The 144,179-nt window shown below is 38.8% G+C and overlaps 2 protein-coding genes across 6 annotated transcripts; both read right to left on the bottom strand.

Moving 5' to 3' along the window:
• Window positions 1-13,638: 13,638 nt before the first annotated feature.
• On the bottom strand, window positions 13,639-15,312 carry LOC130100300 (uncharacterized). Its single transcript, XM_056265702.1, has 2 exons — window positions 14,790-15,312; window positions 13,639-14,662 (listed from the first exon to the last, which is right to left on the bottom strand). Exons 1-2 carry the CDS (start codon window positions 15,163-15,165, stop codon window positions 13,665-13,667), a joined length of 1,374 nt encoding a protein of 457 aa, XP_056121677.1. The 5' UTR covers window positions 15,166-15,312; the 3' UTR covers window positions 13,639-13,664.
• An 8,475-nt stretch (window positions 15,313-23,787) lies between these two features.
• Window positions 23,788-130,599, bottom strand: znf385b (zinc finger protein 385B). 5 transcript variants are annotated; one of them, XM_056265695.1, is made up of 10 exons: window positions 130,465-130,598; window positions 130,072-130,389; window positions 63,157-63,299; window positions 48,988-49,098; window positions 38,488-38,526; window positions 36,592-36,775; window positions 31,008-31,319; window positions 25,934-26,118; window positions 25,562-25,663; window positions 23,788-24,240 (listed from the first exon to the last, which is right to left on the bottom strand). In XM_056265695.1, the coding sequence occupies exons 1-10, from the start codon at window positions 130,478-130,480 to the stop codon at window positions 24,028-24,030; spliced, it is 1,623 nt and encodes a 540-aa protein (XP_056121670.1). In that variant the 5' UTR covers window positions 130,481-130,598; the 3' UTR covers window positions 23,788-24,027. The 5 variants fall into 5 exon arrangements, with proteins under 5 accessions (XP_056121670.1, XP_056121675.1, XP_056121673.1 ...); XM_056265700.1 differs by lacking the exon at window positions 130,465-130,598 and adding an exon at window positions 128,076-128,133 and having other exon boundaries at window positions 130,072-130,137; XM_056265698.1 differs by lacking the exon at window positions 38,488-38,526 and having other exon boundaries at window positions 130,465-130,599.
• Window positions 130,600-144,179: the final 13,580 nt, after the last annotated feature.

Below are 144,179 nucleotides of genomic sequence, written 5' to 3'. Positions count from 1 at the left end.
AATTAAATCACGTATTTAACTGAATCAACATAGAAACAATATCAAACATACTATTGCTTAAGAGTAATATTTTTGTCATTAGTTGTGAATTATTTTTTCCTGAAAATGCAATAATTAAATTAATCACAAGACTCGAATTGCTTTAGAAATATTTATTAACATTCATTCAGTTTATACACTCATAGTATTTTCCTCATTCCCAAAAATGTAACTTTGAGAAATCATTTGCAAAACAAATTGAACAAAGTTTCTAATGTAATTTAATTTCCTGAAACTTAAAAAGATCCATTCCAGGCATTAACATACGAACTGCCTTTTTGCAAAGTACTTTGTAATGTGCACTGAACACTTTATGCCCAAAACTGAGCCACTAATATATTTATAAAAAAGAAATATAAAAACATATAACAAATGCTTTATAACAGCTTAGTGGTTATGCCCTAAAATGAGCCACATAAAAACAATTCATATATTCTTAAAATAGAACCATAATAAACGTATGAGAAGTGCTTTAGAAAAGAGGTTATGCCCTAAACTGAGTTATGTAAAAAAATCTTAAAACAGAATATCAACTGTTTTTAACAGCTAGTGTTAAAGGGATAGTTCACCCAAAAATAAAAATACTGGCATTAAAGGTGCAATGTGTAACATTTTTGAGTATCTATTAACAGAAATGCAATATGACATCCATAACTATGTGTTCAGTGGTGTATAAAGAACTTACTTAATAAACCGTAATGTTTTTATTACCTTAGAATGAGGCATTTATATCTACATAGGCGCAGGAATCCCCTTCTATGAAGGTCGCCATATTGTGACGTCATGTTTCTACAGTAGCCGAACGCGAACAAACAGCGTTACAGAGCGCGTTTCGTCACTACCTTGAAAGAGAAGCCGCAGGAAGCTAGAAGAAGCTAGTCATAAACACCGTGAGTAGTGACTTTTCCCTTGTCAGTGGTGTAAATATGTAGTTGGATTGTTTCATGTAACTTAATTCTTCTCCCTCGCTGTGTTATGGCTTTGCTATGTGGGGATAAATGTGCTGGTTAAGTTCGTGAGACAGCTGATTAGTAGGCTACTCTTGTCATTGACCGTAAAACAGTTACAGGAATCACCAACCCGTCGATCTTGGAAGCATTTTAAGTCGATCGAGTTTCCAAAATCAGAGAAAAAAAGCCTATTGTGTGTAGTAAATGGTGTCTAGGGGATGCGGAGGCGCGCGCGCTGTTCATTTTTGCCGCACGCACCTGTGAGCTCATGCGGACGCGTCGAGTTTAAACAAGGCTTAACGCTTTAACCAGCTCAGCCACAGTAACAGCTCATATTAGCCAGCTAAATTTTTACTACCCTGTTAGAAAAAATATATAGTTGCATAGTTTCATGTGGTTCTTCTCCCTCGCTGTATTATGGGTTTGCTATGTGGGGAGAATGTGCTGGTTACGTTCGTGAGACAATCAGCTGATTACTATTATTATATTATGTATTAAGACCCTTGATCCTCACCTGAAACTTTATCCATGATGTGGTTTATAATGGACTGTGGTACAGAAACTTGGTTTACGCAAGGGGGTAATCCATCGACCGGAAGTTGAAGCCGGCCGGGTGCCGCCATGTTGTAGCAGAACTTCACTTGCGTTAGCATTTCCATTGACTCCCATTCATTTTGGCATCACTTTGACAGCGAATAACTTTACATCTGAGGCGTTTAAAGACTCCATTTGTCCATTATTTATTTCTAAAGAAACACGACAATGTATAAAGGGCTCCATTACCTTCTATGTTACATTATGGCCCTGTAGAAACAGATTTAGTAAAAATAGGCTAACGATTGCGTCATAACCACTCGACTCTCTGTCGCACTGTACAGAAATTACCATACAGACAGGAGGAGAAGCTCGCAGGCAATCGGGGGGACGTCCCGTCAAGGGAAAAGCCCATAGATAATGAGTCCATAAAAGCAACGGAATACTTACTCCTGCTCACTCACGCCAAAGAACTCTTTGCTCAAGTTCCCCGTCTCTGCAAGATTAACGTTGGCAATTTTCACGCACAGCTACTAGAAGATTTACGTCTGTCAGACAGGTTGCTCACGTCATCAAGCTTAGTTTGAGTCGGTTTGAGTCTGCGCGTCAGGAACGGTAGTGCTCAAAAATCGCTAAAAATGGGCTTCAACTGTCTCAACTGAGTTCCAATGAGATGGCTCTGTCCACTTCTTATACTGTCTATGGGTTTACGCTGGCTATTCTCTACTGTCTCAGACGACGATGTTTGTCCCGTTTTAGCCACCGTAGCTTCTTCGAAAGGGAGGGGTGAGCGGTGGGCTGAGCCCTTAGTGTAAACTCGCAACCGAACCGCTAGATGTCGCTAAAAGTCACACACTGCACCTTTAACTCAACCTTCTTTGTTCATCTTCGGAATACAACTAAAGATCTTTTTGATGAAATCTGAGAGCTTTCTGTTCCTCCATTGACAGTCTACTCAACTACCACTTTGACGCTTCAAAAAGTTCATAAAGAGATCATAAAACTAATCCATATGAATAGAGCTTATTCCAAAAAGATACATCAGAAATGAAGATATGCTTCAAAACTGAGCTATACAGTTGCGCAAGTCATGTCTCTTATTAATTTCAGTCAAATCTGAAAAACATTTCATTGTTTAAACTGTAGTCATAAAACACATTTTCGAGTCATTAAGATATAATGTAGCCACTGTCCTTTGTTTTAGACTAGTCCTGTTATTATGTTTTGACTGAATAGTTGTGCTGACGTGACCGTCATAGTGACAACAGCCAATCACATTACTTTTCCGGTGCTGCATGAACGCAACTGGCTAGCGTCAGCGCTAGGGTATTTTCCATAGGCGATCTGATGCGGTTGGGACACCAACCGCAACTGTCAGATGCCATCTTTATTTTTTTAGCTCAAACTGTCACAGAATGGAAAGCACATGATTGTGGGATATCAAATGCATTGAAGGATACATCTATGCTGCCTTCAAAAACCGATCAGGTGAAGGTAGCCTATCTCAGGAGAGAGAGGAAGAGAAGCTAACATTGGATTCAGACATGCCTTGATGCCTTCCTACCTTGGAAGGCAGCATTTTTAAGATTTCGGACACAGCCTATGATGGGTGGTGATGGCGCAGTGGATAAGACACATGCCTTTGGTGTAAGAGACCTGGGTTCGAATCCACTGTGAGACACCAAAGTGTCCCTGAGCAAGACACTTAACCCCTAGTTGCTCCAGAGGCGTGCAACCTCTGACATATATAGCAATTGTAAGTCGCTTTGGATAAAAGCGTCAGCTAAATGAATAAATGTAAATGTAAATGTAAAATGATGGAAGCTAAATAAAGATTGACAGAATGAATCAGTGAACAAATCTGGATGCTTCTTTTTGGCCAATTGGATTGATAAAATCCCAAGAGGAGTTGTTTTGGAATTTTTCTGGACAAATTTGGCTCTTCAGTTGAGTCGAATCTCTGAGTGGAATCAACGCCAATGCAGCGGAATTGAAGAAGCGATTCTTTTTGGTCTCCCACACTTAATAAGAAACTTTTTATGTCAGCTTACAAATTTTCATCATGTAGTTGTTGGTCAAATAAAAGTGTTGGGCTGAATGGACTGGAGGAGGAGATTATATGCATTCACCATAGTGAGACGGTTACCGCTGGATTACACAATGAGCTTACTGCGGTAATGAGCAGATGCAAAGATACGGCCAGCTCAGCGTATTGTTCTCATGCCAGTGTGCAGTAATTGTGCTGATATGTAATTACTGCCTGTCACCCCTGGGGACAGTTTGACAAGAGCAGAATGGCAGGGCATCTGTGTTCCCCACACAGGGGGTTCTACTGGAACTCACATTGCAAGGACAGTGTATCCAGCCACTATTAGTGCTGTTCCTGTTTTCCTCAGGCACCATCTAAATTGGATCTCATCCTCTTTTGGGTGGATGATGTGCGGGTACTTTTGAATCCATCTTTTCTTTTATTAATCTTAAGCCTCAGAGTCAGACTATGAGGAAAAGGTGGATGTGAGAGATTTAAAGGGAAGGATACGGTGTTGTGAGAAATCAGTTAAAAAAGCCATTCCCATTTTGTAAGGCAACCAACAAATTTCTAGCCTGGTAATACCAGACTCTGCTATACTTCACTTTGCTTCGTAGACAGAGTCTGGAATGGCATAACAGAGAAGTGTTTTCTCTCTCGCTAGGGGGCGCTTGTCTGAAGTTTAAAATCATTGGTTACCTGTAAGCCAATCAGATAAGTTTATATATGACGTATGTTATGCACCGACACAGCCACATCGAATCACAGACATCATGCATCGAACTCAAATCTATGATCGAACTTCCACTGTAAACCTGCTGTAAACACTTGATGATGCGAGCGAAATACCGGAGTGAACATGGCTGTAAACGACTTTTGCAGATTATGCGAAGTTAATCTACGCATCCACGGTACAATCAGGGCCTCTAAACTGATATTTGACAGTAGAGAGAAACAAAAAAATATGTGCAGCCAACTGTCAAAGTTAGGATTAGTTCTGTTAAACACAGCTCTTTGTTCATCTCGAGTCTGTCGGAAATGCTGCAACTTAATTGCAAGATTACAGCATGTCATGGCAATATTTAAGACCTGGAAAAGAAAGGAGACACTGACCTGTCAAAAGGCTCCCCAGTTTCTCGCTGACGATCGGTAATAGTTGATAAATTAAACTTTTCCCAAAGGGAGTAGGGCCACAACATCACCTCCATTCAATGTTTAATACACACTCTTCTTGTTCGGGCTTCAGTTTGCTAATGCCGGGAATATTCTCCACAACAGAGCGAATTGCATCCGCGTCTCCATATCCGCGGTCGTTTTCGATTTCCCTAACCTAATCTTAAACTCGGCGCTTAGCGACTACGTCACGGCTTTCAGCCCGCCCTCTGTTCGTTGATTGGCCGGCTGTTTTTAGGCCGGAGGAAAATGGATAGAGAGATAGGCCGCTGTCTCAGACTGAGTACAGAAGCGAAATGAAATTGAGCGGAAGTACGAAGTCTGACGTAGTCAGGCTAACAAATTTCGCCTTATACAGTTAAAATGCCAATCGCATCTGGACGTATTAGAGTAGCCTTTAGTTTATGTATGTAAAGACTTTAGTTTATGTATGTAAACTAAAGTCTTCTATGATTACATTTTCTGCAGTTTCCAGGTCTCATGAGATTAGAAATTTATCTTACAAATCTAATTTAAAAAAAATAAATTGGAACAAACAAGTCTGAATGAAAACAATTCATCCTTGTAAATAGATAGTCTGTTGGGAAATTCAGTGTAATTTTATAGGCTAGCACTGGATTATTGGTCATTTTAGGAAGAAAAAACCGCATTGATCATCTTACAAATTGAAATTAATTCCATTAAAGACAGTCTTGATGTATGAGAGTGTATTTACTCAGCATGCAGCTGGTGGAAGTTTGAAATGGTCTATACTGGAATACCAGCTGGTTTGTAGCATAACATCATAAAAAGTAACTTATTTTACTACCAAAATACATTTTCTAAACACTTATACAACTTTTTGCTGAGGCGTTGACTGATGTTTATTAGTAAAGAAGAGCCCTTGTGAAAATGTTAAACTGTCTTACTGCAGCAAGTGACAGTGAGCTTGATTTACACTAACAGCCTTTCAGTCAGTGTAGGCCTACTTTAGTTAGGACAACTTGGCACACAAGGATTTCAAGAGTGCTTGTTGTCAGAGAAGAGCTGAATACAAGCAATTTTAAGTTGTGTAGGCCAGGGGTTCTTAAACATTTTGGGACTAGGGACCCCTTACAGTGGAGAAAATGTTCCAAGGACCCCCCCCACGCACACACTTGCGCTGTCCCTTGTGAAACTGCCTTTATATCAAAGTGCTGCCGGCCCAATTTATGACCAGCCCATCAAGAATTTTCCCGATGGCCACTTCCTGTCTGACTGGATTCCGCGATTCCGTTCATAGGGTTCTAAAATGATTCCGCGGACCCCCTGGCAACGGGACTTTGAGAACCACTGGTGTAGGCTGTGTGCTTATAAGCGGAGAAGAACTGTGAGAATGAAACAAGCCTAAGGAGCAGTTGTTTACCCATGAATGAATAATCACAAACAAAATCTCTTTAATATCTCTCTCTTTTTTCTCATAAGCAATGAGATTAGATGTTTTCCTGAGAAAAAGACCCCAGTATTCTCACACATCTCAAACTGCGTTCCCATTTGCCAAGCAAGCACGTTGCAATTAAAGCGAACTGTAAGACAGTTATTGTAATTTTGACTTTAAAAGACTGTATATGCTACAGTAAAAACCTGCTACTGCAATAAATTCCCTTACTATACGGGGGAAACTGTAATAGATCTAACATTAAATTTAACCTTACATGTAATTTTACTGAAAAATACTGTTATACCCTTTTGGAAGTAAAACAAAAAAAAGATAATTTTATATATTTATAGTGAAAAGCCTGACATTCCCAGAATTCATTGTGTGACACTTCACATTTTAATAATTATGTTTCTTCTTATTTTATTGTCATTAGTCTGTGTTGCTTATGTTGTGTAATTGATGTGTTACCATGATGGTGTTTTGTGTTTGCTTGTGTGTAGAATTTCCCTCAGCTTGTGGAAAAGCTTCCTGTTATGATCTTTGATTCATCATGTAAATGTCTAATTACCCTGTTATTATGGTGGATGTCAGTATATTTTAAAGGTATACAAAACAGATTTATAGTATAGACAGAGAATGACGGGCTTTGGTATATAGACCTTATGTAGCCACGCCCCTTTTCCGCGCTGAGCTCATAGTCTTTTGACTTCCGGTCTGTATTTTCACAGTGATCTTGCGTAGTTATGAATGAACGGCTCGTTTAAAAAATTCCATTTGTTAAAGGTGCTCTAAGCGATGTCGGGTGACGTCACTTCTTGTTGACGTTTGAACTATTGTCAAACAAAAGGGAGGCTAGCTACACCCTCCCTCCTCATCCGCACACTAACCCCCCAAACCCTTCTTGTCGGTCATTGGCTGGAACAGTTTGTTATGTTTCGGGGAGCGGGTTAGCCCAGTTTGTTTTTGTTGCTGTTTGTGGAGCCTGGGCTGTCTACAGAGATCGCGTTTCTTTACAGTGTGTTCAGGGGACAGGCAGCCAGCGGTTAGTGAGGAGATGTTTGCTGTATGTGACAAAAAATGTTTTGGCTTAAAAAACGCGTGACATCGCTTAGAGCACCTTTAAGACATATGCTTTACAATGCTTATCATAAACATTACAATGCTCATGATAACTTTCGTTTACTCTACAATAAGTAAATCAACTTCACCAGCTAATTACTCCTGGACAGCGATGCCATAGAAATATACAGAGCGACCGCAAAAACGGAAGTTCAAAGACAATATTGTAAAGATGGCGGCGCCCTCGTTTCTCTGGTGCATAAGGTCTATAGCATGGCCTCAATTCAGCAGAAAAAGGCTGTTGAATTTATCGATTTAAAATGTGTTGTAGCCTATGTATAAAACGTACAGTTTTGAAATGGAACAGTTTGCATATGTGTTTTTTGCATATGTGGGGGCAAAACATACAATGCAAAGCAATACAATGATGACGCTCAAATAAACGTTCCTCAAAAGCCTGAATCATATTTGATACTTAGCCTACATTTGAACATAAAAAATAATGTATGGAAAATCAAGTGAACTTAAGTTGCTTCAGTCCAGTAAGTGTTCGTCTTGAAATATAAGCCATATTTCTTCACAAATAGAATTTTTCTTTCAGTTAATTAATTCAATTTGACACAAACACACTGAAAACAAATTTGCACATACAAGCTCAGGAATCAATTCTAGAGTATAAATATTGTAATAAAAAGGTAATTCCTGTAATTGCTATTGACTTTGTCAGACATTGACAGTCGTTTTATTTGGGTTTATTATTGCTGTAACTTTGATGCCCAAGAAAGGCACAGTTGAATCCCATCAGAGAAGAGTTGTTTTGAGAAGAATGGGCTCTGCGTGGAGCGGGTGAATGCCGCCTGGTCTCATCAATTCTACAACAGCTTTTTGTCTTTTTTTTTTTAAAGGTTTTTCATCTTTTTTTTCCTGTAGGCAGAAAGGTACTGCGACTGCTGTTCCCAAAGGAGGTTTTGCTGAAAGGATTAAAGATTAGACGTTTCATCTAAAAACACATTTGCTTGTTAAATTATGATACGTTAAACAATGTACATGTTCTCCATTGACTCATACAGCACTTTTGATGCAGTAGCCAGATCAGTTAAAGTGCCCCAATTATTTGTGTCATTTGCTGATTTTCAAAGTAGGCCTACTCAGAGAGCGTTCTGCGTCAAAGTCGTCGAGTCCAGGTTGAGCTGTGAGTCATTTTGGTATAAAAGTGAAGGATAGATTGTTCTAGATGCTTAACATACACAGTTCTTGTGCTGTCTATGTATAGGTTCTGTAATCGGTGTAAAAAAAGAACAGGAATTATTGTCAGAGGATATGACTACAGCGTCCCGTTCACTCCAGCCTTATCCGAAAATACATAAAGAGGTGCTGGCAGTGAACTAATGAAATATAATACGTGTCCAGTAATGCGGGCTGACTGTAAATCCCGCTGATGGACAGTGGGGGGATATTTGAGCTGCTAGTGGCTCATGGTTTGCTCTCTTGTGTTTTGAACGGGACAGAGACGAGTATAAATCAGCTGTAGAGATCTTTACATGGAGACAACATTGAGCCTTGGAGACTGAATCTGTGAATAAGTGCAGCTTTGTCATTCAGCTCAAATGAAAGGGCAGCTAATCCTCTCTGTTTGCTCAGCATTTCAATAAGAACTGAAATCATTTGTCTGAAAGGATCGTCGCCATCTCATGTGGCCCTCTGACATGCTATTGCACAAAGGTTGCTCATTATGGAGTTCATTTATTGCTTTTAAATATCTTTTTTTTCTCTCTTAAAATTCTTAAAAAGACAAAACACAAATGAGCCAATTGTTGACATACAAAAAGCATACTTTTGTAAAGCAAAGTTCAGATCATTTGCTCTTAGAGAATCTTACGAGAAAAATTTGAGTTTCAATTATTTGAAATCATGTCAACTGGCAGCTGAGGTTGCCAGAATGTAAGTGTATTTACAGAACTGACTATTATTTCATGTCATGCAAAAAAGTTAATAGGCCTATAGACAAGTAGCTGTAGATAATGCTCAAATAAATGAGATTCAAACACAATAAATGCTGTACTAGAATACTTTTGTAATAATACGACTATAATCAGCGCTTTACTAGATTCTGCCATTTTTGAAACGTTTGGTCTTCAAGTTCTGGGTCTTCAGAGGTCATTTATTTTTTATTTTTTATCAAATATAGACGTCATAGCTCCATTTTCAACAACACTCACCACAGGAACTCATTACATATGATATATGGATACAATAGAACATAATGAAACATACAATTTTAGAGGAATATGTTTTTTTAAAATGCATTTTCTTGTCACTTTTGGAGCCATTTATGAGCTATGAAAACTGAGACTCATTTAGCCATCCCGAAATATTACCTATGACTTACCTCTCTAAAAGTACTGTACGTGGAATGTAACGCCTTCCTTTTATGAATGCCGAGGGTGGCGTGCTGTCAGTGGGGTGTTCTGTACCCAGTGAACCGGTCATCTTGACGTGCTCATCTGGGTGTTTGAGGGAGTATGTCAGAAAGGATTCAGCGTCTTTAAACTCCTCTCACTGAGAGCTGGACATCTGTCAGCCAGTATTACTATCAGTCCTAATGAAAAGCAGAGGTGAAGAGCAGTCCCATTATATCAACACTCACTGCTAGACGTCCTGATCTGGGTCTTGTTGCAGTTGTCATTGCAAACATAATCACAGGCAAATTATCATGAAAAAATGAAGTCACAATATGGAAGTAATTGTGAGGTGGTGAATCAAAATGCCGGAACAAATAAATAGTGATGACACATTGTTCTTGGCATTTACTACACAAATATCACAATATATAGCTACACTCACCGGCAACTTTATTTGGTACCGTACACCTGTTTAACTGCTCGCTAACGCAGATATCTAGTCATCAGCCAATCACATGGCAGCAACTCAATGCATTTAGGCACATGATCAAGAAGATCTGCTGAAGTTCAAACTGAGCATCAGAATGAGGATGTGATGTTGTTGTTGCCAGGCGGGCTGGTCTGAGTTTCAGAAACTGCTGATCTACTGGGATTTTCACACACAACCATATACTGTATAGGGTTTAAAGAGAATGGTCAGAAAAAGAGAAATTATCCAGTGACCGGCAGTTCTGTGGGCGAAAATGCCTTATTGATGATAAAACGTCATGTCACAAAGCTCAACTTATCTCTGACTGGCCAAACAGTTTGTCTTGAACATGACAACGAGTTCTTTTACTCAAAGGGTCTCCACAGTCACAAGCTCTCAATCCAATAGAGCACCTTTGGGATGTGGTGGAACCACTGATCTATATAATGACTGGATAGCTCATGACGTTCTAAACTGCCACCAGGCAGTGAAGCCACCGGAAGTGTTCGAGCGGCCATCTTACGATTCCCTACCAGCAGAGGGCTCCAACGGCCGTTATACAGAGATAGGTAGCTCCGACGGCACTTTTAAGATGACCCGCTGCGCATCAACAAGTGTAAAACGAAGATCACAAAAGGATCTTGAAAAACTGCTCACAGGTTGTACTTTAAGCCCATATATAGTAATTTATATGCACAATTGTCGCTATTTCCGTGTTGTTTAAAAAAAAAAATGTATAGCCTACTATGCATTCTTTCACAGACGTATTCAAGTTTAAACCCAATAAACGTATTATTCAATGCATTACTTCTTATAAATTTAATTAAATGCATATATTTAATATTTTCATGTCAATCCGTGCTCAGTTTGACCACGAACCATGCACTGTCACTTTAATTCAGCGCCTGCAGCACAAACGGGCATCCGCGTGCAGTGAAAGCTCCAACCTGTTGACATGGGTATGGTAAAAAATATGCACTGCAAACGGAGTAGACCTATGTGTAAACCCCTTATTTACACTGCACACATCATTATGGCTCCGACAATGTTTTATTCCTACCTTCACGCGGTGTCAACTCACACCAGGAGCATTTCCACGTAATTTGCCGATTTGTGGGCGCGATCAGCTCCGGTAGCCGTGTCGCAGCTGTAAACGCGCCGCAGACGTGTGCAGTGTAAATAAGGTGTAAATAAGAGGTGAAACAGGTGTACATTAACCCATACAATTTGTATTATGCATTTCCTGGACATGTTCTTGCTAACTAATCAAATACTTGAACAGACTACTGATCTATCTGTAAAACACAATCAGAAAGAGCTAAATTTTAAAAGTTCACAATTCACATATACTTAATTTTTATTAAGCAGGAATAATTTCCGACTTTAAACAAATACCCATTTAAATGCTTAGGATGTTTGCGTTGTAAGACTGTTCAGGGAGACTTTAGATTTAAAGACGGTGTCTCGTTATGCAATGTTTTCTCAGTCAAATCATACAATTTCCTATTGATTCAATAGAACGCGTGAGCTCACTAGGGAATCACAATATGGCGGCGCGGTGGCTTCACTGTTTATGACGTCATGAGCTATCCAGTCATTCTATAGACAAGTTTCCCGGGCACTTCCGGTTTACTTCCTGTTTCTGCCAAGAACTTCCGGCGTAGCCGCACCGGCTGAGTAGTAGTGTAAACATGGCTTTGGAATGGCAACACTCGACCGAAAATCTTATTAAAAATGCTGTTTTGACCATTCTGCATCCAAGTAAGGTAACATCATGGGCGGACAACATGTCGATATGGCCCAGCATCACAACATCCAAGATATTTTCTTATTTTATTGATTCCATGGCGGTGGATGGGAATGCAATTAATAACCTGAAAAGCTCAGAGGCGTTTCAGTACCTCCATTCAGACAAAGTGGGCTGTGTACTTTTACACGATATGGGCAGTTTAATTTACCTAAAGGCCGATGTTCAACCAAGCCAGTCCGTTAACAATTCAGCGCATAACGCCTGGGTTTTGGTTACCAAGACGGGAGATGTGGAGACAGCAGGCTGTACCTGTATCGCCGGACCTGGACGTTCCTGTAGCCATGCAGCCATGTAGCCATGCAGCCGCCGTGCTTTGGAAGGTACGTTAGCCCATCTTATGCTTGTATTAAGATGTTTGTATGTATCCGTGTGTTAATCTGCGTAATAATGAGTAGACAGTGTTGACTTCCGCGAATGATAAGCCTTCCGTATTTGAGTGCAAATCTATAGCATTTTACCCCAAAACGGAGAAATGTTACTTCAGCCTATCTAATGATATATAATGCGGTTGGTGTGTGAACCAATCACAGACCAATATAAAACAAACACTAGGAACGATACTTTTAAACAGAACAAATCAAAACAAAAGAAAACGGTGTAATCCGTATGAAATGGGCAAATTTGCAACAAACCCTTTCTGGCTTTTGTTTATTTTATTTATTTTTATCAAACTGATTTATTTTATTTATCTATTTGCTTTTACTCATTTTTTTTATATTACTCACTTATCATTTATCACTTTATTAAATGTTATTTATTTATTTAATATTTAATTATATTTTCTTTTATTCTTTTATTATTCTTTTCATATTTTTCAAGATTTTTTTATATGTCTAAATAAATGCAGGCATTAAGGTGTTAAACATTGATGTTGATGGCTGCAGGCCCAGCTCATTAATTGTTTTGAAAAGTAACAAAAACGCTCTACCTTCATCATACCCTTGTTATTTTGATTTATAAAATGTTGTCTCTAAAAGAAGTCAATTGTGCTGTGATGCTCAAACCATTATTTAAAAAGTGTGTGATTTTGTTTCTATCTGTCTGCAGGTAGAAAATGCTGTGAGGCAAGGGAAGACAGGGCTTGCCTGCACTGATGTGCAGAATTGCTGGAATGCCGGGACAAAAAGCAATACTGGGCAGCAAAAAATTGAGATTTTTTCCTGTATTTACTTTGTTTTTATTTAATTATAAAAAAAAATGCAGCCATTAAGGAGTGAATGAAATTGTCCCTTTGTTATGGAATAGGATAAATAAAAATGAATTCATTTCTTCTCAAAAAAACAAATTGTTTATTGTCATGTGTCAATATTTACAATACAAGAAAAAGAATAGCACTCACACAAGTTTTTCTTAGGGTGTATTCACACCAGGAAAGTCCGATAGTTCACTTGCTTTGGTCCGGACCAAATAATTTTTTTTTTTTTTGGTACAGTTCGCTTTCACACTGCTCTTTTTGCAAGTGAACCTTATCAATAAATCACAACACCAGAAAGGGTACAATAACAATACATTTACGCAGGTTTTCTAGCTGAAATTTATATATATATATATATATATATGGTAACTTTGTTAAGGATCAGAAATTAGACACTAATTAATGACTAATAACTGCATTTGTAAGTAACTTGTTATGTACTTGTATGCCATTACAAATGCAGTAGTCATGAATTAGTGTCTAATTTCTGATCCTTAAAATAAAGTGTTACCATATATATATATATATATATATATATAAGGAATATGTACAATTTAAATAAATAAAAACCTGCAGGTAACCCAGGTTTTACTTTTCATAGGGACTTACACCTCATGTGGCAGTCGGATGAGTCTGGACCTCATGTTTGCTAAAGCAGCACATATGATAAGAATCTTGTCCAACCTCGGGGTCATGGAGATGGGGACAGTTTGGGACAGAATTTTGAAGACTTTAAGTCTTCGGATTGCCCTCTCCACATGTATACGGACATTGGCCACTCGTCTAGTGCGCGTTACCTCCTCATTGGTCAATTGACCACGCTTGTGGGTAAAGGCAGGAATATTCAATTTCACCTTCCTTTCATGTAGTACATCTCGAATCGTGAAACCCCTGTCAGCCATTACCTCATCACCAGGCCTTAGGGCCTCCAGAAACCCACTGTTTATAGTGATGAACTTATCACTGCTTTTACCAGCATAGGCCTCTGATATAAACATTATCAGCCCATGAGGTGACACAGCAACAAGATATTTGGCAGTATTCGTTCCCTTGTAATGACTGAAAGTGGCACTCCTACAGTTAAGGTTTGTAGCTCTCTGAATAGCCGTTTCAGCACAATCGATGATGCAAGTGGTCTGGGGGTGGTTCTTTTTAAAGGATGGTGGCATGTTAGCACGAATAACACTTCTTGGCAGCCAGGCAACCATGGGCTCAAGCTGCTCACCCAATGTATCAATCCAGTGAGCAATCACCTTACTTACTTCACCTTTAGACACTTTAAAGCGCTTTGCCACATCCCCTAACACAAGGTTCAGTTTCAGTTTCATGAGGGTCATCAGTATTTGGTCAACAACAGGAATACTACATGATGGTTTACTAAATGGCAACATTGTTTTCACCAAAGTAAAAAAATATAATAGACGCAGTCCTGTGTACAGCAGCGAGGTATCATCATCCAGGAGCATATCATCAGCCACAGTCTGAACCCCAGTCTGCGTCGATTTGTTCACGTGGTCCAACTTTGCCGCGTAGCTGTGGTCAGTTTTTGTTAGGTCCTCCCATTGTGTTGCAGCATCTTTAAACTTCGGCTCGATGCACACTTCTAAAAGACAAACAGCATCAACTATAAATGTATATACCCTACTAACACAGGACAGAGACACATATATCAACAGTCGAACTTATGCTGCAAACTTTAGCTAACCAGAAAAATATCAAGATACACTTACCATCCGATTGCGTGTCACTTGTGTTTCTGTCGAGTTTACGTCTCTTTTGCTGGGGAGGTCGCTCGTATCCCAAAAAAAGTTCCGGGAAAGGGTTTTCCTCTGTGGGCTTTTTATTAATGAAGTGATAAGAACAAACAAACAGTCTTTTGGGCGGATTCTTCAACTTCAAAGCCGCTAGCCACTTCCGAGATTCAACATCTGTTTTTGGTTTCTCATACAACGCATACGGGGGAGCACATCCACATTGGCGCCTTGTAGATGGTTGATGGTCGAAACATTCTCCCTCCGACCAAACATTCAGCAATCGCCACGAGTTGTTACAACCGCGAACAGCACAATATGTCCCGGAGCCGTGTCGGCGTGTAACACCATCCATAGTTTACCTTTTCTGCACGCTAACCAAAGAAGACAGTAAAAGACGCTAACTCGCTAACCGGAAGTGCTTGGCAGACACAACCGGAAGTCGTTGGCAGAGTGAACGGCTAATGGCGGCCCGCCTATTTCACTCAGGAAACTTGTCTATATAGATCAGTGGGTGGAACGGGTAATTCGCATGATGGATGTGCATCATGATAGATCATTGATCGCATCATGGATGTGCAGCCGACAAATCTGCAGCCACTGCGTGAGGCTATAATGTCAATATGGACCAAAATCTCAGAGAAATGTTTCCAGACCTTGTTGAATCTGTGCCATGAAAAATGAAGTGTCACGACTACCTGGCTCACAGTAGCAATGACATAGGGGAGACCACACCGTTTGTTAAGTTAAAGCAAACATAATTTATTAAACATTAAATTATACGATGAAATCATAATTTAAATCAATAAATGTAACAAGTCAGTAAATGAGAAACGAAATGAAACTAATCAAAAAGTGTGTTGCAGATCAGTAAAGTGTAGACTATGTGTAATGCATACAAAGCAAAAAGAAGTGGGATGATGCTGCTGCCACCAGCATGGAGACCCGAGCAATGCCGAGCCGCGCAGCACAGAGCAGACCAAACAACCGACAGGAGATGTTTTTAAATAGTCCCTCCAATCAGCTGTTGTCGGATGGACCTAAAACAAACAGCTCCCCCTTCAGACTGGGAGGAGAGAAACGGCCCAAACATAATACTATCCATGGTGGAGTGAGCACACCCAACACGGCAAAGCCGGGCGTGACATCACTCCCCCCACAAAACAGAGACCCATGTGGGACTCTGTAAAACTACATTCTACTCATTACCATTTCCCATAAACAATACTAAAAACAAAAACTATACCCAAAAAACAATAAAATGTCTAAACCCATTACCCTTTTTAACCAGTATCCCGAAAGACTAAGATTAGATTAAACCAAACTCTCGACCCCATTCATCCACCCCTTTAATACAACAGCCACTACAAAAAATTAACCCATACTCACCTCCCATAATCCCCCCCCCCCCTACCCCCCCTCCTTCCCACCCAGCAAATCCTGGCGCCTGGATAGCAATTTAAGAATGGAAAGACCGGAGGCAAGAGAGAAGAACCAGAGACTGGAGAAGAGATAGGCACCCCTTAACAGTCATCAAGAGCCCGTGACAAAGCATCAGCCATGACGTTCTCAGACCCCTTGATGTGTCTAATAGATAGATTATAAGGCTGTAGAAAAAGAGCCCAGCGCATAAGGCGCTGGTTAGTATTTTGAAGAGAAGAGAGGAAAGTCAGAGGATTGTGATCAGAAAAGACCACCACAGGGTGTAACCCACCACCAACATACACATCAAAATGTTGGAGTGCCCAAATAAGGGCCAGGGCCTCTTTTTCGATGGTTGAATAGTTAAATTGGTGACAATTAAATTTCCGAGAAAAATAGGAAACTGGTCTATCTATCCCATTTTCATCCTTTTGAAGGAGAACGGCACCTGCCCCTACCTGGCTGGCATCTACTTGCAGCTGGAAGGGCTCCTCCAACCTAGGAGCAGCCAAGACAGGTGCAGAACTCAGGAGAGACTTGGCGTTTTCGAATGCGTGCTGGCAATCAGCAGTCCAATTGAATTTAACTGAACCCTTCAACAGGTTAGTTAGTGGGGCAACGACAGATGAAAAATTACAGCAAAAATTCCTGTAATAACCTATCATACCAAGGAAGCGCATCAATTCTTTCTTAGTGACAGGACGTGGGAATTTGTCAATGGCCAGGACTTTCGCTCTCACAGGCCGAACGTTCCCTTGTCCGACCACCTTTCCTAGATACACCACTGTAGCCTGAGCAAACTCACACTTTGCTAAGTTAACAGTGAGATTTGCAGCCGCAAAACGTTCAAATAATGAACGTATGCGAGCCAGGTGGATCGTCCAAGTGTCTGAATAACAGACCACATCATCAATATACACAGCGCACCCCTCCAGTCCCACAACGACTCGATTCATGAGCTGCTGGAAACTAGAAGGGGCGTTGCGCAACCCAAAAGCCATTCTTGTATAAGAGTAGAGACCCGACGGCGTAATAAAAGCAGAGATCTCTTGTGCCCTAGGAGTAAGAGGAACCTGGTAATAACCTTTAAGCAAGTCAAATTTGCTCACATAACGAGCCGCACCGACTTGATCAACACAATCTTCTATCCTAGGCAGTGGATACGAGTCTGGTTTTGTTACACTATTCACTTTTCTGTAATCCGTACAAAATCTGTACGTATGATCAGGTTTTTTGACTAACAAACAGGGCGAAGCCCAGCTAGAGTATGACTGTACGGCAAGACCATTTTCCAAAAGATATTGGACACTATCATCCAGACTTTTACGCTTATCAGGACCAGTGCGGTAAAACCTCTGACGTATTGGCTTTGCATCACCGACTTCTATGTCATGCTCGATTAAAGTTGTGCAGGTCGGAGTATCTGAAAACAGACATGGAAATTCAAAAATTAGAGCTTTCAATTCTTCCCGCTGTTGCAAATCCAAATGATCTAAAACTCCCTCTAACTTGCCCAACGTCTCTGAATTATTTAGACGAGCATGCAGCATGGAATCGTCAGGGCCCTGCACATCATCCTCTAACTCTGGAGAGGCTACCGACGTGCTTGCCACAACCAAGACAGACGATTCACCCTTACAACTAGGTGACCGTGACGATACATAATATGGCTTAAGTAAATTGATATGACATAACTGTGTCGCCCGCCTACGGTCAGGCGTAGCAACCACATAATTAGTCTCTGACACTTGACGAACCACACTGTAAGGCCCTGAATACTTTGCCCCAAAAGGAGAACCAGGTATAGGCAACAATGCCACAACCTGATCCCCTGGACTAAAGACACGAGCTTCTGCTTTACGGTCATAATTTTGCTTCATTTTTCTTTGGGCATCAGTCAAATTTTCGGTTGCCATTTTACATGCCAAAAGTAACCTGCGGCGGAAACCATACACATAACTGGACAAACTCTTGGGTGGTTCATCTGAATCCAGATCACTTGACAACACAGACAATGGGGTACGAACCTTGTGACCAAATACCAGTTCATTGGGACTAAAACCTGTGCTTTCTTGCACAACAGCTCTAGCCGCCAACAAAAGCCATGGTAATCCATCCTCCCACTCCCGTTTCATCTCTATGCAATATGCACGCAAAAGAGACTTAAGAGTGGCGTGGAATCGCTCCAAAACCCCCTGACTTTGCGCATGGTACGCGCTACTCAAGTTATGCTGGATACGCAGCTGTTTCAAGGCTGCTGCGAACGTTTTTGATGTAAAATTTGAACCACGATCACTTTGAATGACTCTAGGAAGTCCAAATATTGAAATAAACTGCGACAATGACTTCACCACAGACCTTGTCGTAATGGTCCTCAGAGCATACGCAGCAGGATAGCGAGTCGTTTGGCACATGATGGTAAACAAATAAACACAGCCTGATTTTGACTGGGGTAAGGGGCCCACACAATCAATGATCACATGCTCGAAAGGCTTACCAACAGATGGAATGGGCTGTAAAGGCGCAGGCTTAATGACAGCATTTTGCTTACCTGCCACCTGACAGACATGACAAGTTTGAACAAACCGTGAAACATCCTTCTTTATCCGTGGCCAGTAGCAATGTTGTAACAGTTGATTATATGTTTTCCTTACCCCAAAATGACCCGCTGTTTCCCCATGAGCTGTTTTTAGTGCCACATCACGAAACTTTTCAGGCATCACCACCTGCAAAATTTGATCTCTCACATCATTTCCCACAGTAGGTGACCACCTTCTTAGCAACAAACCATCCTTCACAAAATAACAGCGATCTAAATTGTCATCTACAGCCAACTCAAAGTATTTCTTTAAGCTTGGATCACTCTTTTGAGCCTCAGCAATGTCAAAACGAGACAAAGGTACTGGTAACTGTGGAATAAATACCTGAGCAGACGTGTGCTTGGATACATCAGACGAGTTTACATCCTGCTTATTCGCCATAGCGCGCGTCACAGCGCACGCTGTAAAAATATCTGGAAAATCTTTTTGACAACTATCTGACTCATCCAATAAAGAAGCTCCAATCTTAACCACAGGAGGTGGTGAGACCTGATCAGGAAAAACACGATCATGAGCAAAATTATTACCCACAATCAGATCAACTCCCTCTATAGGTAAAGAAGGACGCACCGCAATGGTTACATCCCCATTCACAAAACCAGAAAACAATTGAATTTTGTGCAGCGGCACTGGAAATGACTGGAGACCAATTCCCCGTATTAAAACACAATTTCCTGTATCAGATTCAGACGAGAAAGGCAAGACAGATTGACAAATGAAACTTTCTGATGCACCCGTATCACGCAGAATCTTCACTGGAACGCGACGTGCGTCTCCAACCAATGCCACAAAACCCTCCGTAACAAACGGTGCATAATCCGTTATCATAGATGCAGAAAATTCAAACTCATCACTCTGTACATTACCTTTATCAACTGACACAGTACATTGTGCACGATCCAATGTCTTTTCTGGAATTTTCTTACATGTACTCCCTGAGCGCACACCGGGAACAGATGAGGTACAGAGACCAATTTTTCCTCCATCAACCTTCCCCCGATTTCGCTCCAATAACACCGGGCAATTTTTTTTCCAATGATTTTTCCCAAAACAGTAATTACAGTCGGTTTTAATATCGAAATCTGATGGTTTACCACGTGCACTTGAATTTGAAAATACAGATGTGTCCGTATTACCACGACTATAGCGACGTTCTTTGTAATTAATGTTAGGACGCGGACAAAAATCACGAGCTGGAGTCTTGTGTATGAGAGAAAAATTATCAGCAAGAACAGCAGCATCTGCTGCTGTTTTCACGTGATGTTCGCTAATATAAGTAGCTATGCGATCAGGCAATGTGTTCTTAAGCTGTTCCAATATTATAATATCACACAACTCATCAAAAGAATCAACCTCTTCAGCTGTAAGCCAACGATGAAAAAAACTGGTTAATTCACCAGCCCATTCAGCGTAAGTCTGCTTGTCTGACTTTTTCCATGATCGAAAACGCTGTCTATAAGCCTCGGGAATTAACTCATAACACTTTAAGACAGCTGTCTTAACGGATCGATAGACCCTCTTTTCAGAAGACGGTAAAGCCACAAATGCCTTCTGAGCACGGCCAATTAACGTAGTTTGTAACAATACAATTTTATCCTCATCACTCCATTTTTGCTCAGTAGCAATATTTTCAAATAACGAAAAAAACACATCTGGATCGTGCTCATTAAATTTAGGCAGGAACTTAATCATACCGGCCAGGCCAGATTGCTGCGATTTGCCAAGCTTACCTTCAGCTACTAATTGCAGCCTAGTACGCTCAATCTCACGTTCCTGCTCTAAATTTTTAAGCCTTTCCCATTCCAACTCACGATCCTTGTCTTTCTGTGCAGCTTCTAACCTTTTAAGGTCCATTTCGTTATCAAGCCTTCTTTGAGACAACTCATCATCTAATTTTTTCCTTGCTAATTCTTGTTCCAATTCCAATATTTTTTTTTTTTCTTGCAAATCATGTTGTAGTTTTAACATTTCGACTTGCTGTTCAAATGTTAATATACTGGATTTTGGCTGTGGGTCCACAAACAAACTCGGAGTGGGCTCACTATCTGAACTCGACTCTCCCTGACCATAGCGCTCCGGCAATTTCTCGTCAGGTAACACGTTATTGTCAATCAAACACGCACGAATAAAGTCAAGCAGCTCATGCTTCTTAGCTCCCCTCGGCAATGTTACATCAATTTTATAGTGCTTAGCCACACTATGCAATTGCTTAATTTTCAACGCCGCAAGCAAGACCACTGAAGGAGCAGCCAAAAACGCCTCAAGTGTACTCATTATTACAACTTAAATTACGAGTCACCCATCACAATCAAACCAGGCTATGGTCTATACACACCCAACAGCAATAAATCCAGTCAAATAATCAAAACTAAACCTCAACGTCTTTCGGGTTACTAAACAATTCCAACCACACAAATTACATCGGGTGAAGCGGAATGCAGCTCATGTTACAGGACAACAGCGGAGTTTCCCCCTAAACATTTACCCCCCTACTATTCTAACCTATCTTCACACTAAGTCCAAGAACAAGGCTCATTTACTCACCAATACCGATGGAATCGTACTGTCCCGACAAAAGTCAATTCAGCCGGTGCTCCACGGCGGTGCCCTCGTTCAGACTTCAGTGACCAGCAACCTAAACCCACAACGCCTAAGCGCACTAATTGGGGATAAAACAGGCTCCGTAAACTGTCATCCTGCAACACAAGTAGACATACAAACACACTTCGCCACTCAAACTCAACAAACAAACTATGGTTGGCAAAAATTGCTCTAAACTGCGCAAATAACCTACTCCCAACTTTTTCACAACCAAAGAACTAACTTTTAGCGATCAACATACTAAAGTAACATTAAATTCATTAACTGAACACCCGATGCGGAACTCCCCAACAAACAATCACAACGCACGCGTGCCAGCTGATTAGACTACTATCAGCTGATCACCGGTACGTGTCATTCACAAAATGTGAACCAATGACGTAGCACTACCCACGCAACCCAGCCTACACAATATTGCGAATTATAGTAGTCTACTTACAATTCGGGATCCAAATGGCTGGACGAGCCCCCATATGTCACGACTACCTGGCTCACAGTAGCAATGACATAGGGGAGACCACACCGTTTGTTAAGTTAAAGCAAACATAATTTATTAAACATTAAATTATACGATGAAATCATAATTTAAATCAATAAATGTAACAAGTCAGTAAATGAGAAACGAAATGAAACTAATCAAAAAGTGTGTTGCAGATCAGTAAAGTGTAGACTATGTGTAATGCATACAAAGCAAAAAGAAGTGGGATGATGCTGCTGCCACCAGCATGGAGACCCGAGCAATGCCGAGCCGCGCAGCACAGAGCAGACCAAACAACCGACAGGAGATGTTTTTAAATAGTCCCTCCAATCAGCTGTTGTCGGATGGACCTAAAACAAACAGCTCCCCCTTCAGACTGGGAGGAGAGAAACGGCCCAAACATAATACTATCCATGGTGGAGTGAGCACACCCAACACGGCAAAGCCGGGCGTGACAGAAGGCAGTTCTGAAGGCAAAAGTGGCTCCTACCTGGTACAAGCTAGGTGTACCTAATAAAGTGGCAGTGCTGTGCAAAAGTCTGAAACCACTTTGACTGGGATGTTTTTCATTTAAACTGAGAAATAAATATAAAAATATAAATTATAATTTGGGATACTAAAAAATAATAATATTAAGGATACGGCACTATAATTAAACAAGTAAGAGTTATTAAAATACTAAGACTTTCTGAAGTTCATGGACAATTTTTGCACCAAAAATTGTGATGATAAAATAATTTCTAATGAAAAAAAAAGGATAAAAAAATTATTAGTAAGAAAGCATAACAGAAGCATTTTCACCAGTGGTTTCACAGATTTGAAGCCCATATTATGAAAGGCCCACATTGACACTTTAAATTCTTGATTAATACAAAATAAATAAATGTGTGTGTGTGTGTATATATATATATATATATATATATATATATATCCTATAGTCAATTAAGTTAAACACATTACTTAGATCAATTAATCATACTGTGCAAACAGAGAACTGAGATATGATCATGTTTATATTATTAGCAAATAAGACTTGAGTCATTCATTACAGAGATGAATGAACATTAAAAACCCTGGGGACTATGAAAAACTAATAATCAAATTACACAACACTGAACTGAAGGATTTAATAAAATTCAGCAAACAAATCTCCTGCACAAATGAACGAACTCAGAGAAATGTAATAAAAAAATAAATAAAATGATTCATGTAATATTGATTCATATAGTGTGTTTTTTTTTTACTAAACATTTATTAATGAGCAATAAAGATTCATGAAAAGAAATATACAGTATAAATTAATGAAGAAATCATTTAAATATATTATTTTATTGAAAATGTAGTATCTTTATGTACAGCCTCTCATACATATATACTATGGACTTAAAGAATTCTCAGTGAATGGAAACTGTTCTCTCTCGATCTCTAAAAATAAATGTACCAAATAACATAGCTAGTTCTCCTCCAGCTCGTAAAATACAACTAGTATTGCAGCCTGGAAGGTAAACATTAAATACACAATGGAGAATATCAATATTAATGATCTATACATTATTGCATCGTCAGAGAGCTGCAGAGTACAGTCTCGTGACAAATAAGGATATCATAGAGAGATGAAAGGCCCACGCTTTTCCTATTACACAAAAGAGAGTTTGAATCATGATAAAAACAGGCTGAATCTACTTACTGCATATGACGAAAAGAGCACACGGAGAAGAGAAATGCTGTGTTTCCTGTCAGATGAAAGGATAAGGATAGAGTGAACTGGTGATTGAGCTTATTGACTACACGATACAAGACAAAAACTGCATCACAGGCTCCCTGACAACATCAAGCCGTTGACTGAACACGTGAGATTTGGGGTCGTTTCTGACAGCGCCTCCAGGCATGTGCTTGTCCGGGGTTGGTTGAGTTGAAAAGGAAGACCATGATAATTCAAGTCTTTCAGGAAGCAGTTCAACACTTTATTTGAAGTGTTTTCAAATGCAAAAGTCCTCACTAAGACGGAATATCCTTCCTGGGTTTTGCGATGGTGAGGACAGTTGAGGATAAAGTTTCACTAAACACACCATTGTTTCAAGATCTGAACGTAGTGTGGCATAGTTCCAGAAACGTCTCAGTAAGGCGCAAATAGGATGGAGCCCGCGGTGTGTCGGATCGGTCCTGGAGCGGCGCGGAGAAAGGAGGCCGGAAGCGAGGCCGTCTGAAAGATGGAGGTGTTGGGACGAGGGTGGAGGGAGATGGACGGGACGGTGGTGGGGGCGAAGGGTGTGTGGAGGAAAGCCTGTGAGATGGGCTTCACCAAGTCATTCTGCAGGGCGAGTTTGGCCTGGAGGAAAAGGAAAGAAATAAACACTGAATCAATTTGGTGAAGGAGAAAGAACAGTGTCTGCATCAATAAAGAAACGAGGACTGCACAATTAATCGAAAGCACATTGATTATATGGCCTAGAGTGATTATTGAACCTGAAAGCCTGTGATGATGTAATTACATATATACTCTGGTCTGCATGCATCATGTACATCTGAGGTTTTATGAAATTGTTTTTAGACATGGAATGTAAAAATAGTCAACTATAAGCAGAAATTAAAACCTCTTCCTTCAGTTCACCAATCTACAAATAATAATACATTTTATTACAAGTATTACTATTGAACATAATACTCCATTGTATACATGATATACTACTACTAATAATTAATATTATTATTATGAAGTTGAATACTTTATGAATAATAATAATAATATAACAAAAGAAGAGTTATTGAAGGTGTTGTTATTATTATTTATCACTTTACAAATAATACAAATAATAATAATATTGTTGTTAGAATTATTACTGATAATAATAATAATATAAAATATGTTAATGCTTTATTGGTAATAATAATACTTTATGTTATTTTAATACTTTACAAATTATTATTATTTATATTATAATAAGTATTATTATTAATAATACTTTATTGATGATGATATAATATGAATAATAATAATTATTATTAAGTTTAATACTTTATGTAAATATTATAATAGTAATAACAACAACAACTATAATGATGATGATAATATTATTTAATACTTTACAAATACTAATATTGTTGTTGTTATAATTACTACTACTACTAATAATAATTTAAAATATTTTAATGCTTTACTGGAAATAATAATAAAATACAAAATAATAAAAAAAACAAAAATATTAGTATTAATATTCTTTTTGTTGTTGTTATTAGTAATTATTCAAATGTTACAGTTTTCTAATGCAAGTCTATAGATTGGAGAATCTGTGCATCTGTGCAATACTTTCAAATGCGATTTACAGAAATGATCCTAAAATATTGTAAACAGAAAAATAACAAAAACCAAAAAATGTATTCTTCTTATGTGACATTCTGTAAAGCTCGTCTGAGCCAGCAACAGTAACCAAGCGAGGCGGAGCTTGGCGAAGGGCCAACTGTACTACAAATAGCATATTTTGCATATAATTTGAAGATGCGAGCATTAAGCCCCTCTGATGCATTAGCATCCCAGAGAGGTATTTGTCAGCCTAGAAAGTGTGGAACAACTCCTCACAGCACTGACACTTGAGCTGCGAGAAACACTTGATGAAAGCGCTTGATTATGAAGAGTATAAATAATGCATTACTGCCAGAGAGCTGGAGCTGCGCTGCTGCTTGTTGTACGGGCTGTATTTGGGTTTGGTGGGTTTGCCAGCCACTCTGTCCTTGTGCCGCCTGCTGGAAATATGCTGTGAAGAAAACAGACATTTGTGACCAAACTTAACACTGAACTGAACCATCATAAACAGCATAACAGGAAGTACAACTTCATTTTATCCGCATGCAAATCTGGTAAGATCAAGCCACAGAATCACATTACTATTTATAGTGCTTTCATTATTCATCACTGCACACGTTATGTTTTGTTGTAAACTGCATAAGTAATGATCATGCCGAATGCAGCCAAAGACACGTGCTAACAAGAACACATCCTCTTACACTGAAACTGAACTGAATACCTGTTTGAGCTGGATTTCTGAGTTGACGTGGACATCACAGATTTCACAATGAAACGTCTTGTTCTGTAAGCCCGAGCCTTTGTTAAGCTGTGTGGCCTGAACTTTGAGTTTGGACCCGGGTCTGGGGTACGCTTTAATGGGGCCAGCTCCATTTCGTGCCTCCAGCATGGTTTTATGCTTTGAGCCTGGTGAAACAGACAAAGTAGAATGTTTTCTCTGGCTTAAAGGAAAAAAAGTAGAAGAAAGAAATCTGTTTATTCAGTGCAGCTGTAAGGCTTTCGGCTGCATTGATCTAACGTTGCACAATTTCTAACACCGAATATTTCAATTAAGTCAGATGAGAACTTGAATTTACTTATGCTTATTTTTACGGCCTACGGTTGTGGAATATACTAGTACACAGTGATTTTGTTGAAGGTATAATATTAAGCAAGACTGTATAGCCCCTTTCACACAGAGATTCCGGAAAATACACGGATAAAGCGACCCGGGATTTGACCCGGGTTCGTTTGATTTTGCTTCATTCACACTGCCAGTGATTTGCCGGAATCAGAGAGTGCGTTCACACACAACCCGTGTATGTTCCGGAAAGACACGTGACATCGATGTGACATGTAATGTCTCAGCAACGTGTAGTTTGCTTATGAGCTGCGATTTCTCTCTGGAGAAACCACGCTTGTGCATTTTTTTCTCTGATTCGATCATAAACTAGCGTATTACATACCGTTTCACTAGCCTGCTTTCACTTCACTTCAGCGTCATCATTACGACACGGCATTGGTTACGGCTTTTGTTCACACAGCGTGCGTTCCCGGTCTGAACACGGCAATGTTACTAGGTCCCCAACCCGGCATCGATCCCGGCATCAATCCCGGGTCGTGTTTGCGTTCACACAGAAGGCACTCTGGCAATTTGCCGGCAATTTGCCGGGTTCAAAGCGCTGTGTGAAAGGGGCTTATGTGTACTTTAAGTTTCCTAAATATTCACTAACTCGCAAGTTGTGAGACAAGGGCGTATCACAAAATGAGTATGAAAATGTCAGGACAAATACTACGTTTATTTATCAATTGAATCAATTCAAAATTTGGGATCAGTAAGATTTTTTTAGAAATGATCTAAAACTTCTTCCAACTTCTCTGGAGCATGGTCAGCTTCGAGGGGCCTGTGACTGGAAGATGCTAGTGGATGTTGGTCGGCGGCTCGTTTTTCCTCCAGAGATTGCAATCACCACACTTAGGCCTGACGTAGTTCTCCGGTCCCCCTCTCTGAAGAAGAACTCACTGTACCCTGGGAGGACTCAGTGGACGAGGCATACGAGCGAAAACAACTACGCTATGCTGAGCTAGCTGCTGAAGCACAAGATCGCGGATGGAAAACTGAAGTCCGTCCAGTGGAGGTGGGGTGCAGGGGGTTTGTGGCAGTGTCTACCACCAGACTGCTTGGAGACCAGGGGCCTCATTTATAAAACTTTGCGTAGGATTTGCGTCAGAAGTGGCGTACGGATGAAACATAGGACGTGCGTACGCACAGAAATATTCGGATTTATAAAACCGTGCGCACGCACATCCTACGCATTTTCCCCTTAATAAATCACAATCAATTCTAAATGTAGCGCAGCTTTTGCGGCTTCATGTCACGCCCATAGTTACACATAAATAGTCCGTGAAACGCCCACAAGTTAATATTCATCGATTGCGAAATCATGGCAAACATAGAGGAAATCAAAAAAACGTTACTTCATTCAATGTGAAGTAGAAGTTATCGTTGGCGAGGTGGAAAAGAGGAGAAAAAATGTTGTTTGGAGGGCACAGTGTGGGCATTAGCTACTAATGCCAAAAAGGCACTTGAGTGGCAAAAGGTTGCAGACGCCGTATGCTGTAGCCTCACAACCTCGGACTGTGGCCGAAATAAAAAAGAAATGACAAGCTACAGATGTCGGTTATAATCTACTTGGAAATGGGAAATAGTTCAGCGCAAATGTAATTTCTTGCAGCTTTCTGAATGGTTTAGACATACGTCATACGTTATTTTATCAAAAATAAAACAAACTAAAGGCATATGCATGAAATACCTGCATGAATACCATGATTCCGTAGCTGATAAAGACATTTTTACTATGAAAACAACTTTCCCCAGTGGACAAATAATACATCTATCTATTTATCTATCTATCTCTCCCTAATTATCTATCTATCTATCTGACTGACTATCTAGCTATATCTGCTCCGCCAGACGGACACATTGGCGAGAATATCAGTTTTGTACATTATTTCGTTCTGTTTACCATCTTATTTATGAGGATGAATTGTATAACATGCCAATATTATTGCAGAACATTTCACTTTTCTTTTTGCAAATATGTGTTAATTTGCATTTCTGTTGCAGATCGATCAAACGGGTGTTCGTGTAGGCTGTTAATTGTAATACTTGCTTTGTGACGTCTTCGTGTTATTTATGAGGCAGTATTGCCATTTATTTTACACAACGGTCTACAGTTTCACACACTTTCACGTGTTTCTTCCATCTGCCGACGGTGTCGCCATTTCTCATTTCACCCGTTTTTGTGCGTACGCCTGGGTCAGAGCTTGCGTGAAAGACCGCACATTTTACCGTCAAGTTTGCTTTTTATAAATACCAATTATTGCGTAGAGAGCGGCGTACGCCTTCTTTTGTGCGTACGCAACGTTTATAAATGAGGCCCCTGGGAATCAGAGGCCAGAGCCTGCGCCAGGCCATCAAAGCAATGTCTGAGGCAGCTGAGAGAAGCAGCCAGTGGCTGTGGATGAAGAGACAAGACTCTTGCTGGGCTCCAGCTTGATTGGGTGATTGGGGGGATACACTGCGGGGACTTGATCACCCCCGTAGGGCCTTCCTCAACCGAGGATGTCTAGTTATAATAGTCGAAACATCCAATGAAGCTTGAGGTGTACTACTGACGATGTGTCCCTCGGATCACCCACCAAGGGAGGATGCCCACCCGAAAAAAACCTCCACTTTGACAACTACACTGCCCAGGTCAAGTACATTCTCCTGCTACGCGCTTGCACTTAACCCTCTGGGCTTCTTTGTTTAGGGGTTACACTTGGCTTCCTTTCGGTCAAAAAAGACCGAAGCCTTAAAATGTAACTTTTTTTCCCCCCAGGAAAACCATTCAAATATATTTTTGTTCAATAATATTTTCTTATTATTATTTAGAATTTTTTAAGATTTTTATGATACTTTGCATTATTTATATAATTTTTATGAGCTATTTTTTCCATTAGAATTTTTTTTAATTTTAATTATTATTATAAAAATAAAAAAATTCAAAAAACTCAACGTGGCACATTAAAATATAATAAAATTAAATATAAAATATAATTTTTTTAAGTGAGAATACCGCCATCCAGTGGCTTTAAAAATGTTTTAAAGTGTGTAATGTCCGTAACCGCCTGTAGGCTGCCCATAGCTTCCTATGTAAATACATAGAAATGCTTTTTGATTCCTATTGCTGTTTTAGACATGATTTCTCTCTCTTATTCGTTTTTTTTTATTTAGATATATATTTAGATATGCTAAAAGACTACTTTTTTTTTTTTTTTTTTTTTTTTAGATAAGTAAAAATGTATAAATGTGTGTAATGTCCGTAACCGCCTGTAGGCTTCCTATATAAATACATAGAAAGGCTTTTTGATTCATTTTGTTGTTTTAGACATGATGAGGTGTGTGTGTGTGTGTGTATTTGAGCGAGAAAGAGTAGCCTATCTTTTGTACTTTATTTTAATTTTTGATTTTATTTAGCATTTTCTAAACATTTGCTATTGCAGTCTTTCCTATTCATTTCTCTGTGTGTGTGTGTGTTTGTGTGCGTGGGTGTGTGTGTGTGTGTGTGGGGGGGGGGGGGGGGTGTGTCTTATTTGCACTCTTGATGTTTTAGAGTGTCACCCCTTCATTGCTGTACACTTTTTTTCTGCACAGTGGCTGATCTGTAGTTTGTACCACCAAAAGTTTCTCTGAGTTTTCCTATTTTTTCGTATTTCCCATTCATTTCCTTAGTCGGTCATTTTTGACCGAAAGGAAGCTAAGTGTGACTATTTTTTTTAAGAGCCTTTAACATATCCGAATCATCTCCTTGATTTTTTTGTGTGTTCACATAGGTAATACAACAAAAGTCACCAAGTTTCATCCCCTCCGATGAAGCAAAAAAATTAAACATTTCAAAACGTATACTGTTTCGGTCATTTTTGACCGAAGAAGCCCAGAGGGTTAAAGGATGTATTACATCTCGCCCTGTGTTTCCTGAAAACTTAATAAGAAATGAATACTTTTATTACATGCATTAAATTAATCAAAAGTTACAGTAAAAACATTTATAATGTTACGGAAGATTTCTATTTCAAATAAATGCTGTTCTTTTAAACCTTCTATTAATCAAAGAAAAAAACCCATCAGGTTCCACAACTTTTTAACTGATAATAATAAGAAAGAGCAACAAAGCTGCATATTAGAATGATTTCTGAAGGATCATGTGACACTGAAGACTCTTTTGAACTGACTGAAATAAAAAAAAAAATATACACAAACTTTTAAACAGTGTGTACATACTGAATATTGTCAAAAGGCTGAAAAATATCACGATATTTTGTAGCTTTATCACCCGCCCGACTCTGAACACATTCTTCTATAGTGTGTCTGGATAATGTATTCTAAGCATAAAAAAGCTATTTCTTGCAGATGAAATATTTTAAAGCTGAGCATAACTAGAAAAAATGTATATTGACTACATAAATGTTCATGTCTTTTTAATATTTGATTAGTCTCAATGACGTTTCCAGGCTTTTTTAAAATTCCGCAATATGTCCAGGTTTTCCTTGACTGTGGGAAACCCGTCTACATTTTCCTGTTCTTCATACATTATCAATGATGAGCTTCACATCGCTACACTGGTTCTGATTTATGTTTTAACTGCAAGTACATTTCCACACTCCCAAGCCTCAGAGGGTCACTTCATAGAAACATTTCTGATAAAGAAGAAGGCATAATGGCGAGGGAGCCGTGGGAAAGAGTGTGATGCGGAGGCAGATGTTGGCCACACCTGTGTTGTGTGCCTCCAGCTGTGAGAGGGAGTTGACAGCCACTTTACACAGCGAACAGTACAGGAGCTTCTTGGCTTTCTCGTCCTCGGACTCCACGCTGGGCTCTGACGGGGCCGTTGGCACCGCTGCTGGTTTGGAGGTGTTCTTCAGGGCTGCCGCGTGCCCTGTCGGCTCGGTGGGTGGGCTGGCATGCGCGGGTGCCGTCTTGCATGGGCTGGGCACTAATGCCACCGCGGGCGCAGCGGGAGCTGCCACAAAGGCTTGCGGGGAGGCAGGGACTTTGTGAGCAGCCAACGGCTCTGCACTTTTCTCTGAGAGAGAGAGAGAGAGAGAGAGAGAGAGAGAGAGAGAGAGAGAGAGAGAGAGAGAGAGAGAGAGAGAGAGAGAGAGAGAGAGAGAGAGAGAGAGAGAGAGAGAGAGAGAGAGAGAGAGAGAGAGAGAGAGAGAGAGAGAGAGAGAGAGAGAGAGAGAAAGAAACAAGAAAAGAGCAAATCTGACAGTTAGTGGTGTAGGGCTCGGCATGTTGTATTATGCGCTGCCACATTTTCAACACCTTCCTGTCTGTTTTTTCCACTATTTTGTGTGTTAGGGTTTGATATAAGGTCTTCACTGCAGGAAAGCACTCTATGTCAAACGAGTTGCAACCAGTGCTGAAGAGATTACTAACACAAATTATAGTCCGTTACTGATTACAAATTACATTTTTTTGGTAATGTATTCTGACCTTTTTTTTTTATTACTTTTGACCTAACACATACATTTTAATAGGAGTATTTAGCATAATATTCATAACAGAAGATATATTGTATATAAAAAACTTAAAACTAAATAAAAAAATTATATAAAAAATATAATATATAAAATTATAAAGAAATAAAATATATTCCATTTTTTAACAACAACATGAAGGACCTCAAAGTGGGGTTTGTGAAGGAACTGCTGGGGGTTTGTGACAATACTAATAATTAATATCATAACAATGAATTAAATAAAAAATAAAAATAAAACACTTGAACAGCTGCATGTAATGTGACCATTAACCAGCATTAGAGAATCAATACATTATTAATAATTTACTGGCATTGTGTGAATAATATGAAATTATTTAATCAATAAAAAGTAACTGTATTGTGATTATGAGTATTATTAAAGTGAAATACAGTACCGGTCAAAAGTTAGGAAACATTAATATTTGTAATATTTTTTTTTTTTTTTTAAGAAGTCTCTTAAGCTCATTAAGCCTGCATTTATTTAATCAAAAATATAGAAAAAGTAATATTGTGAAATATTATTACAATTTAAAATAATGATTTTCTATTTTAATATACTTTAAATATAACTTATTCCTGTGATGCAAAGCCGAATTTTCAGCATCATAACGCCAGTCTTCAGTGTCACATGATGCTTCAGAAATCATTCTAATATGCTAATATATTATCAATGTTGGAAATAGTTGTGCTGCTAAATATTTTTTTATATATATATATACAATTTGTAATAATTATTTGACGTAGACTACTTTTAAACTTAGAATTATTCCTTGGCATCCTCGCATAGCCTACTAAACTGCATAGCTACTTTTTTTACGCTATTACGTCGTGTTAACATTTAAGCTGGTGAGAGAAAATGGCACTATCAAAGAGTCTAAAAAGGGAAGTTGACAGCGAAAATAGTTATACAAAGAATAATAAAAAGACAACTATGCGTTCATCCTACCTAGTTTTGTAAATGCAAAGCCGGTGTGTCTTATCTGCAACGACAACCCGATCACACTAAATGCGTCTCTATAGCACGCATTGTGTCTATCGTGCAATTTATACGCGAAAAAGAGTTTTTACGTGCATATGATACGCATGGGTAGGTTTAGTAGTGGTGTCTGGTGCGTGTGTATTATACGTTGGGTAGGATTAGTGGTGTGGGATGCGTGTGTATTACACGCAATAAAGTGCGTATCAAATGCACGCGAAAAACTGCGTATCATATGCACGTAAAAACACATTTTCGTGTATAAATTGCACGATAAACACAACGCGTGCTAAAGAGACGCATTTAATATAATATTAGACATTTCATGACGGTTATTTTAGAGGTGTGTCTAGCGATCCACAGACTCTTTTGAATGTCTTTCAGAACTTTTCAGGCTGCGGCGCGGGCCAGATATTATTGCCGGCGGGCCAAGCAATAATTGCCGACCCCTGCGTGTGTCTGGATAATGTATTCTAAGCATAAAAAAGCTATTTCTTGCAGATGAAATATTTTAAAGCTGAGCATAACTAGAAAAAATGTATATTGACTACATTAATGTTCATGTCTTTTTAATATTTGATTAGTCTCAATGACGTGGGGGTTTATATATATATATATATATATATATATATATATATATATATATATATATATATATATATATATATATATATTCTTTTCTTAAAATATAAATATTTTGTAATGCACTATCGTTCAAAAGTTTGGGGTTAGTAATTTTTTTCTTTCTTTTTTTTTTAAAGAAATGTATAATTTTTTTCAGCAAGGATGATGATAAAATTTATAAAAAAGTATATAAAAATATTTTTATTCTTAGAAAAGATTTATATTTTTAATAAAAGCTGTTCTTTTTACTTTTTATTCATCAATGAATTCTGAAAAAAGTATCACAGGTTCCAAAAAAATATTAAAAATATAGGTTTTTTTTCTGTATTTCTGATCAAATAAATGTAGGATTGATAAGCATAAGAGACTTCTTTGAAAAACATTCAAAATAGTAATGTTTCCAAACTTTTGACCGGTACTGTATATCTAATTACAAGTACGCCATCTTTTGGAATCAAATGACGTAATCCGGATTACATATAACCAGTTACTCGCCAGCACTGGCTACAACAGCGCTGGATAGGGTCAGGCTACCTTCTAACACCAGTGACTGCTCGGGTCCCGCGTGCTGTAATGTGATAGGACGTGACCCCTGGATCGCCCACCACCCTTACGCCCTTGTCATAGCGTTACATGCCGCGGGAGGCCCTAGAAGTACTTGATGTCGGATGCCTGTACTCTCCACCCACTCTCTAACAGGCTTCTGAGGGAATATTCCGCTGGTTTATATGAATGTCACTTTCTGCTCTTGCTTTTTTTTTTCTCTCCCCGAGGACTCAAAGCAGCCAGAACAGTCGAATGTTCCCCTATACAGTGACATTACACCCACTGACACTAACCTGAACCTCTAGGCTGGAACTGCTGCTCTTTTGCATTTTTCTCTCTCCCAGTTTCAGTTTATATATCAAATCTTCCAAAGCGAGGTAGGTGGAGACATATGCCTCTTTGTTCTTGTTCTCACTATTTTTTTTGTGGTGAGTCATAAAGAACGTATTGTAACCGAATAAGAAGACAGATCAGAGATAAAGTACAACTATTTGGAAAACTTTTCAAAACTAACAGAAATCATAAACTCTGTAGCAAATCAAAGTAACCTGCCTCACTGTCTCTACATAGGCAGCTGTTCATTTAAAAAATGCCCAACATAGGCAGTAAAAAATCTAACGCGCTGCTAAGCTAACAGTGTGATACTTTAATAAGCATAAAAACATGCAGCACACAAATATTAGGTCATTTTTAATTAGATTAAACTTTTATAATCAAAGTTTTTGGTTTCGGATGATTTATACGAATATTCTACAGTAGCTCAAACAGCAGTAAGTGGTGTCAAGGTAATGGATTTGATTCCCATGGAATGCATTAACTAATAAAAATGTCTTGGATATACCTCATAATAAAATGCATATGTGTAAATAAATATTTATCTGGCTTTTTTTCAGATGCAGTGCATTATGAGATTGCCTACTTTCTGAAGGATAGCAGAGCAAAGCAGCATTTATTTACAGTAAAAAAAATAAGGTAAATCAGTAATATTGTGAAATATTATTACAATTTAAAAGTAACTGTTTTCTATTTTAATATATTTGAAAAAATTAAATTTATTTCTGTGATGTCAAAGCTGAATTTTCAGCAGCATTACTCCAGTCTTCAGTGTCACATGAATCATAAATCATTCTAATATTCTGATTTGGTGTTCCAGAAACATTTCTTATTATTACAGTTGAAAACAGTAATCTGATAGATTTGTTTACCAGATGAATAGAAAGTTCAAAAGGACAGCATTAATTTGAAACAGAAATCTTTGTAACAAGTCTTTACTGGCACTTTTGATACCTTTTAATGTAATCTTGCTGAAAATTAAAAGTATTAATTTCTTTTTTAAAAAATGGTATAAATTTGAATGGTATAAAACAATTCAAACTTAATTTGGCTAAAAGAAGCAATCCACCCTTTGAAACAAAAGTGTTTATGATGCCTTAAAATACAGCCTATGTAGGCAGCTGCCTAGGTTTTGGAACAGAGCCACAGTGAGAACAACTGACACTTGTTTGGATGCAGATCAAGCAGTGACCGCAATGTTGAAATGACCTTGCTATATCCTTTCTGAAAAAATCTAGATCTTAAAACAAAAACAAAAAAAAACAAACAAACAGAGCAATTACCGTGCACACACATCCCAGAATAATCCAACACATGGAGCTCTGAAGAATTACATAAAGCAAGCTATTACGTAAAGCACTGGCGCTAGCAATTTTAATGATTTAATGCTTGAAGTTTTCCCATGTAAACTAAAACTGACTGAATTGTGTGTTGCCAGGGTTTGGGGAGAGACGAAAACAGCATCCCCCTCCCGAGCCTCAGTCCGAGATCAACACCGCACTAATACGACGGCATGACAGTGAGGACCCATAAGCCATCTGTGAATCAGGCTGACATTCATTTGGCCTGATTTGTGCAAAGACACTGCATATCAATGAGGAACACCACTGCCTAATAAACGAGACGCACCCAAATCTGTCTCAGAGACTGTAGCTAGAGAACCAGCGAATTCGGAAAGTATGCTCTGGCTCGGATTTGCACCCCGTAGGGCATGCGTCTTGGTACATCCCAGTCTTAATTCTTAATCAGACACAAGGGCCTGGAATTGAGTGGGTCACAGCGTGAAGCAAAGATCAGATGATTATGTTCTTTGAAATGTAACACAAATCTAATTCAGTCGAATCAAAGGCCAGAGAGGATGGAAAAAACGAAAATAACAGCATCCCAGCACGCATCCTACCGCCTGTTCCAATTCCGTAAGCGTTTTACATAATTAAACATTTAAACGCAACACAAAAAGAGACAAAAAGATCATGCGCAGGAAACTCAATATGCAGGTAATGATGAAAGAAGCAAACAGAGCTGCAGGAAAAGTGTTCTGTTGTTAGCATGATAAAGCATGTGGCTTATTACTGCCACAGCAGGGCTGCTGCTTACCTCGGCACACGAACAACGAGAACGCCCTTGGTTACCCTAACGTAGTCTAGATGCTTTTATGAGGAACTACGTGCAGTGCACACAAACACAAGCACATGGAGTGTGTAAACAGTGGCGAGGATTCGGGGTTAGAGCGGCGGGAAGAAAAGCATGGAGTTAAACGCACATGGCGAGGGAAGGACAGGAGAAAGAGGATGGGACAGGTGATGTGGAGCAAGAACAAAAGGAGCTATTAACCTGGTTGGTCAGAGCAGCTGGCAGTGACTGCAGTGCAGGAGGAAGTGGTGGTGGTGTTGGTGGTGGTGATTGTCTTAGCGACGCTGTCCTGGGCGGCTGCACTTTTCTGCTTATTTTTCGTGGACTCCTGTGCTTTGAGCTTCTTGGCATGTTTACTGCCTTTGTAGTGCGCCTCGGCTTGGCTCTACAAAGGAGAACAAATGAACCATCCAATCAGGCTCATTTCTAACAACTAGCATCTACCATCATGGACCGCAATCACACAAACACACACATTTCAGACATGCTTTCAATAGCAGGCACTGTTCAAATCAAGGTAAGGAGGAGATTTGGGTGAGCACATTTTCCAGAGCCTAAGAAAAAGAGACGGACATGCCGTGTTTAGAGGGGATTGATTCTCAATGGAAAACACGAAATGGGCATCGATAGCTGGCACTCATTGAGGTTGCTAATGGAGAGTTTACTCGTATCTTTAGTTGTTCAAATTTCAAGTGGAGATTTAAAGGGAAAATGACTACTTCACACTTAAATAGAATGAGAGGGAGCGAGAGAGAAAGAGCTTATGATGGATTCGGATACATTTGAATATCTGACTGCTAAGAATTAGGGGCTTAATTTCTCATTTTTATGACATTAAAGTCCCAAAAGACCTGCAGATGGATTTTCTCTCCAAATGCTGATACTCTGTCACATTCACTAACTGCACGTTTAAGGGATTTCTGACAGTGCAGGCAGACCGCAACGCTCACGGATGTTTTTCCTGCAGATTATTTAAAGAGGAAGCCTGCAGTTTCCAGTTTTCGAGCTGTTGAAAGAAGCATTTCAGGTAAGGGCCATTCACACTGCTGCTGCTAATCTTGTAATTTTATTACATTTATAATTGTATTCAATTATATATTTCATATTTTACATAAATATATACATACATAAAATTATATTTAACTATAAAATTATAATATATTAAAACATTATTTTTATATATATATATATATATATATATATATATATATATATATATATATATAGTTAAAAAAATAAATCGCTCTCAGTGTGAACCTTCACCAAACCTGTATCTGGGGGACTTGGGGGTATAGGGACGAGTTCAGTGATTGCAGAACAGTATTGGATGTGCCTCTATTGAAAGAAACATATTAACTTTACTAGTTAATACATATATACAATTGATCAAAACAAACACACGAACAGACAGACAAAAGAATATCTATTACAAAGCATGCGGCTAACATCATGTAGTAAAGGTGCTGGGATTAAAGAGGGGTCAAAGTTATTTTGTTTCTTTTTTCTGTCATAAAGACAAAATGGCTGCCGTTCACTTGTGATCTTGTGAATGTGTGTTGAACCATCTGAGTCAGAGCTGAAAAAACATGAAATATGATAAGAGAGAAGGAAGAAAGAGACAGAACAAGCGAAAATGAGGTGCGTAACATCCATCGCACCAACAGCACAGATTGCTTGTTCAAGTGACAGGCTTGAGAGTCATAATGACACACAGGACGCTGCTGCAGACAGTGACAGGAGAGAATGATGTGACGACCTGGGGCGTTTTGTCTTCTCTGCACTGTGCAAATGTTAGCAGCGCCTGTGACCTGGATTAAGTGCACTTGACATTTATAAATTGACTTTCTCCCAAGCTAAGTGTGAGCCCATTTCAATATTTACAAAAACGATCACAACCGGACCATAATTTCAGTCTTTATAACATCAAGTGTCTTCCAGCTTAGTTCTAGCAATCACAGGGCCTCATTCGTGGAACACGATCAGCAGAAATTTCTCTGTAAATTGTTTTAAACATAGAACGGGCTTACAAACCTGTTTATGTTTTGTGAACATTAAAAGGTTCACCCAGAAATTAACATTTTTCCATAATTTACTCACCCTCATGTTGTTCCAAACCTGTACGCATATTTCTTTCTTCTGCAAAACACAAAAGAGGATATTTTGAAGAATGTTGGGGTCCAAACAACATTGGACTCCATTGACTGGAACTGTATGGAACTGTATGGGGGGAGGGGGGACACTGAGGCATTTTTGTTTCTAAATTATCTTCTTTTGTGTTCCACAGAAGAAAGTCACCAATACATTTAAATTTCCAGATTTTAAAAGCACAGTAGCTAAACAAAATCTTAACATCCATATCAATCATAAGTGTAAAGTATATATTGCACTGTTTATTTTAAGTTCTCACTTCACTTCCCTATGATGAATTGAGAAAATGAGTCTGGAATTGCAATTTGGAAATTAGCTCCATTGATTAAAAAAAATCTGGAAAATTCTGGAATCAAACGGCCCTTCGATTTAGTCTACCATTCAAAAGTGGGATCTGTAAGATTTTTTTAAGTCTCTTATGCTCACCAAAGCTGTATTTACTGTATCTGATCAAATATACAGTAAAAACAGAAATATTGTGAAATATAATTACAATTATTTTAATATTTGAATATATTTAAAAATATAATTTATTCCTGAGGTCAAAACTGAAATTTTTACTCCAGTCTTCAGTGTCACATGATCCTTCACAAATCATTCTAATATACTGATTTGATGCTCATGAAACTTCATATTTTTGTGGAAACCATAATACATTTAGAAAATACAAATCCATCCTTGCTAAATTAAAGTATTCATTTCTTTAAAAAAAATCTTAATGACCCCAAACTATTGAACAGTAACGTACACAGATTATCAAAATCAACCATCAATGCGAGAATGGTTTGCAAAACGATTTAATATACAAATTCATTCTGCGTGTCTTGAACGAATCGTCACAATGCTGCAATTTATTTGTGAATACTTTCACAAACATTTTCACACAGAAATTCGTTCCGTTTGTGTATCATGAACAAGGCCCATTGAGCGTATATGACATTCTTCAGTGAACAGTCAGACACATACACACTTTATTAATAGCTATGTTGCAAAAAAAGTCTTTGCAACAAGAGCAGGACACGAACCAGCAAACATAAAAAGACTTGCATAGGCAATAAGCACCAGTAAGCCTTTCTGCTGATATTTGCAAATACGAGCTGCCAGCAATATCAGTGCATTACCCTACAGCTGTCTCTGTATCCTCCCGTTCAGTGCTCATGTACTGTACAAGAAACCTGTCAAACACATACACACCTACACATTGTAACAGCTTGATGTATGAAAGTACACAGTTGATCTTTTAGGGAGTCTATTCTCTCATGCATACAGGCTTTGACTGTGGTTTTCACAGGCCTGGCTGATGCAATACACAGACCGGCCTCAGATGGGGCATCACTGTCAGAAATGTATTTGATTTCCTATTTATCATATTTTTTGTTATCCTCTGATCCCACTACAATGTGTCTTATAAAAGTGGTGTGTGCATATTTCTTCTATGTTAAAAGTCCTAGTTGCAGAATGCAACTCAAATGCCTATAAGTGAGCCATCTGCAATACTTTAAACATAGCTTTTTTTTTTAGCAGGACTACCTGTTTTTCCAAACAACTGCAGCTGGGTGCGGGTTCTGAAAACCTGTTTGGAAACAGTAGTTATATGTCATATTCTTGGTTTGGTGCTGCTAATGGCCTTTTCTTGGTGCCTTTAAACGCATGTGTGCTTGCATAGTTGTGCAAAATTTAGTCTTACAATGACAATCTCAAATGATTTAGCCAATTATGCAATACAAGCATTATTAGTGCCAACTTCTGTTGTTTTTCTGAGGCCACAGGTCCCTGCCACAAAACATCTGCTCACAAACTTCCTCAATGCATGAAGTCATACAGCAATTATTACCTACTCCATTCCCTCACCCCTCACTTCAGCCTTTTAAATAATTTTTAAGCACAATAACAGCCTCAATTTGATGAAAAATGCAAGCCAAACGTTAAGGCCTGGTTATTAGCCAATTTCCAGACTCCAGTTTTTTTCCTTTTTTTATCTCAGAGCACAGATAAAAGTGTTTTTGTCCAGCTTATAATAAATCTTTTTTTTTACATTTCCACCTCCTACTCAAAGCACAAGACAGAAGATTCCTTACATGTGTAGTCTCGCGTAGCCAGACCTTCAGACTGACGGCTGAAGGTCTGGAACTCATAGCAGCTTTCTTTGGCCAAGGCCCGCCCATAAGGCCGTTTGACCGACATGTCAAACAACCAATTACAGTTCGTTTCGTTCAGCGTCACGTGGAAATGTCCCCACAACAACAGACCGGCGTGCAACAAGTCAGTCAGCATAGAAAATCAAAGGAGGAGAAGAAAACCGAACACAATACTGAATCGGCCAGCTGCGATGTCAGCGTCTGTTGTTTCATGTTTGCCCGCAAACGCGGCTGATATCCCCTTCACAGTTAGGTATTTCACTTGATCTTCCATAATAGATCATAGCTGTCAACATTGAACATTGAATATAAGGGATATTTCCCGGAATCCATCCCCAAAATAAGGGATTTTTTTTACACGATTCTTACCCACCACAAACTTTAAAAATAAAGCACTAATCATTAAAAGTCTAAAGAGTTTATAACTACAAATGAGTGAGAGAGAAAGAGACAGTGTGTGTGTATTAGAGAAAGTGTGTCATTTTTTAAACATTTTTTATCAGAGAATGTTTAAATACTAATATCAGTTTACGAGGGAAACGGTACGTGGTGCTTCGGGGGCTGCTGGAGATGATTAGGGAGAGGTCTGTGCTCCTTTACCGATCAAAGCGCGCGCTGACACGGAGTATAATTGTTTATACTTGACGCGTCCGCACGAGCGCGGCAAAGATTACGCGTTGGGTGCGCAAGACAGGCAAGACCCCATTTCGCTTGGCTGTGTGCACAGCTTTTTTTGTAACAGCGCGCGCGGCGCCGCATCCGAGGATGAACGACTTCAAGCCGAATCTGCCCGAGCATGTACGTCTCACACAATCAGAGCGTAAAAATACGGGATATTTTACGGGAAAATAATAAAACGGGAAGACAGCGGGAAAAGAGCTAAAATACGTGAGAAACCCGGAAAAACGGGAGGGTTGACAGCTATGTAATAGATAGGAGGGGACACACAACTAGTAAAGTTGGATCTGCTGGGAATCCTTATAAATGCTGACAAAGGGTCGGCCAGGCTTGGAAAATAATACTCTTCCCAAATCCCGTCGGCAAACAGGCTAAAATATCTATTTTTGTCTCCACTAAGTGCCTCAAACAAAACTCCTGGACATCTCTTATAGAGTCTATGCCGTGAACCTCGCATACTTTTGAGAATCCTACGTTTAGCTGATCTTGATAAATGCTCATTGTCACTCATGTAAACACAACAGTTTTTCTTCCGCAATCACACGTCTGCGCTTTGTTTCCCGGCAGACCGAAAATAAACGCGACACTCGCACCCCCCGGAAATCCGATCAAATTCAACCAATCAGATGACGACTTCGACATTCCTGAAGTGTTTCCAGTTAAGTGTACCATATGCATCAGACGTTTAGCCAACGTTCCGTGGGCGTGACGTCTGAGGCTGAGACTATTACATGTGTGACCTCCAGATTAATCTTTTGGCAGAACACACCCTGATCTGAACTCCCTCTGGTAATCCATCTTCCAAATATAATAGTACTATATAATAGTACTTTTGAAGAACATCCATCCCCATAATTAGTCCTAACTATAAAACATTAAAATATGAATGTTTTTGTTTAAATATTTTTGTTTGTTTCTTATTTATAATTAACTCTTTCCCAGCCAATGTTTTTTTTTAAAAAGTTGCCAGCCACCGCCAAAGTTCTGTCCCCCAGAATATTTTGTGTTATGAATATCTGAACATGCAATTTTTAAACAAAGGTCTGCTTTTAAACAACAACAAAAAAATCATTATTTTTTTTTATCAACACTTGAATGTAGGTAAGTTTTATAAAAAAGCAACATTTTGAGTAAAAAGCTCAGTCCTATAGCAGGTCCTGGGTCGACATTTCATTCTGTAACATTAGGCAGTTTTGATTTATATGCTGTTTAATGTTGATGATCACATTATTTTTCATATGCATATGATTATTAAAGCCCCGAAAATTCCATCAATAGTGGGGGAGCAGTTTCTCGCAAATGACAGAAATGTTTGTCAATGGCGGGGAAAGAGTTAAAGAGCTTACAACTAAATTCAACATTATTAATTTTGCTGTGATGCTGTGGATTCAATAATAACACCTGTGAAGAGATGATGCCAACCACTGCGAGGACATCAGATGACGCCAACTCTGAATCAACACACACAACTGCCAAGTTTTCAGATCATATGATCATAACTTAATAATTCTTTTTTTTTCAGCCTAAATGAATACATGATGCTAGCTAACTGCATGATTTGTATTATCTTAGAACTGTACATTTCTGAAATATGGACATTACATGGACACAGTCACCTCTGATGTAGAAACATGCATTTTCTGTAAAGCTGCTTTGAAACGATATGTACTGTGAAAAGCACTATACAAATAAATGTCAATTGAATTGAACGCAGCCCTGTTTTTACAGTACTAGTAGCAGATTTTATTCTCAGAAGTGGAATGCAGATTCTCAAGAACCGTTAACAACTAAAAAGTTAAAAAGAATAGAGTAACAGTATTAAATGGACCTGATTCTGACCCACACAAAGTTCACAAGAACTGCTGCAGATCTCAAAGTAGTGAAGGATTCCAATTTCCAGATTTTTTTAAATCTCCTCACATGTACTGTGTAAGGTCTGTCTCAGTGATCCGATCAGTCATCCCAAAAATATCACTGTGTTCACCTTTTAATACGGTTTAAATTGAGGTTTTGAAGGTGGAAAAACCCTAAAATCTGGCAGGTAATCTGATGCCGTTCGAATCAACATGATATACCCCCCCCCCAAAAAAAAATTAAAAAAATTATACTCTTCAAAAGCATGGGGTCAGTAAGAACTGCACTAAGGCTAGAATTATTTGATCAAAATACAGTAGAAACAAACAGTAATATTGTGAAATCTGATTACAATTTAAAATGAATCTTTTCTATTTTAATATATTTGAAAATGTAATTTATTCCTTTGATGCAAAGCTGAATTTTCAGCATAATTTCTCCAGTCTTCAGTGTCACATGATCCCTCAGAAATCATTCTAATATACTGATTTGCTGCTCAAAAGAAATTATTATCTATTACCTATTATTATCAATGTTGAAAACAGTTGTGCTGCTTAATATTTTTCTGTCACTTTTTGATGGATAGATAATTGTTCACCATCTTAATACCAGGTGTAAATGTTGACTAAGTTGTGTTGAAATTTGAAACCAAGCTCTCCTTATGCCGCTGGGTAACGTTAGTCAAGCAACGACACAACACTTCAACAGAGACACGTGTTGCGGGGGTGTGACGGCTGTATGACACAGCATGTATAAGCGACTATAAAGCTTTAATGAGATATGCTGGTTATCTGCCCATATTGGCTTGTTCTCACATAAGGGCTGTTGGTCTCTGGAGGGAAGCCTCCACTTCACCTAATGTCACTTCACAGCAGGACACACACACCTTTAGATCAGGTAACTTCAAATGAAATTGCCGGGGCTTCTCTGTTACACTGAGCGCAAATAGAGATAAAACAGCTCATTTACAGAAGATAAGGGAAACCTAAGAGCGCACTCCAGCCATTATTCTCATTTCTTTAATGCAGTCTTCAAAAGAACAACCCAAGGGCTGATTCACCTTCAAAACAAACCCCTTACGAAGGAAAAAAAAATCAGACAATGTAATGTAACTGACAAAAGACAAAGCCGATGGAGGGGGGGGGGGGGGGGGGGGGATGGGGGGGAGGGAAGTTATAGTATAAACAGTTTATATGTATTTGAAAAGCCAGTGGAGTAAAAAGCTTAAAAACTCAGCTGCGATTTTCCCACAATCGCAGAGTTTATTCAGGCCACATCTGCAAAAATTTATTTTAACAGCTAAACCGAGGGCCAAGATTTCTGAGACAAAATATAAAATAAAAAACCCATATCAAACCAAAAACAGTTTATAGAACTGTCAGCTGCCTGTAGGCCTTGCCTGAAGTGTAATTACGGCATTAAAAAAGTTGCATTCTACAGAAAATGGGAGCATGTTTAAGTTTGTGGAAAGAACATAAAATATAATGCAGAACACATTAATGATAAGGTCATTTATACGAGGCATTTCAGAGGCTGGAGTTGAACTATAAAGTCGCAAGGGGTCAGTAAATTGCGTGATGGATTTGAATGGTTAAAAACCGTAATTATACGCCTGGCAAAGTTTCATAATGGACATAAATGCCATTTAAGGTTTGGCTTTTACACACATTGATCTGAGCCATTAATTAGAGCTAATCTATAGTGATTCAGGGAACATGTACTGCGTGTGATCGGTGTGTCCATTTGTACACATTAGCCTAACAGCATTGGTGACGCTCAACAGTCAAGTCAAATGCTCAGTGTGACAGCAGTTACACGACGTACCGTTCAAAAATGACTTATGCTCACCAGGGCTGCATAAAAAATACAGCAGAAACAGTGAAACTGTGTAACATTATTACAATTTAAAAGAAGTTTTATATTCAAATATATTTAAATATTCCTGATGGCAAAGCTGGCAGTCATGTGGATTCTTTGTGGAAACGGTAATACATTTTAATTTCAGGATTCTTTGATGAATAGAAACTTTAAAAGAAAAACATTTATGTGAAATAGAAATTTTGTGTAAAAATGTAAATGTCTTTACTGTCACTTCCGATCAATTTAATGCATCCTTGCTGAATAAAAGTACTAATTTCTTTTTAAAAAATGACCGCAAACTTTTGAATGGTGGTGTAAATTGTACGTGATTATTTAAAATTTACATTTAATACATTTTTTTTAAAAGATTGGCAACAAACCACGCAGCAAACACCTGGATTTCCCTAACAACCACATAGCAATAGTTTGGAAACCACCTAAAAGTTTTGCCCAAGCAAGCACCACTTATTCAATTTATTCATAACATGCATTCATAAAATGTACAAATATATGCAGAAATAATAGAATTATCAGAAACGTACAACTAAATACAAAGACATACTAATATTCTAGAAAATATGTAGAGAATTACATAAACATGCACTCATTTCTGACAAATTTTTTGAAAACCACTGATCTGAACGAATCTGAAAATCATTGTTATTTTACGCTACTATGGGAATATTTTACAGCACAAGAAGAGAGGTATATCACACCCTATTTATCTCATCTGTTCATGTTTCAGAAAATGCCCATAAGATACTTCACAGTGACACGCTTGGACTAATTATGGAAAGAAACGCACTCAGTGGAACTGCTTCCCTCGAAACTCGAGCTTGGCCGAGGATGTGTTCAACCTTTAGTTGCACAATGATTTTTTCCCCTCTGGCAACAGGATTGGATGACACAGTAAGTCCAGAGCGTGCGCTAAAGTATGGGATTAAATTACATCGCAGGACTGTGGCAAAACGAAGAGGCGTTTATTTAAAGCTTTAATAAAGTCGAGGATAAAGTTGGTATAGCTTCCGAGAGTGAAGGCTAATCTACACGAGCAAGCTGCGAGACCAATACGAGACATTTTGCCTGCGTATAATGTGTGCAGATCTCTATTCTCCTGGAACATGAAATAGTAACAGCACAGCGCTTGACAAACAAGGCATCTTCAGGCCTGGGGAGAGCGAAGGTAAACAAGGGACATGGGCTGATTCCTTCTGACACGCAAACCAGAGCATCACTTCCACTTAAGCAAGATGTGCTCTGGACTGGGCCTGCAGATGAGCATCTCCAGGGAGCACAGAGAGCAGGAGAGACAGCTCTATCGGTGGAGATCACAACGTGGCAACACATGCACCCCGAATTAGCATCAAAGAGCTTGGCAGTCTGGGGAACATCCGTTGACACTTCTGCTCGCCCCATGCAAGCTCAGATACGCCGCTTAATCTTAAAAGCATTGTTCAAATGGGCGATTGCGAGAGGAAACTGTTTTAACTTATCGCAAGAAGGGCAGTCATTTCGCTTTCCGCTTTTATTGTGCTTGTTTGGAGCACGTGAGAGAGAGAGAGAGAGAGAGAGAAAAGGGGGAAAACGATAACAGCCAAGACAAGTTAATCTCTAGCAGTCGCTTCAATTCAGAAGCAGATAGGCTGTGTTGGAAAACAAGGGTTTCAAACTCGATAGCAATCAAGCAATTACGCACCGCGGGAGGGAACAACAGGCCAGCTGGGACACCCAGACAACAGAACCAGTCTGCCTTGGCTCAAAAGTCCAAAGGGGTTCCCCGGGTTCCTGTGCTGCATTCCTGCCTGTTTGTCATGAAAAAGACCTGAAGGAGACAAAACAGATGCACAGTGGTGCTCCTGCGTCTGTTTTCAACTCTGAGAGAAACCTTTTCTCAATTACCGCTCGCAGTGGGAGCCCTCTGTCATCCAGGGCTTATTGCCACCCTGTGCCATTCATCTTGAATTAAATGGCTTAATCAATGCCAAGACAGAGTGGAACAACATGGCAGTACAGTAAGTAATTACCCCTCTCCCATAGAGAACAACACAACACAAGCCTCTGCCAGCTAACTCTGCGCAGAACCCCACACCTGTGTGTGCACTCGTAAACACAACGGTACTGTTTAGTGCAACCGCTGGGATTTTACTGCCCTGCCAGTGAGTAAACAATCCCACATTTTATTTGGGACATTATGCATGAAAATCTATTACAATACTGTAGGTTACAAAATGTAAGGGAACACATAACTAGCAGCTAAGTGATATACCAAAACAATCTAATAAAACTGATGTAGACTGTAATAAAAATGAATACCTTTTTAAGCTCACCAAATTATTTGATTATAAATACAGTAAAAACAGTAACATTGCAATATACAAAATAGAGTGGTAAAAACGGTAAACGGTGTTGATATTGGTGGAATATCTCATGCTGCTGATCGCCTATCAGCCAATTAGATTCGAGGACCAGAACTAACTGTTGTGTGTATATCTCTTTTTTTGTAAATGAGGGTGAGCAAATGATGACACTTTTCATTTTTGGGTGACCTATCCATTTAGTTTCAGACTGAATTGTGACGTTTTTTTTTATGTATAACAAAAACAAACAAACAAAAAAAAAACAGTTTTGAACAGGAAAATTGCATTCATGAAACGGACTACAATGTGAGTAAAAGTGATGGCAATGCAAAATAAAGATATGTTGTCAATTTATGGTCTTCCACACAGTCTTTCTCTTTCATAATATTCAATATACTGCAAGCTCACAACCAGAGTTGTGCAAAATTCAGAATGAAGAAGATTGGCTGACTTTTAAAATTCATGAGTGTGAATGTTAATTGAAAATGTCACGACCCACAGGAAGTTGAACTGGAATGACATAAACTGAAATGATCTCAGTAAGGTCAATAAACCTTCAAACTTCAAGGCTTTTTATACTGTTTTCAAAGCCTTCAAACAAGGCTGTCAAGCAAACATTCAACTTTTAAAGTCTAGTTAAAAATTAGTTTTAGGAATTATTTTGAATTTCAATTCATCAATTAATTTCCTCGCATTCAAATTTGAATTGCAATTCTGCATTCTATTTCGTACTTTAATTCAAATTTAGGAACTGAATTGGAATCGGGCACACAACCCTGGTCGCAACTTGGTTAAAACATAATTTATTCTGCCATGGTTTTTATTTGGCCATAATTCATGATGCAGAAATCAAGAAGAATTAATAGGACCGAACATCATGAACATAATTTGGATTTTCATTCATTCCAGTTTTTTTTATTTTTACATAACAATTCAGTTCTGAATAAGAAATATTCTTGATTCCCAACCCTATGTAAACCCTTAGGCTTTGTGTATACAACTAACAACATCAAAAATTGATTATAAAGGCGTACTTTAGTCTCTGTGCTGAATTACAGTGTTTATTATGGGCTCAATGTCTTAGCGTGCAATCAACACAGGTAAAGGAAGTGAATGAGATAGAGCACTGAAAAACAGCAAACATAACAATTGATTTAATGAAACGATTTAAATGATCCAGTATGCGTCTTGTCGAAAATGGCTGAGAAGTGTTCATTAAAAGCTGGCTGAGTAAACTGGCAGCATCACGTCCGCTAAAATTACCATACATTAGCGCACTTACCTTGTTTTGTATGATTAATGAAGAGCGCTGCCACTTGCACCCTAAACGGCTGTACTGGGGCTAGTTTTAATCAGCCATCAGCGTGCACAGCGAAACACAGAACTATAACAGCCACTTTCACACAGGCAGGACTGGAATGGGCTATGATAACTCCTCTTTCCATATTTAAGAGAAAAGGGAGATGCAGAAGGAGATGGAGCGCATGCACACACCAAAGACAAACATTTACACGCCTTCATATAAACACACACAAATAACCAGAGAGAGTTTTTGTACTCACATCTGAATTAAAGCGAAGCTGACAGATGTTGCAAGAAATAACTAGCTTTTTCTTGGGAGGAATGGAGACTCCAAATGTGTGGTTGATTACAGCTTTCTGGACAGGGTCCATCTGGAAGACAAAGAGCAGAGGAACATTTAGGGTGCTTTCACACTAGAGATTGTGGTGTGGACCAGAGTCTGTTTGTCGTCAGAGTGTGAATCGTTTGGCTGATGTGAAAGGGGTTTTCTAGACTCAGGTGTGCAGAGTCTACTTATGAAAATAAATAAAAAAAGTTGGTTTGGGGTACAGTTTGCAATTGGCATATAAACGTAATATGTCCAATTTATGGATATGAAATGCTATTAATAATGTTGAATTTGCATATTTTCATGCTTCTGGTCATACTTACTATCATACATTTCTTATAACCAGCAAGTATGCAATAAATTGATCAAAAGTGACATTTCTAATATTACAATTTTTTTTGAATATTTCAAATAAATGCTGATGCAAAAATAAAAAATAAATTCTATTCATCAAGGATTTCTGAAAAAAAAAATGTTTACTGAAAATTATTAAGCAGCACAACTCTTTTCAACATTGATAATACAAAAAAAAAAAAGTTTCTTGATCACCAAGTTTTTACTGTATTTTTGATCAAATAAATGCAGCCTTGGTGAGTGCAAGAGACATTTAAAACATTACAAAATATTACCAACCCCAAAAATGTAATCATATATAAATAAATAATAATTCTCCTTGTAAACCTAAAGACTCTAATTAGGATGACTCTAAGTCATTTGGCTAAGTTGATAAGTCACAACCAATCACCAGATTTAACTTTCCATCTCTGCTCAAGCAGAGCACCTGTGTATGTGAACGTAAGGTTTTGGTGGGGAATTCAAAGTGACTAAAAACATGAATAAAACAGTGAAGCTGGCATCTTCTTGTCCAGAGTCACAGCGGTACACAGCTGCTGCTAGTACTCACAATGCTCTCACACCGATGAACGTTTGGAGTATCATTAGCAAAGAGACAAAGAAAATTAAGTATGAAAACAGCATTAGAATGAAAGTTAGAGAGACATGAATCAGACACACACAGTGTCCTCTGCATTATAAGTGTCCACGGCCCTGAACGCTAGGTGGAAATGAGAGCAATAAGGATCCCAAGCTGCCGGCAAGACAGCTGTTTAACGGTGAGAATCAATGGCAGCCTTGCTGGCCTCTTGGGCTCAAACTGATAGAAATAGATACTCTGATTATAAGGAGAATGAAGTCAGGAAAGCAAATATGATCGATTGCAGCTCCAGAAGTTATGCTGGCTTGTTATCCTTTAATCAAACAAATAATTTGAAATCCAACCAAACAAAAGCCTTTTATAAACCTTTACAAATATGCACTAATTTTCTCCAATTAAAGGTATTGTAGGTAGAATTTTTTAAAAAAAACTTTTTGCCAAATTTGTTTAAACTTTCTATATATATCAATGCATAATTAAAATGTAAGTACTCTGGAAAAGAGAGTATAAAAATCGAGTGTCTGTAGTCCTCTCAGGGCTGTAATAAACACAGCTACTTATCTCCATTCACTTCCACCCCCTCCATTCTGGGCTCCTTCCAAAACCACGCCCCCAAAACACATGAACGTGCGATGCCGACAGCTCACAGCTGGAGGACGCGCTTACTAGCGCCGAGCGGAGAGGAGCAGTGCATGTAGTGACATCATGTCAGACTCACATGTAATAAAATACCTAACTTTATCATTATGAATATAAACAACTAACATGGCTGTTAATACTCACTATCAAGCTAGCATATCGATACTGTTAAAGTTTAAAATATATTGAGTTTGATTAGTTAACGAGCTAGTAACATAAAGCAAAGCTAAAAACAGGTTGCATTGATACACGTTTTCCCATTACAATCAGTTACACTGTGATGAAGGTGAATTTTGTGTAAGATTCATAACATATACGCCGTGTTTTGCATGTAATTGTGTCTCTTACTAGTCTCTTACCCTCCTCGAGTCAAACGAGTGCGCGCATGTGGGCAGCGCATGTAGCAGCGGGGGTGTTGCCATGGTTGCGAGAGAGTGACAGTCGCCTAAGCCAATCCTTTGTTTCGTCCCGGAAGGAAATAATGAGCTGTGTTTAGTGCAGATTAAACGGTCTAGAGTCACTCGATTTTTATACTCTTTTTATCAGAGTACTTACATTTTAATTATGCATTGATATATATAGAAAGTTTAAACAAATTTGGGAAAAAGCTTTTTAGACCAAAAACGACCTACCCAACCTTTAAGTCCTGAATGCTCATAATATGACAGCAAAATGACAACAAATACACTTAGTTACTGCAAGAAAACACGAAAAGCTTTCGATTCTCGATTCGACTATAATGAATATAGATGTAATACAAATCTCAGTCTAAATATCAGTTATCATTTTTTAGACAATTTTCTATTACATTGATCTCACCTAAATGTTTGTTTTTACAATGGGGTAATTTTTTTGTTAAGAGTTTATGCAACACATGGAAGCTTGATTTCAATCTTTGAATTAAATTGAAAAAAGTAGCACAGATAAATACAATAGAATAGGCCTAAAGACACAAATAAAGAGACATAAAAAGAAAAGTTTTTGGGTAGGTCAGAAATACTACAGAAACTGAATAAAGTAATCCGTTGTAAAATAACACTGGATAGTCTTTTAGTCCTGACTGAATTAAATACATAGGCTATTAATTCTGATTCCTTACAATTAATGCTATATTATGTTGTTTTGACAACAAAATTAATGACAGACACATATGGCTGCGTTCACTTTAAGAACTACTGCACGGATCCATTACCATTTCATTATACTGTATGTCCACGCGTTTTATGTTTATTTAAGACATAACCGACTGTCTTTACGAAGTTACTCACCAAGACCAGAGTTTTGACATCATTTTGCGTGTTTTTAACTGTTAAAGCGATATAATCCACAAAAAAGAACTTTTGTTACTGGCGAGCTGTTTGTGAGGCGGATTTAGGCTTTACTGTATGTGCACGCAATGAAAAACATGCGCGAGTGCGCGAGCACAGGATAGTTTAAAATTGCTTGAATGTTTAAACTGGTAAAACTTAAAAAAGACGTGAAAATGATAAACGTTAGTTACGATGCAATGCTGGCCCGATTGTGCAAGTGAATCATGTCCCGACTCCTAAACACGAGTGTGTATCGACGCCTGCAGCGCTTGACGCTTGCCTTGTGCAGAGTGAGAAGACGCAGCACCGCGAGCCCTGAATATGGAAAAAAACCGATTCGTGGCCGTTGAGAATCGATTTTGAATCGACCACATTTTAAAAAACGATTTATCGAAAAATCGTTTTTTTTTTGCCCAGCCCTAATTCGCATGCATGTTTTAAAATCAAATGAACACATATTCTCATAAAAACAGCCTGTTCAAGGTCAGAACTCAGAACAGTTGTTCTTTTTATATATAGATTTGGTCTTCAGTAACTTGTATGTTGAATAAAAACCTCCAAACAAAAGACTTCTATTTGATGACAGGCAGCTATACTGTCTGTAAGGGCGAGGGGAGCAGAGCCCCACCAAAATATTCATCCAAAACATAGCCTATAAACTGAATCATTAATAAATTGTAAATGTGTTCAGCATTCTGCAACAATTATTATTCAGATTTTTTAGATTATTTTAAGTCATAAAGGGAGCTGATTTGGTGCTCAAAAAACATTTCTTATTATTATCAATGTTGAAAACTGTAGTGCTGCTTAATATATTTGTGGAAACTGTGATACACCAGGATTCTTTGATGAAGAGAAAGTAAAAAAAACAACATTTATTTGAAATGGAAACATTATAAGCATTATAAATGTATGATGTATATACTGCCACATAATAAATACATTTTCTGTGAATAACGACTGTAATAGCAAATAGAGTCCCCGTTCATTTAATTTATAAATAAAATACTCTTATTTAACAAATAAAAACATGCCAAAAAAACATTCAACGCTTAAAAGCAGAAATGATCAGAAATATTGGTAAGGATTATTCAGTAGTTTCTAACTATGGTAGGGACACGTTCCCATTCTGTCCCAAATCTATGCTCATGGATCTGAGAATTTAATGAGACAAGAAAATAAACGGACAAAATTTAACAAGCTCTAAAAAATGTGCTGTGCAGCATCCAATAGGATTACGCACAGTGTTTCACTACTTCTCGAAGCCATGCATGAAACCCTGGCATGAGAGAGCTGACTTCTGAGTTTGCCTCCAAGTAATTTAACCATTTCACACACTCACTACAGCCGTCTCTCTTAGCAGGAAGGCATTTCATAGCTCACTTGAAATACAGGCAAAAGCAAAGCAAAAAACAAAACAAAAAAAAAACTACTCAACTTGAGACACAATTCTGGCATATTTTACCTGGAGCAAATGGAGAGTGTCCATAACGCACTTTTGTGTGAAATCACAACTGAGAGAGGAGTCCAGTGGAGAGAGAGACGGACAGAGATGTGGTGTGGCTTGCGCTCCGGCAGCGATGCACTGGAGGTCTGTTCTCACGGCAACACCTCTCTCTCTCTCTCTCCATCTCTCAAAAACACACACACACGCACGCTCACTCGCTCACAGTCACCCTGCCTGCCTGCTGATCCTCGCATCTCAGGCTGATTAGCTCTGAATAACTGATGAGCTTGGGTAAACAGGAGTCAACTCTACACAGCCAATTCTGTTCACTCCTGATAAGAGTTCGTATGAACTCGGTCCATTAAGAATTTATGACAGTCACCCTTCGAGTCGGATGGATTGCACCCAAAGCCTTGACTTTATTTAACTAAAATGGATGTTTTTGGATTCTGCCTTAACTAGCTAGATGTTTAGCTCAATGTATCAAGCCCCTTTTACAGTGAGAGCAATGATATTATCACTGAATCACTGGAGGTCTGCAAGTGCCTGTGCTACTAGATTCTAGTATTGACAGCTTTGCCAATGTATAGAAATCAATATCTGCATTTTTTCCAGAAAGTTTTTTAGAATCTTATTCAGAAACTTATTTGCTGTCATTAAAATATTAACATACATGCACATGAGTAAATACCCTTTTTCATATGATTAATTATTTAATTTAATTACAATTATTTCAATGTATATAATTGAAGACATACATTAATATATAGATACAATAATTTATTACTACATTTAAAATATATATTTTATATAACTTTTTTATTGTTTATGTGACATGAAAAAACGGACAAAACCTTGAGCCCTTTGTATGACCGGACACATGCAAATGATGTCATCAGTAGCAGTTCACCTCTGTGAGTTAGGAGAGGTTGCTTTTGCACTAATTGTGAGTTCACATAAACAGGACCCCAGACTACCATTTCAAGCAGACTTGGGTGCATTTTGCTGATGCCATTTTATCCTTGGATAAGAGAGTATAGTGCTTTCTATTTGATTAGGGGACGGTACAGTGGACTAGCAGCCATCCATTCATGCCCTTTGCGGGTCACTAATGCAGTTCCTCACCGCTCCGCTGCTAACTCTACAAACCACAGTACAGAAACCTCCCCATGTCATTTTTTTTAAAGAATCCAAAGTCCACAGTTGCAGTCTGTCAGTTCTCTGACACGCTACCTGTTGTGCATGATGCTGAACAGCAGTAATCTGTAATTAAAATCTCGCTCTCCCACCACAGCAAGCACAACTGCTATCAGTGCAGGGAAGTTACAGGCTAAAGATATAATGACTGTGGGAGATGGAGGGGTCAGGAGAGAAGATACAGCTGGTGGGGTTGCTGTGCTCTTCCACAGCAAAATCTGGTGTATGGGACGCAGCTCAGCCTGCGGTGCTGGAACAAGTTCTACTGAAGACGGATGGGTTGCAACTAGTGCTGTCAAACGATTAAAATATTTAATCGCGATTAATAGCATTAATGGCATAGTTAACTTGCTAACACATTTTTATCTATTCTAAATGTCTCTTGATTTCTTTTTGTCCCATTATTTTTTCTAATTTTAATGCTCTTATCAACATGGAAAAGTGGATCGGCTTGCTTTGTGCAAATGTTTTTTATTGAAAACAACATTGGCATATACTGTGTTCAATTTCACACTAACATTCTCACTTGGAGCAAATAATCTCTCACACAATGTAACACTGTCCATCAATAAAAGGGTGAAAGAAATACTGACGAGGTCCTGATATTGACGAGGGGGCGGAGAATTCGCATCAGCTGTGTGTGTGTGTGTGTGTGTGCTTGGCCATCATCAAGTGGTATTTCAGACTGGACGTGCTGTAATGATAATAGCTCAGTTCACAACGACAAAACACACAGATCACTTTGGTCTTGTCAATGGAACCATTTGGCAACTTTTTAAAAGTAAACTTTCCATTCAGAATCTTACTGGCATCCATTTCGGCGTCTCGCGCTCGTCATCCACTCAAAACGTAACGTTAACCAACTATTTGGCCCAAACAGGTGTGTGCGGCGTGCCTGTTGTTTTGTTTCCGGTCTAGCTACATCCGCTTGCGCTTTGGTCGACGAAGCAACAAAATGTCCTCACGTGGCGCAAGCCATTGAAATTAATGGGTTTAAAAGCGCAGCGCCGCGCATGTCGCGTCCTGTTGCAAAAGCATGTGAAAAAAACTACAAAGTTTGCTAGGCCAAAAAGACCGTTAATTGCGCGATATAAAAATTAACGCCGTTAAAATGGGTTTGCGTTAACGCCGTTAATAACGCGTTTAACTGACAGCCCTAGTTGCAACGTCTCTATGTTGCAAAAAAAGAGATTGCTCAGAGATTTCAAAACTGAAATGTCAACAATATGATTTCACATTAAATGGTTGTGGTGAGGGGGGCGTGGCTCGGCTCCGCCCTCGCTCTCCCGCCACAGACTCCGCTGAACCACGCCCCCCCCTCGTCACAATGGTCCATCAACTTTTAAATGTCAAACGTCAAAATACTATGAGATCAGAAATAGGATAAAATAATAAATTATTAAAAGTAAATAAATGCTAAACCATCAGAACTGTAAACTGAATTTCTTTTTAATTAATTCGTTCATTTCATTCATTCGTTCAATTCAAGGCATCAAATGAACATGACGATTTCACTTTATTTAATTTGTTGTATTTTTTTTACAATACACCTTGAGCCCTTTGCTCAAGGGCTCAAGGTGCCCTTGAGCAAGGCAACTAACCCCCAATCGCTCCTCGGGCACCACGGCAAAAATGTCTGGAGTGCTCCGGGAGTGTGTGTGTGCGTGTGTGTGTGTGTATGTATGTGTGTGTGTTCACTACTCACTGCTCCTAAAGTGTGTGCACTAACTTGGATGGGTTAAATGCAGAGGACAAATTCAGAGTATGGGTAACCTTCACATGTCACTTTCACTTTGCTTTCATTGGAAAAAAAGACGCCCAGAGGCCATCTGACTGACATTTAAAGATCCAATCACAGTTTGCTTTGTTCAGCATCATGTTTAGGGGCGTAAAAATGTAAAGTGGATGTCCCTACAACGTCACATACTTTTGGAAATCCAACGTTTAGTTGATCCTGATAAGCGCTCATTGTCACATATATAATGTCACATATATAAACATGACCGCTTTCTTCTTCCATGAAGGGGTTTGGCGTCACAACGGATTCGTTTCCAGGTGGACCGTTAAAGAACGCAACGCACACATCTCCCAGAAAACCTGTAACATGCAACTAATCAGATGACGACTTTAAAACACCTGAAGAGTTTCCAGTTTTGTGTCCCATTCGCATTAGACGTTCAGCCAATGGCCCGTAGGCATGATGCCTGAGGCTGAGACTACATTGCAGAGGCTGCAAAGACACATGAGCACCCTTCAAATCATTTGAAATTGCCCATATCAACATGACTGTCTCAATCAGTAACAGTTTACCTCCTATACATAAATATACAATGATATCACAATGTGTGGGTGGAGCACAATCTCATGAAAGCTACCTGTCAATCAGGCATTGTTCACATTAGCTTGAGTGGAAGAGACCCCAGTCAGTCACTGTCGAATCAATTTAAATTTGCACTTCTCTGTCATTCTGATATAATTAAAAATCTATCAAGTAAACAAACATGAAATTTGATATCAAAATATTGATAAACATTCTCTCTCCTTCCTTTCCTTGTTTCTCTTCCACTGTCTCTAAACTTATTTACGAGCTCCCTCAATGATATCTGTAGCTCTGTAATAGCAAGAATATCTTAAAGTGGGCCGATAGTTGTGACCTTGCCAAGGCTGGAGACCGTCTCTGAAGAACAGAAAGCACAGCAGATGGATAATGTGGTGATTCTCTTCATGGCTGAGAACACCTGGCTGAGCACAAACCGGCCTCAGTCTGTTGTGACTCTGGCAGCATTGAATTCAGTCACAGAGAGAGAGAGAGCCGTGACTATGCGCTCGCTGTAATCACACTGGGATCCTTCATCGGGCGCAGTCTTCTCAAGCACATAAACACAATCGCACTGATGACTAACTCCTCTTTATCCAATGTTGCCTCAACTGCCTCCATCGCAGAGATTTATTCTCAATATATTTCACAAATCATGAGGCAAATTAGTCCATTTCCACTTTCTGTTGTTATCATTTGTGTTCATTAACTGAGAATCGGGTTCTTATTCTGAACTGGTTTCAAAAGCCAAACTGTATGATTTTGGTGACAATGGGGTCTGTTAACGTTTCTTAAACGTTTATTCCGCCAATGTGGTACAATAAAACATTGAAAAAAATCTAATCATACAAAAAATGGGTCTGTTAAAAAAACTGATCAAAACAATTTACATTTAAGTCACAGCAGACAAACGTGTTTTTACATTACTTAACTTACATCAAAATATGCAGTTAATGAGGGAGGTCAGGTGGGGCGAATGAACCAATAATCAGATAACAAGAAGGGCGAGGTTAGACGATAGACATGAGAGCACGCTCACCATGACAAGACATGACAAAAGGAGTGTCAGAGCTCCGTCACCAAACCAGGAATAAACAGACCGAAGTGACAGAATCCTGACAATAGGATTTTAGCTGAATAAAAGTTTTTTTTTTTTTGTTTAAGAAAGCTGAATTACTTTCTTTAAAAAATAAAAAAAATCTCACTGACCCTGAACATTTGAACAGAAGTGTATATAAACAAAATATAGTAAAATGGAATAATAATTCTGATGATTTAATGATAAATTGATACCATTAAATATAATGGAACCATTGAGTAGATTTGGAATTAAAATGATTAAATTTGCCTTGATTCCCATCTCTAGTGTAAATCATATTATCACTTCCAAAAGGCAGAATGTGTGTGTGTGTGTGTGTGTGTTTTAAAGATATCGTGTTCAGTAAGAAGGTGGGCTTGTGTTAATAGCAGCTTGGGAGGACTTGCAGGCTTCTCTGCATGTGGAGTGGAGGAAGCACTAATTATACATAAGGACACCTGCTCATAATGTTCCACAAACAGTCGGCTCTGACGGTGTGCCAGGAGAGGCATATGTCAGGGCACACACACGCAGAACTCTTTGTTATTATGACACAATGGCAGTTCTCTTTTCTCTAAATCTCTTCGTTGAGGCATTCCTGTTATGCAGTACTTTCAAAACTCTGTAACTTAAAATAATAATACAAATATTTATGCTAGAATTTAAAGAAATCTTTCTAAAAAAAATATATATATACCAAACATTCAGAAATATGCTTTGTTGAGAAGATAAGGCTGAAAAGCATAACATTGATTTTACTCAAAGCCAAGAAAATAAACATGATTCCTAAAAAGACATAAATAAAGAGCTAAAGTTGGGAAAAAACTGAAGGACTCAACTTTTTTGAAACATTTTGAAATTTTGTAACTTTCAAAAGGATGACATCATACCAATTTCTGTGATTTTATCAAACTGGATAAAATGTTTTAGATAAAACAATTAATCTCACAAAATAGTTTCAGGAGTGACAACTGCATTTAAATACGGGAGTGAATCCCTTAAATTACTGTTCCGTGTGTGTACTCCCAAAATTGTGATGATTGACAGCATGGTAGCTAACCATAGCAAAGTTCTGGCATCTCGCATGTTTGGTATCCACTATTTTTGACAAAAGTAATATTACAGCGACTAAAGACTCGTTTTGTTCTGCAATTTTAACTAAACCACCGTTTACAGAGGCGTCATGTTTTGTTTCTGTTTGTAAGGCCGCTTCGCAGAGGGCGCTTTTGAAGTTTTGCCATTTCCACTTGTTATAAGCGTTTTTGGGCTTGTTTTTTAGGTTTGGTTCATAAAGCGATCAAGTTTATGGGGATATTAAAGTGGGCAGGTGCAGGTCGCGATATTTTGGTCTTGTTCTTAGTAAAGCATTTTGATTTCTCTCGGTTTATTGTGGGCTTGTTCTTGTTCACTGTTTTTCCAGCAAGATCTGGCAACCCAAATGAGTCAACGCTCTTAACACTTGTGATTTTCTCAGTGGTTTTCTTGCACCGCACACATAAGAGAGACACACATCTCTGATGTGCGTTTAAATATGCCATTAACAACTAGTTGTTTAGTTTGGTTCCGTAAACACTGTGTAGAATTTTTTGTAAATGCGGTTGTCACCACTTGCATTTTTAGTTGTAGTTAATTCGGTTGTAGAATGCGGTTGTCACTCTCGAGAATTACTGAACTGTGTGTGTATAGAAAGGAATTAAGCACTAAAAGGTGAACTTACAATCCAAATGAACTGCAGTGTGTACATGGCCATTGTTAATACTCACTGAAGCTTGTGCTGTTGTTTTCCCTCCAAAATATCATCACTTCCTGTAGAATGAAGTCTTTACGGAAGTGGCTTTTGTTATATAAATGGGCATTACAAAAGACTAAAGGTGATGATACACAGGGCAACTTTTTGAGCAATGTTGCTGGGCAATCTTGCCAAGCAATTGTTGCTTGGGCACTTTCCCATTGAAAATGGGCAATACATTTCTATCTGGATAATTTAGATCGGTCGTGGGCCCTGTGTCTCATCTGGTTGCCCGTTGACGGCAACATTGCCCAGCAACATTGCTTAAAAAGTTGCCCTGTGGATCATCACCTTAACAGGATGTAAAGTGAAACTGAGGACACAAGGAAAACCTATAATTTGGTTATCAATAAAAACAACATTACAAACATGCTTTGTTTGAAATATTTCAATTAGAATGTTAGGGTTAGGTAAGTGTTTTATTCACTTATGGAAAAATGGTAATATACGCTCAAACCAAACTGGTGAAATTGATTAAAAATTACATCTAGGTTTACTTAATTGTGATATTTTGATGAAAGAAAACTACTATGATTTAAATATTTGTTTTAAAAATGAGATGGGCACATGCAAATGTACTGCATAGAAGGAATGATTCAGCTGAGAACCTTAGATGTTGATGGGAGGGGAATCAGCATGACAAGAGGTAGAAGAGGTGAGATCAGTATAAGAGACAAACAAACAACAGCGCTGATCAAGTGATACCTCCGAAAATACACGCAAATCATGTGCACCACTAACTATCATTAGCCTATGCTGTTCCTGGGAAGCTCAACAGAGACTACAGGGATTAGCTTCATTAGGAGAAAATAATTCATTTGATGGCCTTGTAGGGAGATGGTATAATTACGCTAATTTTGCGGTGGCGTGATTGCAGCCTGGAGAACCTCTTGATTTGCACCAACATTCAAGCAGTAATTATGACAGCTTCTGCCGTGTTTATTTGTTTATTTTTGGCGCAATCCATTGGGTGCTGGGCCATAAAAACAGTGCGGTCAACTGCAGACAGATCTGTGAGAATTCAACTCAAAAGCTGGAATTAAATTGAATTAGCAACACCACACAGGAAGTTCTCCAGGCTGCAATAACAGGAAGAAGAATTTACTGACTTCCAATTCAATATTATCTAACTACAATATACTTTCTGGAGGATGATTTTGTTATGTATAAAATTTAAATACTGCATCCTGTTTGGTATCTAAAATGAAATTGAATTTAAGAATTGAACTGACATTTAAAAGAGATTGTAATTTAATTCTAAATGGCACACCACCCTCGTGTCACACTGACCCAAGCCTTAGCCTCCAGTAACCGCTTTAAAGAGAACTGTCACTTTGAATCAGGGCAGGACAGTGCATAGCAGAGAGTGAGAAGAGTGACAAGAAAGTGAAAGAGACAGAGGGAGAAAGTGAAAAGAAAGAAGAAGAAGGTTTTGAGTGGCACAAAAAGAAAGAAGAAGAAGGTTCACAGTGGCACACACAACCGGCGGTTAAACAAGCCCCAAATTCAGACTGAATTTCTTTCTATTTCAGAGCCCATCAGCCTCTCTCTCTCTGTCTCCCTTCATTGCCATCACCACAGCAGTCTGGGTTTGGGGAGATAAAAGCACAAATCGATTTTGCTCCCTCATTTTGGGGGTTGGATCAGGGGCTAGAATCAATGCGTGAGGGAGGGGTCGACACGTCTGCAGACTTTCCCTCAAACACACAGGCGACGTTCAGAATGGAATATACTGCATACAAGGGCTGCATACTTTGATAAAAAAATAAATCACTAATTAAACTGCCATTAACGGATATGATAAGCTGAACATCTGATGCTGCTACTTTTTTAAATATCAAGGTTACTGAATAATACAAGGTTACAATAAAACTAAAGCAGATTTCGTGTTGAATAGAGTGAGCAAATATGACCAACTTGCCTGCAATGCTTTTTGTCATTTTTGCCCACGCTCAAGGAATAGAAAGAGTCACTGCTTGAGGATGTTTAAACAAACATAGACCACATAGGCTAACAGTTGATCCAGAAGTGAACTAACACCGTGTCTACACTGGATGCGAAAAAGCGACCGCTGCAAATCTATTTGTTCTTCGTGTCAGAAATAGTGCTAGCGCTTGGAATTAGAACGTTTGCTGAAAAAGAACCCAAATGGCATTGAATTCTCACTGAAATGTATGAATATTGCCACTTACTGCACAGGGCCAACAATACTCAATTCTGTCAGGACCACTATCGTCAAATACGATTGACCATTAGCATATAGTTTGGATTCGTGGTATGGTTCTGTTCTGGGCAAGAACTCCCAGCACATCCATGCAGTCTAGCATGGATAAGAGCAGGGAGAGCAGCAATAACCCTCCTTAGGGTAAACAGAACAGAACCTACATGAATGTATTGCAGATATCATTAATGTCAATATTTTAATGTACAACATAATTTGAGAATTTATTCTGATTCAAGGGGAATCAGAATGCCAAATCCTGACTTGACGAGAGGAGCTGGGGATGGAGGAGGGTAATAAGCTCCTGAGAACGCGATAGCTGCTGATAATACTGAAGGAATACAGTGATAGGTGTCGTATTCCTATAGGTAGACGTGGATCAGCCGAGAGTCACCTGATGCGAGCTTGACTAACGTGACCAGCCAGAACTGACGCTATACGCTTGATAATTGGAAAAATTTGGTTTTATGCTCTTGGACAATAATTCCCCCCACAAACGCCTTGTGTCTGGCACAAACATCCTAGTTTATCCAGCAACAGTTCTATTTGAAATAGAAATCTAAATAAAATATATATATATATATTTTTTTAAAATAAAAAAATTAATTATGATTGACCACAAACTTATGAACATTAGTGTAATTAACATAGTCTGGGTCAAAAATATTTTTTGAAGTCGAGGGCATGTCATGCCACCTGCCCACTTTGGCATCTGCCTAGATTGGCAAGTTTCTATAGGTTTCTGCAAAGCCACAAAATTAAAAATGGCAAAATACCCTTTAAACTTCGAAAAGTCAGTTTATTTTGCTGTCCTAACTATGCATGGTTTATATGACGAGTTGAATTTTGTTATTTGCATTCAGCAATGTTTTTTTCCCTGCTGTCTACTAACCTCACGGCTCATTTTTGGCCGAGGCTCCAGTGTAGTATGCCATTCTAAATAGCCGCTAGCACACAATTATTGGACTCTCTTCTAAACAACCACACAAGCTGCAGTTTGTGAGGAACGATATATATATTTAACATAAAGAACATTATCTACCCATACAATGTTTTTCTGAATCTTCAGAGAAGGTTTTAATTCCATCAGTGTCAACCCACACAGGAACGAGGCCAACATTAAAGGGGCAGACGGCCAAGAGAAGGGAGATGAAAGCAGGCTTGCTTACCGTATTGAAATTAGGGAACAGGCCGACCGGAGAGGAGCTCTCCACAGGGAAGGTCATGAAAGGCTTCATGTCCAGACCGGACTGCATCATTAGAGAAGGAGTCCGAACCAACGCGGGGAGCGTGTTGCTATGACAGGAACTTCCTGGAGTGGAAAAAGAGGCAGACGGTCAAGACAAAGAAAAGACAAAACTTTCAAAGCTCTAGGGACAAAATACTTTTTCCTGCACTCACTCGTGCATAGATGAGGAGAGCAAGAGAAGGTATGTTAGAGAGCGGGAAGTGATAAGAAGAAACTAACTCATCATCGTCGGCCAAAGAAGCAGAATACCTGAGCGCTCTGGGGAGGAATATTGGTACAAAAGAGATAGAAATGAGTGAGAGGGCGATGAGAAACATATCAGGAAAGTTCTGAACCTAGCTAGCTCACTCAAAAATGAACATTATGTCATCATTGACTCTCCCTTATTTTTGGGTGTACTATCCCTTTAAGACATCATAGGCACAAAGCTTAATGCAAAAATGGATTTAATAATGTGGATTATAAAAATGCTTAAAATATAATATACTTATTTCATTCTATACAACATTGTATTAATAACAAACATTTAAAATTCAATATTTTACCCAATATTCGTGTGTGCTAAGCATTTGTTTATTAGAGTTTGCTAACGCCAAAACAGTGTTGTAATTGTTAACTAAAACAAAAACTATTACAAAACATTTTTATTAATTAAAATGAAGCTGAAATAAAATTAGTTGAAGCATTAAGATTACTAAAACAAATTTTAAATAACTAAATAGAAATGTATTAAAAACAAATAAAATGACAGAAGAATCTAAAATGTAAAAATAAAAGTTAATTCAAGACATTATTAAAGGTGCATTGCGCACCTCTCTGAGTTTTTGCAGAACTATGCCCCCCTTTGGCGACAAGCGAAACTGCCTTACTGTCTTTGTCTTGCGTGGAGTTTGCGTTTGGGTTTATGAACTACAAGCCGGTCTCTTTGAATCCATCTTCTACTTTTGTTGAAAGTTGACTGAAGTTTTGTCGCTCGAGTTGTCTTCGCTAATACGGAGAATGGCGGCGAATACACAAACCTGCCAGACATAGCCAGGGGAGCGTGAACGCGCATGACGTCACGCCCAGTCTCACGTTCCGGCCCGAATCCCTCTTATTTATTTTACTGTACAGGATTATAGAGGCAATCGCAGTGATCAGAGAAGGGCTCATTCAGCCCATCAGGCAATTGTTTAAGCATGTATGGGTTAGAAAAACAGGTATTTTTAACATGAAATGTTGCGCAATGCACCTTTAAATACTTTAATAGTATATAGATAAAAATAGCACTTTACCAAACTCTATTAAGATTAATTGTGATTTGTTTATCCTCATCTAAGGAGCACTTGTTGTACAATATTAGGTGCTGTGACGTAGTGGATAATGACCTTGGCTTAAACACTGTTGTAGGTTTGAGCCCAGTCAGGGACAATCCATGAATTTTTACTATTGCATCATTGACAAGACGCCTAACCACACGTGGTAACACTATTTTACAGTGTCCTTGAAACACGTTATATGTAGTTAATATAGTAATAACTACAAATTATGCATAATTACATCTACTAACCATATAGTAAGTACATGTAGTTAATTAATATAACTCAGTACTTCAATGTATAATTATACTGTAACATGGACAACTAAAATAAAGTGTAACCCCACATTACTTCAGGGGCACGGTTCCTATAAGTGGCTTTGAATAAATGCGTCTGCTAAATTACGTCATTTTAGCATACACATTTGTTACAAGTAAGATCATTCATTTAACAGTTTTTAATTCTATACAATCATTAAAGACGGGTGTACACGGTACGACTTTTGCTGTCGTACAAGCTTGCAGGCGATTTGATTCTCTCAGGAGAAATCGTGTGGAAATCGTTGATGCTTTTATGGTCGCGGCTCAAACTGTGTGAGAGGAATTACGAGCCAAGCCAAGTTATGAGCACCCCTAGACAATTTTTAAACATGTTAGCTGTCCCCAAATCATACACAACCACGTCACATACACTAGATCTATGAATATTATTATAGCCCAGTGAGTGACACACATACAAATAGACTCTCTAGTTGTCTTTTCACAAAATCATTTCCACACTTGTCTTTTAATTTTTTGTCCTTTTTCTATCTGAAGCTATAGCAGCAACATTGGAAGCTCCAGTCTCCGTGTCTAGCATGAATTGCCGCTGGCTCGCCGTGCAGTACAGTAGTGCCGTGTACCAGTTGCTTTGACACGATTATCTGTTAACTGATTATCAATGGCTCACGACCTCCCGAGTGTCCGTACTCGCACAGTGTACGCCCGCCTTAACTTAGTCTCTTATTCATTTACTCAGTTATTCATCCTGACTGGAGATCTGGATCACGTAATTCTACTATAATAAAACCGAGTCGTAATGTTAGAGCGACATTGCTGAATAAATTGGCCCCTAATATGATTTGATAAGCGTGAGCAGTACCATGTCCATTTATATGACACAATGACAGCTCCAATCGGACATGTAATGAAGAAGGATCCCGTGTAATGTGCCATGGAGATATCTAATCATGTATGTGACGAAAGGAAAAGGGTCATTTCCAGTTCGTTGCTCAATTAAAAGAGATCCGAGATCCTTCGTTGTACCAATCAGAGGTCAAGCTGAGAAACATAATCAGCCTGAGTGCGGCCAAAATAAACAGCAGAGCATGGCTGTGTCGACTTAGTCTTGAATTTCTTTATGTAATGGTTAACAAATCCTTGTAATGCTGGTAAAAATGATGGCAACGGTAAAAAAAAAAACCATGCTTTTAGCATGGCAGAGGAACATCTAAAGCACTCCGGGAGGTATAATACACACTAAAGCTGCTTTAATCATAAGCTAGTGTGGCACATTTGTGCTCTTTGCAGAAAAAAAAAGAAAAAAAAGCTGCAAATGTCCTTTTTCTCTTGTAATTTGCTCTGTCTGAACAAAAGTACGAAAAATAAACAAGGAATCGATGGCTGTCAGTGTGAGCTAAAGAGCAAAACAGCAAAAGGAGTAAGGCAGAGTATGAGGAATGCTTTTGGCTCCCTTTTCAGATGCCATTCAACAAGTCAAGGCTGACTAGACAAGCTCAATGAGGCGTCTTGTAGTATGTTTTGTGGCTGCCTTACAAACATTGTTTGGTTATATAAAACTGCATTTGTGGCTCTAAAACAAAATCCAATTATGGAGATGAAAAAAAAAAAGCATGGTTACAGTGTGTTCAAAACAGTGTTCACACACTATCAAAGTCAACATTTTCCAGAAAATCTCTTCTAATTTACGTGTAAAAGATGTTTTTTTTCTTCTCTTTTTCCCAAAACATCACTGACTGCAATGCACAGGCCAGAACAAGTCCACTTCGGTTTATTACAAATGCACACACTCCATCGCTAGACAGATGTCTCCCTCTCCACCTGTACATCGGAGCGCTGAAAAAGACATATTTTATTCCCATTTGCTGAGTTTAATGAGAACCACATGTAATAACTGAACTTGGCCCTCCGACTGGCATCAAAATTCATAGCCGTGATTTGAAGCTCTCTGGCCCGACCAGAACATTCAGTTTAATAAAACAACTGCGTTTTCATGGTTCAGATGAGGCAAAACGCTGCATATTTCAAAGCGAGATGTGCTGATTCAGATGGGTAATGATTGTCCTCATCATTAAGGTTTTGACACACTGTATTAGTTTAACCGCTTTGATGCAGGAATTGTCTAATCACAAAGGAACATTTTCTCAGGGATTATTTTGACTTCAAAATAAGGCAATAATCATTATATGTGTTTTTTTCCCTGCCAAAATGATTCATTTTAAGAGAGTTACACATCTGGCCACTGGAATAAAATCGATATTTCAGGGTGCATTATCACGTTTGTCTGTTTCTATGTTGTCATACAATAAAAACAGACTGCATCCGAAATAACATACTTCTCTACTTGCACTGTATGAGAAAAGAGTATTATGTCCGAATTCACAGTATTCATTAAACATAAGTGTGAAACTGATGGACACTTTACTATCACACGATGCTGCAGCTAAGCTGGTAGACATGACAAATGTAATATGACTGCACCCATTCATACTACATAGAACATACTTTTTAAACAGTCACAAAGTAATTACTAATTAAAAAGCAGTACTTAAGAGAATGCGATTTCAGACGCAGCCACTGTGACATAAGAAAGACAACAGTCATAAAATTATGGCTAAGGGTCAAAGGTCAACATCCATGGTGGTTAGGAAGTAAAATTATGCTGCCTTCATGTCGGAAATTTCCTACTTCCCACTTCTGAAGTCTTGATTGCGAGCGTATCGCATTCAAGTGCTTTGTTGTAGGAAAGAGCAGGAATCATTGAGGGACCAGGTTTATTCTTGACTATTTATTGGGAAAATCTTTTTAAAGCCAAAATGATATTTAATGTCCCATTCATTGACAGCTATATGAACATTAGCTGCACTATCTAGATAGTCAGCTTGCTGACAATTCTGGAATTTCATACAGGCTATTTTCGCTGTGTATAAAACATACAATACACTTCATAATAAAATAGGCTACGTAAAATATATTAACAGCAAGAAAAGGTGATAGCTGTTATGAAAAAAATAACTAATAAAGAATACCAGTCACAGCAGCAATCATTCTCCAGTCAACCATGTTTAAAGTTTATGGCACGACCAACTCGGGATCTCGGGTATCAAAATTCTCACTGAGATTCCCTGTGGCAAATATGATTGAGTTCATTTTTTAACTAAGCAACTTGTGAATTTCCTGTATTTCCTGTGGATGGTTAAATTGGCTTTGAAAAGTTCTGGATTCCATGCATCAAAAAAAAAAAAAAAAAAAAAAAAAAGTAAATGTATTTCCTTACCAGTTTCTCTTTTTCTCTGTACTTTAACCACTCTTATACCCTACCTCGACACCAGGCTAAATTGCAGGGAACAATACTAGCGGACCATTACAAAAAGACAAGATGCTGTGTTGCAGGGCAGACATGACTGTGGTCAGGGCCAATTATTAAAACCAATGACAGGATAAACTGTGTGTGTGAAATGGGCTAGAGTAATTACTGTTCTTCATTGTGCACTCTGCAGCCAAATAGCTGTGTTTGGCCAGATCAGGTGTTATGAAGCAGACCAGCACATACAGAGCATGGGAGAAAACAGCAGCAGAGTCAGTGATAATTTATTCAGAGCATTCGGTATTGCCGTGGTGAAACTACTTTTATAAAAAACAACAAAAAAAAACACAATAAACATATTCAGTAACATACACACACAAAACTATTTTTTGGCTCTGCCAATGAAAACAAACTCCATACTACGGCATTGCGCGTCCACAGTGTGACGTGCACTTCCTGAATGAAACGGCGATATTAAAACGAATCTCTTGAGTGAATGATTCAATGACTCACTAGTTAAGGCAGTGAGTCACTTATAAACATAGTAATTTGTCGCCAACTACTGGCATTACTAATGTTACTTGCAGAAAGATTCATTAAAAATCCTCACATAGATGACAGTATGTTTAAAAAAAGGCTGAAAATAAATACGTAAATATAATAATGAATAATGATTATGAATAATTACCATATTGATATTGCCATGTCCAAAAACACTTAGTAAAGAGAATGAACATTTTTGTCTTTTAGCCTTCAAATGACTCTGTTGAAGAAGATTATAGACTTAGAATATGAATTGGCAGTGAGCTTCTGCTATGATTAGTTTATCAATTGCATCAGTTATCAGGCGTATCAGAGACCTGAATGTATGTCATTCAAATAGATTCACCATCTCTTAAAAACAACATCAGTATCCCGAGAATGAAACCGATGAAAGTAATGACTGTTACCTGGGAAACGGTGGTGACAGCCAGAGAGCATGTTGTGAGAAGAGATGGAGTTCTGTGTAATTTACATGGATTCTGGGTATGTGATTTGAACAAGGCCGTATCAGGATTTGCATTTACCTTGATAATGGAGAGGGTACAAATAAACTCATTTCCCTTTTTGAATCCATTATGTTTTTGCTTATGCTGATAGTAATTCAATCTGAGGATAGGGAATGCTTTAATATAGAGGTTAAAAAACAGGTAAAATGGGGTAAAAGCTATCAAAAATGTTTGTTTATTATGCATCCGGTTCTGCTGTAATATAATTAACCTCTTAAAATGGAAAAGCATCACCAAACGCTCTCCAATCAAGAACACCAACAGGCTATAGAGCCTTGAACACTCACACAGAGCTCTCCAACATCTAGTGCAGTCAGTTGTTGATGCGGGTAATGATCATGCTGGTTAGCTGTTTCCAAGGTTAGCTCCTCCTGACAATGCTGAAGAAATCAGCTGCAACCCCGAAAGCTTGTGAGCTGCATGTCATTAGTAAAGGTAAATGAAAGGTTAAAATCATTTTCAGCATATAATCCTCAGCTGAAATACCGCAGCCAGGTAAACAACAGGTGGGTTTTAACATCCACACAAAGACCCTCTCGTGTTTTCAGGCTCCTGTCTGACGGCTTGTTAGCAAAGCTGAACACTTCAGGTTCCTCAGAAAACATTTTCCTTCTTCCCTTTCAACACACATTATTGCATCATGTTTTGCAATTTATTGTTATATACACTTTTTAAAAGGCTAATTTGTCATTTAGCTGCAACCTGCTGGCTGGAAAAAAATCTGTATTTATGGTAAATGTGAACCAAGATTAACGGTTTGAGAATATAGGATGTTTGATGTTTCAGCTTGAGCCAATTATGAAGTTCTGAAAATTGTGATTATCTATGATACTGTTCAAAAGAAACATTACATTTCTAATGTCACATAACTTTGTATATAACTTTTTATTCATTAAAACATGCAGTTTCCACAACAACTGATTTTAACATTGATAATAATAAGAAATTTTTTCTGGAGTCCCAAATCAGCATATTAGAATGCTTTCTGAAGGAACATGTGACTGAAGACTGCAATAATGCTGAAAATTCAGGTTTGCATCACAGGAATAAATTTTATTTTAAATAGTAATAATATTTCACTATTTTACTATATTATTTATATAAAAAAATGCAGCCTTGGTGAACTTCTTGAGAGACTTCATATAGAAAAGTTTAAAAATATATTTATTTATAAATTGGTTGTAAAATTGGATTTAAAAAAAGGGAAAGGTGTGGGTAGATGTTAAACATTTACAGGAATTAACAAAAAAATGATTCTGAGAAAGATCTACCCAATTAGATCAGAAATGATCTGATCTACATGAAAGTTTGTTGCTTTATGTGCTGTTTAGCTAGCCTAGAAATCTAGACGCACCCTAGCGGCAGCGAAAATTATTTCGCAGCCAGTGTGGTCTAGCAACTCTCCATAGGCTTTTGAGCTGGAAAAACCAAAAACTGGTCAGGCCAATCACATCGTGTATAGAGTCGGCGGGCGGGCTTAACACAATGACGGCACAGTTCATGACGTTCCGCGTGATTTCCATAGGTGATTTCCCTGCTACTTGAAAACAATGAAGATGCAGCGGTCTTTCGAATCGGCTTTGGCCGCGACTCTGGAGGACTTGGAGTTAAGAGAACGTCACTTAAGTCATTCTTAAAAAAGGAGGATGTTTTCGGAGTTTTGCCGACCTGATACGGCAAAAGTTTAATATATCAATTCTCCGCTGGTGGAAAAACGCATGGGACTCACTCATCCACAACCGTTCGTTGCTCTGGTTGGTTGTAGCGTTATCCTATTGCGTGCAGAGGGATTTTGAAAGGTAACCGTTTATCCCGCCCCTCGGATTGAGGCATGTCAATGGAGAGTTCCCAGACCTAACATCTTGATGTAGGTCTGGCATGCCAGGCTACTGTTTAGCAGCAGGTTTATCTGAAATAGTAAATACCATAATATAAAACCACCATGAAAAAAATGTATTGGAAAATATATTTTGAAAACACATTTGCAAAAATAAACTTTGTGATCAGAATTTGTGTTTGTCCAAAAGTAATAAGTAGAGATTATTTGAGCATTAATAACAAAATATACAGTGCTGCATTTCTCAAAAGCATCTACAGTAAATTCCATCTCACATCAAGAACGATAACTATAAAGATAGCTATAGAAATAACTTTTAGTAGTGTCCACACCAGAGGACAATATCGTTCTGTTCATTCTAAGCGTGCTGCAGTTTTGTTGTATGCTACTTGAAATGCTCGCGCTCTTAAAGCAAGATGGATTCTGATTGGCTGTCAATGTTTTTATAGTTCATCAGCTGGGAAAAAATTATCCTGAAAGTAATTCCAACGATAGAATTTCTCTGTGCCATTATTGTTATAGCCTACTTGTGGTGTCTGTGGACTATGCTATTTTTTATATTAAGAATGGTTTTTAGAAATTTATTTTTATTGTTTTCGTAATAGTTATCGTTCTTGGTACATAGAACCATTGGCACCAATTGTCTCTACGATCAACTTAACTCACAATGCTTTTGAGAAACGCAGCCCAGTTCTATTCTTGTATTTCTACTTTTCTACCTCAAAAGTGCTTACTGTATCACTGTACCTTGTATCAAGCTCTTGCCTTTTCATGTTTGGAATATGGATCAGACGGTCAGTGAGAGGAGAGTGTTAGAAGCAGGTGGGCGTGAGACTATATCCGTCTTGACAGACTTTGAGTTGCAAAGCGCTCGTAGGCCACAGAAGCACAAAGAAACGAACCATCACAGGCCACATCTGATTGGGGAAAAGCAGCAAGTTTAAGTCTACCATCATGCATGCAGACGAAGGTGTTCAGCCATGAAAACAAGTTTGCCATATTTACACTCAAAGTTGTCTGCCTTTTCACAGAGAATGAAGTTTGAAATCGAGAAGCTAAAAATTACAGTATACTCAAATCAGCCTTGACCCAAGTTTCTCTTTCAACTCCGTTTCATCATCTAGCCATGTGCTTCCAAGTCCGAAACGAGAAATGAAACGCCTGAGCAACATCTGGTAGCGGCACTTGTCTCTCAGAGGTTTCCACTTAACGGCCAGCAGACTTTCGCTCCATTAATACAATCGCAATATACAGTAGCCAAAAAAACATTTGCACACATCAGCAACACTCAAAAATGTTTGAACATCACTGCACTGTATTGTAAAAAATATCCAAGAAAGACAGCACAAGCAGGGTTTTAAATGATAAAACAATAGATATACTGTGCAAAATGAAAACAATAGGGACCGTAATTGGAAACATTCCGGTTGAAAAGGACACCTATGCGAATATACATCCACTAAAAATTATCTTCAAACCAGTTAAGTCAAAAATAGCGAAAGTTGTTTGCAGATAATTTCCTATTTTGTTATCTAACACAGTGACATTTGTACAGTTATAAGTGTGCCTTAAGTGCCCAAATCCTTTTTGGAGCGACTGTAGGTCAGGACCGAAGTGCTTATCGGTACTTTGCCTTGTCGGATGGGGCGCCGTGACATTTGCAGTGTTGATGGAGTGAGAGGTTGGACCCTCCCGCAGAGCAGGAACGAGATCTGGCGAGAGCCCCTTGGCTCACCTTCACCCTTTCGCAATTTTGAGTCCCTCCGTCTGATTGTATTGGACAACGCCATATCAAATAGTGTGCTGTGTGAGGCTGCTTTTTTCCCAAAGGTTAGCCAACATGCACCTTATCTCACAGGGGCAGGGGCGTGGTAGCGGGGGGAAAAGGGGTACCGAGTACCCAGGGCCCGAGGCAGGGGGGGGGGGCCCTTAGAAGTTGCCGAGCTCAAGTCAAAAGTCCGCTCATACCCATACCCCCCCCCCCGTTGGAGAAGTCGCCGCGCTCAAGTCAAAAGTCCGTCTCCGTCTCTACAACAACCCCCCCCCCCGTTGGAGAAGTCGCCGAGCTCAAGTCAAAAGTTCGTCGCGGGGGGCCCAGCAAGATGGTTTGTACCCAGGGCCCAAAACTTGGTACTACACCCCTGCACCGGGGCACTCTGAGAGATAAAAAAAAAGTAGAGAAAACAACAGGAATAGAGAATTCATTCTGAATTTAGCCATCTTAAGAGTTCGACAAAGGGATTTTCTACTGCAACTTTATTTTCAAAAGAGTGTTGCATGCTATCTATAAAACTTATAGTCACAATTTCACATAAAGCGTTTCACTTTTCACGAAACTGTACTTACAGAGAAATGATTAACTTGAGAACCCAATGTATGAAAAGATTAACACAAAGTTTTCCACACACAAATCTTAAATATTTCACCTGAAATAGACTGGTGAACCAAATCCAAATTATCCTCCAAAGCACACAATGCAAGAAATATGATACGAATACCTTCTGATGAATCAAAGAAATATGACAGCGTCAAGAACCCTGCAGCACAAAACACAGGATATGTGTCCTTGAACAAAGTCCTAACAATAATTCAATGGATACAGAACTGCCAAAAATTCACTCTCCATAATCACGATGACTGAATTGTAACACTTTGGAACAACTCATGGAATCAAGCAGAGCTTATGGAGTCAAAAGTCTAAGTTTAGGTAACCTTTCTGCGTCTCTTATTTGGAGCCTACTAGACAACTTTGTGAATAATATCACAGCTATACAGGAACATCCATTGTCAGTGATGGGAATTCTGACTCACTGCAAATCAGTGGCCGGTTGCAGAAACTTCTTAGACTAGTCTTAAAGGATTAGTTCACTTTTAAAAAAACTTTTGCTGATAATTTACTCACCCCCATGTCATCCAAGATGTCCATGTCTTTCTTTCTTCAGTCGAAAAGAAATTAAGGTTTTTGATGAAAACATTCCAGGATTTTTCTCCATATAATGCACTTTGCTGGGCACCAAATGGTTCAAGGTCCAAAAGACAGTTTCAGTGCAAACTGCAAACTGTTCAAAGGGCTTTAAACGATTCCAGACAATGAATAATCGTCTTATCAAGCGAAACGATCGGTCATTTCAAAAATAAATAACAAAGTTTAATAATGTCAAATGCTCGCCTTGCTCTGTTCTGTGATGCACGTTCGTGACTCTCCTGTTCGAACTCGTTCATCAAAATGAACAAATCTTTTTTCGAGTCATTTGGTTCATTTAACGAACGAAATGAACGAATTGACTCGGAAAAAGATTCGTTCATTTTGATGAACGAGTTCGAACAGGAGAGTCACACAGAACAGAGCAAGGCGAGCATTTGAGCTTATAAAACTTAAACTTTGTTATTTCTTTTTTAAATGAGCGATCGTTTCGCTTGATAAGACCCTTATTCATCGTCTGGTGTCGTTTAAAGCCATTTGAACAGTTTGCAGTTTGCACTGAAACTGTCTTTTGGAGCTTGAACCGTTTGGTGCCCAGCAAAGTGCATTATATGGAGAAAAATCCTGAAATGTTTTCATCAAAAACCTTAATTTCTTTTCGACTGAAGAAAGAAAGACATGGACATCTTGGATGACATGGGGGTGAGTAAATTATCAGCAAAAGTTTTTTTAAAAGTGAACTAATCCTTTAAAAGATAGCCATCTAATTTTTTTCTTCAACAACATTTTAAAGTCAATAACATCAAAAGGCAGAAGGATGTGTACCGACAACTTTTAAGCTGGCTATTATTAAACCTCTTATTAAAAAAATGCAACTTGATCCTAGAGAATTAGTCAATTACAGGCCGATCTCAAATCTGCCCTTTCTGTAAAAAATTCTAGAAAAGGCAGTATCCTCACAACTATGTTCTTTTTTTAGAAAGAAATGGAGTCTGTGAGGATTTCCAGTCAGGATTTAGACCGTATCATAGTACTACTGAGACTGCTCTCAATAGAGTTACAAATAATTTGCTCTTATCATCCGATTGTGGTTGTATCTCTCTATTAGTGTTACTGGATCTTAGTGCTGCATTTGATACCATCGACCACAACATTCTTTTGAATAGACTCAAAAATGATGTTGGCATTAGTGGAAATGCATTAGCATGGTTTAAATCATACTTATCTGCCCATTATCAGTTTGTAGCAGTAAATGAAGAGATGTCATATCAATCACAAGTTCGGTATGGAGTACCGCAAGGCTCAGTACTAGGACCGTTGCTTTTCACCCTGTACATGCTACCCTTGGGATATATCATTAGGAAGCATGGCATTAGTTTTCACTGTTATGCTGATGATACTCAGCTCTATATTTCTTCGTGCCCCGACAAAACTTATCAATTCACAAAATTAATGGAATGCATGGCTGATATAAAAAATTGTATGACTAGTAATTTCCTACTACTTAATTCTGAAAAAAAAAATTGTATGACTAGTAATTTCCTACTACTTAATTCTGAAAAAAAAAAACAGAGTTTCTAATTATTGGACAAAAAACCTCTGCACGTAGTAACCTAGAATACTGTCTAACACTTGATGGCTGCTCTGTCAAGTCTTCGTCGTCAGATAGGAATCTGGGTGTGCTCTTTTATACCAATCAGCATCTGTAAAACCGCATTCTTGCATCTTAAAAATATATCTAAATGACAAAATATGCTTTCAATGAAAAATGCAGAACAGTTAGTTCATGCATTCATGACCTCACGGCTAGATTATTGTAATGCTCTACTGGGTGGTTGCCCTGCACGATTAATAAACAGCTGGTCCAAAACGCATCAGCTAGAGTTCTTACCAAAACCAGGAAGTATGACCATATTAGCCCGGTTCTGTCAATACTGCATTGGCTCCCTATTAAACATCGCATACATTTTTAAATATTGCTGATTAGTTACAAAGCACTAAATGGTTTAGCTCCCAAGTACTTGAGCGAGCTCTTAACGCATTATAGTCCTTCACGTCTATTGTGATCTCAAAAATCTTGCCAGTTAATAATACCTAGAATATCAAAACCAACCGCAGGCGGTAGATCCTTTTCCTATTTAGCACCTAAACTTTGCAATAGACTTCCTAGCATTGTTCGAGAAGCAGACACACTCTGTCAGTTTAAATTTAGACTAAAAACACATCTCTTTAACCTGGCATACACATTATAAAGTTCTGTTATTCAAATCAGTTAAATGATTGTTAGGCTGCAAAAACTAGGTCAGCTGGAACCGGGAACACTTCCTATAACACCTGATGTACCAGCCCAGTCTCATCCCAAGACGTCATCTGTCTGACGCTTTTGACCATACGTCAACATCCGACGTTTTAGGGTACCCTTTAACGTCAGTTAGATGACGCTATCTAATCCTAACCCTACCCCAGACCTAAACCTACCCGCGTCATCTAACTGACCCTAAATGTAAAGCGTCAGTTAGATGACGCCCTAGGATCGTCATCTAACTGACGTTAAAGGGTACCCTAAAACGTCGGATGTTGACGTATGGTCAAAAGCGTCAGACAGATGACGTCTTGGGATGAGACTGTGTTAGATGTACTCGTTACATCATAAGAAGAATGGCATCTATGTTAGTCTTTCTGTTTATTCCGAGGTTTACTGTAGTCAGCCGGATCTGGGTCGTATCCAGATCAGATGGTTGACCTGCACCTAGACACGACCACAACGCATCCCTGAAGTGTCAGCAGAGATTCTGTCAACTAGACTCTCCCCTGTGAAGGCCTCATCGACATGACAGCCATCGGCACTGATCCTCAACAAACCCGTCTCCATACCGGTGTGACGACTCCAATCTTCAACCAGATGGAACTGGATAAATATTCTGAATGTTCCGATCCAATCTGACTTCTGGCCTGTAATGCTGCCTGAATCATAATTATACTGTCTGTTCGTTGGTCAGAGCAGAACTGGCCCCCCGACTGAGCCTGGTTTCTCCCAAGGTTTTTTTTATCCATTCTGCCACCTGATGGAGTTTTGGTTCCTAACCACTGTCGCCTTTGGCTTTTAGCTTGCTTAGTTGGGGACACTTTAATATTCAACAATATTATTGATCTGCCTGCATTGACACCATTAAATGAGAACTGAACTGAGCTGAACGATGACATCACATTTTTTTTATCCAAGAGTGGCTATATATATATAAATTAAATAAACTAAATTAATAACTTTTTACAACAAAAAAAAAACCCATCACTGAACTTACTTAAGCTGGACGATGACGCTATTTTCTTCTAGATCTGCTGTACAGCAGAAACGAACTTTTTTGCATTATTTTCCTGTTATCACTGTAAAGCTGCTCTGAAACAATCTGTATTGCAAAAAGCGCTATATAAATAAAGGTGACTTGACTTGAACAGTCTCATTTAAATTGAAACGTAACACTGATCATCTCTTGTCTTACTGCTAGTTGGTCAAACTAGTTCTTAAGACACAGTCATAACAAAGCGGCTAAGTTTATGCAACTGGCCCCAGTTATGTTGAACAGTTTTCAATGAACTGCCTCAAAAAAGGAAAAAAATTATTATTTCATGTCATCACGTGGTCCCCGATATCCCGGCATGGTATATTGCATGCTCTAAATATTACAATAAAAAACAATAAAGTAATTTCATATTTCCTAGTTCAGTATGTGGCAGACCGATTCAGCTCGTAGAAACAAAATTAAGAATTTTAAAAATAATAATAAGAAATTGAAATAAAAATAAATGTTTCCTATACATTTTATTGGTAAAATTTCAGCTATTAAAATAATGTGATTTGTGAATGATTCATGAAAGAATTATTTAAAACCACAAACTGATTCAACCGATTCAAGTGAAAAGATCCAAGTCAAAGGAACGTTTCATTAACAATACTGTGTGGTCTCCGAGTTCAGGCTGTTTGTTAGGTCTGGGTTTTCGCTCCATCTCTCCCAGGTGGGAATGGAAATGTTGAGGTAGTTTACGTGGAAGGGGGTCTCTGGTGCAGGTGGGATTTAATCAGTTTAATCCTTGTACTGGAAGCAAGAAACCAAGCTGAGAAAGAGAGTTAGAGAGAGCGAGGGAGATCTTGAGATGTGGTCACTCACTTGCACCCTGCAGGTCTCTAGCCACCTGCTGCAACAAATGAGCAGCAAAGAGAAATCATGTTGAACCTGCACAGGCTCAGATGTCATTTGAAACCTAATCTAAACCAAGCTGCAATGAAAAACCACATCTTTTCACTACAGTAAACACTACAGCAGGGGCATTTCTAGAGATCATAAACATAGCATGTGTTTTTCTACTTAGTACTGCCCTGATTTGGCAGATATTCACATCCACAAGATATAATAACAGCTGAAATTATGCAATTATAGTATTGTACAGTAAATGAGGGTGAAGCTTTTCAGATCTAGTTGGAAAAACAAGCAAGACCAGTACTTTGAGTAAATTAAGCCCTCCCAAATTTTGATTACATTCCAAACCCAACTGTGAGAGTGACTTTTCCTTTTAAATGGCCATCAGAGAATGATTTCATCACTAATTCCTAAAAAAGGCCTTTCCAAAGAGTGTACGTTATTAGACTGGGGTAATGTTTCTTAAGCTTTTGTACAGGGGAAAACAGATACTGTGGTTATGACTTCATATTTTTTCTGGCTGTTACCATTGGAAGCATAGAAACCCACTGAACGGGAAACTGAAAAAAAGGCTGCGGTGAGATGCAGCTTGCAGAATTAAACAACAGGAGAACGCTCTGAATCGCAGAAACACTCATTGCTGACAGTTTGAGGACAATTTCCTACGCCAACAAAGGAAAAGGTTTGGGATTAAATGAGCACACATCATGCCTGGTATAGATGGGCTTTTTCATTCTTGCCATAAACGATGAACATTCATTTTTGCAGAGCACAGACGAAACCCACACATCTGAATTTGATTCTGCTCGAATAAAGCAGATCTCCAAGGAGTGAAAATAATTCAGCCCAACAGCAGACTGTCTCTGTGATCTACAGTGTTTAGAATATCCGCGAGCAGGTGCACGATTAAACTCAATGGTGGTTTGCTTCTGCTGTTTAAAGGAGTAATTCAGACAGAAATGAAAATCCTGTCATCATTTACTCACCCCTCATGTCATTCCAAACCTGTATGATTTTAGTTCAACCATGGAGTTACAAAATTATTCATCAGAATGTCAAAGCGGTTCTTTTCCATACAGTAAAAGTGAATAGATATAAAAGTGGTCCATTAGACCCACACACTATAGCATTTTTTATCAGTGGAATTATGGCTTAAATTTCAGTCTCTCACAGAAATCTATCATGTGACTTCAGAAGCCTCGGAATTTAGTGCACAAGCCTCACTTTTATGGTATATTTTTATAGTGCTATTTTGTCCTTTTTGGAGCTTGACAGTCCCAGTTCATTTTCATTGTATGGAAAAGGTCAGCCTAGCACCTCCTTTTTTTGCATTTCACAGAAGAAAATAAATTGTATGGGTTTGGAACAACATAAGATAATGATGTTTTAATTTTTGGGTGAACCTTTAATATTTTGTGATGGCCACTGTCACCTTTGGCTTGTTTAGTTTTAAAAGACACTTAAAGGGATACTCCACCCAAAAATGAAAAATCTGTCATCATTTACTCACCCTCAAGTTGTTGCAAACCTGTATGAGTGTCTTTCTTCTGCTGAACACAAAGGAAGATATTTTGAAGAACGATTGGAACCAAACAGTTGTTTGGCACCATTGACTTCCATAGTAGAAAAAAAAAAATACTATGGAAGTCAATGGTGCCCCACAACAATCGTTCTTTAAAATATCTTCCTTTGTGTTCAGCAGAAGAAAGAAACTCATACAGGTTTGCAACCACTTGAGGGTGAGTAAATGATGACAGAATTTTCATTTTTGGGTGGAGTATCCCTTTAATATTCAGTAATATTATCAATTTGACTGTACTGACACTATTGGATGAGAACAAACTTATACTAAATTGAACTGGAAAATGACAATTGTCTTCTCTTCAGCTGCTTTATAGCTGAATCCCATTTTTCCTTCACCCTTCTGTATGGGTTTCTTTCTTCAGTGTAACACACAAAAATATATTTAGTAACTTAAAAGGGTCCAATATTTCAAAATATCTTCTTTTGTGTTTACAGAAGAAAGCCATACAGGTTCAGAAAGACATGAGGAAGAGCAAATGATTAAAATAGGATCGGACTGGTTAAAATCAAGGTTGCAGGGTGAAGAGTTACTGAGTACACAATCCTATTCATTCATCAATTAGCTTTTTGAGGGCAGCACTTAACCCTGGGTTTCTCCAGAGGGATTGTCCGTGTAATTAGTGCACCATAAGTCACTATGGATAGGAAGTGTCTGCTAAGGAGAGCAACTTCCTTCCATTACTAAGATATTCATTAGAAAGACGACAGCAGGTCAATGATATTAGCTTCAGCTGATGTGAATCCATGCAGAGGAGAGTCTAAGAGAGCGACAGAAACATCCCAGTGTGAAATGTACTGAACTGAACCAAAAGCGCATAAAGACACAGTGCTATTATAATACCGGCGTTCAGCTCATGATCCACCACCACCCACACACCAAGTTTACATGTTACAAACTAGCTGATGCACTGAGTGTCTAAAAACACTTTTTCATAGTAATTATATTAAAAGAGAACTATGTGTTAGAGCACTGCACTATAAATATCTGTTTAAATGAATTATTTACTTGCAGCAAAACTGCTCACTGATGCAAAAATAATCTTTTATTTTACAATTGGCTATGGTAAATATCAGGTTTAAAATCACTAAGATGCTCTGAAATCACTACACATTGTCTATTTTTATGGATAGTGGAAAGATCAGTAAATGTTGCAAGTCAGATTCAAGCTTGTGCACTAGGTCATAGCTTTAACAACTCACAAATATTTTAAAGTCAACATAAAATGCAATTTGAAACCCGTTTACTTCCATAATCTGAAATTTCTAAATGATAAGAACATGCAATAATATGAAAATAAATAAATAATCGTATGGATACTGCCTCATATATATAGTAATTCTGAGATTTGAGAAAAAGGCACACTGTGACATTTAAAGTAACAATTGTCTCAATTTTAAGATATACACCACCATTCAAAAGGTTTTTTATTTTATTTTTATTTACATTTTATTCAGCAAGGAAGCATTTCATCAAAAGCGACCCTAATGACATGTACAATGTTACAAGATATTTCTATTTGATTTTCTATTTAGTGAGATATAATGTCACATTGTGAGATAGTTACAATTCAAGTGTGAGATATAAATTACATCATGACAAAGTTGCAATGGTGCTATATAAAGAAAAAGGTAAATAGTATAAATTTTGATTTCACGTTGACTTCACAAACATATTTTTGGATTTAATAAGCCTGGCCTTGACATTGCCTGACTGTCTAGTGTAAATTGATATGATACTGGAATAGACTAACTATTAGCCAGCTTACATGGCTTTATGAAGTCAGTCATGGATCATAAGTGGTGCTGAAAAGTAAACAGAGGCCATAATTCTGGCACATTCTCTGTCAAGCTAGATGACACAAAGAGTGATATCGCAGCTAGAAGCAGCTATAATGAGTGACCACAGTCGGATGAAACTACTTAATGTGACACAGCTGCTCAAATGTGTGGGGTTTTTTTTAGTGTGGAGCCGGTCACATGTAGACAACGCACGCGAAGCCTTCACTATTTCAGGCAAATCTAATAATGTCCTAAATTCAATTTAAATGCAGATTTACAAGCCAGTGCTTCAGGTCCGCATCAGAGCGAGACAGAACGGGCTCAGTCTGTGCCTTTAAACACAATTTGTGAAAACGAAGTTGGTGTGGCTTCTAATAAAAATCTCCTGACAACGGGGTAAATGAAATCATGCCTCACTGCGAGCGTGTGTCCTTGTGTCCCAGGGAATGATTACATTGCCAGAAATTGGCAGGTGATGCAATGAACAGCTTGGAATTACAAGAGCATCCACAGGTCACAATGCAGCATTCTCACGAGCCACTGTTTTTCTCACCATCTTTCCGAGAATACACAGCGAACGGTTTGGGAAATAGATTGAAGAGTTTGTGGGAAGATCTCTAAAAAACTTTAACTAGCAACAGGAATAACAATTCATCCGGTATCTCATTAGCTTAATGGCCATTCTGTTTTTTTGCCAATCAGTATTTGGGCTGCAGCCACTGATCATTATGATAATTTATTAATTTGTCAATTATTTATTTTATTAATCTGAAACATATTTGTACATATGCACTGATGTTTCAAGTTTTGGGGTCAGTAAGATTTGCCTTTTTAAAAGAAATTATTACTTTTTTTCGGCAAGAATGCATAAAAAGTTACAGTAAAGACTTTTACATTGTTACAGAAAAAAACAAAACGATCAAATTAATGCTATTTGTTTGAACTTTCTATTCATCAAAGAATCTTGTATCCAGTCAGTCACAAAATTCGGCTTTAGTTGAATGGAAACAAAGATAATGTTACAAAAGCCATTCTCGAATTGTCTACCATCTGTCCGTTCAGTGCACTCAAAGGGTGCTTCACAATTAAATGGGTTCACTTATCTGAAATACTGGTTTTTGAGTAATACAAACACAAGAACCAGACCGCTACAGATTGTTTTGTAACACATAGCTGTGAGATATGATGGTAAAGTTTCGCCCCCTCCTTCAGTTGTAAGCGCGCATTTGTATGCGAGAAGAAGCTTCGTGTTTGTTCTCCTGAGAGGGGGCGGACATACTAAAAGTGAGCGTGCAAATGGAAGCGAGGTCCTCGAGTGAAAGTGCAAATGAGCAGATGTATTTCAGCTATAGCGAGGAAGGTTACTCTCGCTCTCTAAATCCCCCCGTGGAATAGTGGGTGGTGAATCTTTTACTCTTATTTTACTCTATATATGTACACAGGAGTGACTCATCGAGATTGACTCAATCCACCTGCAAGAGATGACGGATGGAAAGAGAGATAAAGGCTAGAAGAAACAGAGGAGGAGGAGGAGGAAGAAGGTGGAATCATAGGGCAAAATCTGAAGCCAACTTCTTGTCTTTGGATGCTTAGAAGATGCATTGTATCCCACTGCCAGAATCCACAGCTGTCACACCCTCACCATCAGAATGAAGTGCAGGAGATCTGCGTGTCCAGGGATTGATCGTTCAGTGAGATATACTCTTGTGTTGACAGAAGGATTAGAGGTTCTCGGGAGGATAATAACTGGAGACAATGCACTGGGAACGTTCAAGAGATCCATCACCTGCTTTCTGGACACCTGTGAACTCAACGCACTGAGACGTGCCAGCAAAGGGACCGCAGCTAAATCTGTGTCCACTCTGGGGAGGTTGGGAAAGGAAATATTTAGCCTGGTGAGAGACATGAATCAGCTACGCAATGTTGGCGAAAAACAGCATGAAAGAAATACCACCAACATTATCAGTCCCAAGGTCTGCACTACACAGAACAATAAAACATGGCACACCAAAGCAAAACCACCAGAACGATAGAAAGAAAGAAAGAAAGAAAGAAAGAAAGGACAGAGAGAGAGAGAGAGAGAGAGAGAGAGAGAGAGAGAGAGAGAGAGAGAGAGAGAGAGAGAGAGAGAGAGAGAGAGAGAGAGAGAGAGAGAGAGAAGACTTTGTACAGTTATTCAGCCACAACACTTCAGCAGAGAATGTCTGATATGTTGGCAGCTTGTCAATAATATGATTACTAGACAATCTCGTATATCTAGACAAAAAAACAAGAATTCCTCCCAATATCACAGTAAACTGTTAAAAGCTGGGATGAAGAAAGGGGAAGTGCAAAATTGAAATAAATGTTTACACTTCCAAAATAAAATGTGAGTGGTTTTGCTTTAGCAAAATTTCCTGCCGCAATCCAAACGTCTTCTGGTTGTTTGTTGCTATGTGATTGATTGCTATAGTGCGCCGAGTGGAGTTTAACATGGTTGAGTGTTCTAAATGGGAATGGTTGAGTGTTCTCTAGGGTGTTCACGGGTGTTGAAGGTGGCCCAAGTCATAAGAGCCCACCCCCCAGGACCCGCTTTCAATTTATACCCATGGTCACACAAGACCTTACTCCACTCAATTTGATTAATATCATACGAATGGGGTATACTGGAAACGCAAGATTTTTTATCTTCCAAAAGAGGATCGAAACAACAACAGAACAGACAAACTTAGAAGCTTTGGAGCCCATTTATAAACCCAGAATGACCCAGCAAAATTCTATGGGATCATACCATATCGGATAAGTTACAACCTGAATTTTAAACAAATCAACAGAAAAACCTAAAACCAAACCTTAAGTATGAGCAACAATAACAGTGTTTTTTGACTTAGCAAGCAGCTGATAATTAAAAGCTTACAAAAATGCAAATAGATGCAGCGCAAATCAAACACAGAGATTTACGGGGACGGTGTTGCTTGGAAAAGGGGGATAAAAAAAACGCGAACAACGGTTAAGTCACCAACATCTGTTCTGCAAAGAACAATAACAAGATCATTAAAGCGTGCTGTCACGGGATCTCTGGTACATGACAGGGGGAGCTTGTTTCATTATTCACACAAAGAACGAAATATGTCAGATTCAGTGTGCAGTGACAAGGCCCCCTGAAAACTGATCTGCATTTACAAACCTCCCGTAAAGTGCGATAGAATTAAGGGTGAGCATGAATCAGGTGAGACTGCCATATAAAAGCATCAGCCAGCTGGGATTAAATTACACACACATTTGCTCTTTTCATGTGGCTTGGCGTAAGTTAATGCGATATCCAAGTGGGCTGTTTTTGTATTTTACACACAAGAATGCTAAAAAAAAAGGAAATGTAAATATCACCCTCATAAGAGTACGCTCATGTTTGCAGCCATCAACGCGCTTGTATCCAAACGCAACACTCTTGCTGTGCAAATTACTTTCATAAAGTGATTTTACCAGCGGCAGTACTTGTTTCAGCTCTGTGGTTTCCATGGAGACTAAAGAACAGTAGGAACAGGAGAACCTCTTGTCACGCTCGAGCCCAAACTCCGTCCCTAATGCTTGTTTCCAAGCGAGGCTCTCTCTGGTAACAACATCCCTTGAGCAGACAGACACACAGACAGACAGACCGCCCCCTCCGGCCACCCGTGCTAATGTGCTTTAGGCTTTTTTTTTGGTCAAAGAATCTCAAATGTTTGCTAAAAGCCAGCTCTTAGCGTTGGCAACTTGGCACGCTGCTACAAACCCCCAGGGCTGGTTTGAAACGTACCTTGCATTGGCCCCGGTAGGTTTGCTCTCGCGACGCGTGGGCCGATGCTCTAAGTGACTGCTCTCTCTCTCCCCAATGTATTCTCTGATTTTACTTTATCAAACAGTATTGGGCATTAATATTCAGTGCAGTGAGAAGCATACAAGGGCATGCAAATCAAATCCTGTCGAGAGGATTATTGCATCGCTCAAAGCTACGGCTGACATATTGGCTGTGTACGTCTGGCTGTGCCGTTCCTCCTGGGCAGGAGTTACACTTTTGCATCAGTTAAAACCAAAACGGTGGCTGTATTAACCTAAGGTCAATGAGAGAGGCCTGTAGATTTATCACTGTTACTGCTGACAGAGTTGTTTGCTATAACAAATGTTTGCAATTACGATTACTTCGCAGTGAAGCGTGGAAGAGCGCTTCGACTCTAATTACAGATAAGAGACGAGAGATCAGGTCCACAAATGGTGACCAGGGTAATTGTCATGCATATCAGTGCAGTCTACCATGGCAACACAAGACAATTGGTACCTGCAAACTTATTTCCCTTAATGATTTGGAAATATTTTAAAACAATGGACCTCAAAGCCTCACTCGTTTTGCATACTGATAGATCTGAGCTTAAAGGGATATTACACCCAAACATGATTCTGTGATCATTTACTCACCCTCATGCCGTTTCAAAACTGCATGACTATTTCTTTCTCAAAACAACATTGGACCCCATTGACTTTCATACAGGTTTGGAACGGCATGAATGTAAGTATATGTCATTTTTTTTTAAATGTGTACAAAGTCATACAGTTATACATTTTGGAAGAAATTATATTTTTGACGACAGAATAGTATTCCAAGTATTCCAGAGACCCGTGTCATCAAGTTAAAATTGTTTACAGCATCGGTCAAAAGAAAACAATGTGATGCTCACAGCAATAGTACGGTGGGATGTACGAAACTAAGCACTTGTCATTAGCCTGCCCTTTATATTTATTGGTTATTGTTCAATTATTGTCCACTTAATTTTGATTTGTTAATCTTTGGTCACTTTCTTACTCAAAAAAAAAAAAAAGGTTTTATACTTGGCATGTATTAAATTGATCAAAAGTGACAATAAAAACTTTTACAGACTTTAAATAAATGCTGTTCTTCTGATTAAATAATTAAATAATCTTAAAAAAATTGTATTACAGTATCCACAACTGTTTTCAACATTATAATAATAAGAAATGTTTTTTGAGCACCCAATCATTGAAATCAGCATATTAGAATGATTTCTGAAGGAGTGTGTGACACTGAAGACTGGAGTAATGATGCTGAAAATCAGCTTTGCATCACAGGAATACATTACATTTTAAATCTTAACAAGATTTTAAATGTAGTTTTGATCAAATAAATGCAGCCTTGGTAAAAAATAAGAGAGACTTCTTTCGAAAACATAAAAAATAGTACTGACCCCAAGTGTACATTTAGATAAGCGATTATGAAAACACATTTTTCCACTGTGTACCAATGAATCTGTATTTTTACGTTCTTTATGCAAAATACTTATAAGTCAGAACAGGAACATGCACATGCATTTTTTATGATTTTAAAGCATAACATAATTGTGAAACTGGTCAAAAGGGAAGCACAACTGGATTGGAGAGTATGAATCATAATTAAGATGGTCTCAAGAAGGCAAGTAAGAGCATTCCTTAAGCTCGGCTTCTAACACCCAACTATCAGATTCCTCTGTCAGAAAGAGAAAACGGTGAGAGAAAAAGAGAGCAAGGAAGTGAGAGAGAGAGGGAGCGAGAGAAAGAAAGAGCGCTTTTAGCTTTTCCCTATATCAACAAAACCTCCTTTGCTCACAGGGGATGATGCTCAAATACAGTGCTTAAATATTTAATCACATATACACCAATTTAAGAAACCTGATTATGCAAATGCCTCCTCAATGAACACATTACTTTCTGAAATCAAATGATGCAGAATCTGCTTTGGAACATTATTTTGGGCATGTGTAATGTCGTGAATGTTTAAATATATCTGTGTGGGCATAAATACTACTAAAAATGGCAGTAGTGGGTGAGGAAGAACATTCCTGGAGGACAAACTAAACCAATTTTCGATTAGTACTCTGACGAGACCAGAAGTCATCTACTACACCTCCACACTGTGAACAGAACATGATGCACTTGTTTGAAAGAGAGAAAAAGAACCAACATAATCAATAATAGAAATATTAATAATAAAAATCAGGGCTTGACATTAACACCTGCCAAATGCGAGTGTATTTCAGCAGTGGTATGTAACGCAGTCACTCCGACTAGCCACTTTGGTGGGTTGAATTTTATAATACATACATTTCACAGTTGTAGTCTTTTAAAAAGGCATCTGAAATAATAAACTAAATGCAATCTATTGTTGTCAAATATATAGATTTTTCGATACTAAAATATTTCTGAAACGCTTACTCATTATCTGTATAATAGATACACGATACCAGCTGCGGTTTCTCACTCTCTCATCTCTCCGACGGTGAGTTGACACACAAACCCGCCTCCCCTCACTCACTTCTTTCATTTGCTCCGGATGAATATTGTTGGTGTTACAGGGCTTGAATTCGGCGAGGGTATGCGCATAATTTTACTCATTCCCGCAGATTTTGTGCTCACTGCTTATTGCGCTTAAACAATCAAATACATTCAAAATAATGTCAAAATGCCGGTCTTGGCGGGTATTCACGTAATGTGTAACAGACAGTATAATGGATCTGTGTGTCAGGTCTTAAAGTGACAGCAGCCTAATATACCTGCTGCCAAATATATATATATATATATATATATATATATATAAAAACTAAATGGCAGTTTTCCCCCATCGTATCGATGTCAAAATTGTGGCCAGTGAAAATGCTGAGTGGCTAGTAACTTTTGAAAAACCATTAGCCATCAGCATTTATTAAATTAAAATAAAAAGGATTTCTGTGCCACTATCGTCAAAAATTGTACGTTTTCCCTGAGGACTCCCACCTTCGTTATCCAACAAATAGTCTCGCCCCAATCTCATGCCATGCTATGTCGGGATCCCTAAACAGGACAATGTTTTGATATACCCACAGAGCCACAGTGTTTACTCTTTTCGGTCAAATCACCCCACTTATAGTCACTTACTTATAGGCTCACTTATAGAATAAACTGGGGCGGAAAAATATTTGTAAATAAAAAAAAAATCTTGCACTAAACTAAATTTCCTTAAATCACTCCATTGGTGCAAAGGAGCTGCAAGCTTAACGAAGCTGCTAAAGTTCTGGCAAAGGGCTGAGACCCCCGGGTCTTCTCCACGGGGGGCTTCGGGAGACTGGCAGACGGCCGCGCAGCAACCATCAACAGCAATTTCAAACCTCCGTTCCCCACAGACACGGCTGATTATTCCAAGTCGCACTCCTCTGGAATGTGACACTGCATTAGTACTTCATCGAACGAGACGCTCCTGAGAGAGGCTTTCCATCTCGCTCGTATCAATGAGCTTTTGAGGGAGCACACGAACACCCACACGTAAGCAGCAATGTCACGCTACGAGGGCGATCAGCACACGCTCTAAGCGGGTAGGTGTGGGTTACGTGAGCAAATTCTGGATACAAAATGTTCAGAGTGAAAATAATATAGGAAAAAGTCAAGTGCTTAATCTAACCGTTTAGTAACAATTCAAGACTTTAAAATGAAAAAAAGAGAGATATTTAAATGCCTTTTGTCAAAGACAAAACTATTAATAGAAACATCTGGTCATACTGTAAGCCATCAGGTACAGTATAATATCACATTTCTGATCTTTAACTGAGCTATCGATTGTCTGTAATGCTGTAAGGATTCAGCCAGTCTTTTCAGTGAAGTTAGTGTCAGGCGAGATAAGGTGTCACACTGTATTAGTATTGGAACAAACTTAACCCACATAAACAAAACAATGGTGCTGACAGGATCTCTTACATAAATCCAGAGCAGAGTCGTATTTCAAAGCTCAGCTCCCCTGGCAAACACACAGAGCAAAGCGAAACAGAACAAATCACAGTCCGACACATTCTTTAAGATGTTCACCGCTGTATTGCATGGGAAAAGAAGCGTGCAGACAAATCGATGCCGCTACCCTGAGTGTAAACCGTACTCACCTAAGAGCATGGCTGAAGCACGCTGTGTGTTTAGCGCTTTAGGTGCTGCTGGTGAGGGTTTCTGTGCCAGTCAAGCTCAGTGATGAAGCACTCGTGCAGGAGCAGTCCGTGCGGTACAGCGCTGACAGAGAGAGAATGCACTCTGAACGCGTGCTGCTCTCAGCTGAGATGAAGAGAGAGAGAGAGAGAGAGAGAGAGAGAGAGAGAGAGAGAGAGAGAGAGAGAGAGAGAGAGAGAGAGAGAGAGAGAGAGAGAGAGAGAGAGAGAGAGAGAGAGAGAGAGAGAGAGAGAGAGAGAGGAGAGAGAGAGAGAGAGAGAGAGAGAGAGAGAGAGAGAGAGAGAGAGTCTACCCAGAGACGGATTCGGCAGATGCGGCTCCCACAGTCCCTCTGAGCGTGGAGAATAAGGGAAAATCTGGGTCGCTGCACTGTGGATGTGGCACGAGAATCTGTGTAAAATCAGCGAAGCAGCTGATCGGACGGGTTTTTGGATGATCTGCTTTGGAAATCGTGCACCTGGATGTGATTCAGCTCGTAGGAATCTGGATCTCGTAAATCAGGGGCAATCCCAGCCTCACTTTTTGAACGCTGGAACACAGACTGGTCACTCAAATGATATAGAAAGATTCAGCGTTGGAGAGTGAGTCCTATAAAGGCTACAATTAAGATTTGAAATAAATGTTAAGCAAAATGTTCTTTACAAAAGTACGGTGAGGGGGTGCACTAATAAGTCGAGAAATTTGTAAATGTGCGTGGCAAAATAAATCCTATTTTACCAACATGTTTCTGTTGCATATTAATATGATTATCATAATGTGAAGGTTTTTTTCAGTCTGAATTGAATGTGATGATATAAAAAGACTTAGGGGCTGTGTACACGACACCGTTTTTAACCAAACAAAGATAACTTTTTATGCGTTTTGGACATTCACTTACATGACAACGGCGTTTTTGGGGCCTGAAAATGCTAACAGTTTTCAAAGTGCATTTTTTTTAACCGATAACATTAAAGTCTCAGTGTAAACTGCAAAAACGCGAATTTGTGAAAACTGTGATATCATGAGCATGCGTATTACGTGTTCAGTCTATAGGCGCGTAGCGTTTCTTTACAAGGTCACCGCCAAATTTATGTTTTTAGTAAACGCGCCTGTCTATTGAGTGGTCCAATTAAGTTGAGGGTGAAAACAAACACAGTGTGACCAGTGCAGTTCGATTCATGAACAAATGACTCTGAGTTGTTTGTTATAACTCCTTCAAGTTACTGGTTTAAATTGGTTTGACGAGTTCTTCAATGAATTAGTTACTGAATCAACATCTGACTTGAACTGAAATAAAAATTATTACAACTGACTAGTTGTTCATATGAAAAAGCATAGTTAATTATTTGCAATTATTTATAAAGATACAAGATTCTAAGATATACTGTGGCAGAACACCTGTCCTCTGTGTCCAAACGAAAACCAGAAACCTTGACAAAGTAAAATAGACACAGTAAATAAAACCAAACAACAGAAACCTCTGGACAGATCTGCACATCATCCACCAAGATAAGCGACAGTGCATGCCAGCAATGAAAACAAAACAAAATCGTGACTGAGCTGCAGCGATGTGCCGCATATGCAGAGAAATCATAATGTGATTCTGTCATGGCAGACCCTGCGTGTGCAAATATGCCAGGAGCGTTAACAAAACCAGATCCGCTCTCTGAGAAAACAACTGACCACAGAGCGACTTCATAAAGGAAACTTTCTGATATATAAAAGACACAGGTGGAGAGGAGGTGCAAATCTAGGGGTGAAACATCTGTGCATGGGCTTTTTTTTTTTTTTAGGTCTCAAAGCCCTTCATCTGGTGTTGGGTTTCCCATGGAACATTTTGAAAGAAATTACACAGAATGCTCTAGGATCAAGTTACTCTTCTGGCTAGCGATGAGTGCAAGACCCCACATCCAAGAATACAACAGTTCACGACATGTAAATCCGACGGCTTACAAAGGAGAGATAGACAGGCAATGCGTCATGGGTGCAGTTGAGGAAGGGCAGAGAACAAAACGGCAAAATGTAATTACATTCAACCACTCCTACTTTCACACAACCTCCTTTTTGAAGTGTCCATGTAATGCCTAGATCTGGTTTCCAACCTACACGTTCGACCTGAATGGAACTCGTAATCAGTCCACTCGGACATACCATAAGTATTATTTTAGTGTCTTAGATTAGGTTGCAGAATCCATAAAAGTTACAATGAGATGACAAACCTGTCATAGCAGAGGCAATTTTCGTCTCATTTTCTGCGGAAATCCGTTTCGGAGAACAAGAGTTTGCACAACAACGCTTCGCGCTTCTCTCAGCGCCTCAGTCCCGATCATCTCGACAAATATTCCAGCGGTCAGTCGGTGCCCGCGGAGCCTAGGAGGTTATGAAGGGTTATCGCACCCTCCCCAGCAGGAGGTGCTGATGTGATTTACCGGGACAGGGACAGCGGCATCTGTTTGCAACATTTCAGCAACTGAAAGTTTGTCTCCTTCTCTGGTTACAGTGCTGGATAGAGAGGCCTTACAAGCGCTGATCACTTAGCAGACTGCCTCCATTACGTGCCGAATACTACTCTAACCTTTCTCTGTTTACAACAACATGCAAAGCTAAGGGGGAACTATAAATATATGAAGCATATCAAGGATTCTTTCCATTGACAAAACAAAGCGGTCTTGAATTTGGAGCACTGTCCAGTGTTAAAGATGAAGTGCGCCAATTCTGCCACAATTTTTATTACTTAAAGGGATAGTTCACCCAAAAATGAAAGTGCGGTCATAATTTTTCTGCCTCCCGCCATCCCAAACCCATTTTCGAAACAAAAATGAAATATTTTTAACAAAAAGGTTTATGTCACTCCACTGAAAGTCCAAGTAACCAAAACTTCGGAGATCCAAAACTGTCATAGGAGTCGTAAAATGAATCCATATGAATTGAGCAGTCATTTAATCCAAGTTTTGTTAAGAGATGCAATCGCATTATATGAAGAACAGATTTAATTTAGATCTAAACAATGACCGCCACACGTACTTAAAGCACATCACATATGGTAAACAAGGAAAAGCTCAGACATGCTCAAGCACAATCTTTAATGTTTACCATATGTGATGCGCTCTAGTTATGCGTGTTTGTGTCAAAAGACTAAATTAAATCTGTTCATCATATAAAATGATTGTATCTCTTCTCAAAACTTGGATTAAACGGTTCAATTCATATGGATTCATTTTTACGACCTTTTGGACATAAAGGTGTCAAAGGATACAGGATCTGGACCTTTTGGATTTTTGGTTGCCTGGACTTTCAAATGGTGGGACAGAAACTTCTCAGGTTTCATTAAAACTTGCATCTTAATCTGTGATTCGAATTTGTGTTAACCAAAGTCTTATGGGTTTGGAATGACATGAGGGTGAGCAAAAGATGACAGATTGGTCACAGTTGGTAAAAAAAAAAAAAAAAAAAAAAAAAAAAAACACTTCACTGTTAAAGGTGCAGGAAGCGATTTCTGAGAAACGCTGTTGAAAGTGGATCAGACCTAGCAACAAAACACACTTGTAGCCAATCAGCAGTAGGGGCATATACACTCATGATGAGGAAGAAGAGAGAATGAGCAAGAGAAATATGAAAAAAAAGAAAACAGAATTATCCAAGAAAATATGTGAAACATGTCAGTGGTGCCCAAAGTTGTTTTGGACCCAATTAACTTTCAACAGCCCATGCGGCAAAGTATAGGATAGTAAACACATAGGGTGCCAATTGGGACATTTTGTAAAGTGCTCCATTTCACCTTGGTGCTGTGGTGTCAAAGACATTCATTTGAGAACTGCTGCCCTGAGCGGTTGTTCGGCGTGTTGTCATTGTCTAAGATAATATAGCATGTGAACAGTCAGGAATTACAGTAAATAATGGCGTCCTCTATAAAGACGCTGTCAGACTCAAAGAGTTGTAAATAATCTTTTTTTTTCTGGCAAGCGAAAAAGGTAAAGGCACAGACCATGGAGCAGTTTGTGTCTTCTAACAGGCAGTCAAGTGCTTCAGATGGACATAATCTGTTTTATAATATCCAGATATCAGCAGCGATTTCTCATGAGACGAATCAGTATGCTTTAAAAAAAAAGAACATATATATAAGGAATGAGATGGAAAAATGCTAGCCAGGCAAAATAATAGAGTCTCTCAGAAGTATCCGGGAATTTTTTCACTCATGAATAAGATACTCTTTATTTTTAACATGAGGAAGAGAAACAGCAGCCATAATAGTTACATTTAGTTTTAGTCTGAAAAAAAACCTTTTCACTCAAATTCAAATTGCTAGCTAATTTCACAAATAATTACAAAGAAACGACAAGTAACACATTGAATAGTGAAACGACTGAAATAGTATATGTAACACACACACACACACACTATACTACTCAGTTTTAACTTACACAGCACTCATGGTATAATGCAAGTTTACCCACAATGCTTCAGAGCATACTTAATAAAACATCAAATACAGCATGTAAGAGCCATACAGTGTGTCTGTATTTCATTAAGATATCATTAAGCAGACGGGAGGATGCCAGAACTTTATAGGTGGTGAAAAACACAAACAAATAGAGCCTGTGGCAACGTTTTGCTAATGAGTTAGACAAGGACATGTAGAGATCCCCAGTTTGTTACTACTGTAAAGGCAGAGCACAGATAAGGGGTGGAATTGAGTCAGTCACACGAACATTATGGTTAGATTAGGTTCAGAGTGCACTGAGCCTTGAGACAATGGCACACTGCGCAAGTTAATAGACTAAAGGGGGGTTTGTGTGCAGCAGATGCCAAGCACACAAGGACAAACCCGTGATGATGAATGCATGTAGCTTTTTATGATTTTTTTTGAGCTGATATGAAAAGGTCCACTTCACCCAAAAATTACAATTCTGTAATTATTTATAGTATAAAGCAATGGATTGTATGGAATACAGTTAGTTTATTTTTTGCTTTTTTATTCCACTGAAAAAGTATTGGCAAAAAAGTTAGGAAACTGTGCTCTGATTTTCCAAAATCAAAAATCTTTAAAAATCCCAATCAAATCATGAAAAGTGTATCCAAGAAAAAATGATATATGAAATATGCCATAATAGTTACAAAATGATATATGAAATATGCCATCCTCATTGATTTTATGGCTTACACAAACAACTGTCTAATTTGTTTCCATTTGTTTTTTATTTCCCCTAAATCAATTTAGAAGAAACACTAGAGACAAAGAGGAACATCTGAGCAATGATATCTTTCTGGAAGTGCAGTGATTATGTTTCTGCAGTGAAAACTCTTCTCTCCAGAGAGCATAATTATTATTCATGTTTTTAATAATAATAATAATAAATGCTAAAAATATTATTATTCATAATTCTAATTTATTATTATTTAACAGAGGAGAAGAAAGTAATGAATACATAAACTATTATTATTATTATTAGAAATGTTAAAAAAATAACGATAACAATATGCACAGAGGAATTCCGCACATTAAGACAAAGCATGTTAAAATAGTAAGCAGATTCAATTATGATTTTATGTCGACTTTATGGATCGTTGTTGTGATCGAGTATGAGGTTGTTCTCATTAAAAGAATAGCTGTAGAAAGACAAGGTAAAACTCGCGCCGCCCTGTGAGTCAGCGGACTGGCAAAATCAGAGGTGATCTGGTGTCTGACATGTCACGTTTCTGGAACACACATGGAAAACCCTTTAGGCCTTCCGATTTCACACTGTTCAGAATTAAACAATATTTTATCGTTTTCTCACCGGGCATTAGATCAGGATGACAACCATTACAAAGATTCCACTTGTGGAAGTTCACTTTTTCCCAATTTGTAGATTTATTCCCTGCTGTCTTCACGCTCTTGGACACATTGCACGCTGCGAATCTCTGCAGCGGGACACAAATACTTCACTCAACATGGCTGGCCGCCTCTACCAGACCATAAATCAAATAAGCACGCGAGACAATATAAAACCTATTTAAGAGAGATTCCAAGTGAAAGATATTACATCGCACTAATGAGCTCCGGTGTGGATTGCGTACCTTGACGGGAAAGCCCAATCCCAGGATCACCCAATGCTGTCGTTGGCTCTAACAGGATTCTTCTGCACATCAGTCATCAAAACACGTTGGAATGTGAACTGCCTGTTCTGTCTCAAACCCGGTCCTCTTTCATTTTATTTCAGCCCTCCCCTCGGGCCTGTCTCTCACTCTATCTATCTTTATCTGTTCTCTTGACCCCTCCACAATCCTTCACCTCCCTTTGTTTCTCCTTAAATATCTTTATGTTAGGACTTCCGAGGAGGACCTTATCAAAGGTCCAGGGCCAATCTCGCTGTGAGAGCTCCTTCTCATGCCGGTAGAGTGCTGATTGAATTACCGCTCGGGTTCTGGTTGTTTGTCATCGCCATCTGAGCTGCAGCCCCACGGTGACTGGAATGATCACTCGTGTCAGGTGGGGCACAACTGCTTAATCCTGCTGTGACTTCTTCAGGCTGGGGCCGGGGCGAAATACAATCCCAATCGTGCCCCTCAGGCTGTGGAAACATGGGGCATGAGAATAGAAAAGGCATTCAAGGAGGAATTGACCATTTGCAGAATTGCCATGGCTGCGTGATACTGTAAAATCTCTTTTCTAGTCTATTGATGAATACAATTATTCATTTTTTGTGCAAGATTTGGGTGTTCGCTGACATTTAAAGTGGTCATATCATGCATTTTTAATCGTTAATTAAAAATGCATTATATGAAATACACTTACAATAATCGCACGTGCTGATCTCACCGATTGCCAAGATCAGAAGTCTAAAAGCAAAAGTCTAACCAAGTCAAATAGCAAGTGATCAAGAGTCACGTTAAAGACATAAGTAAATAAATAAATGTTAGTCTTGTTGTTATAGTTTTAAGTCTTGATAAATCGGTCTGTGTCTGTTGAATTAAAATAACTAACTAAATAAATAAATAAATATTAGTCTTGTTAAACAGGCTTTTTTTTTTTTTTGCTGCTGTGTCTTTCAGACTTATGTAAACACTCTATTCGCATGTGAATTGAGAAACGCTCTGCTGCATTCAATCACAAAAGAGAAAGTTGGTCCCAACAGCCCCATCCTTCAATATTAGACTCTTTTCATAGCCTGAATTACACAGTGAAAGATCTAAGACATGAAATTATCAGTTGCTTAGCTTCTCACATCAAACAATATGAAATTCGGCAGGTGCTTAAGACAGTCAGGAATATCACAAGGTTTGGCAACTTTCCTATGTGTGTTATATTATTACATACACTCACCTAAAGGATTATTAGGAACACCTGTTCAATTTCTCATTAATGCAATTATCTAATCAACCAATCACATGGCAGTTGTTTCAATGCATTTAGGGGTGTGGTCCAGGTCAAGACAATCTCCTGAACTCCAAACTGAATGTCAGAATGGGAAAGCAATTTTGAGCGTGGCATGGTTGTTGGTGCCAGACAGGCCGGTCTGAGTATTTCACAATCTGCTCAGTTACTGGGATTTTCACGTACAACCATTTCTAGGGTTTACAAAGAATGGTGTGAAAAGGGAAAAACATCCAGTATGCGGCAGTCCTGTGGGCGAAAATGCCTTGTTGATGCTAGAGGTCAGAGGAGAATGGGCCGACTGATTCAAGCTCATAGAAGAGCAACTTTGACTGAAATAACCACTCGTTACAACCGAAGTATGCAGCAAAGCATTTGTGAAGCCACAACTCGCACAACCTTGAGGCGGATGGGCTACAACAGCAGAAGACCCCACCGGGTACCACTCATCTCCATTACAAATAGGAAAAAGAGGCTACAATTTGCAAGAGCTCACCAAAATTGGACAGTTGAAGACTGGAAAAATGTTGCCTGGTCTGATGAGTCTCGATTTCTGTTGAGACATTCAGATGGTAGAGTCAGAATTTGGCGTAAACAGAATGAGAACATGGATCCATCATGCCTTGTTACCACTGTGCAGGCTGGTGGTGGTGGTGTAATAGTGTGGGGGATGTTTTCTTGGCACACTTTAGGCCCCTTAGTGCCAATTGGGCATCGTTTAAATGCCACGGCCTACCTGAGCATTGTTTCTGACCATGTCCATCCCTTTATGGCCACCATGTACCCATCCTCTGATGGCTACTTCCAGCAGGATAATGCACCATGTCACAAAGCTCAAATCATTTCAAATTGGTTTCTTGAACATGACAATGAGTTCACTGTACTAAAATGGCCCCCACAGTCACCAGATCTCAACCCAATAGAGCATCTTTGGGATGTGGTGGAACGGGAGCTTCGTGCCCTGGATGTGCATCCCACAAATCTCCATCAACTGCAAGATGCTATCCTATCAATATGGGCCAACATTTCTAAAGAATGCTTTCAGCACCTTGTTGAATCAATGCCACGTAGAATTAAGGCAGTTCTCAAGGCGAAAGGGGGTCAAACACAGTATTAGTATGGTGTTCCTAATAATCCTTTAGGTGAGTGTATATATCACATACAACATTTATCACTGTGGAGAAAGTTGAGGACTGAAAGTTTCAGTGTTTTCATAGTACAATGAACTCTTTTATCTCAAAAGATCAAGGAAAATTTGATCCCTCATGATATGACCACTTCTAGATTCTCATCTGATTGCTGAGCTCCAAAAATAATTATTTGTGGCTTTTTGAAAATAATGACTTGCTGCATTTCAAGTATATTTGTATTCATACTGAATACCTCCTGTCAAAATCTAAATGAGGTTAAAGGGTTAGGCCTAGTTCACCCAAAAATGAAAATTCTGTCAGTAATTACTCACCCTCATGTTGTTCCAACCCCGTAAGACTTTCGTTCATCTTCGGAAAACAAAATAAGATATTTTAGAAGAAATCTGAGAGCTAGCTCACTCCTTCATAGGCTGACTATTTTTTTTTTTTTTGAAGATGAACGAAAGTCTTACGGAGTTGGAACAACATGAGGGTGAGTTATTACTGACAGAATTTGCATTTTTGGGTGAACTAACCCTTTAAGGAGAAGTCTCCGAGTACGATACAAGTTAAGCTTTATTGACAGCATCTGTGGCATACACAACAATTCAACAGTTTAGGGTCAGCAAGATTTTTAAGAAGTATTTTATGTTAATATGTTAGTGTACAAGAACTGCATCTTCAAAGTAAGTCTTAGTGGCAAGGTTTTCAAGAGAGTTTAAATGCAGAAATGCACTGCAACATTTGAGCTGGTTTAAATCATCCTTTAACGGTGAAACTACTATTCTAGGATGATGAACATCTGTGTTACAGAAGTCAATCCAGTGTGCTGTTACGTTGTTCTTTTCTGGCGTCATTGTGCATAGTGTGAAAGTTACTGGGTTAAACAGCTCACCGCTTTAGGTTATAAAGTGATTTTAAAACATTTTAAATCACATTTGTTTTATGTGTGATGTCTTTTACATTTCAACATTTATCCTTGTTCCACAGCTCTCAATTTTAAGTTAATTACTGAAAACACATTTTTGTTTGTTTTTGCAAACAAAGGAATGAGTTGAAATTATTTGCTGTAGTAAAGCTTAACTTGTATTGCACCCGGAACGTTCCTTCAGTAGTTGAAAACGGAATAATACAGCTCTAATAGTGTACACATTTGAAGCTTTTGAAGTAAGAATATCAAATACTTTTAAACGCCTCGCTACATCACTGCTGCTGTGCACCAGAGGCCTGCTGGGAAATTCTCTGAAGAACAGTAGCTACATGCCCCTATTGACACCACAAAAATACCTCAAGAGAGAATGGTGCTCAACTCACCGCAATTTACCCATCTAACTGCATTTGATTATGCTTGTATATTTAACTTATTCAATAATTGCCTCTCAAAACTGTCAGTCTACCCAGCTGCTACCTAGAGGTTTCTCAGGGAGAATCCCGTCTGGTGTTGGAAGGGCGACACCATCACAGCATCAGAGGAAGCTCATCAAAAACAGATGACAGGGTCTTCAGATCAAGTCTTTTCCAAATAAAGGCTCAAGTACGCCTTGAAGCGTCTAGCACAGTCATTCCCTTAGAGCAGAGTATATCTTATTCTGCATTTCCAGTTTCAAAAATTAGGTTGCAACTCTCAGGGGAATTTGCATATACTTATCTTCGCTCACAGCATTGAGGAACGGGTAATGAGCGGCGTATGTGGCCAGTCATAGTCTAGAGGAACATACGAGGCCGGCCAATCAAAGTCAAGGATTTACCTTCTGCTTGTGAAGAACTGGGTGTCCTTCATTGCACAATGGACAGGCCGAGCTGTCACTTTCCATCTGGACTTTCCTTCTGCTGAAGCTTCCAGCAAGATGTCCTTCATGCTAATCCTCTACCCCTTCAAACGCCTCCTCGAGTCAACCACCCCATTCCACCCCTTATGCCATTATACCCCTGCTGGAACTCTGTAATGGCAACCACTGGCAGGTTCATAAAAGTTCTTACAGTCATGTTTACAGGTTTTTATAGAGGTTTCCTGATTTGTGTCCTCTTCGCTCCTAAGCTCCAACAGCTAAATCACATCCTTAAAGGAACACTTAGTGAAATATTGTCAACGTTGTGTCAGAATGAATTAGTTTGGCAATGTGGACGAGTCGGACCCTTTAGAAGTTAAAAGTACAATGACTGGGCCTACCTACAAACGACTTCCACTGACCTCTTATAAAACTACATGCAATTCCCAGTTTTAAGGACCGGAGAGCAATAAAGGCTAAATTGCAACCTGAAATGAACAGGGAGCCCATTAAAAGAGCTAATAAAAGGAGCTTCCAAGATCAATTTACAATAATGACAACAATATGATTTCTCAAAACATTTTCCAATTCAATCATGGCTTCTGTGAATCAATGGTCAAAATAGTACAGGGCTCAACAACAATATTTTTTTTTTCTTGTTTAATTATTATTATTTTTTTTACATTTTTAAAAGATGTTCAGAAAGTAATAAAAATATAAATACATATACATATAAATACATACGCACTTTTGAAGAAATTGTTTTTATATTAATTATAGTTTTTACTATATTGTTTATATGCAAAGTACAAGGAACAACTTTTCCACAATCATTAAAATCTAAATGTAAATTGCACAATATTTCAAAAATCACATTTGTACTATTTTTTAATCAGTAAATACATACCACAAAACGTGAAGAGCTATTCACCTTGCATATTCAAAAGTTAAAAGCACAAGTATTTTCAAGCATTTAACAAAATCTGACACTAATGTACTTCAGTTGCCAAGTCTGAAAATATATATATAATTTTTTTTGACGCCCCCCCCCCCAAAACAGTGGTAGTGGAAACACTGTCCTTTAATTCTGACAAAATTTCATGAGTTGATGCACATTTTTATTTCTTGTGTTTCTTCAATTCTTTGTAAATCACTTTGGTTGTGTTTTAAACGTGCTCTAGAAATAAATAATTGATTGATTGACATGATCAACAAAAAGTATGATTGTTGTAATGTAAGAACATACAATCTGACAATACAATCTTTATTGTTAAACCCCATAGTCTTCATCTAAAAAGAAGGTGTAACATCTCTAACCTGCCACAGTTGGAAAATTCATGTCTCAGTGGGATATGCGCATAGACACAATCCTAAACATTAAAGAGATGTCAAATCAAAATGACACAAAAGAAGACAAACTGTGAGGCAGTTCAGAGGCAATTGCCTTTGATGCCCTGTGCTGAGAAAGAAAATATGTGCACAGACAAACTCTGACTTGCTACGTGGCTCTGAGAGAGGACTTGCATATGGAGCGTGTCTGTTATTTAAAGAGCAATAGAAATGACAGTCTGGGGGCTGCATGATGCGGTGCTAAGAGAGGAAATATGCAGTATGCACATTTTAACAGCAGTAATGTAACTCTCATTAAAGGAACACTTCAGCCAAAAATTAACATTTTGTCATCATTTACTCGAAATCTCTATGACTTTCTTCAGTGGAGCACAAAAGGGACATGTTTTGTACATGCTTATATAAAAAAAAAGTTCAATAAATGGAGTTATTGTCTGCCTGAAACCAGTCGTCGCATAATGCCAGCCTATTTATTGGCTGCCCGTGAACAACGTCTAGTTTGACCCACTCCCAAACACTGTATTTGTAGCTGTATGCTGGAAGAGTTTGGTTTATGTTGTTGAAACACAGAGAATACGCTGTTTTCTGCGCCGCAAAAGCAAATCCACCATGCACTTCCAAAGGATGAGGACTCAGTCTTGAATTGATACGGTAAAACTGATGCCATAGTTACTGTTTGGATCACTGTGCATCAAGTGCTGAGGAAGATCCAGAGCTTAAATTTAGATATGGTAATGGGCGTTTCATTTCATAACAGACTGGGCAGTCTGACCAATCAGAGCACAGTAGGCTCTCGCAAAGGAGGGGTTTATAAAGAACAGATCCTTTATCGAACCGTTTCAGACACTGTGAGAAAAGAGGTGTTGCTTCAATGTATAAAATTCTGGATGCATGTAAACCTATTGTAGGAGACCTCCAAAATAAAATAAGAAGCCTTTCAAATAGCATAACTGGGGCACTTTGAAGTATTATAAAAGTCTACGACTTCTGAAATGACAATAGTTTCATTTTTGGCTAAACTATCCCTTAAAGACCCAACTCTATTGTGTCTATTAAACAGCAAATCATGGAAAAATGTTAATGCTACACCACAAAAGCATAACCACACTAAATGATTTCATGTTTATGCTGCAAAGCTACAAAGGAAATCAATCGCAGTGGACAGACACATTCCCCGGAGAGTCAGACGTTTCATTAGACTAATGGTACAATAATTACTTCCCACTTGAATACAGCAAGTTGCAGAGGAAAGCTTGGAGACCAAACAGCAGGGGATGGAAAACAGGTGCCGATTTGGTGGGCTTTTGTCTTCTTTTTCTATTACCATCTCCCAATTCTTCAGCTAACCTAATCCATGTGTAACACTTATTGGAAGGATGAAAATGAGTTTTGACGTGAGGCTTGGAAATGTGATCCAGAGCCAAAAGGTACAATTCTCTGAACTCCAGAGTCCAGCTGCAGGTTTTCACCATGACATCATCTCCGAATAACATCGTTTTAGGAAAATTGATTCCAGATAACCCTTGGAGTGAGTTTCCAAGGGAAACCACAACTATTGGCTTTCTCTTGTGGACTTTGATTGGAATTTACATCCAAGAATTTATTATACACCTCTCCAGCATTCCAGGGAGTCAACCACTTATTCTCAGAAACATTTAGCATTTCTAGAGCATTTAAAACTGGATTAAGGGTCAGGCACCTATTTTTGAAGGGGTTACCAGTGGCAAACCTACCTCACTTGGTTCCATAGACTAGACTTTACCAACAACTTTTTAATATCCTTGCAGTGTATTACTTAAATGTGCTCTGGGAACTTTGGCCTCCCTGTTGCCATCTGTAATTGATATGTGTTATCATTCCAAACCTTTTTGACTTTCTTTCTTTCTTCCCTGGAACACAAAGATGAAATTTCAAAAAATAACAAGGAAAGTCAATTGTTTGGACCCCATTGTGAACCATCCCTTTAATAATAAGCATAGTCTAGTCATGCCTGCTAAGTTTGAATGGACATAAACCTTCTGTTTAGGTTGATGAGGTTTTATATGCAATACCAAAAAAACAAAAAAACAAAAAAAAACTAGTCATGCATCTACATTTGCAATCATGCAGAAAGCTCATGCTAAATGGTATTACTCTGGAAGAACTCAAGCTTCAGTGAACTGCAACTTCAGGCTACATTCAAATTCACCGTAGGGAATCTGAAGTCGACACAGTCTGACAGCCAGAGCTTCTAGATGCTCAGATGGCGCTTAACTCATTTTTGGATGGCCACTCCTGGTAAGCAGTAACACAGAGAAGCAGAATATGCGAGTCTCAATAGATATTTATACAGTAATTTTACAAGTTATATGCACATTATCCACTCTTCCTGCCTTCAGTCTTCATGTAAGCTATTCAGCACGCATTACAACAGAGGCACTTAAAATTTTCATTTTATGAAAATGATAAAACAGTATAGCTGCAAAGCTCATAATGCCAATGTATACAAAAAGTATTAGATCTGCATACTGTACATGATTAAAGGCAGGGTGGGTGATTTGCTCCAGAAACTTTTTTTGTCATGCTAGTTGAAAGTCTCTTCACATCCCGATAGCAATCACTAAGTTAAGTGGTCTTAATGTATTTGTATCGTCTGTGGAAGGTGTAGGACCATAAAATGTTCATCCAATAATAGACTTCGTTCCAAGGGCTACGATAGGATGTCCTACCTGCCTGTCGACGTATGTTTTCACATACCCTCACATCACACATCATCAGCAAGTTACACAGATGTCAGCGCGAGCACCGCAACCGCAACAACAACGCAATAATTTGGAAGAGATGGAAACCGGTGAGGTTATACTCGGAGCGGTTCGGGACTCGAATTTATGCGTTTCAATGGCAACACTATCAACGCCGAAATTAATCTACAGCAGTCAGGTTTTCAGTGGTTTTGATGCACACAGTTGTTTTTATTGTCTCTTATAACCTTTTATTTTATTTAAACCCGCATGCAAATGCAGATACTGTTGTAATAATAGTGAAATTCCTTCTGATTGGCTGATGATCTTCTGATTGACTAAATCCATAGAGGTTATAAAAGGTGACAGTAAGTTTTATGAATAGACTCAATCTATTGTGTCTGTCAGCTGAGCTGCCTATTATTCAAAGCAGCTGGTCAGGCAGCAAAATCCTTTATTATCAATTCACCACAAAAGAAAAAGACATTATCAGCTGTTCACATCGATTTCTGAAATGAAGCCTTTTAAATTGAATGCATCCAATTTAAGAACATGAATATCCTTTCTTTGCATCTGAGTTTTATCGCTTTCTCTTGAGGATGAAAGTGAAGGAAACTCATTAACAAAAGAGGTTAATTTCTCACAGTGATTTCAACAGGAACAGTCACTGCTGCAGCACCAATCAAATATTCATCTTAAACGTTTGTTGGAGGATTATGACTGAAGTTGACTTTTATAAGATTAACTAGTCCAGTAGTGCAAACTGTTTAACTTGGAATTTACCTCAGATTTTAGTTCCAGGTTTTGGAGTCTAAACAAAGGTCTTAAGCATAATAGGATTGCAGGAGTAAGCAGTGCGTCACCGAAGCACACTTGAACAATGCTTTAGAGGGGAAAATGAATTACATGAGCCAAGACTTGCATAACAGCACACTAAATGAGAGAGAATGAGCTCTTCTAGATCATAATACACATTTTGACTCCTGAAAGGGATGCAGACAATCGCTGAGAGCTTAATTGTCTCAGCAAACCAAAACAACTACTGAAAATCCCCACAAATCAGAGAAAAATCCAGAATTCTTCTGGAAATGTTGAGAAAAAAATCACTAATTCTAATGAAAAACATCATGTTTTTCTAGTTTACTGGTAACTACTCATTTTCCAATAAGGCTACAGAGAGTCAGCTTCTTCACAAAGGAGACAAACTGAACACCATGTTAACACAAGCTTTGAAATTACATGAATCAAATGCGATTCTCTAATCCAAGGGCATCACAGGCTCTTTCAGGCATCGTATAGAGTAAAAACTGACAGTAATGGCTCGCATATGGCGGAGATCTCTTTTGACCAAGAACAAACCACACAAAAGCTTGGCAAAGTGCATGTGAATGAGCCACCAGCTGTTTCTCACCATAATTCCACTATCAGGCATCAAGAGAAGACATTTGTGGTGAGGATGAAGCCATAATGCCTGTAATAAAACATAGAGAGGATGTTCATCACACGCTGGTCTCAACCTCCATGCTGTGGTGAAAAGATTCATGTCAGATTTAAAGGGTTCATATAATGCCATTTTTGTACAAGTTAATATGAATGTTTAGGGTCTAAATGAAAACTTTGTAATATACTTTTATTAAAAATTCTCATTAGTATTTTAAGAAAACACTAATTTTACCTGGTCAAAAACAGCTCTGTTTTCAGCACGCCGTTTCAGTGCATATGCCTTTAAAGGATAATGAGCTTTTCTCACTCCGCCCCTCTGTTCTGCGGGCGTTTTGACAACGCACGTGGAGTGTTGCCTTGACAACAGTTGAGGGTATATTTTGGAGAGAGAATGGCAGCGGGAGTCTCTGAGGACACATCTGTGCAACCGTATCAGTTTGAACCGGAGTCGGACCCAGAACAAGATGACGGCAGCAAAGAAGTTCGACAATTAAGGCTCGAACAGGACGTTTCTGAATGGTTGGTTAACGTAATGTCGCTTTGATCTATTTTTGTATGCACTGGCAGTGAGATACGAACGCTATGTGTTTACTGATGTATACGTTAGTTCATTGACAGATTGACGTTACAACTAATGGTCATGAAAAACTTTTTCCCGCGATTTGCAAAGATTAAAGGGGTCATATAATGCCATTTTTGTACAAGCTAATATGATTCTTTAGGGTCTAAATTAAAAGTTTGTAATATACTTTAATTAAAAATTCTCATTAGTATTTTAAGAAAACACTTATTTTACCTGGTCAAAAACAGCTCTGTTTTCAGCACGCCGTTTCAGTGCATATGACTTTAAATAATGAGTTTTGCTCACCCCGCCTCTCTGTTCTGTGTGTACACTGTTTGTAACACAATAACACAATAACCATAACGCGTTGTTCAGTATAAACGTGGGATTATGAATTATATTGAGAACGTTGTACATAGAAAACATGCCGTAATGTACCCTGAGTGTAAACCGACACATTCATCGTGAAGCGTGCAGCTGGCGATTTGCAAAGATTAATATAAAGATTAATATAAAGATTAATAAAACGTTACACTCACTTTAGTTCTTCTGGAGATTCAGCAGGAACACGAATAGGTTCCGATCCTTTTTTCATGAGCAGCTGCTTAGCAAATCCAGCTTTATACTGACCCTCGTTTATAAAGCAGTCTGGTGAGAAATGATTCGCGCAAATATGAAAGCATTGACGTTGCTCGTGGGGAATATTCCCTTCGAAAACAAACTCAGCCACTGCGTCTTCAGCGGTTCGGATTTAGGAACATTAAAATGACTGCTGTGTTCGTTATTACACCCAAGAACAGAACACCACAATCGCTTAGACGCCATTCTGCTCATAGACAGTGCTCCAGCATATCAACAATGACCGCGCCGATCCGCGCGGACTATGATTGACAGGACGAGCGAGGGCGGGTCTGTGTTGAATCGCTGCTGTCAATCAACAATCGTGGGAGGGGCGTGCGAGCTTGTGACGTCACAGGCTCGAACGGCTTGATTTGAGGCAGGGGAAAACATAAGGAGATTAAAACAAAAACACTGGATGGATTTTTATCATTATATGATGGTTGTGTACAGGCACTGCCAACACACATTTCAGTAAAATCAACTTGTAAAAGTGCATGTACCATTATATGACCCCTTTAATATAAAGGTTAATAAAACTTTACACTTACTTCTTCTGGAGGTGCAGCAGGAACATAAATAGTTGGTAACGATTCTTTTTTCAGGAGCAGCTTCTTAGCAAAACCAGCTCATACTGACCCTCGTTTAGAAGTCTGCGATAAAAATTATTCACGCAAACATGAAAGCATTGACGTTGCTCGTGGGGAATATTCCCTTCGAAAACAAAACTCAGCCACTGCGTCTTCAGCAGTTCAGATTTAGGAACATCAAAATGACTGACTGCTATATATGAAGACAGTGATAGGCGTCGTATTCCTATAGGTAGACGTGGATTAGCTGAGAGCCAGAGCTGACGCTACACTTGATTTTCCTGGTAAAAAAAAATTGGATGTGAAGGGACTCTCGTGTCGTATTTACCACTGGAAAGCTCGGGATAATTTTGATACCAGAGTTCCCGAGTTGGGCGTGCCCTAAACTTTAAACATGGCGGAGGGGCGAACAATCGCTGCTGTGACTGGCATTCGTTTTTCCACAACAGCTACACTGCCTTGTCTCGTCAATGGCTGTCAATGAATGGGACGCTAAATATAATTTTGGCTTTAATAAGATTTGCCAGTAACCCTTTGGTTTTATTTATTAGTTAACGTTATATAACTACATTAGTTAACATGAATAAATAATGAACTCCACTTCTACAGCATTTATTAATCTTTGTTAGTGTTAATTTCAACATTAATACATTATTAAAATTAGTTAATGCACTGTGAACTAACATGAACAAACAAAGAACAGCTGTATTCTTATTAACTAACGTTAACAAAGATGAATGGTTGGTTTATGTTAGTTACATTAATCTTAAAAAATTAAACATTATTGTAAAGTATTTCATCGATTCTCTTAATAAATAGGCAAGAATAAACCTGGTGTCCTCCACGATTCCTGTTTTTTCTGACAACAAACCTTTGAATGCGACAAGCTCATAATCACAACTTCAGAAATGGGAAATAGTACATTTCCGATAGCATGTTAAGGCAGCAATAATACACAGCTCATTGAACTCTGGGTAAATCCTCACATTTGTCCATTTATGTCAATCCTAAAGTCACCATGAAACCAAAATTGACTATTCATATTTTTTATGGAATATTGCAGTATTTATTATAAATGATTTATCAATGCACATCATTATTCATTTTTCTTAATCTTTAATCAAAAGATCTCCCTCTTGGAGGATCATCTCTTCTCTTCTGATGACATGTGTCTGTCATGAGATCACAGCATTAGCAAACCAGAACAATCCAATGATCCAATCAGTTCCCGATGGACAAAATCAAGTCCCGTCCTACATTTAATTTTTTTCTTGTTCGAGAAGCTGTTTAACTCCGATATAGGGAAGAAAATCCTATTGCAGCTTCCATTTCATGCCGACTTTAAACGTCTTTCTCAGTCAGACTTATATACAGACATTGAATTATAAAACTAATAGTTCTGGTTCTGCAATCTGATTCACATACAGAAAATCAAACACCTTATATAATAAACTCTTTTTAACCACCAATGTCTTTTACCACATTGCTGTTGCCGCCATTTAAGCAATATGTCAATGAGGCTATTTGTTAACGGTTTTACCACAATAATAATAATTTTTTAAAAAATCGCTATAAATTATGGCATCAAGCTTATTGCTTTATACACGACACGGACATTTTTTGTAAATTCTTGATAATCAAGAGACCGCTATATTTGTTCACATTTATAATGAATGGTGGAAATCAAGATCGGTACTACTCCGGTAATGTGCATGTGTGCAAATGTCCAAATCAATTAACATCAGCTGTGATCTGAGACGACTGAGATTGCGTGCAGAGCGGCTCAAGAGTAATGCATCAGTAACACTGGTGCAGCATCTGTGTTTGCCGACTATCAATGCTGAAATCTTAATTGCTGCAGCACTACTACAGCAATGATGAAGTAACAACATTAGAGATAGTTTTCTCCAGAGACGCTGCAGATGAAAAGACTGAGATACGAGCTGACAGGGGCCTCGTAGGACCGTGTGGCAAACAGAACACAGCGAAAATAGAAATAACCCGTAGAAATTCGACATGCTGGGGAAACCATATCTCGCCATTATTTTTTAAGTTGAGGACATGTGAAACGAAGTGACTTCAATTGATGAGGCTAATCCAATTTAATGAAACTGAAAAGGTGGATAAAGGCTGCTCTGATTTTTCACTTTAAGTTTCTACTTCCATTTATTTTCAAAGAACCATTCTTACGTGAGCCAATATTGGATTGGGGCGATACATGAACGCTGCTTTCATGGTGCTTCTTAACTACTGCATATTTACTTTTTTCTGCAGCATTAATGGCTATTGACTCACATTTTATCTCATGGCCAGGGCGCTTTTTTTTAAAAGATATTTCTTCTTACAACTGCTGATAAGATGAAAAGAAGCAATTATAGTGGAAATAAATCGTATGAATGAGTCTACGGAAAGGTCATGGGGAAAAAACTGCCCAGCTTGGAGTTAAAACATTTGAATACATTTGATACAACATTCATGCTTCACATGAAGCAGCTGAAATTTATCTTAAATCAACTCTCTATATTCCTCACTATATTCCATATCTTCTGGTAATGAGTACTTTTCTCTGTGAAGATTCATGAGCCAGACAGAAAAAAAATTAAAGAAGAGCAAAAAGGGATAAAAACACCTGCCACTGTCCGTTTGCCACCAATCTCTCTGAACCTTTAAAAAGAGCAATTCTCTACAAAAGTTGTCCTGGGTGAACCACATTTCGTTTGTATTTCACAAGGCTATGAATATAGTTCGGAAGCAATGCAGACTGTATTTTTTTACTTTTGCTTTTATGGACTTTTATGGACCAACATTTTTATGTTTAAACGACTAATAACCAATTTCCACAAACAATTTTAACATATTATTATTATTATTATCTATTATTATTAATGCAATTATACTAAATGGTCGCAAGTTTATTGCCATCTTTGTTTTGAGTTACACAACTGTTCAAAAACAGTAAAGACATTTATAATTCAACCCTGGTTGGAAAAAAAAATCTATTTCAAATAAATTGTGGTACTTTAATCATCAAATAATCCTGAAAAAAAGTATACTTGTTTTAAAAAAATATAAAGCAGAACAACTAAGCACTTCAAAATTAATAGATGTAAAAAGGCTAAAATGTTAAGTAGTTTATACTAAAGGTACAGTATATTAAATAAGGATTGGCCGCAAAACACCAAGCCAACGTTGGGCCATCGGTGAGCGTCTGTCAGGCTAGTTTGTTCCACACTTCTAGTCATGCTCACATCAGTGTGTTGAATCGGCGCCGGGTCCATCGGTGAGACAGATCGCTCTGATTGATCGCTCTGATTGACTGCTCAGTTTAACAAACGAGTCAGTGCACAAGAATAAAAGCGAAAGTGAGCTAAGAAGTCAAGACGGCACAGACAGAAGGTTGTTCTAATGTTACGTCATCTTAACGGAGCACTCCAATATGCAAATATTTTCATAACAACATGAGCCGCCTGGAATGAAGAAAGTGAACAGCATGATTGATATTCAAAATGCCAAGGACAAGGATTGAGGACACGCAACAGGAACGAGCGCAACTGACAATGAAAACCAAGGAGACTTACACACAAGTGTAAGTTGATTTATCCGCGTTTTAATATGCTCTCGTACATAGAGATTTTTAGATGGATACCGAGGCTTTAGGTTGGGTAGAATCTGCAATCTCTGACCCAGTTTGTTTGCTGGATGCAATACGCTGTGTTTCCTGCCAACTGTCATCCCAGGGTGTCGAAACACTATTGGGTGAACTGGCAGTGGGCGAGATCACACAGATCAAAACAAAAACAGACCTTCCAACACGGAACGCACATTTCAAAGTAAAATAACTGGCTGTAGAAATGTTTTTCAGAGAAACGAGTATGTGAACTCAATGTGTCTACAGATATTTAGGAAACATGCTATGGTATTTGTATGCTTTAGTCGAGTGAAAAAGTTACATACAGCACCTTTAAGTTACTTTAGTTACAAGAACAATTTATAGGTAAAGAAACTTTGGGCACTTAAAGGGCACTTCCCTAGATGGTGCTAATCATAGGTAGACCTTTAGACATTTTACATAACTGATTTAGTACAGTATAAAAGTATGAATGTTGGTGAAAACGATTATCGGACAAGCTCTATTTGACAGCTGTAATGACTATGAAATGTCCTTAAATTCTTTTGGTGTTCTACAAAATATAACAAGATACAAGATTGGAACAACAAGAGGGTGAAAGTAATTAATGACATGATTTTCATTCTTGAAAGTGTCCTTCAATCAGCTGGGGATCAGAGTTCTTGTGAAGGGGAAAAAAACAAAAGGACTCAGCGTGCCAAGCGATTATGGAGGAAAAGAGGCAGAGATCGGTTTGAGGCGGCTGTCCGGTCTGAAGGGAGAAATCGATTAGTGGAGCTAATAAAATCATGCTCTAAAAGCCGGCCGACTCACCGCGGCTCTGCTGACATACAGCTCCTTTACGCGGAGTGCTTATTGATCTGCCAAGGAAGTTAAACTTCATGTGCATTGTCAGCCACACACACTCACGTGATGGTTGTAAAACACTCTCACACATAACAGCGGTGCATTTCAGAGACAAGTGCACACACATTCATAATGTGTGTTTCCCACATAAATACAAAACTGTGCACGAAAAGCCATTATATGGAATTAGATGGCGGTAATGAATCGTGCATTTCCCAAAACTGACAGTGATTCCAGAGAATTAATGCAATAACGCCCTTGGTGTCTCAGTTGGATGGTTAGCCCGCTCTCTGGTGTGTCATTGTGGTGTTTTATCTCACACAGACACCTTGGCTTTTTCGATACTGCATCAGGGCTAGAGACAGAAAGCAGCCAATCCTGGCAGTGAACCACAAACTGACCGTTGCAATAAAAGAGCCTGTAAACAGGGGAAAGAGAGCAGGGATCAAATGCAATTTCATGCCTTCAAAGCACACTTCAAAAACCAAGAAGAGCTGTTTGGAGTCCCAGAGTCTGATAGGGAAAAGTTATTTATTTCTGTGACACTCGTTTGATCGTGCCATCAATAAACTAACCTTTTGAAAGAGATTCCGATTTTGCTCCAGTTTTGCGGCTTGAAATTTGATTGACCGCTACAAATGCAACCTACAACTGGACATCCTTTAATTCAGAAGCAGGAGCCCTTAATAAAACCAGATGCAACCTTTTCTGCTTAAATCGAAGTGGGAAGAAAGTAATTTTTTTGTGGTAGTTGTGGCCCAAATCGTCAGCTCTTATCCTTTCAAAAGCAGGTAGATAAAGCACAACTACAAGTTTTTAACAGTTGAACTTGATTTAACTAGCCATCTCAAATGTGATTCTCAAGACATGAGAATCTAAAAAAAGTAAGAAGCAATGCAACAATTAAAAACTTATATTTAAATAAACTAAGAATAAAAAACAGATGTATACCAGAGGTTCATTCATTTGCAAAATATACCAAAGTATTCAAAATGTTTTGATTTCCCTGGGAAACCCATGACTTTGAATTGGAATTGTTAAAGCCCTGCTCGCTACAGGAATAAAATATAATATTGATAAGATATATTATTATAATATGTAAATACAATATAATATTACCAGGGAAGTCAGGCTATACTTCATGCCACCATATGTGCCAAACATACACCACAAGTCTCCAAACACCACTTTCTCTTGCCATTCAAAGGAGCAAAAAAATCTGTGGACTGGATTACCAACATTTGGCTGGTTAACATGGTTAGTAACAATACCTTTCTAGCTGCGAAAATCATCTTACTCCATTGAGAATCATTAAAAAGTACAATAGTTGAGTATTGTGATGAAATAAAATATTTTGCACACAACATACAAATTTCATATATTTCATTATATTATAATAGAGGTTTGACCAGCGACATTCTTTTTTCCTAAAAGTGTAGAATAAAAGAATATAATAATAATAACAATAATTTCTGTCTTTTAACGTCACAACTCAAAGGGGAAAAAAGGGTTTCAAACTGTGTGTGTTACTCAGTTCCAAAAACTAGTTAGCATTATCCTGCCACTCCAAAGTGATTAGTCACATGGCATTGACAGCTCAGATGAGATGCCACCGAGATGGCAATGCTGACTGAAATCTTCCTCCAGGTATTATAAACCTCTTTTTGTGGATTACCTCCTCATCTGAAGTGAATTGTACTGTAATCTGCCTCAAATCCATGATTTGCTTCATATTTAGCGAAACAAGCTGAATTCTCTCTCTCCCGTTTCACCTGATCCCAGCATCCTCCTCTCCATGTCACACTCCATTGCCTCACACACACACACACACACACGCACAAGAGTGTGTCTGCTATGCCCCCCGGATGCAGACATAGACATGGAAAACTCCTGCCCCTCCCTCGTCTAGTCCCCACGCTGCCCTGCCGCTGACCTGAAGGATAGAGATGACTTATGGATGAATACGCAAAAGCATCCACAACTCTGTCACGATGCTGTGTTAAATAACAGGGCTTCAGATTAAATGAAGCAAACTTGCCTTAAAAATTATTTACTACATTAGAAATGCCAGAAATAAAATGCTACACTGTCGCTTACCCATGTTTAGGTTTCATTTAGGTATCAACTTTGTCTCAGATGCCTAAAATTCCATCAGCTCAGATAATGCTGTCTTAAAACAATTTACTGAGAAATATTTGAGTCCATATTGAGATTCCTCAATGGGAGACTTTTAGTGTCTGGTGACAAATCTGAGCACAGACATTTTTGAGATCTTTTCCGAAACTCTAAAGACGACAAATATGACATTACTGGGGGGAGGAGAAACATCTGAGACTTGTGCAAAGTCCATTTAATCTCACTGCGGTCAAGGAGAAACAATTGAGACATTAGAGAGATCTCATTTGCATTTTTCTTTGCTACACATACTGTGCTGCTAGAAATCATTAAGATTATTCTCAAAGCACTTGGTCTACAAACAACATCCAAATGTGACCACAATGTCATCTTTTATTTATTCTGCAAGTGATAAGAACATTACAAATTTGTAACGCAAACTGGATTGCTCACCTCTGTTGAGAAAGCTGGTCCACATTTTCACAAACAGTAATGTATTCAAATGACGACAGTCAAAAAACAAAACAAAACCGTGAGCGTGAATCCCACAGATTGTGCGGTGCTTTGAGAAGTGCTACAGCGCCTCAGTCTCGTGTCTTATAATCTGTGTGACAATAGTCTTAAGATCAATGCACCTCCTCAGACACCGCTTCATTTCCCCTCTCAGTGGACTCCCAGAGTCTCTGGCACACAACACACACACACACACACACACACACACACCCATCTGTATGAGGAGGAGGGGAAGAGAGAAAATCTGTGTCAGCCGGCTAATTGCCTCGGGTCATTGATGCTCATTCACTGTAATGGTGCAGACCACATATTTTTCACCATAAGACATAACTCATGAGAAAACATATAATTTTTCAGTATCTTTTCTTCCTTTAGACTAGCAGAGGCAACAGAATAATGCTAAAAGACTATTTCTTCATAAATGTAATGTAAAGTTCTGCAAACCACTTTGAGAACCCCCACCACAATCACCCCAAACACTCTTTCTTTTGGTATGTTCCACGCTCCATGCATTATAATATATGAATATATTAAAACAAAAGCAAATAAAAACAACAATTGAAACAATGTCACAGCACTGAAACTATCTAAGGAGCAATGACAGGCTTCTGCTGATGACTGTACTAAACCAAATGACACTTTCATCTCATCACTGTCCCTCAGACAGGGCCTTGTCACAAATCAGAATGATTGGCGATCTGAAAGGACCCGGGACGCGCGCGAGAGAGAATCAGATGGACGGGCCCTGCCATTGGAGGTGACAAAATGAATGGAGAAGTGGCTAGCACAACCTGACACTCGTGAGTAAACGGCCATGCTGGCTAAGATAAATGTGTGAGTATATGTCACCGGATGAGCCCCGTTACCCCACGGCTCAGAAAGCTTCAAGCAGCTGCCAAACGACATTCTAACACAGCATGTAACTGAATATTTCAGCCCTGTTACACGAGCCACCAGTAATGTCACACTGGGCTATCACGGTTACATCTAGTCATCGTTTCCAAAGGCTAGCATCACCTGTTTGTGTGTGTTTGTGTGTTAATTACAGAACAGTGACTATGTGTTCCACTGATGACCACTGGCTGAATGAGATGGATGTGGAAATAATCTTTATTTAAGCCGCACAACTACAGAGAATTTGATGCAAAACATATTGAGTACATGAACAGGCTCTGTTCCAAAACAAAGTGCACTGCATTGATGTATACTCTCTTCTCAGAAAGTATGCTTCTGTAACTGAAATGGAAACAAATCAGTGGATCGTACAAATAGCGCTCCTCGGTTGAAGCACCAGGGGGACTTGACTTACAGTTTCACTAAGTGTTTGTGTTAGCGTATTGTTAAGCAAATTATGTGGTATACTAATAAACACAAAAACACACAAAAGACTAAATATATTTTTAGAGTTTTTGAAACATGAATAAGGAATTCTTCTTGGGGTTATTATATTTGACAAAACAAATTAAATGTTACCATGTCAATGTTTTAATTATCACCTGTGATATAATTTGCTGTTATAATTTCCAATTATGTACAAAGTATTCCATAGAGTGTATTTCTGGCCTTATTCCGGAACTGCACATACTCCAGCTCAAGAGCTCCACATAATCTAAACAATGAACTGCCTAACAACCCAACTCATAGACAAATCTGCCGGAGCATAAGAGGAAATTATTCATGCAATCATCCGGTGAAATGCCAAGGGTAAAGCCATTAGGCTTAAATCCATTGTTAATGAAATGTCACACCTCTGGTGTGGAGTCCTGCTGTGTTCCTCATTTACGTTCCTCTCCATCTCTTCTGTATCTGTGCTCAGGTCAGGCCAGCTCACTGGGCTTCTGTGCCACAGGAGTCAGACAGGAATCCTGAAAGGGTCTGTCGTTTTATTTACAACGCAATAGACACTTCATAAAAAATATGATTCAATAAACATTCATCAACGCACACATCGGTAATGGTAAACGGAAGCTCGAGCATGTTTGCGAGAACCAATGAGGTTCATTCTCGTGTTACGCAGCACATTTGAGCTTCTGCAAGAACCAATGAGGTTCATTCTCGTGTTACGCAGCACGCTTGAGCTTCTGCAAGAACCAATGAGGTTCATTCTTGTGTTACGCAGCACGCTTGAGCTTCTGCAAGAACCAATGAGGTTCATTCTCGTGTTACACAGCACGTTTGAGCTTCTGCAAGAACCAATGAGGTTCATTCTCGTGTTACGCAGCACGCTTGAGCTTCTGCAAGAACCAATGAGGTTCATTCTCGTGTTACGCAGCACGTTTGAGCTTCTGCAAGAACCAATGAGGTTCATTCTCGTGTTACGCAGCACGCTTGAGCTTCTGCAAGAACCAATGAGGTTCATTCTCGTGTTACGCAGCACGTTTGAGCTTCTGTAAGAACCAATGAGGTTCATTCTCGTGTTACGCAGCACGCTTGAGCTTCTGCAAGAACCAATGAGGTTCATTCTCGTGTTACGCAGCACGCTTGAGCTTCTGTAAGAACCAATGAGGTTCATTCTCGTGTTACGCAGCACGCTTGAGCTTCTGTAAGAACCAATGAGGTTCATTCTCGTGTAACGCAGCACGCTTGAGCTTCTGTAAGAACCAATGAGGTTCGGTCTCGTGTTACGCAGCACGTTTGAGCTTCTGCAAGAACCAATGAGGTTCATTCTCGTGTAACGCAGCACGCTTGAGCTTCTGTAAGAACCAATGAGGTTCGTTCTCGTGTTACGCAGCACGCTTGAGCTTCTGCAAGAACCAATGAGGTTTGTTCTCGTGTAACGCAGCACGCTTGAGCTTCTGTAAGAACCAATGAGGTTCGTTCTCGTGTTACGCAGCACGCTTGAGCTTCTGTAAGAACCAATGAGGTTCATTCTCGTGTAACGCAGCACGCTTGAGCTTCTGTAAGAACCAATGAGGTTTATTCTCGTGTAACGCAGCACGCTTGAGCTTCTGTAAGAACCAATGAGGTTCGTTCTCGTGTTACGCAGCACGTTTGAGCTTCTGCAAGAACCAATGAGGTTCATTCTCGTGTAACGCAGCACGCTTGAGCTTCTGTAAGAACCAATGAGGTTCGTTCTCGTGTTACGCAGCACGCTTGAGCTTCTGTAAGAACCAATGAGGTTCGTTCTCGTGTTACGCAGCACGCTTGAGCTTCTGTAAGAACCAATGAGGTTCATTCTCGTGTAACGCAGCACGCTTGAGCTTCTGTAAGAACCAATGAGGTTCGTTCTCGTGTTACGCAGCACGTTTGAGCTTCTGCAAGAACCAATGAGGTTCATTCTCGTGTAACGCAGCACGCTTGAGCTTCTGTAAGAACCAATGAGGTTTGTTCTCGTGTAACGCAGCACGTTTGAGCTTCTGCAAGAACCAGTGAGGTTCATTCTCGTGTTACGCAGCACGCTTGAGCTTCTGTAAGAACCAATGAGGTTCATTCTCGTGTTACGCAGCACGCTTGAGCTTCTGTAAGAACCAATGAGGTTCATTCTTGTGTTACGCAGCACGTTTGAGCTTCTGCAAGAACCAATGAGGTTCATTCTCGTGTAACGCAGCACGCTTGAGCTTCTGCAAGAACCAATGAGGTTTGTTCTCGTGTAACGCAGCACGCTTGAGCTTCTGTAAGAACCAATGAGGTTCGTTCTCGTGTTACGCAGCACGCTTGAGCTTCTGTAAGAACCAATGAGGTTCGTTCTCGTGTTACGCAGCACGTTTGAGCTTCTGCAAGAACCAATGAGGTTCATTCTCGTGTAACGCAGCACGCTTGAGCTTCTGTAAGAACCAATGAGGTTCGTTCTCGTGTTACGCAGCACGCTTGAGCTTCTGTAAGAACCAATGAGGTTCGTTCTCGTGTTACGCAGCACGCTTGAGCTTCTGTAAGAACCAATGAGGTTCATTCTCGTGTAACGCAGCACGCTTGAGCTTCTGTAAGAACCAATGAGGTTCGTTCTCGTGTTACGCAGCACGTTTGAGCTTCTGCAAGAACCAATGAGGTTCATTCTCGTGTAACGCAGCACGCTTGAGCTTCTGTAAGAACCAATGAGGTTTGTTCTCGTGTAACGCAGCACGTTTGAGCTTCTGCAAGAACCAGTGAGGTTCATTCTCGTGTTACGCAGCACGCTTGAGCTTCTGTAAGAACCAATGAGGTTCATTCTCGTGTTACGCAGCACGCTTGAGCTTCTGTAAGAACCAATGAGGTTCATTCTTGTGTTACGCAGCACGTTTGAGCTTCTGCAAGAACCAATGAGGTTCATTCTCGTGTAACGCAGCACGCTTGAGCTTCTGCAAGAACCAATGAGGTTTGTTCTCGTGTAACGCAGCACGCTTGAGCTTCTGTAAGAACCAATGAGGTTCGTTCTCGTGTTACGCAGCACGCTTGAGCTTCTGCAAGAACCAGTGAGGTTCATTCTCGTGTTACGCAGCACGCTTGAGCTTCTGTAAGAACCAATGAGGTTCATTCTCGTGTTACGCAGCACGCTTGAGCTTCTGTAAGAACCAATGAGGTTCATTCTCGTGTTACGCAGCACGCTTGAGCTTCTGTAAGAACCAATGAGGTTCATTCTCGTGTTACGCAGCACGCTTGAGCTTCTGTAAGAACCAATGAGGTTCATTCTCGTGTTACACAGCACGTTTGAGCTTCTGCAAGAACCAATGAGGTTTGTTCTCGTGTAACGCAGAACGTTTAAGCTTCTGCAAGAACCAATGAGGTTCATTCTCGTGTTACACAGCACGTTTGAGCTTCTGCAAGAACCAATGAGGTTTGTTCTCGTGTAACGCAGAACGTTTGAGCTTCTGCAAGAACCAATGAGGTTTGTTCTCGTGTAACGCAGAACGTTTGAGCTTCTGCAAGAACCAATGAGGTTCATTCTCGTGTTACGCAGCACGCTTGAGCTTCTGCAAGAACCAATGAGGTTCATTCTCGTGTTACGCAGCACGCTTGAGCTTCTGTAAGAACCAATGAGGTTCATTCTCGTGTTACGCAGCACGCTTGAGCTTCTGTAAGAACCAATGAGGTTCATTCTCGTGTTACGCAGCACGTTTGAGCTTCTGCAAGAACCAATGAGGTTCATTCTCGTGTTACGCAGCACGCTTGAGCTTCTGTAAGAACCAATGAGGTTCATTCTCGTGTTACGCAGCACGCTTGAGCTTCTGCAGGAACCAATGAGGTTCATTCTCGTGTTACACAGCACGCTTGAGCTTCTGCAAGAACCAATGAGGTTCATTCTCGTGTTACGCAGCATGCTTGAGCTTCTGCAAGAACCAATGAGGTTCATTCTCGTGTTACGCAGCACGCTTGAGCTTCTGCAAGAACCAATGAGGTTCATTCTCGTGTTACGCAGCATGCTTGAGCTTCTGTAAGAACCAATGAGGTTCATTCTCGTGTTACGCAGCACGCTTGAGCTTCTGCAAGAACCAATGAGGTTCATTCTCATGTTACGCAGCACGCTTGAGCTTCCGCAAGAACCAATGAGGTTTGTTCTCACGCGTCAACCAAATACGGTTGCGCTTCTGTTTATGTGCGCTTATCAATGTCTATATGTGAAAAAAAGCCTTAATTCAATCTGTTCATAATATAAAGCCATCGTGGACTGTCAATGGAGGGACAGAAATCTCTCAGATTGCATTAAAAATTTCTTCATTTGTGGTTCGAAGATGAATGAAAGTCTTACGAGTTTGGAACGGCATGAGGGTGAGTAACTGATGACAATTTTTCCATTTTTGAGTGAAATAACTAGTAAAGTTATAGTACAAAAGAGTTCTCTGTTTCTCTCGTCCAGTCTGTGAAATGGTGCTTGCTTTTAGATGTTTAGAGACTTTGTGGTCACACAAAGCAGCATCTCTCTGCAAAACATGTTTGAGCATAATGATGAGCATGCATCTGAATAACAAACAACAATGAAAATAATATCTTTTGTTTACCTCCAAACATAATGGGCCAATTTTTCTACTTCAAAGGGAGAGTAAAGGCTGTTTTCAAGAACAAGGCACAGCATATTCAAAGAAAAAAAAACACACCAAACTAATCCCAGGCTACTTATTTTACAATGCAGAGCATCAGGTCAGGGAGGCAAATGAAGATAAGGTGCCTGCTGCATATAAACAAACAGAAAGCAAGAAATTCATGCAGCACGCACACACTCTCAACAACCCCACAGCCATAAATAACTTTTCATACTGTGTGTGTGACCCAAACAATTTCTCTTCAGGATATATTTTGAAGGTTAATCTAAAGGAGCTGGACGGGGCAGGCAAGTTCGTTCACGGACACACAGACAAATGTAAACCCACATGGAAAACAGGCCGAGGGGAAGGACAGGCCATCTGCTGGGAGGCGTGCACTGGCCGTCCTAGACTCATCAAACGCCTGTTGGGTGGGTTGTCTCACCCTCTGTCTATGCGACAGAAACATGTTTGATGGAGTTTGAATACCAAATCATCCGTGCAGAGTTGCACTCACATGGAAAATTGCATCTGAACATTTGCATAATTTTTCTTGCTGAAACAAGAAAAAAAATAAAAATGTTTTTGTTGTTTTTTTGCAACTGGAGGCATTTCTCACATGTATGACCTACTCTTCACCTGGAATTATTATGTATGTGTGGTGAGCAGGACGAGGTCGAGGGCCGTGAGAGAGCGGCGCGAGGCCGGTGGCGTGATTGCTGATGAGCGAAACCTGTCTGTCGTCGCTCCTCCTTTATGCCTCCGCTCCTCCGTGAGAGATACGAGACTGGTGCGTCTCACAGGTGTCGCTCTAAAGAAGGAGTTGAAGAAGAAGAAGGAGGAGGAGGAGGAGGAGGATGTAAAGAAGGAGTCGAAGAAGGAGGAGGAGGATGTAAAAAAGGAGGTGAAGAATAAGAAAAAGAAGAAGATGGAGGAGGAGGAGGAGAAGATGTTTACATTTTGTGCGGGGAAGTTGGATCAGGTCTTTATCCAATCACATTGGAGATGCATTGGATTCTAAGGTATCCTAAAGAAAATCCACATACTGTACTATCCGGATACGAGATGCATGTTAATGGTATGTGTAAAACGGCATATGGTCATGAGGGAAGCCCCCAGGGCGACATGCTCTCACCGCTTAACTCCGAGAGGCTAATTTTCCCAGGTTGAGATGAGGGCCGCATTCAAAACATCATGTGAGAACGCAGCCTCACACCCCTGCTGCTCTAAATAGTATAAATCTTTCAACAGTCAGAGACCATTAAAGTTTCATTCTGGCGATGGTCGTACCTCACGAACACGTCATGACTCATCAACTGAGACTACATCACTGTGAGGCGTCCGCATTTCACCAGACGGCAGACGACTCGCCAAATGATTTATGACATTTGTTCATCAACATGCTGCATAATTCAAGCAGTTTCACTAATGAGTTTATTTGCAACAACAAAAAACCTAAATTTTTGTCTAAAATCTAATGGGTTTTTTTTTTGTCAGATTGTTTACATTACGTTTTAATGTGGCCAATAACACCAGTTTGAACAGATGACCTAACTGACCTGCCTGCATAAAAGACCTTACACTGACACTTTCATTGGAGGTAAACAAATACAGCGAGGCAATGCCCGTGAAGCTTATGTGCACATTGTGCAGTGGACGTTGGTGTCAAATTGCATGCTGATTAATTATGAGGGCGGGAGGCAAAAAAGGGGCAAAATTTAAATAATACATTCTATGGAGCCTCAAAGTACAGGATGGATGGAAGCATGATCTGAACCAGAAAAGGTGGGACGATGTAAAAGCATTCACACACAATGAATTTTACAATTTGACTATGTATGTCAGCATCTTTCTGCAAGGCTTTTGAATCATGAAAATATTCAAGTTAAACTGACATAAAATGCAAACAAATTTCAGCCTGACTGTTTGCATGAGTGATAATTTGTCTCATATTTGGCATGTCTAAACAAGCAACACTTCTACAGTGTTAAAGGATAAAGCACTGGTGAAAGGATTGGGGTCAGTTCGGGTCTTTTTATTAATTATTTTTTTATAATATAAGTGGTACCGGTTCTGGCGGTACCACTTTTAGCATAGCTTAGCATACATCATTGAAGTGTACAAGACCATTAGCATTTCTAAAAAAAAAATGACCAAAGAGCTTCGATATTTTTCCTATTTAAAACTTGACTCTTCTGTAGTTACATCGTGCACTAAGACCGTGGACAATTCTCATTCCTGCGTAATAATCAAGAAACTTTACTGCCGTACCATGAGAGCAGCAGGCGTAATGATATGACGCAGCGCCTGAAAATAGTTCCGTTGTGTTGACGGAAGGTGGCCTATTTTCAGGCGCTGCGTCATATCATTACGCCTGCTGCACTCATGGTACGGCAGTAAAGTTTCTTGATTATTACGCAGGAATGAGAGTATAGTTCCTAGCCATATCAGCCTAGTAAAATCGCAACTTTACATTTTCCGTCGGTCTTAGTGCACGATGTAACTACAGAAGAGTCAAGTTTTAAATAGGAAAAATATCGAAACTCTTTGGTAATTTTTTTTTTAGAAATGCTAATGGTCTTGTCCACTTCAATGATGTATGCTAAGCTATGCTAAAAGTGGTACCGCCAGAACCGGAGATCGGCTGAATGGATTAAAAAACGGTAAAACTCAACAGTTTAACTCTGGGGGAGTTGTAAAATGAGCCTATTTCCAAAAAAAGTGGAGTATCCCTTTAAGCCTTGTCTGTGAAACCGGGTGTAATATTGTTACAACATATTTATATTTCAGATAAATATTGTTCTTTTGAACTTTTGTTCTTTATTAACTATTAACTAAATTATTGTTCTTTATTAATCAAAAAATCCTAAAAAACACACAAAAAAACCCCCACGGTTTCCACCAAAAATATTAACCAGCACAACGGTTTTCAACATTGATATATTAAAATAGAAAACAACTATTTGAAATTGTAAATATATTTCAAAATATTACCATGGTTACTATATTTTCAAATAAATATGATCAAATGTATGCAGCCTTGGTGAGACTTTCAAAACATCCATGATCTAAAACTTTTAAACAGTTGTGTATATATGTAAAAATATTGCATTCAGAATGAAGTACTGGAACTAACAGTTTTAGAAGTAAATGTTCATATACAAATACTGTACATTTTGCACTCTGTGTAATGAAAATAACTGAAAGAAAAAACCCTGATGCATATTCAATTTATTTCATGCCAGTGGCCCAAAATTGAAAAAGTCAGACTGAAGGCAAAAATTGTGCCTTTAAGGTTACAACAGCTTGTCACTATAATCTGAAAGGGACATATTTGTACCATAATTACTTCTAAAAGGTTCATAAGTAGTACCTTAATGGTACACACAAATATGCACCTTTTAGGGGTAAATAAGGTACAAAGATGACAAGTAATCAGTGACAGGCTAGTACCCCTAAAGGAACAAATTGTGCACATTTTCTGACAGTGATCCACAATATCATCAGAAAAAGCCCCCAGATCTGTGACACATATGATGAGGAAAAAACACATTTGAACCGCACTCAGCTGCGCTGTGAATGTAGCTTATGTTTGTTTTAATCTGAGGTAGTTCTGACAGAATTGGAGTAGACAGGCATGAGCTATGATGATTCAAAGAACAGGAAGAGGGAATTTGTCTGGCTTATTCATGTCATTAGTCATTATGCTTTTTGGCCACTTTATCAGTAGGAGTGTCAAGAGTGGAACAGAAATGATGGCGAAAGGGAACAGAAATTGGAAATATGACTATGCAAGACTTTGACATTTTATATTATGTTTACAAATATCATTAATCTTAGTTAAAAATACGATCATCTTCACCTGCAATGAACTCTGCAGGCCATAATGATTAAAAAGTTTTCAAAATGATGGCACTGCCATCTAGTGGTCACTCGTGCTCTGACCACAACAAGTGGTCACTAGTGCTCACACACATGCACAGACTACAGAAATGCACTCATTATATAGTGAGTAAATGAGATGCCACGTTGGCAGAAATGCTTTCAATAATCCATCAAAGTCGGCGCACAGATGTGAGGAGCGAGCTGAGCTCCTTTCTTCATCAGACATGATCTACTGTCAGTCAACAGGACACCGCGGTAAAGCGCAGCACATCCTCCCTGCTGTAATTACATATGTCCGGCTCAGACTACAGCAAATAATGAGCAGCCTGCTTAAAGATTCAGAGTCACTGACACCAGTGTCCAACTCAAACGGGCTCAATCAATCACAAACACAGGCTCTCTTCTGACTTCATTTTACAAACACAGAATCTAGACAACAGATAAAGTGAGCATGAGAGATTTATGCAGGATTCCTTCACATTTTCCATTGCAAAATTCCAGACTCAAATTTCCTCTGACACATCATTTTTATACTGTAAATGTGGTTTAGTGTTGCACGATCACCAAATAGCAAAGTACAGTCTGATTTAGATGACTGTTTGCTCCCTTATCTGTTGCTGGTTTGAGTGGCACGCGCGTGCACAATCGTTTTAGTGAAGTTTAAATGAGGCTTGCTCATGGTAGAGACAAACAGTTTTGGGTAATCAAAATGTGCGCTTGAAATTCATTCAGTCTGATTCTACAATCACTAAAGGATCACTAAACTTTTGCCATGAAAACACACTGCTTGTCTGATCAATTTATTTTTAGAAATTCCTAATTTTATATTTTAGAAAACCGAGTATGGGCAATAGTCTGGAAACACATTTTTTCCCATACTGTTTTTTCCCCGATGCTTTTCCAGACCTGGAAATAACTTTTCCAAACTGCGTAGGAACCATGTTTATGTTATGTTAGTATGATACAATATAATATAAAATATATACATACATAATTATTTATATTTAAGATTGTTACATTGTTTTCCTACTATTAAAACATTTCCCTCTACATTCTCATTAGCATAAAGCTAAAAAAAGGGGGGAAAATATTACATATTGGGGGGAAGGGGGGTGCAGGGGAGTACAGTTGTTATAAAATAATGTCTAAATAATGCTAAAAAATAGCAATTGTCATACAATGCTTCATTTTCTTTATGCAACATGTAAATTCTTTTCAAATATTCCAAATACATTCAATATGATCTGTGTGCAACTTAAAAATGTAGAAAATGTTTTAATTATTTTAAATGTGCTTCACGACAATGAATGTTTTGTCCAAATTATGGCAAAAAAAAAAATTTCCCTTTATTATCAAAATGTACATTGAATATCATAAAAAGAAAAAAAATTGAAACACAAAGGTTCTTCGGCACAGTACTAGCTAACCTATTATTTTAAATAGCAATTGAGGCGTTTACAGATGACTGCTTTAAATACACCAGCCCCTGCAGCTCTTATTGCTGTTTATTGATGCTCCATGGAACACTAGAGATGCTCCCAGAGAGAGAGATGAAAACACGTGACATCCCTGCAGGAGCCGCAGCTGTGTGGGGCAGATCAAACATCACCTCTGCTTTTCACACACCCATATATTTAAAAAGATAATCTGAATAAATCACTATTACATTCACACGCACAAATGGGCTAAAAGTACAGTATTTAACACCAGCTAAACGTCTTAGCTGACGCAAACTACGCACTTGCATCAGGTTATACATGACAATCTCCTCATTTTCCAGAGAAACGTGATGGCCATATTCACACTGCTGATAAATATGCTTGTAAAATCCCTTCTGAGTGCTTAATCTTGTTCTGTTCACACTGAGTTTGCTTATGACTTTGGCTATTTACAGGAGTGGAAATTGCATTTGATAACCAAATTCACTTCAGAAAAATTGACAACTGCATATTAAATGAACAGAATTAAACTGAACAGCTACTCGCAAATGCATTGATCTCACTCTCTTTTGGACATCATCGAAGTTTCAGAGCTGCGTGTCTTGACTCTCCACCATAGGTTCTCCCACCAGCTACAACAGCAACCCATACATTATAGTTGAGAGAGTGTATGCAGCTCAAAAAGCATAAAGAAAACACGTTGCATATGTTCATTTACCAAAGGTTGACAAATATTAATATTAGGGTTGGAGGAGGGGGGAATCAATTTTGAATATTGTGATATTTTACGTCGTGACCCTCATACGTGTATCTATATCATGATCATTATTCAATTCAATGATTCAATATTTACTTAAAGCAACACTAAGTAAGATTTTTTACCTTAAAATAATGTTTCCAAAATCGTTTCAGTGGTTCATTAAGTCGTAACAGGGTGAAAGGCACTTCTGGATTCGCTTTGCGGTCCTATATCCGCTATAACCACGCTATGTAAGATTGCCAGATCGGGTCGCGTTTCTGTAGTTCTATTGAGACATAAGAAAACAAATTTGACTTGCTTTACGTCAAGCGTTACAATAGATTATTTTGTTTTTCTTCGTTTCTAATGTCGCAATTCATCATACTTTCATGAAATCATGCAACATACTCTACCTTGTCTGTGGACATCGTTCATTCCAAAGCCGGTGCTGGATAAACAACGAGCGTGCGTGCGACAGTAGGCTGCGGTAGGCTAAATTATTTACCACAGCGGTAATGGACAATTCCGCTTCCAACCTGTAGGGCGACCGCAGAGGGAAAGTTACTTGGTGTTGCTTTAATATGCTTTCCCCCCAAAAAAATATTCATATGAAAAATTGAGCATTGTGCGAAAAATCTGTGAAAAGGTGAAACAAACTGTAGCATTAAGTCAACGGAAACGTAATTGTTCCAGTTTGATTGCAATATGTTTTGCATAAATACACTACCATTCAAAAGTTTAGGGTTGGTTACGGTCTTTTATGCTCACCAAGGCTGCATTAATCAAAGATACAGTAAAAACATTAATATTGTAAAATATTATTGCAGTTTAAAAAAACCATTTTCTATTTTAATATATTTTCAAATGTAATTTATTCCTGTGATCAAAGCTACATTTTCAGCATCATTACTCCAGTCTTCAGTGTCACATGATCCTTCAGAAATCATTTTAATATGCTGATTTGCTGCTAAACATACATTTCTTATTATCAATGTTGAAACAGTTGCTGCTTAATATTTTTGTGGAAACTTCTTTGATGAATCAAAAGTTCATAAGAACAGCATTTATTTAAAATAACAACATTATTAACATTTGATCAATTAACACATCCTTGCTAAGATATTATATTTATAAAATATAACTATCTTTTGCGTAGTGTACATATAAACAATCACGATAATATTACATTGTGGCTCAGAAATTATAATATCATGATAGAAAATATCATGTGGCGAGATCCCATCCCTTCCAGTCTCAAAAAACGTATAGCTAACATCAAACAGACATTCATGTTTCTAATTTATTTTAGATTATCAATTCATCAACCATCACAAACAGTATGATAATTTAGGGGATTTAAAAGAACTTTTCACTCCCCCAAGTTTTCACTGTCTATTGTGTACGTGGCCAAGAATTATGGCATACATCTCTTACGTTTAATAGTAGAGTAACGTCATGGTGGGAAAAAAAAATCATATCAGTGATTTTTCATAAGCAAAAGCACACAGATTATTTTACCAGCATTCATAAAGTCATGAAATTCGCTATGACATAGTAGACCTTCTAATAGTGCAATAAGCTCTTCAAACTGAATAAAAAATTCCATTTTGCTTTGGCCGCCACTTCAAAAGAGGCAAAAGTTTTCCTATGGAGTCCAACAAGGTCTGTCTAATGTCTGTAGCCTGTATGCTACTTTTCCACCAATCTAATGAAAGTTTGGTCACCACCGCTCTGACACTGCACTGGAAGCCACAGTCTCGCCTGCCAGTCCAGCACCAACTTCTCACAGATCCTCTGCCCATCTTGCATCAATGCAACCCAAAATGTTTCCCAGGTAACATGCAAAACAAAAGAGTGTTTGTTTAAATATGAAGAGGTAGCCTGGTATGCATCTGAATCCTATTCATAACCTGAATGAGCCATTAATACAGGTTCTTTTTCTTTTTTCAGTCTCAACAGTTCCACCCACCAACCAGACTGTGAACACACTGATAAACTGTCACTTACTGGTCAAGTGCAGTTGCTGCCATTCGCACCAGTTACACATGCCAGCACCACCACAGGCCTGTTAAAGACACACATTATCCTTGAAAGTCCATGTGAAAAGCATACTTCAGAAAAAAAAAATTGAATTGCCATTATTTGTCAGAGACTCCCAAGAGGATACAAAAATGATGCACAAGCCTCAGGACTGCTCCGGGACAAAAAATCCCCAATGACTGCAAGAATTATTTAAAATGTTCTCTAGCTGAGTGTTTTTGTGTGCGCGTGTGTTTGTTGTGTATAATTTTTGTATATAAAATATATTTGAATATGATGTTTTTTGGAGGTAACACCCAATATTTTTCAGTTTTAGAATGTATATAAGTTCAGTTAAAAGTATTTGTACAACTGTTTGACAAATAGATGAATTGTGTTGTTTTATGAGCAAAATCAACTAAGTGGTGTAAGTGGTCTCTGTAGTGTCTAAAGTTCAGGACATTAAAGTGGAAGGTTGCCGGTTCAAGCCCCACAAAAGACGACCGTGTCACCGGTGTGCCCCTGAGCAAGACACTGAACCTGAGGTTTCTAAGTGTGCTTCTTGCTTTACTAAATGGTAGCTTGGATTTGGAAATAAATTGTAGTTATAGTTCACTCAGAAATTAAAGGTTGTCATCATCATCATTTCTTGTTGTTCCAAACCTGTATGGACTTTTTTTGTAAAATAAAAACAGTATCCTGGCCACTATTTTCAACATAGTGAAAAAGGACTGGGCCCACAAAATTACAAAAAAGCATAATAAAAGTTTACCGAAATCATGACTTGAGAGCTATGTTGCGAGTTGTGGCAAGCAGGGCGTGGCCGAGAGCCATGAGGATCTCCTCTGTGAGGCTCGAGATCAGTGTGGTGTGCAGGTGACACTCATTAGCACTCACACCTCCGCCCCGCTCCGTTCCCACAGCTCTCAGCCCCGCCCTGCTTGCCACGCGAGTCTTCTGAAGTCATTCAATACTTTTGTGTGATCAACTGACCAAAAACTAGTCATTATTCATTGATAAACATGTAAACATGTGAGTCAGTAAATTCGAAATTCAAATCAGTTTGATTCGATCGTTAGCATCATTAGCCAACTATGGTAAAAAAGTTCCGTCATTATCAACATAGTTCAATGATTCTGTGCTTCTAGAAGCAAACAGCATCGCAAACTACAGCTCTCGACTTTCGTGTTTACAAGCATAGTTTCTTGTTAGTATGACTTAAATAGATTTTGCTTTTGAGCAAAATAATGCCATGTTCATGATTTACAGCAATAATATGACTTTAATTTGATGTCAAACTAATTTATTTGCAGAAGCTTTTAATCCAGCAGCTGTATGACATCATTATCAACAATTCTATATTGTTGAACCAACATGGCACGTGCGACAAAGTTATTGCGGGAAACATTTGTGACTTGCTAGTTGATTTATCCAATGCAATGCACCGTACTATGATAGTTATGCCAACGAGTTATGCTATTTTATGGGAAACACACACCAGATTGCTCTGTGAACTGGATCAACTGATTCATTTAAAAGATCCGACTCAAAATTGGTTGTTCATTTTCAGTGAATAATGACTTATGATTCCTCTGTGTAAGGAACAGAACGAAATGTATGACTTCAGAAGTCTGGAAATATATGTCATTATAGACTGTTTTGAGGTACTTTTATGAAATCTTTTTGTAATTTTTTTTAGCTTGACAGACCCAAAATTGGCTTATTTTGTGTTTGACAAAATAAATAAAGTCATACAGGTTTGGAAATTACATGAAGAGGAGTAAATGGCGACAGAATATTCATTTCTGGGTGAACTATATGGCTTTAATAAAAACACCTCTTTAAAAGAGAAATGCCACAAGAAATGACAAGCTAGGCCCTCTGAGTCAAATGCTAACTCAGGGCGCATTAACATCAGAGCTGTTTACCCCTGCATGGAGGAAAGCATCGGAGGATTCACTCCCCTGGGTTAAGGAGGTCTTACCTTGACTGCCACTGCTGCTGAGAGAGTGTAGAGGAGTGGAAGCCGAGCTGACGCTTGCCGTGGGCAGCTCTCCTTTATTCAATTGTTTGACCCTCTTGAGGTGAGATTTGCCATTGTAGTGGACCTGGGCCTGCGTGGCGGAGTGCAGCTGGATGTTGCAGACTTCACAAAGCGAGTAGAGCAGCTTCTTCTTCTCCTGATGGAGATGCATGTCCGCGTTGATAATGCTAGGCTCCTTTACCTCCATGCAGCCTGCGATGGCGAAGCACAGCTGTCCATTTTCTATGAGCTGGGTGGGGCTCAAGGGGGTCTTCATACCTGCGGGAGAGCAAAAGGATGAGGGTTAGAAGCGTGGAAAGTGTTTAATCCAAACAAGGACTGGCGATGACTCACCTTCTGAATTCAACATCACCCCACACAGAGCTTTTTGAACACCAGGTGAGGAGAGTTTACATCCTAAAACCACCAAGGTAGAGAAGGGGGAACGTGTGCGAGTGTGGATGTCTGGAGCGCTTGTGTGGGCTACACGGGTGGCTGAATGTTCTCTTCTCGCTGAGCTCTGACTCCTCCCCTCGGTACACTCAAGCCAAGCTTCCCCACTTGTGGAGCGGGCACAGAGCTACGTACTGACCTCCTGTGCCCATCTGTTGCCTTTACGAAGACACCCGACTCGCATACCTCGTGCCCACGGGTCTTACACAACCAACATGGATGGGAGGAAGAAAGTCGGCCTAGGGGGGCATGAGCAGCTAGGAGGGGATTTGTATGTCAGCGGAAGCAGACGCCAAAACCCCTATTGTGTGTCTGGTGGTCTGCAAGAGTGAATAAATTACATAAAGCCTCCCCACGAGCCGCGACCTCTTGAGCTCTACAATTAAATGGCCGGTGTAATGGATAGCTGCAAAAGGAGAATGATGAGTTCTGGGAAACGGTGATCTTTTTAATCTGAAAATAGCAAAAACTGCATTTCTGGTCAGTCTGCACTAATGCCACGGCTGCAGGGTTCCTGGGCTGGATGATAGAGGATAAAGGAGCATAAAGATACCATTTGAGTCAGCTGCTGCACTTTCGAGAGCACGCTGAGGATGAAATATCCATCGCTGTGCTCACGTACAGGTGTTTACATGTGTGAGAGAATAGATGTGTAAAAAAAAAAAAAATTATTTCCCTTTTCATTTGAGAGTGAAATGACCCAGACACGTATGTGAATATAAAGGCTGCACACATCGAGCATGTTTCGGTCCCTGTCCAGTAATCCTCCTGACACTGTCTCAGTAATCTCTGTGGGCAGCTGCACACTATAATCCCTGCAGATAAACTTCCTCCAACTTCCCCTGCCTCTCGGGCCATTCAGCTCTCCTCCATTCCTTAACACTTTCTCAGGAATCTATTGTGTTCAGAGAAAGAAAAACTGTAAGTGGAAATCCCTGATGTTAATCACTTTCTTTCAATGTTGTGAATCTATTTCTCTAACTCCTAGCTATTACTTAAGCTTGAGCTTTGCTCTACTTTGCGGTGGAAATGAGGCCAGTGAGAAAAAAAAACCGAAGCTGCAGTGATTTTGGTGACCTGTATACGCAGGCAGGATTTCCAGATATGTGGTGCGGTCCGTGCCCTGGGGTTTGGAGGAAGTAAACCGACTGTGATGCTCAGTTCGTGGCTGTTCACATCACATCTGTTGGTTTAGCGATCAACTAATCAACCAGCCAGGGTCCTCTGCTTTTCCCCAGTGGCAATAGTAATAGTAAGCGTTATAGCTTCATAGCTTTAAAATCTTTAAAGATAACTTCAATTTATTTCTTTAAATTGCATACTCCAGGGAATGACCTTCTGTACAGGAATGTTTTTGTAAAACTGCCTGCCTTTAGGTATAAAAAGATATCAAATTAGATATGACTTTTTAGTAAAAAGCTTTATCACAAACCTGTACAAAATATAGTGATGTGAATCGCTTTTTTGAATCACATGACCTAAATGAAACAGCCGATGCATTTCAAATCAAACAGACGATGTAATCAAGACAACATATAATTTAGACCTAGACATTTAAAAGAATGAATTACTAAACTCTTCTGTACACGTCCTTGCTATAATAGGAAGGCCATAAATGTGTTAATCTTGAAGCAGATCACAGATCAAAGTAGGCCAAGAACTATAAAACGTTATTATCGTGACTGATCAGTGGAACGCAGTGACTATGAAAATGTCCTTTTGAAATTTACGAAGCAGTTCTACTGTGTGACAAGAGCAAACATTTCTTAGACATTTTCTGAAGGTCTTTCTGGAAAATGGATATCGATACCATACAGCAAAAATAAAGAGCGCTTTGACCCTGATACTTCACGTGTAGTGTAGCAATTTCCAGAAAACATCCATTACATGTCAGCTGTATGCCTGAGGGCAAAGGTGAGACTGTCGGCTGAGGAAACCCTTATTTTCATGTTCAAGTGAAACACACTCGCAGCTACAACCCCCAACTGTTCTTCTCCTCCAGCTTTAAGATGGAGAGCTGTGCGCTCAGGCATGCCATGTGCAATCAATGGTGAGATTCTGAGGTCAGACAACAGGAAGTTAATCAGGTGACCACAGGTCATTCCAGTCAAGTAGGCAGTAATGCAGGGAGACACATGCATGCAAAGAAAGAAAGAAAAAGAAATAGTGGAAGAGAAAGAGAAAGGAGCATTGCTCTTTATATTAAACTTATTTTAATACAATACCTACACTGAAGCTAATAAAGAAGGCTGTGAAATGAATAATATATAAATATGAAATATTTTTATAAATTAATTAATATAATATTAGGTTACTATCTATCTATCTGTCGATCTGTCTATCTATCTGTCTATCTATCTATCTGTCTATCTATCTATCTGTCTATCTATCTATCTGTCTATCTATCTATCTATCTGACTGTCTATCTATCTGTCTGTCTATCTGTCTGTCTATCTGTCTGTCTGTCTGTATCTATCTATCTATCTAAAAAAATTTACCAACTGATAATATCTGTATGTCTACATTAAGATATAGATCTTATATTATTAATAATTTATAATACTATTTAATATTATATATGTATTTATTTGGTAACACTTTATTTTAAGGTGGTTGTAATAAGCAGTAATTAACAGTTAATAAGACACTTATAAGACCTTATAAGATGCATATAAGATGCATATAAGCATTAACTACTTCATATAAGGGTTAATTAAAGTTCCAGGCCCTGAAGAGATCAGGGAAACTACTACCTCTTGGGAAGGTCAATTTTTAAGGGACTGGGAGTTTGTGTTACCATTTATGTTTGTTCGGCTGTTCTAAAAGTGCAATGTATTGATACTTGAGAAATTTATTATTTCATTTAATTTATTTATTATCATTAGTTAATGCTTATATGCATCTTATAAGGTCTTATAAGTGTCTTATTAACTGTTAATTACTGCTTATTACAAGCACCTTAAAATAAAGTGTTACCATTTATTTATATACAAACACATTACACACACACACTTTATGAATTTATTCCAATTCAGAGCAGTATATATCTGCAGTATCTATGTAGAGTAGCTAGAGTCCATTCATTAACGGAAGGCACTTTGCGTTGTGACACGATGCGACAGAATTGGTGCTCCCAGTCTAGACAGCTTCGCTGATTATAATGTGAACGATCTAGTTTTTTGCAATGCACTGCACTTACTGTATGTACACAGGAAAAACTCATCTCAAAAAAGAGAACGAATCAGAGTGAAGTGTGAAAAAAAAAACAGAAAACGGTGAGAAAAAATATCTACTCTGTTGAGAGATGCTAATATCCAATAGAGGCAAGTCTGTGGTTCAACAGTGAACCAGGAATCAGCACAAAACACATGTCTCGAGTATAATGGTTTGTGGCCCTTGGCAAAGAGCTTGTATGGGTGACCTCTGTGTGGGCAGGTGCTGATGAATACACTGCAGGCCATATTTAAGAGCCACAGAAGGTAAATGTTAATGCTTTGGCACCCTTAGCTTCTATAACAGTTTGGGCTTAATTACCAGCTTTACCCAGATATTGAGTTCTATGCCAGGTTGTTGTGGGAGTTGAATAAAAATAGCAACAATAACTAAAAACCACTGTTCATTTAGAGACCAGAGAGAGGGAGAAGATAGAAGATAGAGATGGAAGTAGAAAAATAGAGATGAATATGAAATTACACCTGTCTCTATGGGAGCATCTCAATCATCTCCCTAGTTCAGTAGTCATGGCCCTGATCAGGGAGTTGGTCATTTTAAGGGATTTCTCAATCTCACAATCCTTCCAGTGCACTGGAACGTTCACTCCTTGAAAAATCCCACAATGCACCGCACAAATCAGAGAGCATCGACACTCACTATGCTCCGTTTCCAGAAATTGCATCACATTTTGGAAGCGAAGGAACTAGGGTTTGTAAACATTTTAGCCAATCAGAAACCCTCTGTCTTTGCAGGCTGGGATAACTGTATTTAATTGATAGTTTAATCATTGAATCCTTGCAAATTATTTGTTAGTGGAACCTTAAAAAATAATGCCACAACTTCTAAAAAAAAAAATTGCAATCCTATACAATAGTAATATGCTTTAATTAGCGATTACTTCTATTTATGCACACCACTAATTGCAAAGTCCGAAAACATTCCGAAAATATACAATATACAACATTCCGAATATATTCAAGACCTAGAAACTACAGAAAGATCGAGATTTGATTTTAACAGATATTTTGCATAATTATAAATGGTTTAATGAATAATAATAAAAAACAATTCTTAAATTATTAATACATTTTTTATTGATATACACAATGCAGATTACGTTTTCAATATTATTTATTGCTTAATCATTAAAGTTGAAGAAGATCTGCATATCCATTATTGAACATAACATTTGTCTTTAAATCACACAGACACAACTACAGCAAAACCTGTTCACATTGAGCCAGGTTAGGACACAGTATAGATGATAGAAAGCACCTAAGAAAAGTAAGGAATTACTTCAAAGCTCTCTTTGGGATCGTAAAGATGGAGAGATGCTCGTGTCGCACCCGGTCAGCCGTGCCTATTTCAAACTTATGGCCCATTACAAAACCCACAGCTAGAATCTCACAGATGGAAAGGTCGCTAACGTGTTTCTGCGGCCCAATTCCGCGCTAATGCCTTTCACTGGAAGCTCTTAGCAGAAACACAGAAAAAGAAAATTAATGTGAAAGTTTTCCACTCCGTGTGCGTCTGTCACACGCAGGGAGGGCTTGGCACGCACATGCGTAACATCTGGACAGGAAGAGCTCTGTTAATGGACGGTCGGCAGCTTACAGCAGTGTCAGGTGAGAACTGGAGAGTCTCAATCGCTAAGCTGTTCACAGATGTCCTCAATGTGCCTTTGACCAGAGCATGTGGATATTATATAGCCATTTACACCAATCCACTATAGCAGTTTCATGCAGAAAATACTTGCGCTGATAAGACTGTGGGCTGAGCAGACATATGTCGGCATGTGTCTGACCTTGTGGCATGATTCAATGTTGTCAAAAGAATATTCACTGGCCCTTGAAAGCTGACAGGACAGAACAGACATACAGGCAGTGGAGCATCGGATTGGTTGTGTTGATAGGGGTCTTTGACAATGCTGAAGTGTGTGGAAATACAAGAGGAAAATCTGCCTACAAAGGGGTCTGATATCACTGCACCTGCTCCGCCGTTACATACTGTTACATACAGCCGCGTTCCCGATGAGTGACCTCTTAGATTCAGCACAGCACGCAGACAAACTAACTATGAGGAAAGGAACATTTCCTGCTACATTATCCATCTCAGCTTCACAGCAATAACTCAATAAAGCAGAACATTCATAATTAACCTCTTACCCTGTTTCTACCCAAAAAGTGTTGTAATGAGAGACTTCCTGATGCTTTTTTATTTTAGTACTTTCAATTTTTAACTTGGTAACGGTACTTTCAACTTCCCTAATTCCCGAAAAACAGACAACATATCATTGAATAAAATCTAGCCAAGAGAAAATAAAATAGGTTATCGCATGGACACTCACATGAACACACACTCTCTCAGACAAGACTATAAATAACGGTGATGAGACATGACTGTATTTACCACTCAGTCATTACCAAAAAGATCCATGGAGAAAGAAGCTGATAAAAGGCAGAGGCAGGGAGAGTGACAAGGGAATTGAAGAAAAGATGTAAAAAAGGAGTGAAGGAGATTGAGATGAAAAAAGATGGCAAGTGAGATGGAGATCAGACTAAGAGGGATATATTGAGAATAAGAAACAGAATTAGAGAAAGAGAGAATCACTTATGAAAGGGTACAGGCCCATGCATGTCCGCACAGCTATTCCCAGGTCTACATTATCATTTACAAGTTTGGGGTTGGTAAGATTTCATTTTTATTCATATTTAAAGAAATAAATAGTTTTATTTAGCAAAGATGCATTAAATAGATCAGCATTTATTTGAAATTGTTTTTTTTTCTAAATGTTTTCACTGTCACTTTTGTTCTTTAGAATGTTCTTTTCATCAAAGAATCCTGAACAAATGTTTCCACAAAAATATTAAGCTGCACAATTGCTTTCATCATTAATAATAAGAAGAAATGTTTCTTCAACATCAAATATTAGAACATTACAATGGTTTCTAAATGATCATATGATTAATGACACTAATGTCGGTTTTCAGCTTTATCATCACAGGAATTAATTACATTTTAAATATATTAAAATAGAAAACAGTTATTTTAAATTGTAATAATTTTTCACAATATTACTACATTTTACTGCATCTATGATCAAATAAATTCAGTCTTGGATATGGATGGGAACTGTAAGGAAATTTAATCTGATTCTGATTCCAGTTACCTATTCACGATTTAGTGTTTTTGAATGAGTCATTGAATCATTCATTCAGCTGACTCACTCAAAAAGACAGTGGTTTCATTCCAGAAAGAGTGTTTTTAAATGAATCAGTTGAAAGAATGATTCGATGAATCACTCATAATCATGCTACTTGGCGTAACAATGTAACCTGCAGAAAGAGTTACTGTTAAATAAACTAATATTATTAACACTATTAACTTTAAATCATTTTGGTCACAGTATTTTTTTTTTAAAAAAGAAGAAAAGAAATTGGTTTTCGATTTGCAACTCTACGATTGAATGTGAGATGAGCGGCTGAAGCACACAGCAGGCCTTTGGGCACCATGCTGCCAAGTGCCAACATGGAAAAACAGCTCATGCGCCGCTTATAAAAACCATCACACACACCATTTCCATGTAATCTCACCCTCTCACTGCAGACTTACTGTGTAAAGACTTCATCTTGGTCCAAAGTATGTATTTTTATGTCTCTGTCACATACTGGAACTCAGGGACTAGTTGCTTGATGGTAAAGCGGAGTAATCGTGTTTCCCCCCATTTTGTGACCAAGTACGCATTGGGCCGTCTGAAAATGTGTCTGGTGCGTTTGACTAATTTAGACTTGGTTCTCCTGCTGTAGCTGGCATGTCTGAGAAAAACAACATTTGTGGCTGATTCATGCAATAAAATCTAAGGAGAGAGAGCAAACAAGAGAAAAGGACACTACTGCTTTGGACACACGTACTGACATTTGTCATGCACATGTTTCACCGTCTGAAAGGAATGCTCTTAAATAGTCCAGACTTCAATAAACCTTTCTCTTGGTTCAGCTGGCACATCTAAGGAAAACAACAACATTTGTGGGTGCTTTCTCAGAGGGCAATCTGAATGGGAAAGTGTGACATTTTTGACATTTGCCACAGAGCATGGTTAGACTCAACACTATAAGACTGTATTTCCAAACCAGACAAGGTAGAAATGCATTCAGGACGTTCAAGGGGAAAGTACAAATGAAATTCATGAGAAAACAGGGGAAATTTGAATGATTTCTATGACCTTGATTTCAGGGCGACATTCAGACTCTGAAGTTCAAGTTTATTTGTATAGCGCTTTTCACGATACATAATGGTTCAAAGCAACTTTACAGAAAATGTTTCAGTGTTAGAATTTAGGAAATATTCTGTTATCAGCCAGAGGTGAGTGTATTAAGTTTTTTATTAAGTATTAAGGAATGTTCTAGGTTAAATTCGATTCGATTTTGTCGATAAAATTTATGTTGTATTAAACGTGGAACATTTCTATTAGAAAGTCCTTTTGTTCGACTAAAGAAAAAACCTAAACTGAAAATGAGGTGAAGTTGTATATAACCAGTTTTATTTATTCTGTCAGACCAAAGCTCATGCTCATTCAGACCTCACAGTGTGCCAGCTCTAACCCACACATTAGCCGCATTCATAAACCGAATTCAATTCCAGGAGTTCTTGCTTGACTGTACACGGAGAATGAACGTGTTGACCTCTGACAGGGTATACTAATCTACAACAAACCTTCGAAAAGAAAAAAAAAAAGAAAAGAAAATAAATCCACAAAAATGTTTAGCAGAATAACGGTTTTTAACATTGATAAAAAAAAATTGAAATATTATCAGGATTTCTGAGGGATCATGTGACACTGAAGACTGGAGTAATGATGCTGATAATTCAGCTTTGAATTACATTTTGAAATATTTTCACAATAGGAAACAGACAAGCAAACAATACAGTCGAATATACAAAGGCACCGCTCTAGTACAGCATTAAAGTTAAATAAACAAAAGGTTAACTTAACTTTGCCCTCAGTCAAAACAATTTGCCTGGGAACAAATAATAGATTCATGAAACTAAAGATTGCCTTTTAGAAGTACCCAAAATGAATTATATGTCATATTTAACAGCTACAGAGACATCAGAGCCTGCAGGAAATGTCAGAAGGACCTGCAGAGGTAAGGCTGTTCTTGGCAGGGCACATGAGCGCTGAATGCACTGTGATCGCCCGGACCTCACAACTACAGTATGAAAACTTCAAAGCAAATTTTAGAATATGCGCTATTTTTATAAATAAACCGCGGATTTGAGGTTTAGACAACTACATTCTCACCTGAAAACTCTTAAAACGACATTCCGTTACACAACAACAGTATTTTGAAAATTATAGTGGGTTTTCATGCTGCGCGTCTAACGCGCAGAGACATGCGGAGTGATACAAATGGTGAACAGTCCTAGTAAAGGTGTAATATTGCTGATCGCGATTTCATTACTAATGAAAACAGTTCGCCTGTGTCTATTAAACCTTTGACAAAAGATGAACTCTGACTCTGACTGATGTCATGTGTAGATGTGTAGGTATGAAACAGCTTCACAAACAGTCTTTTCAACCACACACTATCGTTATTTCTGTTACAAATATTCATCTTATCACAGAAGAACTGGGATAAACTTGGATACACTGATGTCTACGGAAGCGATCACTTTTTGAAAGTCATTGGCGATTCAAATAAAGATTGTATCGATTACATTGTCACGCCAGCAGGTGGTGACACGTGACCGTTAAAAAAAAAAAGTATTTGTCATTGAATCATTCATTCAAGAGATTCGTTCAAAAATGCTGACTCATCCAGTAATGAAACATTGAGACTAAAAGTATTTAGTCATTGAATCATTCGTCCAACCAGTTATTTTTAAATAATTAATTCAGATTAATATTCTGTTTATTTCCTGTTTACACTTAGTGTTTGGGGTCAGTAGCCTCATATATATATATATATATATATATATATACATATACACTCACCGGCCACTTTATTAGGTACCCCATGCTAGTAACGGGTTGGACCCCCTTTTGCCTTCAGAACTGCCTCAATTCTTCGTGGCATAGATTCAACAAGGTGCTGGAAGCATTCCTCAGGGAGTTTGGTCCATATTGACATGATGGCATCACACAGTTGCCGCAGATTTGTCGGCTGCACATCCATGATGCGAATCTCCCGTTCCACCACATCCCAAAGATGCTCTATTGGGTTGAGATCTGGTGACTGTGGAGGCCATTTTAGTACAGTGAACTCATTGTCATGTTCAAGAAACCAATTTGAAATGATTAGAGCTTTGTGACATGGTGGAAGTAGCCATCAGAGGATGGGTACATGGTGGCCATAAAGGGATGGACATGGTCAGAAACAATGCTCAGGTAGGCCGTGGCATTTAAACGATGCCCAATTGGCACTAAGGGGCCTAAAGTGTGCCAGGAAAACATCCCCCACACCATTACACCACCACCACCAGCCTGCACAGTGGTAACAAGGCATGATGGTTCCATGTTCTCATTCTGTTTACGCCAAATTCTGACTCTAACATCTGAATGTCTCAACAGAAATCGAGACTCATCAGACCAGGCAACATTTTTCCAGTCTTCAACTGTTCAATTTTGGTGAGCTCTTGCAAATTGTAGCCTCTTTTTCCTATTTGTAGTGGAGATGAGTGGTACCCGGTGGAGTCTTCTGCTGTTGTAGCCCATCCGCCTCAAGGTTGTGCGTGTTGTGGCTTCACAAATGCTTTGCTGCATACCTCGGTTGTAACGAGTGGTTATTTCAGTCACTGTTGCCCTTCTATCAGCTCGAACCAGTCTGGCCATTCTCCTCTGACCTCTGGCATCAACAAGGCATTTCCGCCCACAGAACTGCCGCTCACTGGATGTTTTTTCTTTTTCGGACCATTCTCTGTAAACCCTAGAGATGGTTGTGTGTGAAAATCCCAGTAGATTAGCAGTTTCTGAAATACTCAGACCAGCCCTTCTGGCACCAACAATCATGCCACGTTCAAAGTCACTCAAATCAACTTTCTTCCCCATACTGATGCTCGGTTTGAACTGCAGGAGATTGTCTTGACCATGTCTACATGCCTAAATGCACTGAGTTGCCGCCATGTGATTGGCTGCTTAGAAATTAAGTGTTAACGAGCAGTTGGACAGTACCTAATAAAGTGGCCGGTGAGTGTATATATATATATATATATATATATACATATATACAATAATGTATCTTGTGTGAACTGCCCTTAAGATCATCACCCATGATGAGGATCAAGATGCACTTGAAAAAAAAAAAAAAAATCCCCTGAAACCAGATTCCACATTCCCCAACAAAACAACCACATCTCAGACCTCGAAACCAGAGCAGTGTGAGATGCAAACATTTCCACCCCCCACGGCATTCACATGTGTGCAGCATGCAAACAGTCTTGAGTTTACCGTTGCAGGGAGCCGCTGTGAGCATGCATGCCCTTGCAATTGTGGCCACGTCTGCCCAAGTGTGTAATGGTATATGTGTACGATGAGTTCTGTTTCATTGGCTGGGCATCACCTTGATGACAGCATCCGTCAACTAGTTAAGAACGTCAATATTGCTGAGCTATTTAGAGAAGAAGGTGATGACAAAAATGCAATGGTATTTGAGCAAGCTCAGAAACATTTGTAGTTGAAACGCTGCATTGTATTACAGAGGCTAGATCTGCATTTGATGAGGGAAACGACAGTGCTTGCGAGGCAGCAAAAAAATTGTGTTCAAAATTTTCAGTAGCATTTCCGGTGAATACATAATGCCATTGGCACGACACTTAGTATGTGCCTTGCATTCTGAACAAGACTCAATTAATGGGCCACACAGGATTTTGCATTCCGGTCTGCACTTAGAATGTCAAAAGTACCAGTAATTTGTCAAAATAAAATAATGAAAAAAAAGAAAGAAAAGATTTTTACAATATCATTGCAAAATTATTAGCAATTTACTCTTACATAAGACCCTAAAGCAAGGTTTACTTGAAGTCTACATGCTTTTGTGTCAATTTAATATTAATTAGATTATTAATTAAAGAAATGTGATCAGTAGAACCAATCACAATTCATATGCATGTTGGTAGTTGCAGCATGACTCATGAGTCACTGCTTATTTGCATAAAATTTAATTTTTCTAAAGTCACTGGATACGCCCACATCCTGTTGTCAATTATCTTTAAATAGAGTCTGTAAGTTTATTTTGTGCTGAATTAAGCAGAATAAAATTGTAATGTTTGAGTAGTAAAGGAGAAAAAGTAAATAACAGACATGCAAATAGCTTAATCATGTTAATTGGCCACAACTCAGAGTATAGTAGTGTGGCTGCTCTGCCAAAGTGCCTGATGCAGGTCAAGGTTATTGTATTTAGCCACGAAGCTCACAGTCTGCTTAAAACAGGAGAAGAACGTGACGCCGTTACAGATGAATAAGAGCCACATATGCTCTATGAGCAAGAAAAATGAGAAAAGACTCTACCTGACAGTTCATCGCCTGACAGAACCAGGCTGTCAACTCCCTCACTGAGCAAAAGTAGGAGAAAAATGTCTCCTTTTGCCCTACAATGTGAAGAAAAACCACCCCATCTGAAAGCACGCAAGGAGACGGCTCCGAGGAACATTAATGGCACTTCCTGTCACTGGGGTTGGAGAGCTGGGGGGTAAAGAAAGAGGGAAGAAGACACACTTGCACACACACATGCATCAACAAAGATACAAAACACACAATACGGTCCCCACAGTCATGGAAAACCTGGAAATATCAGATGTTTTTCAGGCCTGGAAAAGTCATGAAAAAAAAGGTAAAGGTCACTGAAATGGGTATTATTTAATCTTTTTTTTTTTTCGGCTTTCATGTTCTGCTCAAAAATATTTCATTAGCTAGATGCTTTGCTGGGGGGAAAACAGCAAAACTGGTCACCAGCAAACTAATAAACATCAAATAAACAAAATTGTATTAATAATATTTTTAATAAATCAAAGAAACAAATTTGATATTAGAACTTGTTTTTAATAAACTACACTAAATTCGTAGATTTTTTTCAAAATTTTTGACTTGTTTTTACGTCATTAGGCCTATGCGTTAGGAAGCTCGCGCTGCAGACTGTCGTGAACGCGCTCAGGACCGTTTGCTGAGGCTGTGATTACAGGTAATAAGGTTGTATATTATGTTCAGTTTCTTGCACAGACCGATCATTTCGCTTCATAAGTGACAGTAGCCATTGATTTGCATTATGTGAATCACCAAGGACCACGGTTTCAGCTACAAATCATCTTTACTGTTCTACTAAAAAAAAGAAAGTCACCTACATCTTGTTTGGCCTGAGGGTAGGGATGTCCCGATCCGATCACGCGATCGGAAATCGGGCCCGATCACGTGGTTTCAGACTCGATCGGAATCGGAGGTTACCTCCCGATCAGGACTCGGATATATGTAAATTAGGGGTGTAACGGTACATGTATTCGTAATTATTGAACCGTTTCGGTTCGAGGCTTCCGGGTCGGTACGCATACAAACCGAACGATTCCTAGGACCATTTTTCCTGCAGACAAAATCCGCGCTGGCGCGATCACCACAACGTTGGGCGACATCAAATGGCAAACGTAATGAAAGCGGAACGAAACTGGGCTACTCATTATTGTGCTTAACGGACCCTTTACCAGTTCGGACCATCTGTACAGCGAGAAATCAAGCGACACTGTGCTAAGAGATCCAGTGAAGAAAACATTTGAATTCGCCACTGAAGTAATAACATTTCTGCGAGATCTAGTGAGAAGCATTCAAATTTCTCCGTTATTAACCGTAGATCTCTATTAGATCAACAGCGCTGACGTGGGAACCAGGAGAAACATTGTGCCGTGAATGAACATGGATTTAATGTTGCACTTCAAAACTCAAATATTATATAAATATATATTTAAATGTTATTTTTAATGTGATTACCAAAACATTATTTGTTCATCCTTCAAAGATTACCCCCATTTATAAACCTGAAAGTTTCAAGATGTAGGAAGACTCAAACTTATTTAAAAATAGTTTTTCTTTTAATAAATAGGAAATTTCTCTGGCATTTCTTTCTTTTTGCTGTATCGTATCGAACCGCATCGCAAATTTTGTGAACTGTTACACCCCTAATGTATATATATATATATATATATATATATATATATTCTCATTATTTTTTTTATACACTTTTAAAACATTTTTATTTTTTGTTTACATGCCTGCCGGGTATTTTAAGTTGAGGTGCTATTTGTTTTTATATTAGACTTTTTCTATATTTACTGTTGCACTAAAGTCCAAAAGTGAAGATTTTATGTTATTTATTACTTGATTGTTCAAGCAACCTCACAGAAGTGCTCTGTTTGTTAACAGA

The sequence above is a fragment of the Rhinichthys klamathensis genome, unplaced genomic scaffold, assembly GCF_029890125.1.
Source record: "Rhinichthys klamathensis goyatoka isolate OS25496 unplaced genomic scaffold, OSU_Roscu_1.1 h1tg000237l_1, whole genome shotgun sequence".
In the NCBI taxonomy this organism is placed as follows: domain Eukaryota; kingdom Metazoa; phylum Chordata; class Actinopteri; order Cypriniformes; family Leuciscidae; genus Rhinichthys; species Rhinichthys klamathensis.
This window is presented reverse-complemented; position numbering and strand designations above follow the sequence as displayed.

Excerpts from the sequence above, each read along its gene's own strand:
- LOC130100300 (XM_056265702.1), bottom strand. The coding sequence starts at position 15,165 with ATGGATGGTGTTACACGCCGACACGGCTCCGGGACATATTGTGCTGTT. Across the intron at positions 14,663-14,789 it reads AAGTGACACGCAATCGGATG|AAGTGTGCATCGAGCCGAAG; the intron begins GTAAGTGTATCT and ends TTTGTCTTTTAG.
- znf385b (XM_056265695.1), bottom strand. Across the intron at positions 49,099-63,156 it reads TGTTCCCTAATTTCAATACG|ATGGACCCTGTCCAGAAAGC; the intron begins GTAAGCAAGCCT and ends TTTGTCTTCCAG. Across the intron at positions 31,320-36,591 it reads CAGCTGCTCTGACCAACCAG|AGAAAAGTGCAGAGCCGTTG; the intron begins GTTAATAGCTCC and ends TCTCTCTCTCAG.